This window comes from Phragmites australis, chromosome 19 (assembly GCF_958298935.1).
Source record: "Phragmites australis chromosome 19, lpPhrAust1.1, whole genome shotgun sequence".
NCBI classification, from domain to species: Eukaryota; Viridiplantae; Streptophyta; class Magnoliopsida; order Poales; family Poaceae; genus Phragmites; species Phragmites australis.
Window position 1 is genome coordinate 21,257,196 of NC_084939.1, and position 144,179 is coordinate 21,401,374.

The window sequence follows — 144,179 nt, forward strand, 5'->3', positions numbered from 1 at the left end:
ATGCCGAAAAAGGCATGCTAGATCCACAGGTCGTGCGACGCTACCGCCTCCAGAATGATAGTCGGAGCGTTAACATGCCCCGTATAAGACCCGGCCCACACCGTGGGGCAGTTCTTCCACCTCCAATGCATACAATCAATGCTTCCTAACATCCCGGGGGAGCCTCTGCGCGAGTTGATGACTAGCAAACGCACAGTGTCCTCCTCATTAGGAGAACGAAGGTACTCATCGCTGAATGCCTGCACAACAGCATTGATGAAACGACGCATGCTCTCAATGATAGTGCTCTCACCAAGCCGAAGGCACTCATCGAGAGAATCAGCCGGCGCATCATATGCTAGCATACGAAATGCCACAGTCACTTTTTGCAATGCCGATAGCCCGAGCTCTCCAGCTGCGTTTCTCCTCTGCTGGAACCAGGGGTCCTTCTCTTCAACAGCTGCAACTATCTTCAGAAACAGGTTGCGTTTCATCCGGAACCTGCAAGAACGCACATGATTACGAACAACACACCGATTTTGTACACCTTAACACTAGCGAATGTAACATTACCTGCGTCGGAATATGTAGTTAGGGTACACGGGGGGATCGGCAAAGTAGTCGTTGAACAACTTCATATGGCCCTTGAGCCGGTACCAGTTGATGCGCTTCCGACCTGGCACTGAGCCACCCCATGGTCGCCTCTCTGATTCCTCCAGGTCGGCTTGCCAAGCTCTCATACCCTCCATGAACAATTCATCTTCTTCATCGGATGAGTCGTTGGACGAGAAACACAACTCCCTCAAGTATTCCTTCCAAGCTTGCCGAGGATCCATTTCGGTGGCTTCCAATTCTAACCATCCTCCTCCCTCGTACTTATAGTGCCACGCACAATCTTCTGGCGGAAGCAAGCTCCCTTCCTTCCACGGGAAGCCACTACTCCAAAACCTTCCTCTGCAAGCCACGTTGTCTTCCGCAACAAGCCCGACCAAATATCATAGATAATTTTACGAATTTAAAAACCTTCCAAATGTCAGCACAAAATTTTGAGGTTCCATTTTTTGCGTCAAATGAACCCCGAATATTTTTTAAAAAAAACCTGCTATGGCGGTTGCCCACATAACATTAAAAAACATGAAAGAGAAAAAAGAGGTCCAGATATAAGGGATCTGCTGGAGATGAATGGAATGAGGGAAGCTGTAGTAGTGATAGTAGATGCGGTAATAGTATTTTAGAGGATGGAAATTTAGGTACCTGCTGGAGTTGGCCTTAACAAGTTTCGACAGCTGTCAAATCTCAGATAATTCATATGGGCTTCACAAGTTTCAAAACCTTTTGGGCAAGTCACATCGATGTTTCAGGGTAGTGAAGTTCCAAAAACAAGTTCCAACCATGTTTCATTATTCATTAGCGTTTTTCAGCAAGCGTTTGAGAAGTTTCAACTAGCTACATTTCTGTGATGTTTCAAAAGTTCCAGAGAAAATTCAACCGTGTTATTTTAACCAACAACTCAGTACAAAATTTGAAAAGAGATTTGCAAATTTCAACTTTCAAACATGTTTCTGACCTTCCATGTCGCTGGTATCAAGAGCCACCATGCCGGAACTGTGCCCTGAGCACTCTGGTCCGTTCAAGGTTCAACCCTGTTAAGATAGACCTTACTGGATTGTTTTACACAGATCGTGTTCCGCAGATCGTAGTTACATACTCATGAGCCAAAGGTGTTATAAGTTGTCCTAAATGTTTCTTGGATTCAATCCATAGTCACAGAAATCTAATTCAATTGGATGGAGGAATGGGGTTGTGGGACACAGGTCGACACCTCACAAAATTGGAGAACAAAGGGGTATACCTCTCGAGTCGATAATCTGCGATGTGATACAGGACCCCAAATAATCTAGGTTGATAACCATGGGAGGAAGAATGAGTTTGATGCACAATATCCACTCAGGCATCACATGCTTAAAATTGAAGAAGAAAAGAAAAGAGAATAAATAATAAGTTGGGTAGCTATTTGACGGCACATCCAGGCTACACCACTTAACTTGCCATCCCATCCAACGCCCTATGCGTGAGTCTCACGCTGTTACGTACGCAACTAGGTACCGCCACTTTCTTTCCCTCGTCTTGTTCTCTCTCCTTCCACAACGCAGCGCCACCTTCTCAATCCTTCGCTATAGCACTGCCTCCCATCGCCATTGAAGCCGCCCGCCGCCACACATACACATTCTCTGTTCAATCCTTTGTTATAGCGTAGCTTCCCGTCGTCCCCAAAGGCGCTAGGCCACAGACTCCCTCTCGTTCAATCATACTTGTAGACCCCCTCTCGTCTGCCGTCACCCCCCCCCCCCTCTCCCTTCAGCGGAGAAGCTGGAGCCCGAGCTCATGACCCTACGGCAAAAGGGGTGGCGACCCAGTCAGAAATAGAACACTGATCTTGTTCAACCTGCCCCTCGAATTGGGACTACAACCCAGGGTTGCGGAACACGCCACCAACCACTGACTCCTGTGACTACGATTCAATCAGTGCAAAAGTCTAAACCGATCTATGTCTGACATTGGTGTCAATTGCTCATTCCGAAACTCAAACAAAACTCTAAATTTCTTAGCTTCATCCCGTGATCTGCCTTGGAGCCCTTCGCTGTAGTGTTCTCAACTCGCATTTCCTTAAAGAGGCCCGACTATTGGATTGTGCTGTCTTAATTTCCTTAATGTTCGATCACGAATGGAACCAGGGGCGACCAAGACTCCTGAATGGAGGATGATGGCGGACTGATTTACACCCTAAAGTCGTGTGAAGCCACAGACAAAAGTCACATCCTCGATTATGTTGAGCCAACGTGGTATCTGCAATCTGATCTTGTAGGTAATGACAATGGTCATAACCTGGAGCAGAGAGGCAGCATACGAGAACAGTGAGGACGCAATGCAACAAGGGCTTTCTTTTCTTGCTGGTTACCGTCGAAATTCCCAAAATTTTGGTTTGAGCGGTGGGTGCCGGTAAAGGTTAAACTGGTAAAGAATAACCGGTTTGCTTTAAATTTTCTCTAAATTTCAATTTATAAAAAACCTCATCCGAAAAATTTGATATTCAGTCCAAAAAGTGGGGTTTTCGGTTTTACCAGTGACTACTGTAAAATTCTGAAACCGGAAAAGGTTCGGGTGCTCAAGCTCCACATCCACCGGAACGAGTACATCGATCCCTGGCTTTTGCTAGACGACTTGCCTCTCGTCTCCCAGCACCTGACGAGGCTAGAGCTTCACGGTGTACGGTGTCATACCAGTTTCCTTATCATCTCGAGCTGTCCAGCGTCGGAACATCTAGAGTTTGAGCACTGTGATGTCTCACGGGCCAAGAAAATGTCGTCTGAATCCCTAAAAAGTCTGAGCATCACCTATTCCGTTTTCGGTCACGATTCCCGCATTCGAATTTATGCCCCAAATCTAGTTTCACTGCTTCTAGATAGCCTTTCGGACAACACTCCCATCCTTGAGTGCATTCCAGGATTAATAGAGGCATTTGTTCGAATAACCGAGCAATGTGATGACCGCTGCAATAAACTCTGGGATGTATATCAGGATTGTGATTGTGAGTCGTGTGACACTTCTTGTGATATTGGCGATGGTGGTAACAGTTGTGTGCTTCTAAAAGGTTTATCAGAAGCTAGGAATTTGGTGTTGATTTCTTTACCTGAAATGGTATGCTTACACCTTACCTCAGTTTTGTATTTCTGCTGCATTATTTATATCATTCTGGACATTAATATATGTCACTTAGGCAGACCTTTGCTTTTTGCTTGCATTGCCACTAACTGAAATTATATGTTCACTGTGAAGATTATCTCATCCTTTTGGCTTGCACCTTCTCCAGTTTATTTTCAAAAGGAATTTGAGATGGTGCCCCTACATTTAGCAAGTTAAAGACTTTGTTGCTCAATGATTACTGGTGTGTGCTTGATAACCTCCGTGCATTAGCTTGTATTCTTGAGCATTCACCGGTTTTGGAGAAGCTCACTCTTCAACTCTTTTCTGAGGTACACATTTCATAAATGGGCAATTGCTGAATTTTAGAATTATTGCACTTCTGATTGATCATGGATTTTTTTCTCCACTTGTTCACTGGAGGGGCCTAAACATAAAATGGAAATGAAAGGAAGCTTCAGTTCAATGGAGCGATCAGCTGCAATTTCAGAACACCTTAAGATAGTCGAAATCAAGTGTGAAGTCATTGATGAGAGAGTTTTCAAAGTTCTGAAGTTCCTGTGTACATTTAACATGCGTAAGCTAACTTGAACTCTCCTCCACTCGTGCTTCTATATTTCTTCTATATTTCTGACATTTGCCATAACCTTCATTTGCGTGAAAGAAAGTAAGCTGTGTAAGTGTGTTAGAAAATTTTGCGTATGCTAGGATCTAGGATACCAAGTTATAGAGAAATAAAAACCCTCACTGTATAGAAATTCTGTTAGCAGATGACATCCACAATGCTTTACATAGAGTTATTTAAATTGAATTGCATGGCATTGACAATAAGATAGTTTTTTGACTTCGGAATAGTACTGATTGTTTGACTTGTTGATTAGTTTGGAATGGACACAAATGATTGAATTTAGCTGTTCTGACTATATGTCAGCTTACTGATTAGTTCTAAACAATATGTCAAATATCTGCATTTAATTATTCTAAGCAGTAACACAATATGTTGACCTTTTGCCTTGCGGCTTCCCTTTTTCTTGAAGGCTCATTGGGTATGATCAGTTACATGCCGCTGTTGACTGAATTATCATTCATAGTTCTTCACACAAAGCTAATTGCATGCATTTGAGTATCCAATGAATTATTGCTTCTCCATACATTTTGCTGATTATGCGTGTACTCACTCACTCACCCCCCCCCCCCCCACTTCAGTTATCATGTATATATGTGTATTACAAACATTAACATGGTATCTTTACACTGTGGCTTCGTTCTTCAATCCTCTGTTTATTTCTAGGGCATCTTACATGACTTCTGTATCACTAATGTAGTAATGTATCAGATTTCTTTTTTACTTTTCCTGCTTCCATTTCAGTTTTCTATTGCTCTGCAATTGCTTGTGACACTTAGCTGACCTTGCTATAAGAGGTGTAGAAACAAGTACGCCCACATCTTCAGTATATTGATTTGACTTTTCTTATTTCTTCAGGTTGCACGCTTCTAAAAATAGCCCATGTCCTGTTTTTGCTCCCTTTGCCCATCAGTTGCCTTGCATCTGAATGGAACCCTTTAAATGGTGCTCTGTTAGGATAATCGTTGTGTGTACTGTAGCAGAAATATCTCGGATGATGCAGGGAGTATACAAGGGTACTGTAGCACCACCGTACTATATCTACAGTAGACCGGTTGCTGGTCTATAAATATGGGGTGACCCCCTGGAAGACCGATTAGAGGCTGTCAGCAGCTATATGTTTTTGGATGTTGGAATAAACATTAGAAGCTGCTGGTGGCAAGAAAAGCACCGAATGTGCTTCGTCGGATGGAAGCACCTAATGTGTTTCATTCGATGTAATCCATTAGAAGCTGTTAGCAGTTATAAGCATTTGGGTGTTTGAATAAACATCAGAGGCTGTTGGCAGCGAGAAAAATTCATGTGTCCTGTGTGTGCTCGCGTGTGTGTTCTATCAACCCATCTCTCGCAGGATCTAAGTCCAACAATTGGTATCAAAGCTGACCCTCGCGGTTACACGGGCTCATGTGGGCTAGGGGTGCTGGCATAGGGCGCATGGCGCGTGTAGGCCTTGAGTGGTCACACGGCATGACATATGTGCCGGCACTGGACACACGGATGTGTGCTAAGAGGGAACGTTTCTGGTCATTTGCCCAAGTGTGGGCATGTTCGACCAGAGCCAGGGTTGATCAATCCCAGCGGTGTCGGCTCCTACGAGTAAGTGCGGCTCTAAGTCTCGGGCGGCGCTTCAACCGTCGATGCTCCACTCATCGTCGCTACGATGATTGTGATCGAAACGTCGGTGGTCATGATGTGGTCGTCCAGCGTGTGGTCAAAGAGGTTGGTGGTGCGTCGTACTCGATCCTCACACGGAGCAACTACGCCGACTGGAGTCTGCTCATGAAGATCATGTTGCAAGCTCGTGGCCTCTGGGATGAAGTGGACTTTGGCGATGCGGATTTCCAAGAAGATCGCATGGCACTGGAGGCTATCCTCCGGCCATGCCCCAGGAGATGATCGGCACGCTCACTGTCAAAACAAGTGCCAAGCAGGCTTGGGACGCCATCACGTCGACGTGCGTTGGTGAAAATCGCGTCCGCAAGGCCTCAGCGTAACAACTGCGGAAGAAATTCAAGGCAATTTCGTTCTGTGGCAGTGGAGGATCGTCCCTCTAGCCTCGTCACCAACCTCGCTCACGCTGGAGGATGTAACTGGAAGGCTAAAGGCGGTGGAGGATCGTCGCTCCGGCCTCGTCACAAACCTCGCCGAGCTTAGAGAAACGATGGAAGAACAGAAGTTGGTAGAAAGATATATGCGAATTGTCCCAAAGAGATTTTTGCAGATTGCTCTGTCCATCGAGACTCTTCTCGATCTCTCGTCGCTCACGCTAGAGGAAGTGACTGGGAGGCTAAAGGTGGTGGAGGATCATCTCGATCTGAAAGAATCCCCTGCCGTCGGCGGAAAGCTCCTCCTCACCCCGAGGAGCAATGGCTCGCTCGCATGAAGGAATGGAAGTAGGGCCAAGGGTCCTCGGGCAGCGGAAATGCCCATCGCCATACGCGAGCACTATGGAAGAAAGGGGGAGGCGACAACTCCGATAGCAAGGAGGCCACGCGCGATCTCTCCCATGACAAGTGCCGCAATTGTAGGCGCTTTGGCCCAGGACGAGGACGAAGAAGACGAGCCCGCGCTCCTGATGGAGCAGGTGTGCGCTCTCGGTGATGTGCAAGAGCCCCCACCAAGCCACGTCCACCTCGACGAGCACCGCGCACAAGTCCACCTTGGTGCCAGCCACAACGGTGACCACTTGGAGGGTTCGTACTTCGACACCGGCACCACTAACCACATGACGGGTCGCCATGATATCTTCGCAAAGCTCAATCAAGGTGTGATAGGCTCCGTCCGTTTCGGAGATGGCTCGGTGGTCGACATTCACGGCTGTGGCACCATACTGTTCGCTGGGAAGAACAGAGAGCACAAGGTGCTCTCCGGCGTCTACTTCATCCCACGGCTGAAGAACATCATCATCAGCGTGGGCCAGCTGGACGAGGGTAGTTCCAAGGTGCTAACCGAGGTCGGCTTCTTGAGGATATCAACCAATCGATCAAATCAATCTACTTTACCTTTTGTTTTTTACCTAGTTCATGTAGTTTCGTTCTCTTTTTCAATCTATATTGCTACCTATTCTTGATTCCAACGACCAAGGACAAGCCGTCGGCTATCTGCACTCCGATGGGGTCCGTCCCGAGCGTGAGTGACGACGAAGGTCCGACGATGCAGTGCCATGATCGGGGTATCCTGTGTGCTGCTCGCCGGATATTGCACACGAGGTGCTCAGTGTGTTGGTGTGGCAACTTTTCGCGTCAACACACTTTTTGGCGACTCCGCTAGGGAAGAAACTTTCGGCTACCTTTTAGCCGAATTTTAAAACCTTAGCAATGACGAACGGATCCGAAGTCAACCCCGACAACGTCATTGTGCCTGTCATCGAGGAGCTAGATGAGAAGGCACAACAAAAATATGAAAGGCACAAGATGGAGTTGTCAGGGCGTTCGCTTCGCGCTACCAAAAGATGAGGCAGGGCATTGTCCGGAAGGGAGGAGATTTCACGCCTATCTATACAAAGCCCGAGGTAACTCCCATTGTGAGTAACGCATCTCCTTCTGAAGAGAAAGTTGCTTTGATGATTGATCAGCAAGTAGGTGTTGTTATGAGTAATAAGTTCGATGCATTAGTTAAGGGTTTGAATCAATCACTCTGTAGCCGTTTAGAGTCAATGGTTCTTGAGATACAAAATATTAAGGATACACTAAAGTGGCCTCTATCACATGATGCTAATGCTTCAACTTCTAATGATGGTAGAATTTAGCAAGGTCTTTTTGATTCATCGGTAAAATTTATGCCACCTATACCTACACAACAAAGTATGCCGATGGAACAAATTTATAGCCAAACTAATGTTGTAGGTTCGGCTAATGCTGTGACACCACCACCTACTTCACTAGATGCCACTAAACCGGAGGTCACACCATTCGTTTTTCCATTGTCAAATACTACATCTAGTATGATTAACTCGGTTCCATATGTAACTAATAACAATAGCCGAGTTAATGAAATTTCAACAAACATGCCAATAGCTTCATATAATACCGTTGCATATAGTGCGCCTCCTATACCTCCACAAGACTCTGACATCCCTTACAGTCCATTGTCGGAGACTTATTTTAATGTGCCTCCACAAAATACTCCATATCCACAGCCCGTTGTGCCGCATTCTCATGATACACCACCACGTTCTTTTCGGCAGCAACAACAAACTAATATGATTCCTACTCGGTCCCCAGCCGAGCAACCCATGGGACACAGAAGTATTAGAGAGCAAATGTCTAGTATTTTAAAGGAATACTTTGGGGTAGAACCTAAGGGCAGAGCACGTGTCTATCAAAAACCACACCCTGATTTCTATGATAATATCAGTATTCCAAAGCGTATAGAGTGCCTGAGTTTATTAAGTTTACTGAGGATGATGGTAGAACCACTCTTTTGCTCAATTTATCTTGCAGTGTGGTGAAGCTAGTGCTAGCGATATGTTGAAATTGAGATTGTTTCCTTTTTCATTATCTGGCCCTGCATTTATCTGGTTTCCTTCTCTAGCACCTAATTCTATTTATACGTTACCTCAATTAGAACAAATATTTCATGAGTATTTTTATACTACGAACACTGAGCTTAGATTGTCATATTTGACATCGGTTAAACAAAAACATAATGAGTCCGTTGTGGAATACATTCGAAGGTTTAGAGATACAAGAAACCGATATTTTAATTTGACAATTTCTGATAGAGATTTGGCTGACCTAGCTTTTTCTGGTTTACTTTCTCATTTAAAAGAAAATCTAGAGAATCTTGATTTATTAGATGTTAGCCATGTACGGTGTAATTTTGTCATATAATTGCACCTGTGTACATACACATAAAAAAATAAAAAAATAAAAAAAGAAGAAAAAGGCTCGGCCATCCCTCTCCTTTTCCCGGCTGGGCTGGCCCAGCTGCTCCTTCCCCTCTCCCCACTCCCTTATTCACACACCCGAGCCCATGGGGAAGTTGTTTGATTCCATTAAGCTTAGTGAGTAGCACATGATATTTCTAATTGCGCATATCCTTTGTGCCTTTATGTATTTCAATGAGGTCAGTTCAAATATCATATGCATTGGTGAGAGAATAAACTCTATTGAAAGCATCGATGCATAAAGATGATAAAAGGATACTCTTCGTCAATGCATCTAATTGCCTCTCCTTGTTGGTGCCATATGGTTTCATCCCTTCTTCGATGACTCTCCAAACATCTAAACCTCGAGCTTACAAATAACAAGATATTAGAATTTTCTAACGAGGAAAGTAAGTGCAGTCAAACTGTGGAGCACTATAGGTATCCATCTCAACCCCGGACGTCATAACTCTAGGCAGTTAAACCTATCAAGAGCACGAGGCTCTGATACCACTTGTAAGGATCGGTGACATCCTAAGAGTGGAGGGTGAATTAAGACACTTAAAACTATTCGGCTCCAAAAACTACACAAGATAAACTAGCAACAACTTGGTACACAGTAGGTTCAGTCCTTGATCTACTCTCTAGCTAGCAACATCTAGCAACAACTCTCTCTAGGCCTAATCACTCACTAATCTATGTTCTAATTGCCTTGGATGATAACTTTAAATACTTTGATGGCTTCAATGTCTTCACAAGTGTCTATGAGCTTCCCCTAGATAGCCACACATTTAAATGACCAAGTGGAGGGGTATTTATAACCTCAACCCCGCAGACTTGCCGTTGCTCCAACGGCTCAACTTTTCTGTATACGTCGGATGATCCGGTATAAATAGATTGCACTCATCGAAACATCCCGCATGTACATCCTCCATAAACTAGCCGTTGGAACCCCACTCAAATTCATTCTGAACACCGGATATTATGGCGTTGCCTTCAACTCCATCACCGGGCCACCCGGCGTGTACCCTTGAGCCAAACCGCGCCACTTCTCTCTGTGCAAAATACTCTAACATAGCTAATCTTCAACGCCAGACCATCTGGCATGTTCAACCACGCCAAACAAGCCATTGACATCTTCTCTGGACAAATCACTCCGGCGTAGCAACATCTTCATCGCCGGACCATCCGATGTGTTATGTATTTTCTCCCTCAACTGAAAATACTCCGGCGTGCACCATCTTCAGAGCGCCGGACCATCCCGCGTGTATATCTTTTTCTGCCAACCGAGCCATTTCTTCTCTACACAAAACCCTCCAGCGTGTAGAACTTCAGAGCGCCTGACCATCAGGCATGTAGCTTCTTCGACTCCTTCCTTTGGAATGCTCCGGCGTGTACAAACCTTTGAGAGCCGGACCATCCGGCGTGTTCTTCAACTTTTTCCTTCTCTGTCAGAAACACTCTGGCATGTACACCTTGCTGATCGCTAGACCATCCGGTGTGTACAACTTTTTTGGGACATCTCCAATTCAATCAATCTTTGTCCCAGCTTCGGTGGCTTCTTCATGTATTGCATCTATGAGACCTACTTAAGCATATACTTGACGAACATATTAGTCTCATTGACTATGTTGTCATTAATCACCAAAATTACATTACATGTCATAAGAGGGCCATGTTCGCTACATCATTGCTGCTACGGCCGGCGTACTGCAACTTGGACCCCACCTCCGTAGGCGCCCGCTATAGCGGTCAGGTACCTCGAGGATTCGTGGCTGACCGGCTCGGTAGTGTGCCGATGCACCCCTCCCCACCGATGATGGCGTGGCTTCACCGAGCCATCCTTTGGTGGCCATGGCTGTCGTCCTTGGTCTGCGTCGTGGCTTCCGCCATCACCAAGCCTCAATCTTGAAGCTCTCTCTGTTTTTTCCCCTCCGAGCCCGTGCGAGCCACCGCCGATCCGCCTCCTCTACCGCCTTTCCTCTCCACCGTCGGCTGCCCTGGTGCACCCCCGAGCCAAGCCAAACCACAGACGAGCTTCACCACCTCCCATGGGCTCTCTTTCCACGCTCCACACTGAGTGTCCATGTTGTTTGGCCGGTTCTGGCCAAACTCAGGTGTGTTCCAGGCGAACACGCTGTCATTTGCGTGTTGTGCCGAGCCACCCCTCTCTCTCCCTCAGTGCCTGTGACATACTGAATTTAGCATATTAATTAAATAGAAAAATCTAATGCAAATTTAAAATTTTATAGTAAATTAAAGCCAAATAAAATCATGGAAGTATGTGTGTGAGTATTGATACTGGTATTAATTGGCTAAGTATTCCAAAATGCTCCAAATTTATACTAAGGTAATCCCTACCTTAAGTTGATTCGTTCGCATTAGGTTTTTGGTTTTGATGCATTTTTGAGTGATGGTTTGAATTCGATATCTTTTCAATTCAAATCCATTCTTAAAGTTCTTTCCATCCCAAGTCCAAATTCAAATTCAAATTCTGTTCTGAAATCTCAAAGTTTTACCTCTAACTCATAATTCAGGAATTTCCAATTGGTTTGATCCAAATCCAAAGTCAAATTCAAATCTCTCCTTTGAAATTAATTCCTAATCCTTTTCCTTCTTCTTTTTCACTCCCGGGCCGATTCTTTCCTCTCTCTGCTTTCAGTCCGCCAGTGGCCTGCTCTTCTTCCCCTTCTTTCTCCGCGCGTTCGGCCCAGCAGCACGTCGGCCGGCCCAGCCGAACGACAGCGCTCGCTGGCAGCGTCCGTGCCCCGCCCGCACTAAACCGACCACGTGTCGCGCATCCACGCCCCTCCCGCGCGTTGCCTTCTTCCTCCAGCGCGACGCCGCGCTTCACTGGCGCAGAGCGTCGACGCCGACGAGCCACCTGCCCTTTTTCCCCTTCCGCCATCCTCCTCATTCCCCCCCCCCCTCTGCTCTCTCTTCCCCGCAGCCCGAGGGGATGGCTTCGCACGACTTTTGCGCCCTGCTCGCGCGTGTCCGACGCAGAGCACCCACGCCGCAGGAAAAACGGTGGGCGCCACTCCGCCACCTCACCATCGCGCTGCCCACCGATGACCGCCCGACGTCACGCACACACCGCCCCCTCCTGTGCTCCCTCTCCCGCTATAAATAGCGCTGCCCTAGCCTCTTTTCCCCTCCCTTCCCCACACTCCCTTGCCGCCGTTGACATCCACGCTCTCACACCTCGCCGTCATCGAACTTCTAACCGCATGCTGCCAGAAAACTTCAGGGCCCTTCCGTCGTTCCTAGGCTGCCATCCGTTCGCCAGGAGCTCAACGGGAGCCCGCTCGCACCAGTAGCCGATCAACGTCGCCATCACCTCTTTGACGAATCGCCGGCCGCCGTCTTGCTCCTCGCCGTCCTTGAGCTCGGTGAGCATCCCAAGCCCCTAACACCCCCTCCTAGATAGCGTGTAGACACCCCCAAGCTTCCTCTTGACAGGTGTGACTTCTGCCGCCGGTGTGTTAGTACCCCGTTCGCGTCGCCGGTCATCGTACGTGATGTCTAGGAGCCGTAGGACCCTCCTTCGGAACAGATTGGCGCCTCCCAGTATCGGAGAGCACTGCCCAGTCCTTGGCCACCCCGATGCCCCCCCTTCGGCCACCGACTGGCACCGAATTCGTCACCGACCATCGTCGATGTGCTCCCCACTGCGTTCACCGTTTTGCGAAGGTGCTCGGCGTCGATTTCCCCTCGTGAAACCCCGTCGGAATCCCACGTCGGCAAGCTGCCCCAAAGCGCGTCGTCGTGAGATTCCTTGCCACTGGCCACTCCTGCCCCTCCCCTCCACCGCTCGCGCTGCGCCAGCCATCGCCGTAGCCCACGCGCTCGTGTAGACCAGCCAATAATCGCCACTCGGTCTGGTCGACTGGGGCACGGCTCGGCCCGAGCGTCGTCGGCTTGCCAGGCCGGCCCAGCCATTTATGGGCCGCACCCCAGCGGGCCAGCCTAACACTGTGCAGCCAAGTACTGTGCAACCCAACACTGTGCAGTCCACTACTGTGCAACCCAATACTGTGTAGCCTAACACTGTGCAGCCCAATACTGTGCAGCCCGGCCCGAACTTAGCCCAATCTTGGCCCATCTTGACCCAACTAGTACTGTTCATGTGGGCCTGAATACTGTTTAATGGGTGGCCCGAATACTGTTTAATGGGTCCCACTCATGAACAGTGCCATTTAGTATTTTTCCGATTTAATTTGGATTAAAACTTCTGGGAGCCGTAACTTCTCCGTTCTGGCTCCGATTTCAGCGATTCTTTCGCCAAAATTCATCTAAAATCGAGATCTACTTATCTGCCACATTGTGTTGTATATTAGGGCTCATTTGGTTTTCCATTTGGTATTAATTAGTTCTTTTCTAGTATAGCCGTTATTGATCGTAGTCGTAATTGCAGAGCACCAGAGTTCTCTGAGTGCTGCGCAAGAAGCATCACAAGCGAAGAGGATCCAGACTACAACCAAGACTCTGAAGAGACGGAGAAGGCAAGTCCTATCTCCTTGATCATACTGAACCTATGATTTACAAATAATGAACATGATCAACTAAACCGGACTTATTATCGCATGTGCTATATATTGCGTTTTCTTTCAAACTACTTGTAGTAGTTAATCCTATCAACACTGCCAGGCCTTACATGTCATCACCCAGAATACATATCACCCTAGGAATATCTGTTGTTAAATATATTAACGATGGACAACGGCTTAATATCTAGCATGCTTATGATGGAATACGTCTCCTTGGAGACGTCGCTTTTAAAACACTTCTCCTCGGAGATAAGATTTATTGTTATCAATGTTAACTCATATACCATGAATCCTTGATGGTTATGAATTCCGTATGGATGTGAAATCCTTGACATCATGTGGGATATGGTGGGAGATGTGTAAAAATGGGTGAAAACTGTTTTGGCGGGAGCAGGTGGAGTAGTACTCTGGACGAGGATGCTCCTGGGGGCTTGAGTCACTTTTGTGGTGTTCATTACCAGAAGATACCTGCTCTGGCCGATTAAGTACCGAGTCATTGCGCCATCATGCTTAGCCACCCCCGTGCAACCATACGTCCTAAATGGGCAAGACTTGACTCTTCTTTCATCGGACTGGGTTGGGCATAATACTAGGCGACTGGGGAGCAGCGAGAAACCAAGTGTCCATCTGGCTCTCTGTTGAATATTTCGAGAGACGACATAGCCAATCTGGTATTCTGAACATGGTCTCTGGTACTTGGGGTGTCTCGTAGAAAAGCTCGAGAGGAAAGGTGTTTGGAGGATCTCGTTATGATTCGCTCCTCCGGTTGCAACGGTTGGAGGCTGAGCATATCACATGGGTAAAGTTGTACAACCTCTGCAGAGTGTAAATCTATTTCAATAGATGTGTCCATTCTCATGGACATGCGAAGGCAGTAACCCTGATGACTAGACTCTAGGTGCGTGCGTCTTGATGAGTGAGTGAGTGGACTAGATGTCCGTGTGATGTGGTTCCTGGCTCATTCCGTCAGAAGCTGTATGATACTAGAGGTACACCAAATGTGATAATAGGGACTGCGGAGTGAGGTGTAGCCCCTCCCAGGACCGAAAACCCCCAGATAAAGCTTGTTAGCCAGTTTTAAACTAAGTAATATCAATAATATATGATACAATAGAATACCTGCATAAACCGCTTTACGCACAAAACTAAACCGTAAAGCCTTATCCTTGAATTACTCATTTATGCATCTATCAACAACTTGAAATAGTATAGGGCTTACTGAGTGCCTTCTGTGCTCATTCTTGCTGTCATTCAGATGAAGAGGCGGATCCGCCAACGCTAGAGGTGAAGACGGAACTGAGGAGTAGTCTTTAGAGTCGTGTCCGCACCCTAGCTGCCTGTGGTTTGGGCTTTGTTTTTCGTTGTGCTTTTGTTGGTCATTCGGTCAGGTTTGTAATATGTACACTATGGTTTGTAACCTTTTGTACCCTATAACCTTAATACTTATGTTCGAGTTTGACTGTGATATTACAAATGTTATACTGTGCGTATCAGCTACTTGATTCAGGGACTGATACAGGAGGTATAGAAGATCCTGAGATTGGGGTCTTACATTGCCCCTCTCTCTGTTTGGTTGACGCACGGGACCCGTTGTGCCACCTCAGCGTCTTTTGACCTGATTGAAGTTGAGTTGTCGCGACGTAGGACGAAACCACTATCCAAACTGCCTTAGAGAGGATAAACAATCGGTTTCAATTGTTGCAGGAGTCTCTATATCTAGTTTTCCGATTCAGGAAGAAAAACCAGACAGAGTCAATAGCTAAAGATGTTAAAATAGACTTTTTCCAATCTCAAAGCATAAACTCTTGCGCTTCCCCATGATGGGTTGGCTTGTCACGGGACATGGGCTACGTCAGCTTTTGTGACTATTTGGGCTGAGGCATGAACACGCGGTGTCTCTAGGCTAAAGTATAGAGTGTGACATCAACGAGCAGATTTGTTGTACTAGTCCATTTGAATTATATTGAATGGTCATAATTCCTCTGATAAAAAATGCACATGGTCGTTGATGTGCAACTTTGACCACTATTTTTTAGCAGAATATAGTTAAAATATTTAAGATATTATGAATCTACTTCTCAAGACAAATATAAACATATGATTTTTATTTTTATGTTTCCAAACAAATATTTTGAAAGCTATTGACAGTCAAAATTTTAAAAGTTTGATAGGATCTTGGTTAAAGCGTCAAGAATTTGTGGTCAGAGGGAGTATCTCTCTTGTTCGGTATTTGTTTTATATTCTATTTGCACCATCGTGTTCTTTACGATGAGATACAAAACAAGACCCACATTGCATATATTTTAGAGTCATTTTATATATACTGACAACTTATGTATAGTGATATTGGTAACTTATGTATAAACTTACTATCAGACATACAACATAAGTTGTTATACAATCATGATATAAGTTGCCACACAATCTCTATATAAGTTATTCCATAGCCTATACATAAGTTTCTACAAATTCTCTACATAAGTTATTATTAGATATACGACAAATTGCTTCATAGTCCCTACATAAGTTGCTACTAGACAGACATGGGTAACACAATCTCTACATTAGTTACTGCTATATATACTTTATAAGTTGTTACGCAGCCTCTACATAAAGTTACTACTAAATAAGCGATATAAGTTACTACACAGTCTCTACATTAGTTGCTACACAGCCCCACTAAAAATTTGATCCTTAATGTAAGTTGCTACTCATGTTTGACAAAAATTACTACTAGCAACCACAAAAGCTAAAAAAACAACAAACTATCAAGCTAACAACAATGTCGTTAATAATTTTAGTGAATATTTTGTAGCAACGTCTACAAGTACATGGTAGCAACTTATGTCAAGACTTCAATAAACAATTTGCAACTTAAGTAAACATCTTCAAAACATATATAATACAGATCTTGTTTTTATCAACGGTGCAATCAAAACTCAAAACGGATACTCGGTTGAAAAGAAACTGTGATTTAAAGTGGATACAATGAACTGCTATAGCTATATTTTGGTATGGTTTGTGATGATGTCATACTTGAAAACGACCTCCTTTTGTTTGTTTGTGATTACCCAAGCACTATGTGCAAACGGATACTCGTGGCGGCAGGGTAGTGCTTGCTAGACGTGTAGGGCAACCGGTCGCTCGTTAGCACGGTCCATTTGTACCAGTACAGAAATTTACATGTAGCTTATGCAACCAATGTCTTGACAACCTTGACATGGTATCATGGATACATCCATGATAAAACAACATAACTCTGCCACGAAGAAGAAAAAACTAGGCATCTGGATTATTATCTCTGTTTCGATGCCTGGGGACCTTCTGGGTGAAAACAAATTGCCTAAAAATCAAAAAGATGATAAGAGTGCTCCCTTCAACCCTTCTCACACAAATTGCCTAAACACCATAAACTCTCTTCATCTCTTTTCGGTTTCTGGGCGATTTTTTTTTTATCTTGATGCCACTTAAGCAAGGCCTGCTGGTTCATTATCATTTCTCAATGTCAGGACAGGACAACACATTTAGGTAGCACATTGCTCTCAATAAACAACATCTTATGAATCATGATCCTCTTCCAAGAGGCACATTTTGCACATTTAGCCATGTTTAGCCCATACAGGCACTTCAGAGAGGCGATCAATGTGAAAATAGATTTAGTATGTTCATATACTTATATGTGCACAAGTTCAAATCACAAACAGAAAAAGGAACTATCACAAAAAGAAGTTCATGGCATGCAGCGACATTGGCCGACCATTGTCCATATCCACTCAGCAAAACAAAAGGTACTACTAAGTAGGTTTTGATTGAATTGTTTTCTGACTGTCAAGATCTTGCTGCCAAAAATATCTATACTCTGTAAATAAGAAACTGAACCAAAAGTATGATTAGTAATTTGACTCTACCTACTAATAGTAAGAACACAATTGGTTGAAGTTGCACTTTGAAATATGGAAAGAACAGAAAGTGACGTTATTTGACTTGCATGTCGAAGGTCTGCTATCCGGTATGATGCTGATCAAATCTGCTTAGGAACCTTAAGACTTTGCAAACCCTACCATCAACCTCTCCACATTTGATATTGCAGGTAATTGCTCTATTGCATCGTAGCTTCCTTCTGACTCTACTGTACTTCCAGTCCATGTAGGAAACAAAATGTTCACCAAACATAGTTCAGCTTTGTATAACAAAGACATTAACCAAGATCAATCAATCATGCACAAAGGCTAACATACTATCATTTTAGAAACATATACCTTAGCTAGTATAAGAGTCAGCTTCTCAAGATCTGGTGAATGTTCAAGAATGCAAACTAGTGCACGAAGGTCAATAGCAACACACCACTTATTCAGCAATAGTGTCTTTAACTTACTAAATGTAGGGCACCATCTTAAGCCCCTGTTGAAAATAAGTTGAGCAAAGAGCAGGATAGTAAGACAAAGAAAGATATATGTGACAAATAAACCAAACATATATATAACACATGTCATGCTTAATAAATTTCTCTGTTCAGATAGAAATACCCATATATTAACATTTTAAGGCTAAAGTACAACATAATGCACACAATAAGTAGGCAGAGTAAATGGTTGTATTCGATATTGCATAACATTCTTATTAGAGTTATGTTAGAACTCGAACCGAAGTAGTGTACGCTATTACACATTATATCATGGATGCTAGGAATAAAAATCCTAACAGGTCAGTTACTCACATGTTCCCTTTGAACATAGTTGTTTAAAGGCCAATCTGGTTGCATTGCATTGAAATCTTGTTTGGTTGGTGACCTGAGTGTGCCAAGCCAAATTTTGGCCACGCTCAGGAAATTTGGCATCTGTTTGGATCGAAGCTAAAATTTGGCCCAACCCAAAAAAAATTTGGCCGATCAAAGTTTTTCTATAGCAAAACTGGGAAAGATTCAGGCGTGTAAAACAGCCACCTAGATTTTGGAATGACCCCAGTTTTGGCATGGCCAAATTTTGGCTTGGTCTCAAATCAAACACTATTTTTTGTCCTAATTTTGGCATGACCCCAGTTTTGACATGGCCAAATTTTGGCTTGGCTAATTCGCATCATGAACCAAACAGCCCCTAAGTGACCATTCGTCAACATATAAAGATGGGTACAGATCCTGAATGAAACCAGTGACAAGCAACATTAATGGATTAAGAATCAAGATGGAAGAATATGCAATACCATTATATGTTTAGCTATTAACATGTCATTATCTCATATGTATCCTTTGAACATGATTGTGCAAAAGCCAATCTAGTTGCATTGTATGTGAGATATAAGTGTCCATTCATCAACATATAAAGATGGGTACATATCCTCAATGAAGGGAGTGGAAAATAACAACAATGAATTAAGAATCAAGATGAAAGAATGTGTAATACCATTCGGTGTTCCGGTTCAGCTATCAACTCCAAGTTCTCCAAGAATCAGATAGCACCCATAATAGGCATAATTACCACAACATTTTACGCAAACATCACAACAATCCCCAAAATCACCTTCGGCACAGTGATCAACTAAAAAGAAGAGATGCTTGACAAATTCTAGTGTGGCATGGGGACAAGTATCGAGACTAATACCAGGATCAAGACCAGGGTTCAAAAATTTGTTGAAAACCGCTCGAATATCGTGAATATCGGCTAATTCGATCCACACCGTATTTAAAAATCGACCGGTTTTTGAATTTGAATTCAAAAAATTCAAAAAAATAAAAAATCACAAAAAATTCTAAAAATACTAGAGACAATTCTAAGACCTTAGGTGAATTTTTTTCAAAAATAATGTCATTTGCATCATATTTCATGAAGAGGAAGTTTTTTTAAAAAAAAGAAAAATGCTCAAATGGGTTGTATGAAGAGGATGATTTGGTCCATCACGTTACAGAAAAGATTAACATGGAAACACATATTTTTTTTGTGTAGGGAGTATCTTAAGAGGATCTTTAAATTGGTTCCACTTCATTTAGAGTTTTATTAAGTTCTCCATGATTTTTACAAAGTTCACAATAATAAAGTGATCATGTTAAGAAGCAACATTGTAATTAATGTTTTCATGTCTACCATTATTTTTCCTACATAATGCATAATATAAGGAAAATAGTAAAAGTGGTTTCACTAATTTTGGAGGTGTGATGGGTTAGTTATGAATTAATCTAGTTTCAACATATTTACACAATCATGCATGTTACAATAACTATTTTCTGAGTCCATGTATTTTTAAAAGACATAGGATCATGTAAGAAGACTAACATAATTGGTTTCATGATTTTTGGATTAGCAAAGAATTAACTATGTATTAAACTAGGTTTAGCAAATATATTTTTTCACATAAAATATTCAACTTTTTATGAATATAAATACTTTTATCATATAGATCATGTTACAAGAAAACCAACAAAATTTGTTTCATTTGATTTGAAGCTCAGATGAATTAGTTAGTGATTTTACAAGGTTGGACTATTTTTTTAGTTTTTTATTGAACTTCACTGCAATTCAGGAAATTCGCTCGGTAAATCGGTAAAACCGAACGGTTTTTGACAAATTTGTTCAAAATGTATTCAATGCGGAAAATGTGGTCGGTTTTCGGTCCAAATCGAGTGGTTACTAAATGTCGATTCGATCGTTTTTTTCTTTGATTTATAAATTTGACCGACTGAATTTTAAGCGAATTCTCGCCAAATTTTGAGCGGTTTTCGTGATATTCAGAAATTTCGAAAATTCACTGGGTCCGGTTTTCGAATGTCAAACGAATTGATGAACCCCGATAAGACTAGCAGAGAGCACAGAAGCTTGGAACGATAAAGCATGCCGGATCCAAATGTTGATGTATGTATTGTGTCGGCGCAAGAATGGGTGACATTTGAACTCGACCTCCATGGATCTCAAGAGGTGGCGCCAGCGCGGGGCGAGCACGCTCGTCCGTACCGCCTGGTCCGCCGGCAGGAACCCAAGAACGTGCTGGAGCCTGGAGGACGCCGTCCGGCAGGCGCGCTGATGCGATCCGCGACGCTGATCCGGTGGTCCTCCCTGCCGGACGCCCGGACCTCGGCACTTCATTGGCCCCGCTCGCGCGGGGCATTCCATCGAACAGGTCGCGGGCGCCGGAATCGAAGCTGCGGGATACGGCGTCAAGAAGAAGCCAATAACCTTAGGAATGGTACTAGCGGGGGGAAGGTACGACTGCTAAAATTCCCAAGTGCAACAGCTCGCCTTCACGGTCTTGGCGGAGGTGTGGTCGCCGGAGGAAAGCTGCAACCTTTTTTTGTCTCCCGGAGAAAAAAAGGGAGCTCGAACAGGGAGTAGGAGGAGCAGAGCCAGTGCTTCACTGCGTGTATGGACTCTCCAACCGCGGCATGAGTACTCCTGCACCTCGGCTTGGTCATTTGCTCACATTTGCGTACGCATGCCCAGCCATTGCTTGCTCCTAGTCCTATTAGAGTGTGTCATTGTTATATTACTTCTTATAGCTAGATATGTTTTGGAAATTTGTTGGAGCAAGTTTTCACATTCGTTGGAATAGTTTGCTTCCATGGTTTTTTTTCTCGTTTGAACTTAATCTCCTGAAACACTTCCTCAACATTAGTTACTTTTCAGCCTTCAGTTACCATGGACATTCACATTCCTCACTGCTGAGTTCGTCTCTCTCATCAGGCATCGAGCAAGAGGCACGTATAGCATCAGTACTTGGGTTTATGCACCTCTCTGCATGCAATTGTTGCCAATTTCTGTTTCTGTACAGAACGAAGACCACATACACGCACAAGCACACGGCAGCGAGCCATTAATTTCAATTTTCCAGTCGCGCTATATGAAAATAATGCTACGAATTGCAATAGACCAGTTTGCAATTAGGAAACAAGTCATATAACCAGATCTACGCTTAAACAAGATGTACTGAAAGCAGGATAATTAGTACAGATATCTGAACAGACACGCATAACGGAAAGTGGACGACATGACGAACCAGCACATGATTCCCAGAGACAAAATACAGCAACTCTGCAACAGAGCTTCAGCCTTGCATTCCTGAACAATCAAGAGAGTAGATCCATCAACCACCCAAAAGCACTTACTCGAGTCTCGAACCTGTACAGAAATAGTAGAGGAGCATTCTTCAGTACAAGTTCACTTAGCATTCGAAGTGCAGTTATTTCAAAGGTATAGATATGTAATTGAACTAAAACCTCGAGTAGTTATGTGATAGGTATTTTTCGACATCCGACCATTTCCACCCACCCATAGCAAAAATGTAGTATCTGGCTACACTGCCCAGGTACAAGAATGCAGAAATAAAGAGAGAATCAACAGTACCACTAATTAACTTACGTGTTCACGGTTTGCCAGCTAGGTTGATGTTAACATGTTTGATAAATCTGCCCAGGAATTTCAAAATTTTGCAAACCCTCTCATCAACCTCTTTACATTTGATTTCAACTGTATTAAGGTGTTCAGATACTGCAGGCAATTGCTCCATTGGATGGTAGCTTCCTTCTGATTCTCCTGTCCCTTGCGGTTCCTATATTAAACAAATTATTCATCAAAATCATCCATCATGCATGACAAAAAGTATTCCGAAAAAATCAATTGATCATGCATAACAAAAGATGCTCACAAAGATCAATTATTCATGCATAACATAAAGATTCACCACGATCATTCAATTAACCATAACAACATTAATACACAACTACAATTTGTTCAGAAAGCATATACCTCAGATAGTTGAAGAGTCAGCTTCTCAAGAACTGGTGAACGTTCTAGAATGCAAACTAGTGAATGAAGGTCATTATCCTCGCCTGGCATATTGAGCAATAGTGTCTTCAACCTACTAAATGTAGGGCACCACCTTCTCAAAATAAGCTGTACAAGGTGCAAAACAGTAAGAGCCATTCAGGATTTGGATTTGAACTTTCAAAGTATACAACATAATGAAAATGAAGCCCCTTGACTACACGTTACAACACGCGAGCTATAGCAGTTTCAAAGATTTGTTGTCTAACTGAATTTTGTTAAAAGGGTCTCTCAACCTGGCTCTGCAAAAACGTACATTTTGGGTGTCTATGTAGATCTAGGCTCGTTGATGCAGATTGGTGCCCTGCTAATGATGTTATTAGTGTATAATTAGTATGTATTAGGTGATATTAACGTTTTGAAGAATCTTAAAGCTTAATAAGATAAACTAAGGACTAAATGAGTATAGCTACGCAAAATAAATATCATGATAACACTTATTTGTCTATTTTTATCTTATACAACATGTCTTTGTGCAGGCAACCAAACATCATCTCTTCTCAGTCAGACTAAACGAATACATCCAACCAAACAAAGTGACATTGCATGCACTCAGATTCACAAATACAGGCCAGGCTAGAGCATGCAGGCAACCAAACGGACCCTATGTTGTATGGTGACTCAAATCCTACTCGAACTAGGGCTCTCAAGAGGTGCTATCAAGATTCTTGATCCTACCAGCAAGTGGACATCCATTCCTACTAGGAGTATGATTCCTACTTACAAGAGAAAGCCCTTGGAGGAGAGTATATAAAAAAGGGGCGGAGGCCATAGGATGAAATTAAAAAATCAAGTCAAGCCAAGACAAGATTTCATCGAAACACTTATAGGGACAATTAAGAGCACTTAAGAGGCTTAGGAAGGTAATTTTTTAGCATTATATTCTTGTATAGGGCAAGAATCTGAGGTTCCTAAAGGGTTGAGTAGGCTTTTGAGAATAACAATCACTTGTACTCTTTTGAAGTTACGTATAAAGAATTTGTGGTCGGTTCAATGTCATTATTTTGATTCATTTATCACTAAGGACCGGATTAGCACAGAACGAATAAAGAACTAATGGGGAAATGTTGGATGAAATTAGATCTACAGCACATGATCTCATATGCAAGAATTAGAACAACGAATTAACCGTACGGGTAGAAGCAACTTGAACTGAAACCATAATTGTACATTGGTCCTGCAGGACCAAGGACTGATCTTCAAAACATGTACAATAAAACACTTCAACTCTATAGGTGTTGCCTTCTCAAGCATCTCTCATGCAAGAAATAGCTTAGATACAACAACAGGATAAAGAGATTTAAAAATTGTACTGTAGTGGAAGGTTTTCTCTAACAGACATTTTGATGAGGGAAATGTGGAAGAAAATATGTTATGAAAACTAGAAAAAAAATAAAAAAATTTGTGCATGCCCTTTGACAGAGCATATTCTCCAACCACTGATAGCATACAGATGAATTGGTAGTGCCCTACTTTGTGGATCTGACCTTGTATTTACAGGAAAACCTTAGGTGGAAGTTTAACCCATTACATCATAAAATTGGTCTTTTATCTATATACATACAAAAATAAAGCCCACACTAACATAAAACAATATAGTCCACACTTCACGCCTTATAAAAGATAGGGCAGTAGGCTCAAAGAAATAAGTTTATTTCACTCTATTTGTGGGCCAAATTTATGAAAGATGTATGCGACATCTGGATAACAGAGCAATTTTCTCACAGGCACCGCTGTCTTCTACTTCATCAGTGACTCCCATATTGAACTTTTATTTTTCATTTTTTTTTAGGTGTACCACAGCGGGTAAAGCACATGCTTATTACAAGTCCACCGGAGTCCCAATAGACACATTTGCTTCAAAGAAAATAATAGTGTCTATGTTTGATAGAAATATCCTATATACTGAACATGAGTGCTAAAATCATATACGAGATCACATCATGGCTGGATGGACTGAATTGTTAACCTCATTCATAATCCGAATTATGTCAAAACTCAAAGCACAGTAGACAGTAAAATAAAGATATTTGCATGAACAATATCACAAACCTAATAGGAAACTATCTCATCTACGTATGCAAAGTGTGGATTCATCACTATCTAAAAATGGATACAGTTATTGAAGAGAAGCAAAGAGTAAAAAAAAACGGCGTTTTTTAATTAAAGATGGAAGTATGAGTCATACCGCTCCCGAGTAAGTAATTAGTTCCAAATTCGTAGCACTCGACAAACCTCCAAGAAGGTCGCCGCTGTTATGGTCATTATTGCTACAGCAATTCAGACAATCACCACAAGATTCCCCATAGGCACTTTTATCACAGTAATCCTCGATGTCGATGCTGAAAATTGCGGTTTCTAATGAAGCCATCTTTTCAAGCAAAGGAGCTTTACCATCGAAATAGCAAATTTGCAGCGAAACGAGGTTAGGTGCAGAAATACGAATCCGTTTGGGGCTAAAAAAATCGCAGTTCTTGATTCTCAGGTGCTTTACTGATTGGGACAATATCCTACAAGTGTCTAATCTGCAGTTTGTTATCTCAAGAACCTCCAATGCTGGACATCTTGCAAAATCAAGAGAGTTCTCCTTCAAGCCCAAATAACCAAGTTCCAATCTTCGCAAATGCTGGGAGAGCAGAGGGGCGTCCAATGTGAAGGGGAAATCAATATCGAAATCGATAACGAGCACCTTAGCTTGGCAGAACAAAGCATGCCGGATCCAAATCTTGATGAATGTACCATCTTCGTGGTCGAATGGATACACTCTGAGCTCGACCTCATCAAGAGCCAAACCGGGGTGTCGGAGGAGCAGCAGGCCGTCCACGAACTTGATAAAATCATTATCACACTCCCACCTGTCGTCTTTGTAGGTGATGCGCAGGCGTCGCATGGACCGCCACAGGTGACGCCAGCGCCGGGCGAGGACGCTCGTCTCCACCGCCTCATCCGCCGGCAGGAACCCAAGGATGTGCTGGATAACTCCGTCCGGCAGGGCGCTGATCCGGTCCTCCTGGCCTGACATCGCCGCTTTCTTGGCCCTTCTTGAGCCAGGCATTCCGTCGAACCCGTGACTGGCGCCGGGAGCTGCGGCACCAAGACCCTGAGCAATGGCAAGAGGGAAGCAGAAAGAACTGCGAAGATTCTCGAATCCAACTGCTCACCTACACGGCCGTTCCTCCTCCAGCCTACGCCGGCCAGGTATCGTGGTCGCCGGTGGGAAGCCACCCTTTTTGTCTCCCGGAGCAAGACGAGGACGAAGTGCTGCTTGAACTGCTCTGTTTTCTCTTGGTTGCTCGACGTGTAGACGTTTTCATGGAGCTGAGCTTTAGCAGTAGTGGGCAGTTAGCCCGTAGGAGTGGCAGTAGTGGGCATGTATGCCCTGTTTAGTCGGCCACTGAGGTCTGTACCTAGTGTCTAAATTTCAATCAAATAGAGTCAGAAAAGCTGTAGCTTACAGCAACAATTCACCGACTTCATCCATTTGCTTTAACGGTGGACTCGATGGCGGATGGGAAAAAAAGGGAGACACGGTTAATGGGTTTAATAGAAGTTTTATCATGTCTGCTAATGAATTCTAAAGTACGACGTAAAACATACTACACTTATAAATTTTTAAAATAATAGAAGTTTTATCATGCCTCTTAATGGGTTCAAACCCAACCCAAAATAAGGAGAATACAATTTCCAATCCAACCTAAGAATTTGCTCAAAAATTGAATCAAATTGCGCCACATATCATCCCAAATTACTCAAACATAGAGCATCACATGCTCCCACTCCCACTGGCCCCAAAGTCCCTATTGCCTCTCATGTTCCTGCCCATCCACTCGCCCATATTTGATGCCAAGATATACCGACGCATTGTATCCATATATGCTATCTGTTTTTCATCAAGGCCATTCATATCCATGAACATGATCTTTTATTTTTACTCCATCTTCTTGGTAAGGACCTCGCCAAAGACCCTCAACTTCTCCTCCTCAATGGCAACCTTACACTCCTCATAGGCCGCCTTGCGCTCCTCCATAGCCGCCTTGTGCTCCTCATAGGCAGCCTTGCGCTCCTCGATGGCTTTGAGCTCCATCCACCTTGCTTCTTTTTCTTGTTTCCTCTCATACTCCATGTTATTTCTTGTTGTGATCATCTCTTGGAGCGCCACCTTGTAGATAGCACCCTCTCCTCTCTTCAACCTCCTTGTAGATAACTGTTGGTTTTTACAATAATTTTTTAACTTCTCAGCACATAACTTCTCAGAAAAGCTACTCTCAGCTAATTTCTCAGCTCTAGTTCATTTTCCAAGAAGCAAGCTTCTGGTTTATCTAGAAACCACTTTTCAGCAATCTCGTTTGCTCTGGCTTATAATTTCTGACAGCAGAGAAGCCAGAAGCAGAAGAACAAACAGGCCCTCACACAGTCACTAGCAAATAGAACAGAATCCACTTCAAGACTACCAAGAGTATTTCATTTCATGTGAGTATACACGTTCTCCAAGGGCATGCTAATTGAATGGTCACTCCTGTCACAAATCTACGTTGTTTCGGCGCGATACCATCTCCAAAAGCTCTTTCACTGAAATTTCATCCAAAGTTTGACGTAACACACTAAACTTATAAATTTTCAAAATAATAGAAGTTTTATCTAATGGGTTCAAACCCAACCCAAAATAAGGAGAGTACAATTTACAACCCAACCCAACCCACAAAATCCCTCAACCCAACCTGCAAAATCCCTCACACCCAACCCAATCCAACCCATGGGTCGAACCCATTTCCCAACTCATGGCCGAACCCATGGAAGCTGGGAGTCATGCTTCTTGTTTGTGTTGCTTCACTTGGTTCAATGAATAATGAAGACAGCTAATAAAAATGAAATATCTAAGATAAAAATTGAAAGAGACAGTACATATTGCGAAACGAAACTAATAAATTTTCTTCGGAGAAATAGAGAAAATTCAAATTTTAAATATGGTTCCATGTAACAAGATTAGTTCTGTGTACCTCCCTGCCTCTTGAGAGTTAAATACATTGTAAAAACATACATTAACGAAGGGTTCAAGAAATATTATGAGGTACCATCGGGGAAAAATAAGTAATAACACTAATGCAGTGAATGATTTTTGCAGGGATGGTTCTCTTCATCAACTTGTTTCTGAAATGCTTTGGACGGCAAGAAGCAAGCATTTGTAGGTCATCAAACTTATTCAATGCAACCTTGACGTGAATGCACCACTTGAGCTCACCTCACGACATCTTTGAGGATCGGTGTGTTACGGGCTTTTTATATGGCACTAGTTTTACAAGTCGTATCTTTTATGTGTTATGAATCAACTTATAAGGTACTTCCATTATTATTAATGATAAGTGCATGTCTCTCAGAAGTATTTAATACGGGCACACATTAAGTGAAGTATATCTTACGGGGTGTGGTTTTGATACTAACATGTGTTTCAAGTATTATCTTGTATTGTCTTATGAAGAAATATACAAGGTCCCTGAAGGTATGCAATGCTTAAAAGCTATCTCCATCCATAATATGCTTAAACTTTCTATCTCTAAAAGTATCTAGTTGCGCATATATTGTTACATATCTACAAGTGATTCTCATCATATGTACGCACGCATATAGGGGGAGTTTGGACTATATTATGTGATTTTCATGTATTGTGAACTATGTGTTTTCATTTCAATTGGTATCAATCATTTCAATTGGATTCCTATAAGTGGTATTATCTTATTGGATCATGATTTATAAATGTCTCTCCCATATACTCTAATGTTTTACCTTGAGTTTAACAGGTGTTTATAGTCTTTTGAGATTGTTGACAAATGAGGAGAATTTTGATGACCAAAGCAAGTGCAAAAAGCATGATAAGCAAGATGACATGTCTAGGGGAGAACAACCAAGGAAGCAAGATGACTAGAGATGTCAAAGTCAACAAAGGGGGAGAAGAAGAAACTCTTGTATGGATCGATTAACGGAGATAGTGGTGATGGAGAAAAGGGGAGCCATGAAAAAAAAGGGGACAAAGTATAGGTAAGAATAAGGATAATTTTCTTGCAATTGGTATCTTTAGTTGTTCTTACCATGCATCCAAGTAAAGTGGTAAGATATTGTGCTTTTTACAAAATTATTGCTATATTTGTGCCATTTATATTTGGTATCATCTATTTGCCACTTGCTTTGGTTGTGTTATCATCAATCACCAAAAAGAGAGGAGATTGTAGTGAACATGACCCTTTTAGGGCATGTAATGTGATTTTGGTAATTAATGATAATATAGTCAATGAGAGTAACATATTCATCAAGTATATGCTTAAGTAGGTCTCATGGATGCAATACATGAAGAAGTCACCGAAACCGGGACAAAGATTGATTGAATTGGAGATGTCTCAGAAAAGTTGTACATGCCAGATGGTCCGACGATCAACAAGGTGTACACACGCGGAGTGTTTCTGATAGAGAAGGAGAAAGTTGAAGAAAACGTCGGACGGTCCGACATCAGAGATTTGTACATGCTAGAGCATTCCAGATGAAGGAGTCAAAGAAGCTATACGACAGATAGTCCGGCGCTCTGGAGTTCTACACGCTGGAGGGTTTTTTTGCAGAGAAGAAATGGCTTGGTTGGCAGAAGAAGATATACATGTCGAATGGTCCAGCGCTCTAAAGATGGTGCACGCTAGAGTATTTTCAGTGGAAGGAGAAAATACACAACACACCAGATGGTCCGATGATGAAGAGGTTGCTACACCGGAGTGATTTGTCTACACCAGAGTATTTTCAGCATTGAAGATTGACTACGCTGGAGTATTTTGCACAAAGAGAAGTGGGGCGGTTTGGCTCAAGGGTACACGTCGGGTGATCCGGCGATGGAGTTGAAGGGAACGCCAAAATATCTTATGTTCAGAATGAATTTGAGTGGGGTTTCAACGGCTAGTTTGTGGAGGATGTACATGGTTTGATGGTCCAGTGAGTACAATCTGTTTACACCGGATCATCTGGCGTATACAAAAAAGTTGAGTCGTTGGGGGCAATGGCTAGTCGACGGGGTTGAGGCTATAAATACACTTTCACTCGGTCATTTGAATGTGTGGTTGTCTAGGGGAAGCTCATAGATACTTATGAAGACATCCAAGCCACCAAAGTACTTAAAGTTATCATCCAAGGCAATTAGCACATAGATTAGTGAGTGATTAGTGCTATTAGGCATAGATAGAGTTGTTGCTAGGTGTTGCTGTCTAGAGAGTGGATCAAGGAGTGATCCTACCATATAACAAGTGGTACGCTGGCACCTTAGCATATTGGTGACTCGCCGGCATCTTGGACCTTGGTGGCTCAAGATTGTTGACCCTCTGACTCAGTGTGGAGTGGTGACAAGAAGCTTATACGGGGACGTGGAGATCCTTATTGTGAGGAACCGTCCAAACGGAATTCTAATTAATCATCAGGAGGATCATTATTCATAATCACAACCTCGACGATTAATCAGAATACCATTCCGGTAGTCCCGGCACGTGTTTTGTGCCCAGGATCGGAACACATGCCTTCCAACTCAAATATCCCAACACAGTTTAATAGAGAGCAAGTAATTAAACTGAATTACAATTATTAAACATGCAACTGCTTACACAATTTACAACAAAAGAGGAACAACAACAACTACGCAGCGGAAGAGAAACCTATACAACAAAAGAGTATGAAGCCGGATGCCCCTAGGCTCCATACCAAAAGCGCCGGAGTTTGGAGTAGAATGTGCTACCCCTGCCCGCCACCCGGATCGGCAGGCAAAAAGTAGCCGAAAACTGCCTCTTCCTCGCCGACCTGTGAACCTGAAAGCAACTTAAGGGCAGCACCCTTAGTACGAAGGTACTAGCAAGTCTGACACAGTATGAGTATATATATATACTCGACTCCAAGGATCATGCATTTAAAGCTGTAGCAAGGATTAAGACATGTTTAAGTTCATTAAGCGGTAAGCAACCTAGACTCTAGGTGTAAGCAACTAACTTAACCAACCACCAACTCAAACCCTGCCAACCAACTGACCATAACAGATATGTAAACAACAAGTGTATAAAAGTAAACCAATACAACCAAATCACCGACCACAAACCGACCAAACCACCCAATCCAACCATGCCACAACCCACATCGAAACTCTACGACCAAAATATGGTCGCTCGGTGGAGATAAGCAATAGCGATGCTCATGACCGAGAGCGCGGCAGTTCGAACTGATTATACACCCTGCAGGGGAATACTCCTGGACCCACACGACACAGGGACCATACGGCTCGTGCCACCCGCTAAGATGCGCACAAGGGGGTACCCGTGACAACCTTTCCCAACCAGGCCCAACCATGTGGATCAACCATAGCTCGGTGAGACGGTATTAGAACTACTCCTCGAGCAAACTAATACCGCTAAAAGCCCGGACTCAAACCGGACTCACACCGTCTATGACGAGGCCCACATGACCACGTCTGCGAAGGTAATCGGCTCGCCTACCATTATATCAGCATGTGGTGAGTAAGGTATGTGCTAAAGCCGACTACACCGATGATCGGTGCTTAACCGGTGCAAGCGGTCTACGGTGTCCGGGTTCCCTCCCCGAACTGCCTGAGGACTCCTCGTGAGCAGATGACACCCCTAACACCGCCCACACCTCGTCTCAACTCACCACTCACCAAACCGACTCATCATCAACACAACCATAAGTGTGAACAAGTAATAAGTCCTAGGCTCGCGACAACGGTGGACGCCGTCGTCGACTTCTACCGGAAAGCCTAAGTACCACTAAGCATAGCGAACTAAAATTAGACCGTGACGACACCACTAGGCTCCAATGGAATAACTCATGACACGTGACCGAAATGGAAGAATGCATAGGCATAGGTTCTACCCAACTCGGAACCCGACACATGCAATGTATACATAAGCGTAGATAACATATTAGATTTTCAAGTAGACACGGTGCAATATGATAGATGCTTGCCTTGCTGCCCTAGCTGCTGCTCACAGCTACCCGAGTCACGATCACCACTGCGGGAACCTCCGGGTACAGCCTCGTTCGCCGGGTCGAAGTTCCCTAAAAGAATAATCGCGTGCAATGATGAGTATGAAAGCCATGCAACAACGGAGGTGACATGCATTATGCCTTGCGCTTAAAACATCAAATATTTCCTAATTGCAATTAGCGTTAACCATTTAAACATTTCCTGAAATACTTTAAAGCATAAACCAAAGCTTAAACCAAACTGGAAAGTTAATTATGCTTAACATGAGGGTGTATATTTTACTGATCAGGAAACAATTTAGCAAGATTCACAAAATTGGATTCATCAATTTTGGAGCTACCAAGATTTAATTATGAATTATCAAAGCTTAAACATGCTTCATTTATTCAATAATTCCCAGAACACATTTCATGGCTGCTGGTATTTTTAACATGTAGATAATGATCATATAAGCCTAACAAAACTAGTTTCATGAATTTTGGAGTTATATACATTTTTCTACGCATTATACAAGCTATCAGCCGATTTACCAATTAAACAAATATCCAATTTCGCATTTTCCGATTTTTCTCTAATATTCAAATGGGCCCACGCCTTTTTCTACCGACACCGGCCCAGCCCCAGCTACTGACCGGTGGGGCCGGCTCCCTTGACCGAAGTCAAAATCAGCCACGGCAGCTGCGCGCGCGCCACTGGAGGACGGCCGGCGGCTCTTGCGGTGGCTGCCGGCGGCGAGCGGCAGCCTGCACGGCTTGGCCGAGGGCAAAAACGGCATTAGCGCGAGCACGCGATCACAGTGGGGGCACACGTCGACGCCGGCGACGGCCGGAGCACGGCGAGCGGCGGCGAGGGCAAAACTAGCACGGCGGCGGCACGGCTTTGACACGCCGACGGCGAACGGCGACGCAATAAGCCCGGCCGAGCACACCAATACGTTCTATGTGAGCGCGTAGAGCTAACGGCTCGCTTCCCGACCGACGAGCTCGATGGCGGCCCGACCGGCGGCGTGCGTGGGGAGGCGGCGGCGATTCAACCACCGCGGAACACCGCGCCGGCGACGAGACAGAGAGAAAACGGCGCGCGCATAAGGTGTACAGGAGCACGGGGAAGCTCACCGTGCAGCGGGTTAGGTCGGTGAGGCTGTAGAACAGCGGGGCGACGGAAGACGGCGGAGCTCGGTTGCCGTCGTCGGGGAAGAAGGCGCGGGCGGCTCCAATCCGCGCGGGAAACGACCGGGGAAGGAGGGGAAACGGCGGAGGAGCTCGGGGCGCTCCTCCCTGCGGCTCCACGGGGCTCGGGCTCGACGGAAACCGTCAACGGCGCGGCGACTCTTGCCAGCGGCCGATGCTTGTGCGAGTGCTCTGCGCTCTGCTTTTCGGCCGCGCGAGAGAAGGAGCAGAGAGAGAGATAAAGTAGAGGGCGGGGAGGGGAGGATAAGGACTGGGGCTGATCTTTCGGCCGGCAACGTGGAGGTGGCCACCGAAGTCAAGGATGGCGGCGCCGCATTGCTTTGTGAGAGCGGGAGAAGGGGGAGCAGAGGCGGTGTGCGTGCGAAGGGGATGACAGGTGGGGCCGATGAACAGTAACCGTCAGGCAAAAATATCTTCACTACTTTGGTTATCAAGGTGGAGGCCTTACTGTGGTCTAAAAATTGTGGAACAAATTTTGTTGGCTTCTATAAATCATGAACAATCCATTTTACCTTGTTTGACCCAAAAAGCTTGCACCAAATTCAAATGAAATTTCTCCAAAGAGGCAAGCTTTTCTAACTTGTGTTAATTTTTATGCCTTTAAAATAATTCCCAAAAATTTGGGAAAATTCATTGATATTCTCCTCTAGGCACCTACTAATTTCTAAAATTGTTTCCAACCCTATGTTGTATAGAAATATGGTGAGTTACTTAACAACGCATCAACTAATATTGATTTTTACAATTTATTTAATTAAAAATTGCATGCCTAAAATTGCTCAAAACCAAGCAAATGATGCTAATGACGTCCATTAGCACTTAATTATATGTTTTGGAAATTCTGGGCCATGACACTTATCTTGGTGACTCAAGCTCCGAAGTGAAGATGGTGGCAAGTGACCAGAAGAGAGGCTAGCGGTGAGACCTTGGCTTGTTGATTTGGTGGCTCATCCGGCTTGAGGTCTTACCTTAGTGGCTTGGTGGCTCAAAAGTTATGACCGAAAGAGTCTTGGTGATCAGGAGTATATTCTTCGTGGAGCTCCAACGTGGACTACGGGCGATGTTTATGCCATCGATACCACATGATAAAAATTCCTTATCCAAGTTTGCTTTCTCTACCTTATTTACATTTTCGCGTTTACATACTTGCAATTTACCTTCTGAAATAGGTTGCAATCCATTTTGAATGGTATAGTAGATACACTAGATAAATCTAGAGCACATTTAGATAGAAATTGATATAGATTTATGTTGTGTACTTTTTGAAGCCGAATAGTTTTAAGTGTCCTAATTCACCCCCCTCTTAGGACGTCACCGATCCTTACAGGCGAGAGCTCGCCAGCGTTGGCGGCGGCAGCTGTGAACATTGGAAACACGTGTGTGCATGCTTTTGGGGCTAAACAAGAGGTGTGGGAGGGTGTTGTGGGGTGCGACTGGTGCTCCGGTGGTGTTACCTTGGCCGATACAACTTCATCAGTGGCCAGCAATGATGGAGAAGGGCAGAGGAGGAGGTGCTCTCGGTATGGGGAAAGGGAGGTGGGGGCACGGTGATGCTCGCCATGGGCTCGGATCGGACGGGGAGGTCTTGCTAGCAACTAGCGACGAGCAGGACAAGGTAGCGGCCATGGCGGCTCAGTGAGGAGGCGGTTGCAGCTATGGAGAGAGAGAAAAGGAGGAGCCAGCGAGGTAGAGTAGGAGCAGTTGGTGCTCACCGTGGGGTCAGACGGGATGGACGGTGGCCGGAGCTGGAGATCGATGGCGGCGTCGACAGTGCTCTATTTTTGGGAAAAATCAAGGGTCCGTGCCTTTCTTCTCCGAGTTCGGCGGCAAGCTCACCGCATCGATCTCCGTCCTCGGTGAGTCCGGCTCAAGCTAACTTGGACGACACGCTACTGTGCGGCCGGAGCTCGTTCCTGTATTTCGCGCACATGGCGTTCAAGATCCGCGGCGTGCTACGGCTACTGTTGCTCATCGTGCTGGCGCTGCTTGTGGGGTTGCTCTACTACCTCGTGTCCGAGTCGGCCGGCATCTAGGTGCTCATCTTTGTGTCCATGGCCAGTGTCAAGGTCGTTGTCAGCACGAAGCTCATGGTATGGCGCGACTGAGCCTCGGGGCTCATCCGCTCCCCCGCGCATGCTCGTCAGCGAGAACAAGGCGAACGCGCTCCAGTGTGCACGCCAGGCGTCTTTATTTTGGAGAGAGAGAAAAGAGGGAAGAAGAGATGAGATGTCATATGACATGTGGGATCCACTGTCACGTAGGACAAAATCACGATCAAAATCAGTTAATGATGTAAATTACACCAGTTTAAATAGTTAGGAGATGCATGATATCTATTTTTTTATTCGAAAGAACCAGTTTAAATAGTTAGAAGATGTATGATATATATTTTTTATTCGAAGGAACAATTAAACTCAACAATAATTGAAGAAGACAATATGGACTGTTTCCTTTGAGATTTGCGTCTCCAACAAGCAGCCTAGCGTCAGCTCCCAAAACCCAGGCGTCGTTCGGCACGGCAGCCCAACACCTCCCCAGGTCCCTTCGTTTCTCGTTCTCCAGGTCCCACTGTCCAGAGCAGGCACCTCTCTTTTCTCATGGCGTGACGAGATCACGAGAGGCAGTAGTCGTCGTCCACCTCTCGCAGTCTGGCTGCTACCGGCGCGCAGGGGAAGCTGCAAACGGAGAGGTGAAGTGCTGTGGGATGCTAATGCACCGAGCGATTCGCCTTCCCCCTTCCGTTCTGAGCTCCTTTACCTTGGGTGTTGCCTACTTGCCCCGCAGCATCGGCGCGCGCACCTGTTCGACGGAATGCCTCAGCGGCGCAAGAGCGGCAAGGCGCCGACGGCCAGCGGCGGGGACCCGTTCGCTGCCCTCCCGGACGCCGTCATCCAGCATGTGCTCGGCTTCCTGCCAGCGCGGGATGCCGTGCGGACGTGCGTGCTCGCCCGGCGATGGGGCCCGCTCTGGAGGTCCGTGCCCCGCCTGCGCATCGTCGACGTCGAGGCGCTGGGGAGCGTCTCGAGCCTGAACAGTTTTGTGAACCGGGTGCTCCTCCTCCGCGAACCCGGCTGCCCTCTTGACGAGTGCGAGTTCGATATACCTGGGTTCTCGCTGCCTGCGTCGACCACTGGATCCGGCATGCTTTGACGTGCCATGTCCGGGTGCTGCAAGTCCGTCTCCATGCTGGCGAGCGTGTTGAACTAGCGGACTGGGCTCTCTTATCCCAACACCTGATGAGATTAGAGCTTGATGGTCTCGTTCTGGAACAGATCTTTCTTGATTTCTCAAGCTGCCCGGTGTTGGAGGATCTTGTCCCAATCCTTGTAACATCTCAACATCTCAGCCTGCTGAGTTTTGTTGGCAATTTGTCCCAACTCACATTTCTGCTCCAAGTCTTACTTCGCTGCAATTGGATGATTACTTTGGCGTAATTCCTATTCTTGAAAAAATGCCATCGCTGGAAACATCAAAGTCAAGCTGGGCCACAACGATGAGGATTACCGTGATTTCTATGATAAAGGTGGTTCTGGAGAATGTACTTGTTGCACGTGTTTGATATATTATGCTAATGGTAGTAGAAATAATGTATGTGTGCTTTTTGGAGGTCTGTCAAGTGCGACACGTTTGGAATTGAAAGCTTCCCCAGAAATGGTATGCTACACTTGACAGTTGCATACCCAAATCGTATATATGCATTTCAGTACCGTTTCATCTTGCAGTTGAATTAAACCTTGAACTGTGCTTACTCTGATGCTCTTTGCACAGGTTACATGGAAAAGGGGTCTGAGATACTGCCCAATATTTAGTAAGTTAAAAACTTTGTTGCTCAATGACTGGTGTTTGGTTGACCAGCATACACTGGTTTGCTTTCTCCAACACACAAACAATTCTTGAGAAACTCATTCTTCAACTCAGTAAGGTATATATATCCTATAAATATTATGTTTGTTACGTTTATCGAGTTGTCGTGCATGATTGATCTTGAATGTACTTTTTTATCTACAGAGAGCCAAACCTGCAGTGGAAATGGAAGGCAGCGATCTGGTGATACAATCACTTACACTGAGGCAACTTAAGATTATCGAAGTTAGATGTTAGATAATTGATGAAAGGGTTCACAGTATTTTGAAGATATGGTGTTCCTACAGCATAGGTCTTGAGCAAATTAATGTCCAAGTCCAACAGATTTGAAATGCACGTATGGTTTCATTTTAAGTCAACAATTTTCAATTTTATATTTCTAGACTTTTCATTTATATATAAACCCAAGCAATGATTACCCTTCATAGTAATTAGATAAGTAATACTTAAGAATCTTCAAGTTCATTAAGTTGCAGAAAATCCTAACAGTGTGAAAAAAACTTATGCAATGCATAGGGGTTTAGTGTCTCGGTGGAATAATTTGATTCCTGATGGCAGGCAAACGACTTCAGAACCATACAAGATTGGTGGGGCGGAAGTAGCAGGCATTTTCTGAAGTGAGAACAACTTTTGATGGTATGGCAGTTTACTTTTGGTGGAATACATGGAAAGAGCTCAATAAAAGATATGTTCAACTTTCAAGACCTGAAACTCAACGCATACTAAGTCGCCCATCAGACTTCGGAGGACATCCATCAAAGAAGGCTTGCTTATGCGGAAGAACGGAAGGACTAGCTGCGCAAGTTTTTGTCAGATTAGCTACTGTATCTTCTTAGTTGTCATGTAGGTAATTCATACCACATTTTGGATCTGCAATCTATTTAACTTCGGAATATTATAACAGAATTGTGAGACTTGACAGTCGTTACGTACTAGAGTGAGCAGAATAATATACAACTAAACATTGGTATCTTTCGTTGGTATTGAAGTTACAGTTATCAAATCAAGTTTCGTGGATAAACATTCTGTAGTAAGAAAAAGGGCCGACACAGATTTTAAAACAAAGACAAATCTCGGTATTATCCAAGGGCAGTGATGGATCAAAGAATTTTTAACCGTGCGTTTGAATGCAACCTAAAACAATGTCACTGGATTCGAAACATTTATAAGTAGCTATCAGTAGGTATGCAAAAAAATATTTAGGAAAAACTATGGTGCCAGTTGACCCCACACTCAAACATGGATCCATCGCTGAGACTTCCGATGGTGATATATTCGAAAAATTTACATAGCGAGTTTATCAAGTATTAGATTAGCAATTCAGAGCATGCATTTGTGCATCTCTCCGGCATCAATTCATGCATCTCTTGGTTTGCAGATCATAGCAACCTCACAGCAAATGGGTGGGAGTGCTAATGAAAGAGGCAGAGACTAAGCAAAACTTCCGTGCTAATGAAAAAATTGATCACTTGACTAAGCAAGTTGAGAGGAATATAAATGCATGGCGCTCCCCAGTGGAAGAGGCAGAGACAGAGGCATAACAAGATCTTCGTCATCTCTGTCGCTTCTTCACAAGGTTTCTGACTATGGGTTATAGAAGTTATCTTTTAAGCCATCATCCCCAGATGAGATGGACCGAATTATAGATAACAACTGTCTCAACTGTTGTACATGTTCCGAAGCCTCGAGCCTTTCTCTGATTTCCTGCATGCATGCACGCGCAAAATGTTCAGATACTTGCTACTAGTAATCGCACGTCAAAGACTGCAACTGATCGAGTGGAATCAATGAAATAAACCTTAAAGCGCCACGTTACACTAAGTAAAAGTAGATTCTTTTGGGAGGAAAGATCATGTATTCATGTCAGCATGCATGGCTTGCGCGACTCACCTCAGTTGGAGCAATGGCAGGTTGAGGCCGGAGCCACATGCAGGCTTCGTCGTTCCAATCGGCAGGCAGCTGCGCCACGAATTCCGACCTGCCGTCGTGGAAGCTATACCTGTACACGCGCCGCCGCCGCCGTCTCCTGTGGACGAAGTAGGCGCACCCGCCGCTACTCATGCCAAACAGCGCGGCGTCCACGGCGAAGCTGCTCGGCTGCCCAAGGAACAGGACGCGGTCGGTGAAGCTGCGGCCATCCCTCTTCACCCACCGCGGCTCGACACCACCGGCGTCCGTTTCCGCTTCCTGCAGTGAGTACACCGACACCGACAGCGCTTCTGCTTCCGCTTCCGGCCGACGACACGATAATCCAAGAGGTCGTTGTAGCAGTAGTACGCGCTCTTGACATGAACACACGCCCAAAGAAGCTCGCCGCGTGACTCCAAGACGTAGCTGGATTGAAATACCTTGCCGGTTTCACCAAATATCCGCCACCAGAGGTCACTGGCGTAGTTTTCGGCCTGCACCGTCGCGATGCTCCAAGTGGTGTCGTCCATGCACAGTACGAACTTGCCGTCACGATATGCGACGCAGCAGCGGTCCCTCCCGTCGAGAGACATGCGAAGGTAATTCCTTCGCACCAGCGTCCACGCCACATCGCCGGGACGCAGAAGGGCCGCCTGGAAGGTGGGATCATGATACGACCGACCAATGGCGTACAGAAAGATGGTACCGTCGCCGGAGACGGCGCCGACTGCGCGCTGCACCCACGACTCGATCTCATCTGGGTAGCGAGGCAGGAGGGTGGCAGCTGTAGATCCGGCGAGCGGATCGAAAAGGCCGTCATGAGCCTGGTGGTCGTCCCGTCGTCCGCGCTGATCACCCATCTGCTGTCTCGTATACGTATGGCCGTGGCCACGGCGCAGCGGCGGCGGCTCGACACAGAGAAGGCGCAGGCGCAGCAAGCCCTTCGATGCCCAGTGGCGTCGCGCGGCGCGGCGAGCCACGGCAGGAACGCGGGATGGCACGGCGCCGGCGGAAGCGTGTCAAGCCAGGGCTTGCACACGGCGTGGAAGCGGACGAAGTCGACGGCGGCGCGGAGGCAGCGTGAGATGTCACGGAGAAGATCGAACGGGAGGTCGGGCCAGCGGGACGAGGCCGCGCCCGTGGCCAATCGCTTGGGCATGATCTGATCGGACGCCTCGATCTCTCCGTATGGAATATGTTTAGGACTCTAGCGAGTAGTTTGAGTTGTTTTTATCAAACCAGAGTTTTTTTTTTGAGAGGTTTTATCAAATCAGAGTTGTATTACGGTGGAAACTATTCACCGTTCATTGCACATCTTCTTCGTGCGACATCCTTCCCACAAGTCCGTAACCAATCTAATCTCTTTGTCTAGCTAAGTGTTTATGTGTTATAACGATAATATGATAAAATTAAGTATAAACTTAACGTATAAAGACGTGGATATGTTATAGGAGCACCGTCGAACGAATATATCGGGAGCGATACCATAGTTTAATTTTAGATGAGATTCCAAAAAAAATGAAAAAATTATCTACTAATTTCCTTTCTAATTTCTATATTTATTTTTATTAGTAAAACATATTCATATCTGTAGCCGGTAGGAGACTGAAGGATGAGGGTCGATAGCAAAAAAGTAGGTAAATTATTTGAATTTTAGGAGCTTTTATTTGAATTTTAGGGAGGCTGAAATAAGGAGAAAATGTGATGCGTAAATTAATTCGTGTTTTATATAGTAGAGATCAATTCAGGTTTAACGAATGATCACGTGATGGGGAGTTATGTAGTAAGAAAAGAGTGGCCAACACAGATTTTAAAACAATGACAAATCTCAGTATAGTCAAGGTCAGTGATGGATCAAAGAATTTTTAACCGTGGGTTTGAATGCAACCTAAAAAGATCGCACTGGACTCAAAACGAAATTTACAAGTAATTATCAGTAGGTATATAGCAATTTTAATTCAAAAAAGAGAAACCATGGTGCCAGTTGACCCCACAACTCAAACATGGATCCAATCGCTGGTACTGCCGATCAGTGGCGGACCCAGGGCCTAGCGACCCTGAGCATCCGTCCGGGCTCCATTCCGACTCGCCTCTTTACCTCTATATAGGCTATAAGTAAATTCGTGATTTGGACCGATTAAATTTTAAACAAAATCTAACCTGTATGGGCACGGCTTGCATCCAGCCCAGGCTCCCTGAAATCTTTAGGTCCGCCACTGCTGCTGATGGTGCCAGTTGTTCCTTCGAGCATCATGAGGAAATCAAATGTTGGCTACAATTCCAAACTCCAAGCCCACAGAGGCACAGGAAGCTTGAGAAACTCCATGGTCGATTAATATCTGAGCACCTATAGTGGAAGCCAAGGTCACCGGAGCAGGTGACTAGGAGAATAGGACGACCGATATGCGATCTTCTCCAATGGCTGATGGCTACTTGTTTGGGATGGCGTGTCGGTTCGGTGTGGCGTGCAACAGAAGAGGAACAATTGATGAGGAAGACGAGGGCAAACACGTCGTTTATTTGGATGCAACCTAAAACAACCTCAATGGATTCAAAACAAAATTTATAAGTAATTATTAGTAGGTATATAAGCATTTTTTAAATACTGTTGGTGCCAATTGACCCCATAACTCACTGGATTCAAAACAAAATGTTTGCTGCATCAGTTCTGAATCCCAAGTACTGGTGTGAGGATCAATCAATTCATCGACACGAGTAATCGAATTTGCCCCTCTCAGTGTTCTTGGCCTCCTCGTCCACTCTCTTGGAATCCATGCATCCCGCCATATGTGCACACATGCTCTCCGTTACCAATTCTCCAGATAACGCCTAGCTTCAATACCTCCACACCTCGTAGGATGCTCCTCCAGGCATAAGACATCTGATAAATCAAATTAAAATATATCTTAATTTATTTATGATAAGTGATTGATAAGATTGTAGATTTGATTTGTTGATTTATGGGGTTAAAAAACATGTATATGTATGTCTATTATGATCCTAACTAATCAAAGTTACAGAGAATATCAAGTTGGCGTGTTTGTCTCTGAGTTTAGGAAAAATATACATGCTGGATGGACCAACACTCTGTAAGTTGAACATGCCGGATGGTCTAGCATTTGGACGGAGTACACGCCGGAGCATTTCAAGATAGAGACAAAACTTAAAGTACACGCCGAATGGTCCGGCGTTGAGGTGAAGTGAACATCGGAGCATTTCTTGCAGAGAGGTTATAAACTGACTTTGACGGACTTGAACACGCAGGATCGTCTAGTAATAGATATGAATGCATGGCGGACTATTTCTTGCAGAGAGGATTCCAGATGGAGAGCTCTGCTGAGTTGCACACACTAGATGGTTCGGTGCTCAGAAGGAATGTGCGTCGGATCATCCGGTGTTCACAATTTTTTTGAGATATGTTTTGAACTAAGGATTTCGATTTGGACTAACTGTAGGTTAAGTTATATATTGTTATAGATGTATGTTTGTTTGTCTCATGATGTGTCGGTGATAGATGCAATTTGGCGGTCGACAGTAGACCACCATTAGACCATGATTTTGCACTTCTCTGTTAAACAGTTCGGTGTTCCTCCGGTGTTCACACCGGACCATCCGATGTGTAGAACAGCTCTGGCGTTGAAAACCTGCATCTTTGTTAAATGCTCCAGTGTTGAAAGCCTCTCAACACCAGACCTTCCGATGAGTAGACCGCCCTGGATACCCATTTTCAGCACCTCTGTTAAATACTCTGACGTTGTCTCCAAGTGCTCACCGAATCATCCGTTGTGTACAAATTCAAGCTTGCTCAACAGATTTTATGTCATGTCTCAAAAATAATCTAAGCTTGCACATATTGTTATACATCCACTCCACTTAGCACAAATTCACAACTAGTACAAGAAAATGCAATGAACATATAAGTGAAGCTCAACTACTATGATTATCTTACAAAAATGCTATGCAATGCTAATGCAACAAAAGTAGGATAAAGTATGTACAATACAACTCTCCCTCATATAATGCCATAAGGATGGCACACTCCAAGCTCTCCCCTCAAATAAGCAAATTTTGTTTCATCGAGAGGCTTGGTGAATATGTCGGATAGCTGGTGTTGGGTATCTATGTAGCTCAACTCAATATCTCCCTTCTCATTGTGATCTTTCAAGAAGTGAAATCTCACATCTATGTATTTAGTTCTGGAGTATTGAACTGGGTTATTGGCAAGGCTTATGTCACTGGTGTTGTCATACAAAAGTGGCACACTCTTGAAATCTAACATATAGTCCCTCAAGGTAGCAACCATCCACAAAATCTGTGAGCAACAGCTACATATTCAGTATCAATAGTAGACTGTGCAACGCTAGACTACTTACGGGAAGACCAACACACAAGAGAATTACCAAAAATGACAGGTACCAGAGGTACTCTTCCTGTAAATTCTACAGCCAACAAAATCCACATCCAAAAAACCTCGAAGGGAAAGAGAAGAAGAGGCAGAAAACCAAAGACCATACTCAAGAGTATGCTTGAGGTACCTTATAATACATTTCACCACTTGGTGGTGAGACGTCCTCAGTGATGCCTGAAAACGAGCACGCAAACAAATGATGAAGTGGCTATCATGTCTTGTCATCATCAGGTACATAAGGGAGCCAATCATGCTCCTGTACTCTCGCTGTCCACCTCCTCGCCATCCTCATCCGGATCGAGCACGATCGAGGTAGCCATCGGTGTCACCGAGGGATTAGCATCACTCATGTTGAACTTCTTTAGCAAATCCTTGGTGTACTTCGTCTGGTGGACGAATATACCTTACTTGCATTGCTTGATTTGCAGTTCAAGGAAGAAGTTGAGCTCTCCCATCATTGACATCTCAAACTCCCTGCTCATAGTTTCTGCAAATTTGGCTATAAGTGCATGACAAGGGCCACAAAAAATGATATTATCCACGTAAATCTGAACGAGTAGGAAATCATTGTCGTGCCTAAAAGTAAACAAAATTTTATCCACTGACCCCACCACATACCCGTGCTCTAGTAAGTAAGCCTATCATACCAAGTACCAGGCACATGTTTAAGTCCATAAAAATCTTTCTGAAGATTGTATACTTTATGTAGGTATTTGGGGTGCTCGAAACCTAGGGGTTGCTTAACACAGACCTCTTCATCTAGGAAACCATTTAGGAAAGCACTCTTGACATCCATTTGATACAACTTAAAACCTTAGGGTGCCCAAATGCAAGGAGGATCCTAATGGCTTCTAACCTAGCTATCGGTGCAAAAGTCTCTCCAAAATTTATCCCCTCTATTTAAGTGAAACCCTGAACCACAATTCTAGTTTTGTTTTTAACAACTGACCCATCCCCCTTATTTGTTCTTGAATACCATTTGGTGCCTATAGTATGAATGTTAGGGGGTGGCTCTACAAGGACCCAAACTTGATTTCTCTTAAAGTTTTATAATTCTTCATGAATGGTATTGACCCAATTTGAATCAGAAAGAGCGTGTCCAACATTATGAGGCTCAAAAGAAGCAACAAATGTAAAATATGTAAAATGAGCATATTGAGTAGATTTGGATCTCGTTACCCTCTCACCAAGGCCGCCGACCATCAGTTGTGCGGGATGTCTCTGCTAGATATGTTGAGGAACCTCACGTCGTGAGACGATCTCGCCCTCAATTGTCGCTGGTGCAGGCTCGAAAGTAGTTGAAGTGGAAGTAGAGGCCACATGACCCTCTACCGGTGTAGAAGTAGCAAGAGCTAGCTCTGAAATAGGTACTATGACAGAAAATAGTAGATCATCCTCATCATTACCGAGAGCTAGAAGGTTACCATCTACAAAGATGCTTTCGCTCATTTTCTGATCTCTTGCACACTCAAAGACATGACTAACACGAGGAGTTTCTTGATCAAAGGTCACACCACATGACTCCATGATGGTGTTAGTGTCAAGATTAAGAACCTTGTAAGAATTACCATGAAGCAAATCCCCAAGAAAATTCCATCGAAAGAACACGACTTGAATTTGTAAATATTGTCACGCTTTAGGATGAAGCATCGACAACAAAAACTCTCAAATGTGAAACATTCGGCTTTCTCCCAAAATGCAACTCATAAAAAGTCAAAATCAAAATCGAGCATAAGAAAATCCGATTGCAGATATACCAAGCTGTGCTAATAGCCTTAGCCCAAAACTTCCTAGGAGTCATGTGCTCATTGAGCATCGTCGTAGCCATCTCCACCAAAGTCCGATTCTTCCTCTCAACCACGCCATTCTGCTAAGGAACACGTAGGGCAGAAAATTGATACTTAATGCCATGTTCAAGATAGAAAGCATAAAAGAGATAGTTCTTGAACTCGGTGACATTATCACTGTGAATTACTTTCAATGCACTAGGAAGTTCTTTGAACAATCTTAAAGCCAAGCTCCAAAAATAGAGAACACTTCATTCTCGCTAACAAGAAAGAAGACCCAATAGTAGCGAGAGTAATTATCAACAATGACAAGAACATACCATTTCCCATCATCTAAACTAACCCGGGAAGGACCAACAATATTCATATAGAGAAGTTCTCTCGGTCGTTCAGTCATCACTAGATTAACTTGGTGGATGGGAGACGACAACTATCTTATCATGCTGACAAGGAGCACAAACAAGATTCTTCTCAAATTTGAGCTTAGGCAATCCTCAGATTAAGCATATGGCACTCAAACGAGTAAGAAAATCGAAGTTCATGTGCCCTAGTCTCCTATGCTACATCCAAAGCTCAGAAGAAGGTTGAGCAATCAAACAACGAAGAAGAACCCAGAGACTAAGAAAAAATCGTCTCAAAAAACTCTCTTAACTCTAGAAATTTGACAAATCAAAGCGCCGAAAGAATCAAGAGCCCGAGAAGTATTGCATTTGAAACACACTTCCAAGTCCTCATCCAACAGCTGAGATACAAAGAGAAGGTTGTATCCCAGATGTTCCACTAAAGCCACATTCTTAAGAGTGAAACTCTCGTTAACCCTTACCATACCTTTGGCTTTCACCCTTCCTTTCCGATTATCCCCGAATATGATGTACGCGTGTCGCTTCACGGGGATGATGCTGGAGAACCATGATGCATCTCCGGCCATATGACATGAACAACTGGAGTTGATGAGCCACTTTTTCTCAAGGCCTCCGCCTACGACCTCGGAGGGGGTCACTGTCGTTGTCGTTCACCATAATGCAGAGGCCGGTGAAGTCCTTGTTCTTCTTCTTCTTGTCCTTCACTAGCATCTCCTCCTCCTCTGAGCTCTCCTCCTCGCTTGAAGAGGTGTCGATGCCGCTGAGAGTTGCTACAAACACCCTCGAAGCTGCCTTGACCATCTTGTTGTGGTTCTTCTTCAAGAAAGGCTTCTTATTTTTCTTCTTGTGCTTGTCGTAGTGATGGTCGTGGTCTTCCCTCTTCTTGAGCTTAGGGCAATCCACCTTGAAGTGAGTGGTATCACCATAGTCAAAACAAGCATGAGAGTTCCCTCTCCTCTATTCTCTTTTGTTGTTGTAGAAGCAAGTGAACTTCTTCACAATAAGCGTAAGGTCCTCATCATTCAGTGCGTCCACCTACTCCTCTGTGATAGAAACCAAGGAAGACAAAGCAAATCCACTCAGTGAAGTGTTAGCACAAGAGAAGCCAGCTTCAGCCTAATTGCCACCATTAGTCTGGAAACCAATATCATGTTTTGAGATAGGGGTTTCTAAGACCTATTCGAGCCGTCTTGGTTATCTCTATGGACTTGAGCTTGCTGAAGAGTTTATCACAAGTCAATGTGTCATAATTTGGTGACTCTTTAATGCTCGAAATCTTCACTTCTCATATGCTACGATCAAGAGCATAAAGAAGCTTGATCGTCCCCTCATAATCAGAGTAGGGTAAAACACTAGTGGATCTAAGGTTACTAACAATTCCATCAAATCTAGCAAATATAACATCCAAAGATTCACTGGATCCTTGCATAAACATTTGATATTCCTAGTTGTATGTGCTTCGGCGTCTAGCCTTAATCTGATTAGTGCCTTCATGAAAGACACTTAAAGTAGACTAGATCTCACGGATAGTACGGAGGTGCTGGACCTTATCAAACTTATTCCGACTTAGGCTTGTGAACAAAATATTTCTAGCCTTGTTATTGGTATTATACTATTCGATTTGAACCTGAGTCGTGCGAGTTGTAGGGCTCTCATAGTTGGAATTAACTATCTCCCAAATTGCACTTCCTTGGCTTAGAAGATAAGTCTTCATGCGTACCTTCCAGCATGAAAAATCACAGTCATCAAACAGCAGAATTTTCCTACTTCTCTCCATTGTCGCCTATGGATTGCAAAGCAGTTAAGAGCAACAAGTGATCAAACCAGCTTTGGTACTAATTGTAGGACCGAGAACAGTGATTAGGGGGGGGGGGGTGAATAGTCGCCTCACAAATTTTCTTTCGAAATTCGATAGCATTCTCCTATTTTTATCACTCAACTCACCTCAAAACACAAGCAGAAGCAAAAACGGAGAGAAATCTTAGTTTCAAGAGAAAACTCTGGCACATGACTCTCATGAAAGTTGATGAACTCTAGATTCTATTTGTACTTATCCCACAAGTCATTGCCACAAACGACTGCAAATAAGAGAAAATAGTTCTGAGAACAAGCAAAGGTCACTGAGAAAAGAAACTCTCCAAGTCGATGGATTAGAGGCACGAAAATTCAATACCCACTTGTATGTATTTGCATGTGAATTTTATGCCTCTAAAAACAAAGAGAATAACTTCACAAGGTGCTAAAATTTCAACTAAAAACCAAAACAAAAATCACATCCAAAAGGAAAAAATTGCAACAAAACATGGAGCCAATAGAAGGAGACTAGAAAGGAGATGAACTCGAACATGGGAGTAAACTTGCACTTCATTTCAACAAGAGATTAGCTCTATTTTAGACAGATTACAAAGTATTTTTCTCTCATAAAAACCATAACCTATTACAAAGGCTAAGCCTATCCTCTCCTTAAGCAAGCATCTGGATATCGACACGTGTACTCTGTCTTGCGATCTTGACCACTGACAAGTCTCTCCAGCTCCCGATCCCTCGGGCTGTCTTGTCACTTGCACCGGCATCCCCTTCGCTTGACTTTGTCAACATGCCATCTTCATCCTTTCTTCTAAGCTTTGCTTGACCCCCAAGAGCACAGCTAGGATCATCCTCGATACTGCCTGGCTTCCTCGATCGTCTGGCACCAAGCACCCCTCTTGGTCCCGATCATCCCACCGTCGACTGTCAAGTTTTATCCATCACCTACACATCATGAGATAAACATACATGTATCTCCAAACACAATGTACACTCATCAAAAGTTAGTCGAAATTGAAATCCTGCAAAAATAGCACATCTCACAAACACGTGAACAACAGATAATCCAGAGCTCACATCAGTACAAGCACCGGACCATCCGGTGTTATAACTCATTGGACTCTGAACTTCCTCTAGAAAAAGCTCCAGTAATCACTGGACTCAACACCAGACCATCCGGTCAGTAGACCACCACTATCCGGTGTTACAACTCATCCGGACTCTGGACTCCCTCTGGAAAAAGCTCTGACAGGCTCAACACTGGACCATTCGGTCAATAGACCACCACCAAACCATGATTTTGCACTTCTCTGTTAAACAGTCCGGTGTTCCTCCAGTGTTCACATCAGACCATCCAATGTGCAGAACAACTCTGGCACTGAAAACCTGCATCTCTGATAATTCCTCCAGTGTTGAAAGCCTCTCAACACCGGACCTTCCGGTGAGTAGACCATCCTGAACACCCATTTTTAGCACCTCTGTTAAATACTCCGGCGTTGTCTCCAAGTACTCACCGGATCATCCGGTGTGTATAAATTACCACACACCGGACAATCCGGTGAGTGCAATTTTTCCTGGACTTTGAAGAACTATGTCAACTTTATTTCCTACAGTTTTGGTTAGTCATGATTATAATTTCTACCCATATACATGCTTATGCAATCAAAATATCATTAAATGAAAGTAACAATTTGTCACTCACTCATCACATGTAAATCAAGACATATTTCAACTTGTTTTCTTGCTGCTAGTACTAATTGCACGTCGGTGGCAGCAACTCATGTTGGCATGGCACGCGTGACTTACCTCGGTTGGAGCAATGGCAGGTTGGGGCGTGATCCACATCCAGGCCTCGTCGTCGTGCAATCCGGCAGGCAGCTGCGCCACAAATTCCGACTCGTCGACGTGGAAGCTGTATTTGCACACGCGGCGCAGCCCCCTGGGGACGAGGTAGGCGCACCCGCCGCTCATGCCGAGCCGAACGGCATCCACGGCGAAGCTGCTCGGCCGCCCCAGGAACAGGACGCGGTCGGCCAAGCTCCGGCCGTCCCTCTTCACCCACTTCGGCTCACCGCCTTCCTCCTCCTGCAGCGCGTATACCGACAGTGACAGCGAGCTCGCCACGATGTCGACTTGAACCCAAGCCCAAAGCAGTTCGCCGTGAGACTCAATGACGAAGCTGGATTGAAGTACCTTGCTGGGTTCAAATGGCATCCACCACTGCTGTCACCATCGTAGGCTTCGGCCTGCGTCGTCGTGATGCACGAAGAGATGTCGTCCACGCACAGGATGATCTTTCCACCACGATATGCGACGCAACAGTAGTCCGCACTACCGGAGACAGCTTCTTTGCCGAGTGCCACAGGCACTCGGCAAAGGACGATATACACTCGGCAAAGGCTTTGCCGAGTGCTACACTCGGCAAAGGGCGCTCGGTAAAAAGTTTGTCGGCAAAGATCTCTTTGCCGAGTGCAATTTATCGGGCACTCGGCAAAGGCTTTGCCGAGTGCTAAGCTGACACTCGGCAAAGGTGGCGTCTGTGCCGAGTGCCACCTGGAGGACACTCGGCAAAGGTGGCGTCTGTGCCGAGTGCCACCTGGAGGACACTCGGCAAACAGGCCATATTTGCCGAGTGCCTGGACCATGGCTCTCGGCAAAGCATGTTGTCAATTTGCCGAGTGTCATGGCCATTGCACTCGGCAAAGTGACTGAAAACAGCCTTTTTTATTTGTTTTTGACATCCCATCCAAACAAACAGATATATATATAACAAACATCACCAACATCACATATATATCATCAACAGCACATATATATCACCAACACCACATATATATCACAAACATCACATGTCTCACAATATATCACAAATAAGTTCACAAGTAATCCAAGTGCTCCATCATCTACAACCATAATTGCAAATAGAAGTACCATTAACAACCACAAGTATCATCACCAAGATGGTCAATGAAACTGATTTGGTGAATGATTCGCTGAAGCATGAGGATCGTTCGATGCCGCCGATTGATTCTGCACAAAGGAGAAGAGATTGCATGTGTGAGACAAGATAAATATATACCATACATGAATAAAACTTTCATACTCCACTAGGTTTGACCGTAAGCATGAACATACAAACTAAAACATTTATACTCACAGGAGTAGAATAGTGAGGAGGTGGAGGTGGAGGTGGAGCGAATAGCGAAGGTGGCGGAGCCACACCCGTAGCGGCGCCAATACTTTGCATGTACTGAAGAATCTCCACCATCCTCCGCTGCTCGGCCTCCATCGTCGCCTGCATTTGCTCCCGTATCCTCCTCTCTTGTTCCAGCTGGGCCTACAATATATTCACCCTAATGTTACAATAATGCAAAGGAAATGTATGAAAAAACCAATGAACGACGAATAAACCAGGAATAACCTCGAGTGCCTCCACCCGGTGGTGTGAAGTGTCCTTCCGAGGTCGTATGGCCGGGCTCGTGCTCGTGCTGCTTGCTCGAATCTGGGAGAGACTGGGAGTAGCGGCCGAGTCGATTGCGCTGTCGCCAATCCAGTATCGCCCATGCTTCTTGCCTCCTCCCACCCTCATGACGACTTCTCCATCAAGGTCCTCGGTGCTCGGATCGTACTCTGGCCCATGGACCTCCCTTGCCATCGATGTGTACTCACTAAGGCGGTTGTGGACGGTCGCATTGCTGTACGCCTCGGGCCCGTCCTCCGGGTTGTAGTCGACGTCGGACGTCGCCTTGCCCTTGTGGGCCATAGCAAATGCCTTGAAGATGGAGCAAGGCTGGCCACCATGTGACGCCGACTGCGAGAAAAACAGCAAGATGATTAGAAATCATGCAGAATTGAGCGTTAGAATAAATAAATGAATTCGCGTACCCATGTTTGTGCGTATCCGCTGAGGTTGCAGCTGCCTTGATGGTGTGCTACACCTGGCATCATCAAACGCCGCTCCCGGCACAAGTTGTGCGTCTCCTCCCACTCGTGTGAGCACCACTTGTCCACCATCTGTTCCCAGCACTGGGGATGCGCGGCGCACCAATAAGGAATCATCTACAGGCCATCAAGTACATGACATATCAGAAGATGAAATTAAGCCTACTTAATCTCAAAAGGAATCAGTATTAATGTTCTGTATTTACCTGCAGGTACTGGTCCCGGGTCAGTGTCATGGTTCTTGCGTCCCTTTTGGTGACCTTCGTTCCAACGACGGTCCCGTGGTAAGTTACGACGGCTTGGATGCGCGCCTCGTAATGCATGTCCACGACGAGTTTTTTGCAGCATTTGGTAGCCACCGCATCCGCCCTGGCCTCATGTCCGTCCTGGCATCTAAAGAAATCCTGCATACAAACACGATGTATCCATTCATTATTTCAAGAATGTCCAATAAATACGATGTATTGAGCAATGTAGTGCAAGGAAGATTTACCCACAGCTCTTGCTTCACCCGCTCCGCCTTGTTGTTGAATACCCTGCGGGCCCGATCTGCAGCATTGGGGGCGGCGGCGTAGTGGTCAAACGAGTAGGCCGGCCCCGTCACTCCGGCGTACTCAACCAGGCCAGGGAAGTGCTCCTTGCACAGAAGACCGAGGATGCCATTGACTTGGCGTGTGTGAGCACCTCCACTCGCCACAATCGTCCAGTTCCTGCCCAAGTGATTAACAATCGTCCAATTTCTATTTTGATATTCAACATATCATATAAAGTAGTGATAACATCTAAAGTTACTTACTTTTCCCCCTCGGGTCGAATCAGCGGGCGTCTCTCACGAGGTATCGGTCGCTGAGGGAGGCTCGCGGGACCTCGCAAGTAGACACTCGATGAACTAGAGGAAGCGGAACCCCCTGCTGTCGCCACCTCCTGCGCGTCCTCCTGCGCCTCCTCGTCGTCCTCCTGCGCGTCGTCCTGCGCCTCCTCGGCGTCCTCCTGGGGCACCTGCTCCTCCTCCTCCTCCTCACGCGACGGGGCGGCAGGCGACGACTCCCTCCTGCGGCTGCTCCTCCTCCTACTCTCCCCCGGTGCAGCGGTCATTGTCCTTCGGTACAAGGACGTTAGCTTCCTCATCCCACCGCCCACCATCTTTGTTCAATCACCTGCAATTAAAAAGAGTAAACCAATAAGCACAGATAAACAAGAAGTACTTAGAAAGAGATGCAAAATAAACAAAACGTAATTACAAAATAACATAGTATTACATGTATTAGAAATAATCTTCATGATCGGGATTAGCTGGATCATAAGTCTCATCATCACTATCAATCATGTCGAAATAATCAACACTATCCGAATGAGCAATGTTGCCATTGTCATTGTCTAAATGTAATCGCTCAAGCATTTGTAAGTCCTTCACATTTTGCACCTCATCTCCAACGTCCTCTTCAATAACCGTTTCATTGTCTACTTCCATTCCGATCGCTTCGGTTAAGTCTATCTCAAACCTCCCTTCTAGTCCCTCTTCTTGAAAGAACTCTCCGTCATATGTGTTTGGGTCTAAGTTGTAATCTTCATCGTTTGGGACAGGCACTTTACCGTGTGGCGATACCCTGTGCACAATATCCCAACCCTTAAGATGCCTTATGGTTTGACACGCATATGGGAGATAATAAACTTGCGTGGCCTGTTGGGCCACAATATAGACATCGTCTCCTGGTAAGACGGAATCCTGTCGAATTTCGACTAGCCCAAGATTACAATATGTCCGCCTCGTTACTTCAGGATCAAACCAATGGCATTTAAATATGACGGGATTAAAAGGTTTGGAACCATGAAACTTGAGTTCGTATATTTCTAGGGTGGCGGTGGAGTCAGGCTAGCGGGGCCGTGGCGGGTCGGTGCAGTGGCGAGGCGACGCGGTGCAGGCAGACCCGCAGCGGCAAGGAAGGCGATCGGGGTCACCGAGGTACTCCGGCGCCGCTCCGACTGGCTCTTCTCTGCAAAAAAAGAAACATAAAACTGTCAATACAAAATTTCGGCAGCACCTCCCCTGCACGGTGAGGTTTCCAAAACCTGCAAGAAAACCAACGGCACGATGGCCGACATGCACATATATATGAACGGCACGATGGCCGACATGCACAAGTAATACCATCACTACAAATACCGCAACTACTAGTAATACTACGACGACGACGACGGATGGCATACCTAGTGGGCGTCGTAGGGCAGCGGTGGTGAAGGGGTCAGGGCGCCGGTGGACAAGGCGTCGGGGACGTGGCAACGGCGACCGGGGCGCCTCCTCCTCCTCCTCCTTCTTCTTCCTCCTTCCTCCTTCTTCCTCCTCCTCCTTCTCTTCCTCCTTCTTCCTCCTCTCCTCCTCCTCCTCTCTTTCTCCTCCTCCTCCTACTCCTCCTTCTTCTTCCTCCTTCCTCCTTCTTCCTCCTCCTCCTTCTCTTCCTCCTTCTTCCTCCTCTCCTCCTCCTCCTCTCTTTCTCCTCCTGCTCCGGCGGCGCTGGCGCGGGCGGCGCTGGCCCGGGGGCGGCTGGCGCGGGCGCGGCCGCGGGCGGGCGCGGCCGGCGCGGGCGCGGGCAGTCGCGGGCGCGGGGGCGGCGCGGGCGCGGGGGCGGGGGCGGCTGGCGCGGGCGCGGGCGGTGGTGGGGAGGTTTTGCGTGTGTGCGGTGCGTGGGCCGGGGGTTAAATCCCCCCTTTGCCGAGTGCCCCCGATCTGGCACTCGGCAAAGAGGGGTTTTCTTTAAAAAAATTTAAAAATCTTTGCCGAGTGCCCCCGATCTGGCACTCGGCAAAGAGGGGTTTTTTAAAAAAAAATTGAAATTCTTTGCCGAGTGCCAGACGTCCTGGCACTCGGCAAAGAGCCTCCTTTCCCGAGTGTCATTTTTTGACACTCGGCAAACCCTAATTTTTTTTTCACTTTTGACCTCCAAACTTTTTCTGCAGTCCTCATACAATACCTGTTACTCCATGTTCCAATGTGGCACATTTCTCGGACTTTTTCTATATTTCTTTAATTTATTTCAATTAATTGAATTTTCTTGGATAATTCAAATTATAACTGCTAGTCATTCGAATAATGAAAAAAAATGAATGGAAAAATGACATTCATGTTATTTAGTATAATGTGAGGTCGTATCCAGGAACAGACCACAAATTTCGAACATCTTGTTCACGAAACATGACCACGAACTTGCGGTCGAGTTGTTTTTAAATTGTATAAAAAGCAAACGAAGTCCGAAAATCATGAAACTTGTCAAGATGTCATGATATCATATGTTCGAGGCTGTGATAAAAATTTGAGAAGTTTACCCAGGTTGTCATGTACGATGCTTGTAATCTGTTGCAAACCGAAGAAGTTTACCCAGGTTTCTTCGGAGATTATTCGGTTTGCAAGCATCGTACGTGACAACTTGTGCAAAACCTTCTCAAATTTTTATCACAGCCTCCACATATGATATCATGACATCTTGACAAGTTTCATGATTTTCGGACTTCGTTTGCTTTTTATACAATTTAAAAACAACTCGACCGCAAGTTCGTGGTCATGTTTCGTGAACAAGATGTTCGAAATTTGTGGTCTGTTCCTGGATACGGCCTCACATTATACTAAATAACATGAATATCATTTTTCCATTCATTTTTTTTCATTATTCGAATGACTAGCAGTTATAATTTGAATTATCCAAGAAAATTTAATTAATTGAAATAAATTAAAGAAATATAGAAAAAGTCCGAGAAATGTGCCACATTGGAACATGGAGTACCAGGTATTGTATGAGGACTGCAGAAAAAGTTTGAAGGTCAAAAGTGAAAAAAAATTGGGGTTTGCCGAGTGTCAAAAAATGACACTCGGGAAAGAAGCCTCTTTGCCGAGTGCCACGTGTTTGCCGAGTTCTTTCTCTCTGGCACTCGGCAAATAGGTAGGGTTTGCCGAGTGTCAAAATATGACACTCGGCAAAGGAGCCTCTTTGCCGAGTGCCTGATGTTTGCCGAGTTCTTTATCTCTGGCACTCGGCAAATATACTCTTTGCCGAGTTCTTTCTTTGCGGCACTCGGTAAAGAGGCTCTTTGCCGAGTGCCAGATGTTTGCCGAGTTCTTTCTCTCTGGCACTCGGCAAAGAGCCTCTTTGCCGAGTGCCCGATAAAAAAGCACACGGCAAAGTATGGGACACTCGGCAAAGAAGCCGTCTCCGGTAGTGCCGTTTCGTCGGGAGAGATGATCAGGTTACGTTGCACCAACGTTCACGTGGCATCGCCGGGGTGCAGAAGGGCCACATTGAAGGTGCTCTGATGACGCGACCTGCGGACAGGAGCGGGACCAAAGGCATACAAAAAGATGGTGCCATCGCCGGAGACCATGCCCGACCTCTAGGCGCTCCACCCATGACTTGATCTTATCTGGGTAGGGAGGCAGGGAGGTGGCGGCTGATCCGGTGAGAGGGTCGAGGAGGCCACTAGACTCGGGACAAGTAGCGAGGAACCAGGCTGCCGCGCCGTCGTCCGCGCTGACCACCCATCTTCTGTCTCGAAGAGGTGTCACGGCGGCAGTGGCGCGGCGGCGCCTCGACTTAGAGGAGAAGATGCAGCGAGCTGCTTGGTGTCCAGTGGCGTCGCGGGGGCGGGGCGCGAGCAGCCACGGCAGGAGCGCGGGACGGCACGGCGCCGGCGTACGCGTGTCGCGCCAGGGCTTGCATACGGCGTGGAAGCGGACGAAGTCGACGGCCGCGTGGAGGCGGCACGAGATGTCACGGAGCAGATCGAACGGGAGGTCGGGCCAACGTGACGATGCCGCGTCCCCGGCCAATCGCTTGGGCATGATCTGACCGGACGCCTCGATCTCCATAGTACTCCGCTCATACATCGATGGAGCATTCGGCATCGCTTGGACTTGGGCACGATCTAATCGGACGCCTCGGTCTCCAAAGCAGTCCATGTTAAGTACGTAAGATATGTGTATATCTCTCTCCGTATGGAATACGTTTAGGACTCTCATACTCTATCTCCAACTCTCCCCTGATAGAATCTATCGAGAAGATTGCGTTGATTTAATAAACTTTTAGCAGACCAGAGTTGTATTCATTTCAAAAAAGGATAATAGAGTTGTATTATGGTGGAAACTATCGTTCAGCAATATGAAGTCTGGGATTCGGCACCATTTTCCATGTGTGAAATCCTTCCCATCTTCCTGCCTTACATACTTGGAACACCAAACCCAATCCCTACTATATAAAACATGAAGTTAGCGCGTCATCTCTTCTTTTATTCTCCTTCTATCTAATAAAAACTTCTAAAATTCGAATAATTTATTCATTTTTGCTATCCACCTTCGTCCTTTAGTCTCATTGTCTCGTTACTAACTACGGATATAAGACCGATTTTACTAATAAAAATAAATAAATAAATTAGGAGAAAAATTAGCAAATAATTAATCTCTTTCTCCGTTTTCGGATCCTATCTAAAATTAAACTATAGTATCGCTTCTAATGTATTCATCAGGAGACATTCCTATGACGTATTCATATCTGTATACCTTGAGTTTATGCTTAATTTTACCGTATCTATTATTTATGTTTTTGTTGCTACGCACCGACACTTAGCTGGTATAAACCCTTAATGTTGAGTCCATTGCTGTTGCATAACTTTAGGGTGTGCTTGTTGCATGCACAAGGGTGCCCCAGCTCGCACCTGCTGGTGAGCCTGGCACGCGAGACTCGTATGGGCGTCCCTAGATGCATCATATCAGTTCGCTCCTAAGCTAACTCGGTTCATTCCTGCACAAAGGGTGAATATATGTGTCGCCTCACCCTCTCTCCCCATTCACTCTTAAGTATCTCCGTATACTCAGGATGCTCCTCTTCTCTCTGCATGTCGCATCCAAGTGCGCCGCCACCCGATTCACTGTCGAAGATGACGGATTTTGCCATCAAATACTTTGGAGATCGAGGCATCCGATTAGATCGTGCCCCTGTTCTTCCGAGCTCGCCATGTAAGCAAAAGAAAACTGTTCAGACTGCACGTGTGTATGCAAATCCATGTCCCTGTTCTTCCGAACTCGCCATGTAAGCAACACCTTTCATTTTGAATCAAAACAATTCATTTTTCAATAATATGAAAGATTCAAAAGCATTGCAGGGATGTAAGGATAAAACTCATGAGACAAACTTCAAGAGTTCGACCCACAATATAATCATACATGCGTAAGTCCCTATTCCCTAAGAGGTTAATTTAGCTGGACAATCCAAATCACATTTATTCGCCTAGTGACAAGCACTACAATTCTTGCACCAGCAGCTAGTACCAAGGGAAGATCATGTCACCATCAGCACCCCCAGAACTTTCTCCAGCAGAAGACTCAAACATCACCCCGGCCCAACCATCACCTTGTGGGGAGCCAGAAACACTAGGCGATCATTTGCTGGATCCGTGAGAGCTCACGGTACAGCTGATAAAGCTCATTGACATCAAGATTCTCTTCCTCACCATGAACATACTTGGCCATCCTTGAGCTTTGCTGGATCTCCTTGGTCCGCCCAATGGTCTCCTGCTTCCTCTTGTTCTCCACCGCCTTTGTCTTTCTCCACCTGGAACAACTCATTCTGCAGCTTAATGATTGTGGCCTTTTGTTCCTTGCTGGTGTCTGACTCCATTGGTGCATTCCCAGAAAGGAAAACGTCAACAATGGGGCCAACCGCCGGGGTGCCGAATGAGAAGAACCTCCCGTTTTCAGGCTGCAACACGGTAGCAATCCTCGCACTGGTAAGGGTGGAGAGGTCGGCAGCGGTTTTGAAAAGCATGGCATGCCGCTTGGAGAACGTGAGGCTACGATCGTTGGATGAACCTCACTCCTCTGACTTCCTTCCCCAGTTCCCCTCATCGGCATCCTCGAATGGAGGAGGGAAAGCGGCTACTACCAATATACGAGTAAGCTACGGAATGGTAGTTTTTTCAAGAACAAATGTGTTTTGACGAGAAAGAAGACGCACACCACCCCCTTATATAGAAGAAAATGAGGTTTATATGGAAAGATATCTCGTATGGTTCGGAAGTACGAACATACGCTGTAACTATCACGTTATCATTTAAGCAAGAATTAATTAGCACTTCTTCTTTTTTGCCAACTAAGCTTGTCCTAACAATATAAATATTGCAAATACTTGTAGCCTTTAGGCCTGACAGAGCTCCAACTTTAAAAAATTTTAGAATTGGATGTTCCTAGCTATAGAAATTCGTAAAGCTAGAGTTATGGGTACATCAAAAGTATTTGGGTAAGCCATTTGTTTCCATTTTAATCTAAAAATATAGCTTTAACTATTTTATCTTTGCCTATAAACTCAAACTCTGACGTGGAGCTAGCAGCCATAGCTCTACAAAATGGGGCCTTAGTATTATTCAAACATATCTTAGCATAAATTGACCTAATTAATAAATCCTTGAGTCCAATCTTATACTCACCTTTTGCTATATAAGTGTATTTCAATCATTGGAATTATTAATGTGTAATAATGCACTACTACAGAAAAAGTTATCACTGTTGGTATAAATTGATATTATTATCGGTTTTTTAAGCCGCAGTGAATAAGCAGCAATCACTGTCAACAGTGATATTCGGTCCCAGATCTGATAGTATTTACACATGTACCTTTCTTGACCCAAAAAAGGTTCAGAAGATTCGACAAGATCTCTGATGTTTTTGGTTGAAAATTGGCCTTCTACAATTTGTCCGAAATTTTTTAGATACATAGTGCTATATCTGAAAGTCAGTGCTACGCAGATGTTTTTATTAATCCGAGTTACCAAACTCACGATAAAAATCTTTGAAGTTATAGTTTTCAACTTTGTAGTCATATGTATAGCTTTTTCAATTATTCCTACCGGTGTTATACTAGATCCAATAATTTACTTTGCAGTCTAGTTTGTGGTTTTTCTTTAACAGTATTTAAATAATTATTTGGGCATCTATATATCTTCAAATAAAAAAGTCAACTACAGTTATGGATCTCGTCTAGCGCTATAATTTTCATATAAAATTTATTTTCATCCGACTCTATATGAAAAAATTATAATTTTTTAAAGATAAACTATATTTTATTATTACTGTCGGTTAATATAACGAGAAAAGCGCATGCCATGCGAAAGAGAAGGGGCTGAGGCTGCCGAATGCACTACAAGAGATTTTAGTTCCTAGGATGATTATTACTCGTCACAGAATTACGCAATTTTTGTTACAGAAACACAATAGTGACGTCTTTCCTGCTCATGCTATTTATCACAGAATCTGGATTATAGAATGTACTTAGTAATAATGTTCAAATAATTGTCATAGAATATTGTATATTTCATAATGTGTAGGATCGAGATGACGATTAGAGAGGTGAATAGACGACTTATCAGTTTCTTTTAAAATAGATGACCTTTTTTCTATTTTCTCACCCAACGCACCTCAAAACAAATAGCGAAAGCAAGAAACTAAAAGAAACAGATCACAACAAAAAATACTTTGAAGAAAGCATAGTTCTTATAGATGTATATGAATACTAGGTTCTATTAAAACTCATTTCATGGGTAATAGCAAAAAAAAAAAATAGTAGCTTGAGCAAAGAATACTCAGATTCAAATAAATGAACACCATGTGAAGAAGTTCTTCAAGTTGAAAGATCTAGAGGCAAGGAAGATTTAAGATCATTCTGAATGTAAATTTTATACCTCTAGCAATAAGAAAAACCACTCCAACAAGGTGAAAAATTTCAGCTCTCAAGCAAAAACAAAAATCACAACGAAAACTGAAGAACTCGCAACAAAGTAAGGGAGCTAATAGAGAGAAACTAGAAAGAGATGAGCACAAACATAAGAGGAAACATAAACTTCATTACTTCCTAAGGACAACCCTATTTTTAGCGAATTACAAAATATTTTTGCGCACAAAACTCTCACCTAATACATAGGCTAAGCTCTCATCTTCTTTTCTTCTAAAATCCTAGTACAAAACTCTCAAATGGATGGCTCAAAGGGCTCAACCAACCCTCCCCTCTATTTATAGCTTAGATTTCTTGACCCTTAAGTTTTCTAGATTGTTCCCAAAATACTCCTCTCTTCCAATACACTCCAACCGAAGGCATTTTCATCATCTTTTTCCTCGTCCATTGGACGGCCATGGCATCTTTATAACTTAGCTTTGCCTCAACGCAAGTTTCATGATGATTCCACGTGCACTCCATCCTTCTACGGTTTTGAGGCCGAACCATGAAATCGCCTTGCACACTTCTCAAAGTATGACTTACCGCTACTTGCTTACATCTTAAGCAAGCATCCCGATATCAACACGTGTACCCCATCTTGCGATCTTGACCGTCGAAAAATCTCTCCCACTCCCGATCCCTCAGGCCACTTTGTCACTTGCACTAACATCCCTTTTGTTTGACTTTGTCAACACGCAGTCTCCATCCACATTTTTACGCTTTGCTTGATCTCCAAGTGTATAGCTAGGATCACCCTTGACTCCACCCGGCCTCCTTAATCGTTCAGCACCAAGCATCCCGCTTAGCCCTGATCATCCCACCGCTGTTTGCCAAGTTGCATCCATCACCTGCACATCATAAGACAAGCACAAACGTATTTCCAACTCTATATTTCTCTGCAACTTTGGTTAGTTATGATCATAATTGCAATACATAGACATGCTCATGCAATCTCACAAATCATCAAACTAAATCAATAACCTTGTCAAGCACTCATCACATATAAACCAAAGTATATTTCAACTTGGTTTCTCAATCTCCCCCTTGATGAGTACATTGACAACCCTCAAAGCACAAAGATTTTGGTTTGAAGAAATTTAATAAGTGAAGCTCATCCAAGTGACCAAAAGACTCAAGAAAGAGAAAAAGAAATCATTTGGCATAAGAAGATTTTATAAACCCGAAGAGAAGCAAAGACAAGCCAAAAATGCAAAAACTCACATCTATGTGGTCTCGCAAGAAGTCAATATCTCCCTTCTCATTGTGGTCTCGTAAGAAGTGGAATCTCACATCTATGTGTTTAATTCTAAAGTGTTGGACTGGGTTATTGGCTATACTTATAGTATTGGTATTGTCACATAAAAGTGGTACACTCTTGAAGTATAACTCAAAATCTCTCAAAATAGCAACTATCCACAAAATCTGAGAACAACAGCTAGCGATAGCAATATATTCAGCTTCAGTAGTCGACTACACAACACTAGACTGCTTGCGAGAAGACCAACAAACAAGAGAGGTACCCAAGAAATGACAAGTACCAAAGGTACTCTTCCTATCAATTTTACAACCAGCAAAGTCGACATCCGAAAAACCTAGAAGAAAAAGCAAAGAGGATATAGAAAATCAAAGACCATACTACACGGTGTGTTTAAGATACCTCAAGATGTGCTTTACCGCTTGACGATGAGCTGTCTTTGGTGAAGCTTGGAAGCAGGCACACAAGGATATGTCGAAGTTGATGTCAAGTCTTGTCATCGTCAGGTACAAGAGGGAGCCAATCATGCTCATGTACTCCCGCTGATCTACCGCTTCACCATCTTTATCCAGATCAAGCACACTCGAGATAGTCATCGGTGTCACCAAGCGCTTTGCATCACTCATCTCAAACTTCTCAGCAAGTCCTTAGTGTACTTCTCCTAGTGGACAAATGTTCTTGCTTGATTTGAAATCCAAGCAAGAAGTTGAGCTCACCTATCATTGACATATCGAATTCTCTGCTCATAGTTTCTGCAAACTTGGCCACAAGTGCATGAAAAGAGCTAAAAAATGATATCATCCAAATATATCTAAACAAGTAGAAAATCATTGCAATACTTGAAGGTAAATAAAGTTTTATCCACCGAGCCCATCATATACCTATGCTCTAACAAGAAAAACTTAAGCCTATCATCCTAAGCCCTAGGCACCTACTTAAGCCCATACAAAGCCTTCTGAAGCTTGTATACTCTATGTGGGTATTTAGGGTGCTCGAAACCAGGGTGTTGCTTGATATAGACCAATTTCTCTATGAACCAATTTAGAAAAGCACTCTTGACATCCATTTGATATAACTTGAAACATTTGGATGCTGAAAATGCAAGAAGGATTCTAATGGTAAAGATCTCTCCAAAGTTTATCCCCTCTATTTAAGTGAAATCCTGTGCCACAAGTTTAGCTTTGTTTCCAACTATAGACTTATCCTCTCCATGTTTGTTCTTATAAACCCATTTTGCACCTATGGTGTGGATATTTGGGAGTGATTCTACAAGGACCCAAACTTGGTTTCTCTCAAAGTATTTTTAGTTCTTTATATATGGCATTGACCCAATTTGAATCAGAAAGAGCGTGTCCAACATCATGGGGCTCAAACAAAACAACAAAAGCAGAATCAGTGAAATGAACATGTTGAGTAAATTTGGACCTCATTACCCTTTCACCAAGGTCGTCGATCATCAGTTGCGGTGGATGCCTCCGCTGAATATGTTATAATTTTTATGCTTATAATTTGTAAATCTAAAAATTATAAATATTTATGTCTGTTTTGAATTTTTACAATTTTATACTTCTGTCGCCCATTTCAAGGGGGTAACTTTGAAAATTTGGGCCACGACTAGGGGTTGTGGCCCTAGTTGCCTAAGGCCCATATCCACCCTTGATCCAAGGTAATCAAGTGCAAACCCAGTCGTGATCTCATTTTTAATTGCTCCCAAATGAACCAAAACTTGATAATTTGCCCGGTATAATGTGAAGCAAGCATGTGAGGGTCATGTGGAACAGAGAAACTAGGCGTTCGCGAGGGTTTGGGTTCGTGACCATGGCGACCGTAGTGGATGATGAACCGGCTGATGCTATTGCCAAGCCCCATGGATTCGACATGTGCTTAATTAGACAATCGAATGAATGTTCGATCACCCATGCATGTGTGATAACATGTTCATGTTGCAGATCAGGAGCGACGACGATCAAGAGTTGGGTCCCTACTCTCTAGATGATGCAACATCTATCATACCATCACTGACCCTGTCAAGAAGCAATGGAGTTAACGATGGTTTGATTACGCCTTTGTATCTGCCTCTTCCACTGTGGCATCATAATATCTTGCCTCTCTTAACTGTAATACGAACCTCAAGTTTGCCCGGTTGATATCAATTTTTTTTAATTAAATTGTAAATGTTGTTTCAAATAATCTATCTTTAATCAAAGAGGTGGAACATACATGGACTATAACTTTGAGAAAATTCCTTCAATGCCATTGAATTTTGGCCTATTCACTTATCTACCATAAAAAAAATTATGTTTCCCTTCCTTTCAAATGTTGAGCGCTCCTCTTCCCCCCCCCCTCCCCCCTCTTTTCACTTCAATCCATTTGCTGTCAGTGGCTCTCAAATGGGACCAAAAACATGTTTTTGCCTTCATCTTTCTCTTCATTCAATTTGAAAGACCGAGCAAGATGATTGTGGGTTTATTGGGGTAGTGGGAGGGGGAGGGGGAGGGGCCTAGATCCTCTGCAGTGAAGGAGCCAACGCAAAGAACTATAGTGACACGCACAATAATCTGTGTCTCGTGCTACAGGCCTCTGTAGAACACTATAGCAAAGTTACTGTTGTCACAGTAATCAGTGGTATTGTGATGAATTTTATATTATAGTAGTGTTGCTGTAGCGATTCATCTTGCCTGTTGCTGCCTAATCGGATGGTGCAAATTTGGCATTATTGCAGAGAGTTGTTCACTCTCTGCAGTTGCCACTCCACTGCAGATAATCTAAGTCCAGAGGAGGGGGGTTTACGGCACCGGTGCCATAGAGCACCATGCCTAGATTTAAGCCATGTGGCAAGTGTTATATCACGGATGGGGTAGGAGACATCCATAAATCTACAACATCCCACCGCTAGTGCTACCGTATATTTTTCCTAGAGGGTGTTGAACATGAGGCACTCAAATATTTCACCCAATCCCTCGCCAGAGCCACCGAATTCTAGCTACATTAATATCATTTTGGTATGAGCACATAATGACTATGAAACAAGCTAATTAATAACTTCTCAAAAACTAACGGTGACGAAATTCGAGAAGGAACATAAACTAGTGAAAATTTTCATGAACCAAATAGTTATTTTCTTTTGAATTTAAAAAATTGATTCATATTTCATTCAATTGTAGGCCTAGCAACGAGTCAGAGCTCGTGGGTTTTGCACCCGGTGGGGGCAAATTTGCCTTGCGGGGGTCACGAGGGTAGGAATTCACCTACGGGTCTCCACGGGGGCCCGAGATGGGATGCACAACCGCTGAGCCGCTGGCCCATCCAGCCCATCTAACCCTAGCGGTCTAGCCAGCCCATTGTTGCCATGTCTAAGCCCACCAGTCGGCCAACCCACCTAACCGGCTAAACCTAGCCAGCCTCCTGCCTCCCGTGGTCCTACCGATGCCCGTCAAGCACACCGCCACTCCGGCCCATCACATCGCTGAGCCGCTGCCCACACTAGCCTTGGCTCCCTGCTCCCACCCGCGGGGTCCTCATCGGGTTTCGAGTCCCCACCGGCTTCAAGGGCAGAGGTGATTTTTCACTCATTAAGGCTATCAGGCTCAGGTTAGGTTTTCATATTCGGGTTTCGGGTCAGGTGCATTCTTGGTGCACTCGGCCTTGATCCGCCCCATTGCCAGACCTATTAAATTGGATAAGGGTGGAGGTTAGCAATTCTCTGTGGACACACAAGTAACCAAAGTAGTGACCTCCTGTACATCGTCCACCAAATCACATGGCAATGGCCCATCAATGGGCGTGTAGCGAGCCTAGGAAGGGCCCAAATATGGGAGGCGAGAGGCCCAATCACAGGTTTGCTTCTTTCCTATATATCCTAATTATGAATGTTCTCAATACTATGGTGCAAAAGGCAAGCTCTTGGAGTCTTTCCTCCATTTAAATGGCTCGAAATCAACCAGATAGTTTATTTGAATTCACGGTGGATGATACACAACACCTTCTTAGTGAGGTGGTGTACCTAGTGATGTCAATGGGCATGTTTGGTTGCCTGTATGGGGTTTTGTAGAGCTGCATCGTATATCCTGGATGAGGGGAAGCAGGCTGAGGGGATCCGTATTCTGAAAAAGAAGTGTGTTTGGTTGGCTGCAGCTGTGGATGCAAGCTGAGCTGAGATTCTGTTTGATTGGCTGTACATGAGGCTGTATGAGCGGGTGCAAAGTGCTGAGATTGTGATTGGTTGCCCGCATGAGTGAAGTATGGTGACCTTGCACCTGAGGAGCGGTGTGCTTACCCCCCTGAGGTTGAGTTTGCTCGTATTGGATTTGACTAAGTCCTAAAGCTGTTGTGTGTATGTTGTGTAGGTCAAATTTGAATGTGGCTTAAATTTCTAGAAATTTTGAAGTGTTGTTTAGGTAATGTAATTGAATGAGGTAAGTTTGGATGAAGTGTTATAGGTTGTCTGTGCTTGGCTCGAATTTTTCCAAGTCCTCTAGATGATGAGCATATTTTGTTGTATTATCTCTCGCAGACCGCATTTAGGCATAAGGCTGATGTGCAATATAGAATAAGACAGTACATATGTTGAGTTAATTCGTAACAGACAAGAATCAAGTTGAACGAAAGGTGGCCAACTAACTTGATTTGCACAATAAACACATGTCCATATTGCACCTAAGCATGAACCCTCCAACATATACACAAAATAATCACATGAGCATCCAACAGTTTATAAGGTTTAGACCGCTTCATCATCACAACCCATAGTGCCACCTCATGTACTAAGCTTAGCTATTAGAAGATGTCCACAGTTTCATCTTACATAAATAGTTACGGTCTTCAGGGTGGAAGAATGTTCATTAACCACCAACTAAGTAGGCAAAAGGTTAGTGGTTAGATGACAAGCACATTAGTCAGTGAAGTAGTGCTTGGCGATCCAACGATTCATCCACTTACGACGATGCTCAGCACTCATCTGCACAAAACCAATGCTCTGTGGCTTGTGGTCATAGAGCCAATCGAGAGCGGCCAGCAATGCATCCTCGGAGAAGCCAGGGAGGTTCATGACCGCATTGTACACATCGGGATGTGCCTCAGCATGGACAGTTGCCTTGATTGCACCTGCCATATCCTTTACAGCTTCGGTCATGCCGTTGAAGATGATGGCCTCATCTTCTGTGATCATGGCCCTCTTCGTCTTTGAACCAGCCCCACTGGAGGAGTCCTTCCCTCCCCCCCCCCCCCCCCGCCGATCCAACAGCAACCTCCTCAGAGGCATGCGGGGGAGGGGTGTTGGTGTTGGTGTCGTCATCCGCGGACTCTCCAATAACCTCGGGAAAGATAATCCCCGCATTGGTGGCAGTCGAAATCGGGTCCGCCTTGCCTTCGCTCTCCACCTCATCGGGAGGAGGTCCCAACGGATCATTGGAGCCCATAGCATACCTCCCAGTGGCCTGTCCAACAGAGAAGATGGCAACCATTTGCTCATAGTTCTCGAGAGGAACGTTGAGGTAGTCAACATCAGCAGGGTGATCCTACAAATATGAGATGTATTTGTCAGAAAATAGATTAAAGTGTTTGACACTGAAGTCAGTTGTGATGCATCAACCTTGATGTGGCCTTTATAGTGCTCGTCCTCTAGTACGATGGAATGTGTGTTGTCATCCCACAAGGCACCGCTGATGTCCCGCAGCTTGCATATTTTCACCCACCTTGATCTCCACTTGCGGAGGTGGTTGTACACCTGACTCCCGCTGACTTCTACACCGCACTGCTCAGTCACTTTTCTTGCAACTGTGTTTAGGTGCGCCTCCTTAAAGCCCTTATCAGTCCGCACTCCACCCTCAATCAGCGCAACCAAATGGCGCAGCATCATGTTGGACATGTGGGCTGTCCACCGCAATTGATTCCTTGCCCCACCGACACCCCCATGCTCAGCCATCACCTGCAAAACTCAGCAAATATTGTACTTAAATGAGCTTCGAACTCAGCTGACAACAGCACTAAAAACTGCACTTTAATTTAGCTCATAACAGCACTAAAACTGCACTTACATTCACTGAAAACAGAACTAAAACAGCACTTAAATTCAGCTGAAAACAGCACTAAAACAGCACTTAAAGTCACCTGAAAATAGCACTACAAACTGCACTAACATTCGGCACTAACATTTGGCACTAACATTCGGCTGAAAACAGCACTAAAACTGCACTTCCATTCAGCACGAAAACTGCACTTACATTCACTGAAAACAGAACTAAAACAGCACTTCCATTCAGCACGAAAACTGCACTTACATTCACTGAAAACAGAACTAAAACAGCACTTAAATTCAGCTGATAACAGCACTAAAACAGCACTTAAATTCACTTGAAAACAGCACTAAAACAGCACTTAAATTCACTTGAAAACAGCACTAAAACTGCACTAACATTCAGCTGAAAACAGCACTAAAACTGCACTTCCATTCAGCACTAAAACTGCACTAACATTCAGCTGAAAACAGCATTAATACTGCACTTCCATTCAGCACGAAAACTGCACTTACATTCACTGAAAACAGAACTAAAACAGCACAAAAACTGCACTTCCATTCAGCACAACAACTGCACTTTAATGAGCTGAAAACAGGACTTCAAACTGCACTTAAATGGGCTGAAAACAGTACGAATAACTGCACTTACATTACCAATAATACATAGTCAGTTACATATGAATTTAGTCTACAAACCGTTGCACAATTATAAGTACCAATTATTACACAATGCCTTTCATACACGCATGTTACCCCTATTGTTCCACATAGCTAGTGCCCACTCGTCCCTCTTTGCTGCCCACGAGTTGTTGTCATATGCAACATCATTATGTGCTTCGGGTTCCACAGGGTTTGGAATCCAGTCTTGTTCCCCAGGGACACACTCATCAGGGTCGTGTGTTAGGATCCAGTTGTGCAAAATGCAGCAAGCTAGCACTAACTTCACTTGGGTTTTGTAAAGAATTTTGAAACGATTCTTCAATGCACCAAAAGCCCGTTCTACTGTGACTCTAAGCAACGAGTGCCTCAGATTGAATAATTCCCTATGGTCACGAGGGTTGTTCCTTCCACCATACTCCTTTAAGTGGTATCGGTAGCCACGATATGGTGGAAGGAACCCAGGACGAACAGCATATCCTGCATCGACCAAGTAGAATTTACCTGACAAGAGAGAAATTGTGTCCAAGTAAGCACATTTTTACGTTAACTTAAACTTTTGTTGTTACCTAATGACCAACACTTACCCGGGGGGACCCTTAAGCCGTCATCCCTTTCTAATGCGTCTGCTAGAATGATGGCATCATGAGCAGATCCCTCCCAGCCAGCTAAGACAAAGGTGAACTTAAGATCAAAATCAACAGCAGCCATAACATTTTGTGTGGTCACCCTCTTCCTACCCCGAAAGGTGGCTGCCATGCTAGCTGGGACTCTAGCTAGCACATGAGTTCCATCTATAGCACCAATGCAATCCTACACAAGAGTAAGAAACAATGATAGTTAACCACTACGGCGGGCATAAATGGAACCAACAACTACGCAACCTAACACTAGTACCTTGAAATATGGGTTGAACCTGCGGCTGTTTGCAATTTTTTGGTGCATATCGTTGGACGGTGGCCGAATCATCTCTCCACGTAGCTCCCCAATAGCATACAAGACTTCTCGAAAGTAACGACTAATTGTTTCCAAACCCCTTCTAAAATTCAACTTTATCAACCTAAATCTACAATTGTGGCCAACCACTTGCAGGAACATGGCAACTTGTTCCTCAATGGAGCTATGAATTGTATCTTTAAGCAACCGTCTTGTCCTGAGTAATGTGCATAAGTGAAAAAAGGGGGCTCTCCTCATACGAAGCTGTTCTACACAATGCCGATCATCATTGTGGAAAATGAATCTAAGGTTTTCCATTCTAATTTTATCTCTTTTAGCTAAAGGACCATAGGTGATGGGTGCTTCACGACCTCCACGTCTATACAAAAACAACGTGTACGCACACATTGTAGCAACAACTCCCGCAGCATGGGCAATTATTTTTCGCCGCTTGACAGCCAACTCATCCATCTAACCATTATAAACAAGGACAAATTGTAATTATATTTAGAAATATTCATATGACCAGAAGTATCCTTTCAGCTTCATCTCATACAGCAACATGTCAAACCACATATACAAATTACCTCGTTTCTTCACAGAGACAAGTACCAAGATCCACTTTTGCACCTTCAGAGTTCCCTGTTGTAGATGTTACTCCACCAAAATTACCTGAAAATTACAGCGCAATAAGAAGCTACTAGTTGTGCAGCAAAATTATAAAAAAAATGTATTCATTCCACAAAGTTTGCTGGCTCTCTCGGATGCTGCCTCCATTTCCCCTCCCACCCTCGCAGCAGAGGTCCTAGAAATCCACTCGAGCTCCCCGCGCTCTCCCTGCGCCGCACCCACCCGGCCCTGCGCCCACCCTCGGCTCCCCGGCGCCGCGCCCACCGCCGCTTCCCCGCGCTCCCCGGCGCCGCGCCCACTGGCCCTGTGCCCACCCCCAGCTCCCCGGCACCGCGCCCACCCCCGGCTGCCCGCGCTCCCCGCGCTCCCTCGGTGCCCCCTCCCAGGCGACGCGACCCCCCACCGCTGCGAGCCCCCGGAGCAGCCCTCCCCCGGCGGTCTCGTCCCCCGCCCACCCGACAAGGCGCCCCTATGGAGCCGGCGATGTGAACCCCCACCCGGTGACACGCCCCCCCGAGCCGGCGGTGTGGACCCCCAGGCCCCCCGCGGTGACGCGCCCCCCGGAGCCACGCTACACTGGCGACGAGGCCCCCAGAGCAGCGCTCCCCCGGCGGCCGCCCTCGGCCCGCGCTGCTCTGCTCCCCCGGCGGCCGCGCTCGCTCCGCTGCGCTGTGGATCGAGGCCGGACTTACCATTGCTCCGATTGGATTCGTTTGGGCGTGTTCGGCGCAGCGGAAGGTACGCGACTGCGGTAATGGGAACCTCGTTCTGACTGGTGGACCTTCCGTGCTGGCGCTGCATCCGCACGGCCTGGCCTGGGAGCAAAGGTCCATCCGAGCGTATGTGCGATGCAGGTATTTTTGCATGAGCGGATGCACACTGCACGCTCCGTCCTGGAAACCAAACACTCCTCTCCGAGTGCATATACGCTGAGGAAGGCACCAGCCGACGCAAGCACGGGCAGATGCAAGCATCCGAACACGCCCAATGGGGTTCATCCCCTGTTCCTCGGCGACGTACGTTTCTCTACCCCTCATTCGTGTCTCCCCATGTGGACCTGTTAATAAAACATATAGGCTCTATAGTCATATGTATGTCATATGTATTTTATACCAGATTGCATTGTCATGTTCGAATTTTGATTGTTGCCCATTTTCAACCTGTAGCGAGGATGGAGACCCAATAGGTACCCATACCCCACACGGGAGTGGGGAAGGTGAAAAGATGGCCCCGTGGCAACGGATCAAGGGTAAAGGCATTCCCTACAGAGGACTAGCCCGTTGCCATCCCTTATACCTTACCTATACTTAAGATATGCCATATTTTCTATTGGGTGGAATAGAGAATGACGAATAAGTGATATTTCTATCTTGCATGAGATATAATCACTACATAAAAAACTAACAATGGAGATACAAAATTAGTGACAGTCGTAATATGACCCGTCACTTATGTTAAAAGTGACGGGTCGTAGTTGTGACACGTTACTGATGACTCGTCATTAGTGACGGGTCACTCTAGGCCAGACATAAGTGATGAGTTAAGTTATGACCCATCACTCATGACTCATCAATAGTGACGGGTCATCATAAGACAGTCATAAGTGACAGGTCAAGTTGTGATCTGTCACCAATGACTAACCAATGATAGGTCATCCTAGAGAGTCATTAGTGACGGATCAAAATTGGATCCATCATTAATGACTAGTTTGATGCAATAGAGTAGAGAAAGGAATTTTAAATACTCAATCATTACATGTATTAGTCAATTAGTTTGATGAAACATTAGATGTATTAGCCCATCGACTCATCAATTTTTTATGTAGTAGTGAAAAAAAATTTACCCTTCATAATTTATCAATTATAAATCTAGCTACTATTAATTAAAAATAATAATTAGTTATTAATTAAAAATAATAAACTAGTTGCATTTATTTGCAGACCATAAAATATGTAGTAAAAGAAATAATGCACATTCAATAATTTGCTTATATAGTAAATATGTAGATAGCATGATGCAATAATTTTTTGTATTTTATTTTTCTCTTATTTGTTCTCACCATAGCAGTACTAGATAGAAATCATTGTATATATCTGCTCAAGTTTGATGTAAGGGTGACGGCTATAGACATAAACACGTGTTTCGAAAATGATGTAGAAACTTCTGGAGCAAGAATTCAATCTTCCAAGATGTTTTAGGCCACGAAAAATTCGTCGAACCTAACAAAGTGGAGAAAAATTGATGTAACTTTTTTTAAAATATCCATAGAGTCAAAAAAAACGTTGAATTCAAAGACCGTATGTAAAAGTTATGTCCGTTTTATCGAGGACGTTTCAGGTCACTTATTTGAAACATTCATTATATTGCTTATTTCAATTCTGCAGCTGCTTTGGGGTGAAGTGAACAGCTCAATTGAACTTTAATCCCACTCTCTCATTCCAGAACTTTTAATCGAACCATTAAAAGTGTTTTTATTCTCTTTGCGGTTAAGCTCTAGAGCAACCTATGATTTAAATTGGTAACATAGACATAGGTAACGGATCACACCTATCACCTATGACTTATTAGGTGATCGGTCACAGTTATGACCCGTCTCCTATAATCTTCGGCAATGAAGCTTAAAAGGATAAAATATCTGTTTCATATCATACAACGTGATAGCTGAGTTGGTGAGAGCGTTCGCGCACGAGAGGTGGCGGGTTCGGTTCCCACGGAGCACAAAGATTGGAAATACTTTGAAAAAAGGTGTGACTTGTGGGGTATATATGATGAGCTCAGGCTAGCTCGGGCCGGGTCAAAAAATATTTTTTTTAGATTTTTTTTTTTAAATGTGAAAAAAATTCATCAAGTTGACGACCTGTCACTTATAAGCTTTATTGACCTGTCACTAATAAAGCTCAAGAGTGACGAAAGTTTTGACTCATAGGCTAATTGGTGACGGGTCCTTACCCGTCACTTATGACTAGTTATCAGTGATGCGTTCGGGATGATGGATGATTTGTAATAAGTGACGGGTCAGAGTTAAAATATATCACTTATGAGTTTTATTAGTAACAGGTCTAGTTTTGATCTGTCACTAAGTACCTAATTGGTGATGGGTCCTTATCTGTCATTTATGACTAGTTATCAGTGACGTGTTCGATATGACGGGTGCAGAATCCGTCACCTATGACGGTTATCACCTGTCACTTATAGTATTTTTTCACGTAGTGAATGTAGGAACTTGGTGAGGTTTGTAAGGGAGAGGGTAAATATAAAGTAAGTGTATAGATTTCTAGTGCTATATCCAAATGTAGTGAAGGATATATACATATATACATTATACAGTTATAAACCTGAATGAAATAAAAGTTGTAAGATCATGAGGGCCAGCCTTCCTCGCAATCAGCCCATGCCAACGCCAGCTACGCTTCTCGGTGAACCTACATTGCTTCCCGACGCAGATTCGTCACAAAGCTTTGCACGTAGAGGCAAAGGAACTGCAGTCCATTGCAAAACACACTTGCAAACGGGTCCAAATCCAACGAATAATACGAAACTCCGGTGATGATTATCTAGATTACATCAATAGACGCTGTTCCACAACTATCAAATAATATGAAGAAACTCGTGACAAGTCAGGGAAAAGGAGGGTAAATATACACATTCATTCATTGAATTTGGATGTCGCCACTGCACAGCAACACTGAACAAAAATGTGGCCTTGTTCAATACAATCGGGAACAAAAAAGGAAAAAACGAAACCATCTATTCTGTTGATCCACCTATGAATTGCAAGGGAAATTATATGTACAGGATATGTACGGACACTAAACAAATGTCAGATTGCCTATGTAGGCTTCCGGTGGTAGTTCCCTCTATGACATGGGTAAATTAAAGAGACCAGTTCAGCACAGCCACTCGAGAGGCCTCCCCTTTCATCTGCCAATGACAGGAAAACCAGCGGCCGCAGCCACCTCCCCGTCACCACCACCACTGGCAGCACCACGCCTTGCAGTCCGTCCGTCGATGACCAACTGCAACTTATTGCATTTTCACCAACAAATTTTACTGGTTAAGGAAAAAAAAATCTAGTACTAGACTACTAGTTCACTTGTGTATACAAGAAGCTGGCTTCTGATCCGCTGGCCTTCTACAGCACAGGCCCACCAAGCCTCTTTTTTTCAGTCATGTACACTTTTATATCCCTGCAGGGATCACAGAACGTTTATGGGTGAGCAAAATTGGTGAAAGGGAGTTTATCAGGTAATGCAGATGTGTTTCGAGAGAGCAGAGCTGAATAAGGCAGATCAAGCACGGTTTTACCTGCATCTGGGAACCAAACAGTCTGCGTGACTGCAATCTCTTGAGTGACTGAGCAGAAGTTTCCACATGAATACACACTTCTTGCAACCTCCCCAATTGTGAGCACGGATGTCACATCGTACACCATGGAAGAACAATTGCTTCAGCATTACACAAATTTGAGAAGAGCAATTATGAGGATCGAAGCATCTCGATGCATGCACCAAGCCTTCAAAGTAGTCCTGCTTTGAAAACATGCAGAACATTCATAAGAGTCGGTGCAAAAATTAATGACAGTGCAACAAGAGACTGCAGGAGTTTATTCGAGATGAAATCACCATTTAAGAATCTCAAAGTCCAGAACAATTTTCAACACTGACTATGATATTAGAGATGATTAATGTCAACAGATGGAATCAATGGCACTAATTGATGGAAATAAACACCTTCAACACTTCAAAAATGTAATAGCGAATTTCCCATAAAAAAACTTTTTGAAAGAAAAAATCAATCGAGTAAAGTTTTAGCCTAGGATATAAGCAATGGTGCAATCCACCAAAACCAGCTAACTATGCCCAAAATAATCTCCAAGACAAAAAAAGAATGCCAGAACAACAGGCAACGATTACAACTTTATCCACTGGGGACACAACCTAAGATATGCAGAAGCTTTGGTTGCTAATTTAAGAGGGATACCTGTAGAGTGTTCTTCTGCAATGTTTTGTGATTGTCAGTCTGTCTCAATTCATGAATATGCAAACTTTGACCACTTTGTTTATAACATGGATCACAAAATTTGCAGCCGAGGCACACTAGGCACCGCCACACAAAGCATTGATCCATGGCACGGTGGCAAGCAGAACAAGCCGACTCATGTAGAAGATAAAGAATCATCATTGTAGAGTGTTTTGCTCGCCGGAGGCTATCAAACTGGTACTGATTGTCTTGACAGTGCTTCAAGAAATCTATTCTGCTGTCAAAATACTTGCTTTCCATTGTTGGGTCTCCATCATCAGTGTCCGGAAGAGGTTCTACCTCTATCTGATAGACAGTTAGCTACTGACGTTAGTATATAAATTTCATCATGCATCTATTAAAAAGAAGTAAGCATATTCTGGTTGTCTTATTTGATTGATGAAATCAAGCTCAAAAAATGCTTGCATACATACCCTTTGAAATGTGTGCTTCTGTTTCGTTGTAGCTGGATGCCTGTCCTTCTGTGCAGTATTCTGCTCCTCGGCATGACACCTATGGGAACCAACAATGTCATCAATCTGAGTAAGTAACAAAAACAGGGAGCAAGTACATTCACATTTGCCATTTGATTGGCAAACTACGAGCGCATTAAAAAAGTTGGAGGTTGATGAGTGCAAGGACCAAAGGCACTAGAGGAGAACACATGCATGCAGTCAGACATTTTTTTTCACAAGAATAGGCATTTACTCTGCTGCTCAGTTCTAAACAATCATGATCTCATCATATATGGTAATCGAAGTCTTATGCAACTATCTGAGTAGTGTCAAACATGATAATTGTGATCAGAAGAAATGCTTACTTGTCACAGAGATGGAAGTTTTTACAGCTGGTGCAAACCCAACTTTTACCAGATACAATAGGTTGGTGACAGTGCTTGCAAAACTGCTGCAGACAAAGCATAATAAAGTCTTCTTTCATGGTGTGCATCCTTTCTCCAAGCTGGCAACAATGAAAAATAAGATGTTAGGTGCCTATAATGCTGCAAGGGGGAGAAAATTACAAATTAAATAAACTAACCCTGTGCACAAGCAAAATATCGTCAAGGTTTCCTTTTCGGTCATCACGTTTGGCAACACGTAAGAGCCTTCCTACTTGTGTCTCTTTCTTCTGTGAGGTGTTATCATCTTTCTTCTCAAGGAGTTTCTCTGCTTCCCCAGGCCAGAAATCGTTCTCACAGTATGGCAAGCATGCTGCTGAGATATTGGCCTTGCATTCATTGGTAGGCTGAAGAAAAAAATCATAGAGTGTATTGCGCTCCACAACTACACCCTCTTTAATAGCCTTCTTGATCAAGTTCTGGTACCTAAAATTAATAATAAGATAGACAAATCAAGGCCCATAAATGATTAATTAGGTTTAAGTGTAATATCACATTAGGAAGACAAACCAGCTCCGAAGCTTGTCAGACTTGGGCATCTTTTGTGCTGCTGGATGACAATATAAAACATAATCATCACGCTTGGTAGATGGGCATGCCCATATGGAACAGCTTACAAATCCTCGTTTCAAGCAGTAATCCAGATAACCAATCTAAAAAACGCATTGGAAAAAAGATCAGACTCTAGAATCATAAGCTGATTATGCAAACGAAGACCAATAAGTGTTTGATGATTACTTGCACTTCTCATACCAAAATTTCGTGGTACACAAAGGTACGGAGAGCTTCCCCACTTGCAGATTTGATTTCAGGCCTGAAGTACTTGACAGAATCGATATATGCAAGATAAACATGCCTTTGATTTGGTGATGGGCAATCTGAACTGTACTCTTGTACATACATGGCAAACAGACAAACATCTACACCTTCAATCTTTTGAAACAAGAGAATGGCCTGTATATAAGACCGAAATCAGTACAAGATAACTCTAATTATCTACTAGATAGCTGGAAATAGGATTTCATGGTCAAAAGTAATTGATCATCCAACAACCTTCGATTTGTATGGAAATTCGCGAGGGTACTTTTCTTGTTTAAAAAATTCTTGAAAACGCGGTTGGACTTGCAGTACTCTGTCAGTTGAAGAAACCACTCTAACTGTAAGACCTTCAACTCCTGGTACCTAAAATTGGAACACAAAGGACAAAGTAAATAAGCTTGCCCTAGAGTGAACATCAGTTTGCAATACAATTCCTGGAGACAGAAGCAAATAACATAGACCAGCATAAGTAGTCTGATGCGAGTAAGCATCAGAAATCAGAGCATTTTCCAAAATCCTAATCTTCCTGAGTTTTGGATATTGCAATGACCTACATAGCCATATCAATTTGGTTGGGCAAAGACTCACTGATACTGGGAACTCTATGCATGCAGACCATCCTATCTTGGTGTCCAATGAAATGCAAACACAACAACTCACCAAAAGTAAAAAAGAAAATATTATAAAAATGAACAGTATCTTATTAAAAATTAGAGTAAATTTCATAAAACTACAACTATTTACACCTAACTATCACAAAACTACAACTTCTAGAACGAGTTTCACAAAACTACAAGTACTTGTGCCCCTAGTAACACAAAACTAAATTTTCTGCACAAACTACATTTTTTGCGAAAAAATATTTTCACAAAACTACAACTATTTTCACAAAATATTTGCGCAAAATAGTTGTAGTTTTGTGAAAAAAATGTAGTTTTATGTTACTAGGGACACAAGTACTTATAGTTTTGTGAAACTTGTTCCAGAAGTTATAGTTTTGTGATAGTTAGGTGCAAATAGTTGTAGTTTTGTGAAATTTACTCTAAAAATTATGTAATACAGTGTTGATGCATCATGAAAACCAATTGCAAATGCCACACCAAGACAAGGATTTCCAACCAAACAGACCAGAGTATGACTATAAGGAAACAAGAACCCAAATTCATTTCAAGTGCAGACACATTTTTGGTACGGAATTACTGAATTCAACATTGAATATTACAGTAAAAGGACTAACACCGGTATCTGATCAACAAGGATAAGGAAGACCTGGTAGCACAGAAAAGTTTATGGAAAACAGAAATAATATTTAAATAGGGGTTAATAGGACGAAAAGTCAAACACTAGGTGTACACTCAAAAGTAGCAGATATGCATGAGCCTTATTATTTTCTGAAATGCAAGGCATACCTCTTCAACACTTTTTCCTGAGGCACTTGCCCTCTGCTGCCGGTCCTGCTCAAGCCTCTCAGAAAGCCTTCGCTCAACATGATCACTTAGTTTAGTTCTTGGCAACTCCAATGCTCCAAGAACAGTGGATGACTCCAGCGAATAAATATCTCCACTATCCTTTTCCTTCAATAAACATTTTGCGCAAGTATATTCCGCCTCTTTGTCAACAATTTTTTGGTTAAAAAGAGCACAGATTTGATGCTGCCAAGCTTTGCACTTGTCACACTGGACCCACTGAAGTGACGCAAGCAAACAAAAGATGAGTAATAATTAATATATACATAAAAATAACTAGAGATGGAAGGCACATTACCCATTCAGCCTCAGCATCTGTTTCTGCATAATTGAATCTCTTATCATATTTAGCTTTTGAACTAATAAGATGGTGGCATTTGCTACATATAGAAGTTTTATCACTCCCATTTTCAACTGCAATGTAATAGCACCCTGTAGAATTTATTATTTTGAAACAAAGACTGCAAAATCGCGGAGGGGGTTCAAAAAGAAGCCTCTCCATCCCACATAAACTGCATGTATTCTGATCAGGCAAGCCTTCAATTAATTGTATTTCTTCAGATGTCACCTTGGTCTGGAAAAAGTAAAGCGAATCATGATCAGGGATATGAACTATGGCTCTAAATAAATAGATAAAATCATAAACTACACAGTTAAATCTGAATGAAACAAAACCTATATTCTTAAGCATTGGATAACATCATGTGGAATATGATTATCTAACTATGTAATATCTCGGTGACATAGTATGTTGATGCTACAGGATCAAAAAATAACAAAGCGTATTAACAGAAATAGAAAACTCAGGGGAGACCCAAAGGGCTATTCGCTCACCGGACAGGTATGTTGGTTTAGACTTCTCATGTGATCTCTAACCTCCTCAGCAGTTAATGCATAAAGTATGGAATCCCCTCGTTTTTTCCGTGAATTTAAATTGACCCCTCTTGGTGTCTGATCCAATGCAGCAGTCTTAGAGTCTTTCATCTCAATGTTACCATTTGCACAGTGCAATTCTTCTTCTGTTTGTGCACAAGTCTCTGGTGATCTTACAGTCTCCATGTTGTGCACATCTTCACTATCAGGTTCAAGCATTTTATTGGTATCAGCATTGTTGTCCGCCCCGGAACTGCAACATGATGACTTTGTAGGTAATTCTCTGTTTTCTGATTGTACTGTTTCTCCAGATACATGAGTCTCATTGACAACAGGTTTTTGCTCCTTTGGACTCTCTACTTGATTAACATGGACAAGACTGGTAAAATCAGCCTTCAGGCGTTTCGCCGGACGATGCATGCCAGAAGATTCATCTGAAATAGGTGAAGTTGGCTTTGACACTGTGCTATTTGATGTCTGTTCAGATCTCTCCACTCTCTCCCTCACAGGGTCACAAGTACAATAATTTTCTTCCATTTCCACATATCTGTCAACTCTGCATTCTCCTTTGGGGTATATGAACTTTTCAGTGTGGTCACTGACGTACAACATTTCAAGGCTTTCAATTGTGACATTTGACTGATGTGATTGCTGAACTGGCTGATTCCATGCACAATTTAAATCTTTCTCATATTCTCTGTATAGTTGAAATGATTGTTCTTGACCAGCAGAATTTACATTGCAACCTGTAGAAAGTTTGTGTCCATTTGTTTTAGAGATAGAGTCCATCGAAGATCTTATCACTGTAGTGGAACTTGTGGCTGGATCACACACTGCTGAGAAAGGACTGGAACTCCCAGACATCGACGGTTGTGGACTATCAAATTGATGAGCATCACCTGGCAATATTAACTCATAAATTTATGATACAATCCAAATCAATAGGAAGTGCAAATGGTCCATTATGATCAAATCAAATCAAATTTGTAAGGCCAGGAAAGGAAAATAATTACCTGGAAAATGGTCCTTTATGTGGCCATTGTGCAATCCAGCACTGACAATTCCACCAAGGTCAGAACTACATTTTGGAAGTGCCGAGGCACATGGAGCAACTACGGTGTTCGTAAAGGTTTCAGGCCTTCCTGCTAGAGCAAAACTAGCAGCAGTCATATTGTGATCATTAGGTTCATATCCTGCCAAAATGAAACCAATAAATAATTATAATTTTGAAGGCGTATTATGAGATAAAGGTAGAGAACTGATCATCCCAACTTACTCTGAGAAGGAAACACAATACGTGTAGACACATCTCTTGCATATGAGGGTGCATTAGTAAAACCAGGACCAACTCTACCATGATAGATACTAGAATCTGGCACTTGTATACCAGTCAGCTGCTGTAAATTTTGTGTGGATGAAACTGCTGAAGATAACCAAAAATCTCTGTGGCTGCCAAATGATATAGAACTGAGCACAGCATTCACTCTAATTTCTACAGTGTTGAGATCCATGTAATGGAGCTGATAGAAAAGGACTAGATGTTAGCAAGACAAGTTAATAAGATTTCTTTTTTAGATAATTGAAGTGCAACTCCGGCCTAAGAAGACATTTAGTAATTCAATTAGAGCAATAATTTCCGTGAGCATATCAAATTATTCAGCAGCAACAGTAACATGCAAGGAGCAACAGAGGCAAAACAGAGTACAAGAATAACTAATTTTTACTATGAGTTAGCTTCAGTTGGACGTGCAACTCAGTTCTTAAGAGGATGCAATAGGAAAGCAAAAACCAGACTTAAATAAAAGATAAATTGTTTATTATATATTGTAGTTACATTGAAGAATGAAAGAACACAAACCGTTGTTTGAGCGTCCCTGTAGAGTTTTTCATCAATATTTCTTGAAATTTTCAGAAGACAATCTGGGTTGAAGTTACAAAATTCTTTCCTTTCTTTCAGGTATGCTTCACTGGATAGAAGGGAAAAAATATCAGAATATACTATGTGAGAAAAGAGATAGACAAAAAAAAATAAAAAAAGAACCAACTATCTTGTTTTCAACCACTCTCTTGTATTCCTGGAGAAAATTTTAAACTATTGAATTATGTAGGAAAAGAGACACACTAAATTAGATATAAAAAATGAACCAAGCATCTCGTTTTCCAACCATCCTCTCGTAGTCCTAACAGGAATCTTAAACTAAAAAATTATCTTAATGTGCAGGAAATCAAGTACAATGGCAATTGCACAAGAACAAGGATTGTGTCAAACCCAACCAGTGATACAAACACGTACTTCTCACATCATGAACACAGTGTTAACTACACGATATCAACAAAATATAGAATTCAGCCTTGTAATTATTGAATATTAATAGCGTCGTGGACGAGTATACTGTTCGAGACTAACAATAGCAGTGATCCCCTAGGCGATAGGTTCTATTGGGGTGGCAGACCAGCACATAGCACCTCATCGGCCTCAAGCGGGCCTAGGTGGGGCTAGCTGGTCGCCTAGGTGTCTCCTAGCAATAAGAGGCACCTAGACGGGCTAGGTGGCCGCCTAGGGGAACACTGAACAATACATGCAAGTGTAGTCTTTTTGCTGCCACTATCAGATATTTGTATGCAAAATTACGCCGCAATTGACAGCTCATAATGCCCAAATTTAGCTGTTGTGCCTGCGTTTGAAAAAGCACTGGCCCATCTGGATGATTTAGAAGTGGAGTACCGGATTTAATAATCATACGTATGGCCAACCTACTTTAGATGTGCATAAATGAACTCATTGCATTGACGTTCAAATAACCACAGAACAATGCATGCTCACATAGAAAAAATATGATCAGCGGTAGATTAACTAACACGAAAAATCAATCTTTCGAACATTAGAAGTGGTGAAGTAGCTGTAAAAATCGCTAGAATGTACCCATGGTGACATGACGTGTTAGTACAAATCAAGTACCCATGTTAACAGAATCTAGCGTTTTGCAAGTCAAAACTACTGCCGATGCTGGTGGTTTCAGAACTTACATTCTTTGAGTGATAAGGCGGCGAACTGGGGAGTTAGGCTGATCGATACTGTCCAGCTGAAGCATATCAAGTTCTCTCTGTGAATACTGTTGCTGAATGGAAAAGCTGCCTGGTGCATAGGTCTGAGCCATCATGCTTGTAGCTCTCACCTGAAATTGCAGGAATTTATTACTACGTCCAGGAATAGAAAAGCTGCAACCACGCACGTAACAAGGACAAACGGCATATCACTAACGCAAAGCTGAGCGCGGGGAGGGCGTTACCTAGGTACCCCGGCGGCGGTACGGCTGCGGGGCGCGTCGTCCTGAGGAGGGCGCGCGGGGTCCGGGGTCTCGCCGGCGGCCACCGCCGCGGCGGCGTGTTAGGGTTAAAGCGACGTTGGTGGGGAAGAAACGACCAGAGACGGGGGCTAGGAGGAGAGAGAAAGGGGAAAAAAAGTCAAGGTGGGGCCCGGGTGCGGGTCGGACTCGAGTCCGGCGCGGTTTGTGTTCGAGTCGGGCTCGGGTCGTGGTCGGCTCAACCAAGTAAGGGGGAAGGGGGCCCACCTGCAGTGGCGCGGCGGTGGCGGGGTGGGCCGAGGAGGCGAGCCAGTCAGGGGACGACGTCCTCCTCCGCGTTAATTAATTTTTTGCCACTCTAGCGGAGGCGGAGCGGGAGGAGAGGACGACGGGGAGCGCTCCGGGCGACGGCGGCTGGAGGAAAAGGGGCCGGGTGGCCGGTGGTGCTTCCCCGCACAGCAGCGATCCGGGGCCGACGCGCCGCGGAGGGGGCGGCGTCGATCCAGCGCCACAGGGGCAGACCGGCGGCACGCCTACACCGCGGCAGCCTGCGGCCAACAGGTGAATCCCATTCCCATCATCCCCGATTGGTGTATAAATTGTTAGGGATAGTGTGTCTGTGTCAGTGTTGCTGCTGCTGCTGCTGCTTCGAATCTTAATTGGTGAATAAAATGTGTGTCGTAGACTTCTGGAAATGAAGAAAAATCCATTTGAAAACATCGAGGGAAGGGATAAGCTAAGAACTAGCACGGGGGAGCAATGCTTGAATAATTGCTTGGTTACGTTTGTTGAGTGTACATCTTCTGTGCAACTTAAGGACAGTGACATCATAAAACAACGCTTCGAAGTCATGAAGAAACACCGGGTTGCATCTCGAACATGAACAATTTGTATTCTGATTTATGCTAGTGTGAACTCTTTTGCATTTTACATTGCACAATTTTTTAACATCGAATACCCATCCAGCAAATCTTAGGTCTGCCACTGATTAATTCACATCCCTCAGGGCCGGTGGCTCAATAGGACGACCAAGAAAGCATCCATGGCGAGCGGCACCGACCGCATTAGTGCCCTCCCCGATGAAGCCCTCCACCTCGTGTTGTCCTTCCTACCCGCACATGAGGTGGTGTCAACAGCCCTACTCGCCCGGCGCTGGCGCCACCTTTGGAAATCCGCCCCTGCCCTGCGTGTCACCGGCGTCAAGGACTGCGACAACCCTGGGTGGTTCATTCAGTACGTTGACAGCCTGCTCCTCTTCCGCCACTCCGGTGCTCTCCTGGACTCGTTCAATCTTGATCTTGACGAGTGCGACTTTGGTTTCAAGCCGTTCCTACCCACCTACAACATGAACGTGAATTTATGGTTCCGGCTCGCGTTGTTCTGCCAAGCTCGGGTACTCTCATTGCGCACCACCCATGGTATCTACAAGTACGAGGACAACCGGCCTTTGCAGCTACCAAGTGTGCCTATCATCTCCCAGCACCTTAAAAGATTGGATCTTGAATTGGTGTGTTTAAAAGGGAGCACTCTCGATTTCTCGGGGTGTCCAGCGCTGGTTGACCTCAAGATGAAGACTTGTGAGATTCTTGGAGATTTGAAATCCCCATTTTTGAAACAACTCAGCATTAGCGGCTGTTACTTTGCGTATGGTTCCTCTCGCACTCGGATTTATTTGCCAGGTCTTGTTTCACTGGTGCTAAGTGATTTTGGCCGTAGGACTCCACTGCTCAACAACATGCCATTGTTAGTTTCAGCGATTGTCAGAGTTACTGATCGCTGTGTTGATGATTGTCCTAAGAGTAGCTATGGAGATTGTGAAGATCCAACCTGTTTTGGTTGTCATAATTCCTATGAAGGTGCTGATGATGGGCGCGGTGAGTCCATACTTTTGAAAGGTTTATCTCAAGTTATGGAGTTGGAGCTCTCAGTTGATTCGAAAGTGGTATGTTTGCTTGTACCTGATTCAGTTTGTGATGACCGCTTACTATTTGTTTCATGCAGGCTGCAATGTGTTTTGTACTTCCTAAATGCATTGAATAGCACAAATGAAAAAATATTTAAGATTGATATATAATAATTAGTGAGTGATGTTAACTTCTGCATGGTTTACTCGATATGGCAAATCATTGGACATTTTTGTGTAAATTAGATGCATCTATGTAACATATGGGTTATACACCTCTTCCATAGATTTCCTCTGAATAGTATGGCATCTTGCACCACAAAAGTTGTATGCTATGGTATTATGATTGCATTGTTCACTGCAAATATTTAGCAAATCACTTATATAATCTTCATCCTTTTCCCCTTTGCGCAGTTTATTGTCAACAGGGATTTGAAATTACACCCTACATTTTGCAAGTTAAAGATGTTGTTACTCAGTGAATGGTGTCCCGGCGTTTCTGCAAGTCTCAATGTATTAACTTGCTTCCTCCAATACTCACCAATTCTGGAGAAGCTTACCCTCCAGCTTTCAAAGGTATTATATTTGTATAGATTACACTACGTGAAAAATAGACAAAGAAGACACGAAATTAGTGATGGGTCGTAACATGACTCGTCACTGATAATAATATTGATGGGTCATAGTTGTGGTCCATCATTAATGATGACTCATCAGTGACGAATCATCGTAGGCTAGTCATTAGTGACGGGTCAAGTTGTAACCCGTCACTAATAACGACTCATCAGTGACGGGTCATCGTAGCCTAGTTATTGGTGGCGGATTTGTGATCCGTCACTAATGAAGACTTATCGGTGACAGGTCATCGTAGGCCAGTCATTAGTAACGGGTCAAGTTGTGATCCATCACTAATGACGACTATGACCAAGTCATCAGTGACGGGTCATTATAGGCCAGTCATTAGTGACAGGTCAAGTTCTGACCCATCACTAATGACTAAGTCATCGGTGACGGGTCATCGTAGGTCAAATTGTGATCCATCACTAATAACCAAATCATCAGTGACGGGTCATCGTAAGCCAGTCATCAGTGACAGGTCAAGTTGTGACCTGTCACTAATAACAGTATTCATAAATAGTTGACTCATTTTTACCCATTTCTGCTCTTAAACAAAAAAAACACAGATCTTATCACTCATCACAAAGGTTATCCTTCGAATAGACAGTCAACCGTGATCACATGTCCACAACTTCATTGTTGTCGACACATAACCATCAAGCTATTAACTGGTCTCAATGCAAGCAACACAAAAAAAGAATAAAAAGAAATATAGTTTATTAGGTCAAATCTAATACAAGGTAAGCAGTACCTCCCCAACTGCATCGGCATTATCCAAGGCAAATCTCATGGCCTCCTTTATTTGACTCCTGATCTCTGACGTCAATGCTCGTAGCATGTCCTCAAATTCAAAACGCTGTGAGTCAGTCAATGTACGCTCCACTTCAACATGCTGAAGAGGGGAACAGCAGATTAGTCTTTTAACAGGAGAACCATTTATGTTATATCAAAAGGCGCAAAGGAGAAAAGCCTCTGACTAAGTCTAACAAACACTTACTGCTATATTTTTTTACATGTGCATATGTGCATAGCATGATGCAATATTTTTTTATTTTTCTTTTATTTTTTTCTTATTTTTTCTTACCTCAGCAGTACTAGAATAGGAACCATTGTACATTTCTGCTCAAGTTTGATGTAAGGGGTGGTGGCTATAGACACAAACGCACGTTTCGAAAACGGTGCAGAAACTTCAGTGGGCGAAAACTCAATCTTCCAAGCCGAATTTGGCCTCAAAAAATTTGCCAAACTTGACGAAGTGTGGGAGAAACGGATGTAACTTTTTCTGTAGATGTCCGTAGAGTCAAAAAAAAACGTCAAAATCGGAGTCCGTATGCAAAAGTTATGCCCGTATTACTGAAGACACTTCGGGTGGTCTAAGAGAAAGAAGTGGCAGTCACCGTGGATCCGATCCTGCAATGGTTAAACTCATTTAAAAGAATGAATTGATGTAGTTGCACCCTTTGGACTTTGGTAACTACAATTTAAGAATTAGGGAATGTGAACATTAGTTACGGATCAAGATTCTGACCCATCACTATTTAGTCATGAGTGACGGGTCATGATTCTGACCCATCATTCATGACCTTCGACAAAGATTCTGACCCGTCACTATTTAGTCATGAGTGACAGGTCACGGTTCTGACCCATCACTCATGACCTTCGCAAAGAAGGTTAAAAGGAAAAATATCCGGTTTCTATCATAACTACGTGATTGATGAGGTGGTAAGATGGCTACGCGCGCAAGGGGAGGTCTCGGGTTCAATTCTCACGGAACACAGACTATAAAAACAGTGTGAAAAATAGCAAGTGAACTGTGGCGAGTGACGATGGGCCTGCGTTAGGATGACTCGGGTGAAAAAAATATTTTTTTGACATTTTTCGTGTCCAAAAAATGCGAAAAACGTTAATCAATCATTGGTGATGGGTTAAGATTACGACCCGTCACTTATGACCTTCATTAGTGACGAGTCACAGCTACGACCTGTCATTAATGACCTTATAAGTGACGGGTTACAACCGTCACTGAAGGGTTTTTTTCACATAGTGTTAGTAGTTGTGTGTTATTGAATGTCATGATTGACTGATATTTGTAAAATATTTGTCTCTTCTAGGTACCTAAAGATCGAGTGGAAACAGAAAGAACTTGTGAACCATCGGAAAAATCATTTGCATGCGGCCATCTTAAGATAGTTGAGATCAAATGTGAAGAAGTTGATGGGAGGGTTCACAAAGTTTTGGACATCTTGTGTACTTATGGCATACCACTCGAAAAAGTTAATATCCAACAAACTAATAGAGCTTCTGGACCTTGATGTGAGTTAACCTACTGACACTCATGCTTCTTCTATTTCTGCAATGTGTTGATACGTGTAAAAATTTTATAAAACCATGTTAAGAAAATGTCAAACCAACTAGAGAGTTTTTTTAGAAAGTTGCACATGTGTGTGTCGATATAGGGACTGTTCATATTTGATGAAGAGAAGGCGAGGTGTACAAATACACATCTGTCACATTAGCGAGCACTATCACTTCCATATAATACAAGTTTCAACTGAATTACAAGTATGCGGAATCACATGAACTTATTTGAGAAGCTTTGAGTTGTTTAGGTGTTAACGTTACTAGTCTTCCATATATTGTTTACAGAAACATGCATTTGAAGATTTGGTTCTTCAATGAAGCTACACTTTCCCTTATCTATGTTCTTCAAGTGAGGTTATTATTCATTGATGGCAATTATCCATGTCTCGACCTTATTTACAGTTTGCCAGTTTCTTACGGACTGCTTAGAACTGATTATGTCTGTCTTTTCATTTTATACAGGTACCTTCAAATCTTCAAGTAGAGGGTAAGAAGACCTGGGCTGTTGATGATCTATTATGTCCTTGACCATTTGATAACAGTGGGCAAGCTTGCAACGATGACGTTTCTGTCTTCTGTCTAGAGGGATCTTATGTTGGTTCCACTCATAGAAACGATTTTACAGACTTGGTACTTGGTAGTATGACTTGTTTGGATGTAATTAAACCTGCTTTAACGGGCTATCTAGTTTCACTACACTTTTGGTTACTGGGTTTGCAAGATGATATCATCCTTTATTTGTTGTTGGATATATTTTCAATCATAATCTTTTATTAGTTACTTGCCTGTATGTTGCAACGGGTTAAATATTTTCATAATATAGCATGTGTCACCATCTGCTTAATTAGTCCGGTTCCACACAGCATGAGTTCATCATGTGGCTTCACAAACTCCGTAGTACTGTCCTACTTGGAGTTTATTATTTTCATTCAGTTGAACTTTTCAATTTTTCAATTTTTAGTTCATCAGCAACTAAATATATTTATTTTTAATTTTTCCAATCATAATTTGTCACCTATGGGAGTAGGGATACCAGGAAACAACTGAAAGTAACAGGGAACTAATACGAAGGGATCCTAAAACATTTACATTCAGGCATAGCGTGGTATATGAAAGAGGAACACATCAAACATTTGAGGCTAGCAATTGCCACTAGGAACACCAAATTTGTCTTGACTTATCACTGACTAGAGGAATTCAAAAACCATGAAAGTGATAAAAACCTGCCAATCAAATGATTAATTGCTATTGTCGGTCGTAAGCTCATCAAAGTAGAGTCAATGTCTCACCTTAATATAAACATTCACGAAACATACCTTACTTGAAAGGTGATATCCTCTCTTATACCTGCACCATCCATGTGTCATGTCTAGGAGCTGCAATGCCTCATAGTTCAAATCCTTCCAGACATCCTCCTAATCTGACCAACAATGCCAAATATAGTTAATGTAAAGCGACTACAGTGTAAAATAGACGGAAAACAAGCATATAGTGAGTGGTGGTTTTTTACATCGCGAAGTTGCATAATCATGAGATGTGGCTTCAGAAACAATACTTGATTCTCGTTTTAAAGACATAAATATATGCATTTTCAACTATTTTTTATACGAACCAAATTATTCTTTGCCTGTTTGCTCTCTAGTTGGGCAGTCTATTGGCCAGTTCTTCCTACTTGTTTTATTTGTCCTTGTTGACCTCAGTCCATTTCAATCCAACCAACACCCACAATTCTTCCCCTTCTCCACACAATAAATCTAAAAATCCAAAGCTATTTAAATCTGACAGCATCACAACCTAATCATAGATTGCAAAGCACTTGAAGTTCCACATGATAAATCTTTAAAATCCAAATAAAGCTATTTAAATTTGACAGGATCACAATATGAACATAGTTTCTAAAGCAATTGATCATTCAGATTGGAGATTGAGCAGCTTGGTGGATGCGGTGAACCTACATCTTCAGCCATGCTGAAATTAGTTTGCTATTACTAACAAGGACTTCATTTTTACTTGCTGCTCGAACTTCACAATTGATTATGATTAGTGTTCACAGGTTTGCAATGAGACGTAACTGTTACCGCTAGTATCTAATTAGTAAAACAGAGCTGAAATTTGTGGGGTGCTGTTAGATAAATTTAGCTTCAAAGTAAACTATCTTCAGCCAGAACTGAATTTTGTATCAAGACAAACATACGTTGCAGAAACTGAAAATGACAGTGACAATATTATTTAGGAGGAAATAGTGTCTAAAAGTAAACACTTCGTTTAAAGACCTACATCTTCAACCATGCTGAAATTATTTACTGTTGCTAACGGCCCTACATTGTTACTTGCTACTTGAATTTCTCAACTGATTACACAGATTCTAGAATTCAAAGGTTTGCAAGGAGACTTGAACTAATTACCTCATGCTACTTAGTATATTTATGCACCATTTATCCTGTCCTAAATGAGCTTACCAATAGCTATTAGTGAACTATAATTCTATATGATTGGCATTGTTAACCAAAGAAAAACAATAAATTAGGATATATTGTATAAATTAGAGCTAATGCACAGTCATATCTGACAATCAAATCTATAAGACATGCAATCAAATATATCGCAATGCTAAAAGGGAATTGCCAAAACGATGCAATTTGCACCACTTTGGCAAAACATTGCTTTAGTTTAGGTTTAGAAGTCAATCAAATTCAACCTGCAAGTCAAGGTGAGTGAAAATATTCAGAGTCAAGGAACGACAAAAAAATCTTGTGTCCTTGAGCAAAGTAATGACATTAGACTATAATAGACAAACAATAAAATGCAAGAAGGGCAAGGAGACGCACCCGACCTGAGCATGGGCAACTCCACCACCACACTACTGCATATATTCCAGCAACACATCTGCACACGCACACACAAAATAGAAAACTCACACAGGTAATAGTCCTACTGCATCATCGAGTCACAGACCACTCGAATGGTGGAATCCGGAAGAAAAAGAGGTGAAGAAGCGTGCCGTCACCTCTCGCAACAACTCCAAATGAAAAATTAATTCTCTCACAATACTGCTTCTCTCCCCCTACCTTCGGCCGAGCACCATCGGCTGCAGGGCATGGTGGCACGCATCGGTACCACCGCATAGCTGCATCATCTCTGTGCCCAACAATTGAGCACCACTAGCTATGCCGTGTGGTGGTGCAAATTGGTGTTGCCGCAATGCTGATCCGGAGCATCTTCGCGGTCGGTTGGGGAAATCGCTTCCATGACGTCACCCTCTTGTTTCTTGCATCCGTTGAGTGGCGACAGCGTGGGGGAGAGCATCTGGCAGTGACGGAAGAGGAGGTTGAGAAGGGCTTCAGAGGGGGGATTGCAAAGGGGCGACGCGGTGGAGGATGGCCGTCAGGAGGGGCGACGTAGTGGAGGATGGCCGTCAGGAGGGGCGTCGGCATAGAAGAGGGAGGGGCATGATGCCATGAGGAGGACCGGAGGAGGTCGGGGATGGTGTGGATGTGCACAGAGGAGGCTGGCGTGGATCTGTAGCATGCGGTCTCATCAGAGTCGGTAATGGGGGCGGAGCGAAGGAGGATGGGCACGGGCGCCGCACGGTGGAGGACGTGATGACAACGACGCACGAGGGAGGCTATGTGACGGTGATGATGGGCGACTCGCCGATGGCGGCGGCCACTTCGAGGGAGGCGTGATCTCGGGAGGCAATTCAGGATGGGACCATGCAAGGGAACCATGAAAGACGTGGGATCCGGGCTGGTCGGCGTGGATCTGTAGCATGCGGTCTCATCGGAGTCGGTGATGGGGGCGGAGCGAAGGAGGATGGGCATGGGCGCCGCGCGGCGGAGGACGTGATGACAACGACGCACGAGGGAGGCTATGTGACGGTGATGATGGGCGACTCGCCGATGGCGGCGGCCGCTTCGAGGGAGGCGTGATCTCGGGAGGCAATTCAGGATGGGACCATGCAAGGGAACCATGAAAGACGTGGGATCCAGGCTGGCCAGCTGGGAACACCGGTCACCGGATATGCACATGGCCATCGTATGGGAGGGAGATCGGACCTGGAATGGATATGAACCGCCTGATGGTGCAAGGATTCAGGGGCGACCGTGGGATTTAGGTGGACGCGGAACTCATTAGAGATTTTTTAAGTAGTAGAGATGAAGATGTTCTCAGAGGCATATTGCAGATGATATTTTTCTTGTGTATTCATAGTTGGAGTGGCTGCTTGTCAGAAACTTACCCAATGCCATGTTGCCAATGAGCCCGTAGTGTGTATTATTAGTTTTTCCAGATTAATCTATGTGATGTTCTTTATGACATGATCCCCCTTTTCTTTTTGGAGATAAGTCCTGTACTAATGATGATCAGATAAGTCCTGTAGACAGAATTTGTTTGAAATTGTCATTTTAGTTGTTGAACTGTAGTTTCGGGTTATAGGCATGTTCTGATAAACCATGTGTGCCTATACACATGTGAAAAATTCCCTTCCCTATTTACTATGTTTATGAGGTTCTTTCCACCTTCCTGATCTGATCAGGGTGCAAGTGTGTGATGTTATGTGATACCTACAACATGATTTCAAGAACTGTCTGACACCTGTTTTCGAGAGAAAAAAGAAGTGATATATGTCGGCATGTTCACGGTTGCTTCTAATCACTTTTTTTATATATAAAAATGGTCTAAAAAATTCCTCGTTGAGCTACATTCTCTATCAGACTAGGGAAAAAAGTGATTGTAAGATGGCACAGTAATGCCAAACAGAGTTTACCTAGGTTAATGTTATGTGCGGTATTAGGAAAGTTGAATAAGCAAGTTGGATTCAGTTTAGGAAATATTGAGATGAAGTTAGAAGTCAAATTAGATATGTTAGCATAGTTAAACTTGGCTAGGAGAAATAGAGTCGGTGGATGGAAAGAGATAAGTTGTAATCAGAAAAGACTTGAGATAGAGTCTGTTTAGGGCTCGAGACCTAGTAAGTTTAGAGTCGGCTAAGCTCTAGATATAAATGGTAGTCGCACCCCCCCTTAGGGATCAATGAATCAAGTAAGAAGAATTAATCTAGTCTCCTCTAATATTCGAAGTCTCTTTCATCCTTAGCAGCTGACGCTGCCCGGCTATCCTCCCGACGGATGTTTATCCACGTTATGATCTCTGATCATAACAAATTGGTATCAGAGCCCATGACTTCTAATGCTGAGAACAAACAGTTCAAGGCACTTCTCACTGCGTGGAAAGAGTGGCCGCGGAAGGAGATCAAGGAAGGCTTCACCACCATCAAGTAACAGCTAGGCGAGGTGGTTCAACAACTAGCCATCGTATCCTCGTGACTTTCAGTGGTGAAACAACGCTCGTTCGACGGTGCCAACCAGCCACCGGTGCTACACAGTAGCACAACTTCTAGTGTGCCAACACCTTCATCGACGACAACCATCAACACATCCAGCATCCTGCAAAGTGGTATGTCATCCGATGCAGTGGCTCCTTCACCAGCGGCAACCCTACCTCCAATCACCACAGCGCCATGCCTGCCTCCATTACCGCCCGCCACAAAAATCCACTAGCTCCAACACCGTCTTCCATGGGATGGCAAAGGCATGTATCAGGCACGCCAAGGATGCTCAGATTTTAGTGACTATCAATAGCTGCCACGTGAACGTCCTCGTCTGTTCAGAAAATGGATGTCATGTATGCGTTGCCCTGCACCTTCCAGTATGTCGTGCTAGCGCTACAACCGTTTGTCAACGTGAGGATTTCAATGGTCACAACCATGGCCGCCACCCTACAGCTCGAGGATGAGCTGTCTCCAAAGGAGGGGAGACATGTTATGTGCGGTATTAGGAAAGGGAAGTTGAATAGGTAAGTTGGATTCGATTTAGGAAAGATTGAGATAAAGTTAGAAATCGGATTAGATATGTTAGCATAGTTAAACTCGGCTAAGAGAAGTAGATCAGTAGATGGAAAAGAGATAAGTTGTAATCAGGGAAGACTCGAGATGGAGTCTGGTTAGGACTTGAGTCCTAGTAGGCTTAGAGTCGGCCAAGCTCTAGATGTAAATAGTACCGCACCCCCTTTAGGGATCAATCAATTAAGCAAGAAAAATTAATCTAGTCCCCTCTAATATTATAAGGCCTTGTTTGTTTGGGCTTGTACGAGCTATGGCTTCTCTAAAAGACTGCTTCTGATAAAAGCTCCTCCAAACTTGCTTCTGGCTTTTCAGGCTTATGTAGCAGTAAAGACTGTTTTTACCTCTGAGAAACCACAACCCGAAGCTAGCAGAAGTAGACTATTTGTTTGGACTTCTGTTGGTTGCTAACTAAAGTCCAAACAAATAAGATCTAAGTCTCTCTCATCTATAATTCAATCTCTTATCTCTAGCAACTGACGTCGCCCGACTATTCTTCTAACAGATGTTTATCTGCTTATGATCTCGGATCATAACATTAAGGTGAGCTAATTTGATTATTCAAACAAACCCAATTTCAAAAAAGAAGGAAGTTACTCATGTCGCCATGTTTGTAGTGATGTCAAGAACATTTGTTTTAAATAAATTGATCCCAAAACCTCCTTGTTCAGATACGTCATCTCTCTCTGGCTATAAAAGATACGGAGTATAATGTTTGTATGACATGTGGAACCACATCCTAAATTTAGCAATATAAGAACGGAATTATAAAAAAGAATGGAGCCTTAAACCGTGAACCATGGTTCAGCTTAGCGACCGGAGCTCTGTTACCGAGCTCTGGCGGTAACTGAAAATTCACGGTTATCGGTAGAAAATTCAAAAAAATTCTGACAAAATTTATTTGGTAAAATTTAAATTTTGGAAAAAAAAAATCGCGATTTTAGCTGCTCGGTAATCGGTCGGTTTAGACCGATTACCGAGCGGTTTTTGCGATTTATCGAGCGGTTTTCTCGAATTTTCCGCATTATCAGTAACCGCTCGATTTTCTCGGTAACCGCTCAATTTTCTTGATTTATCGAGCGGTTTTCTCGATTTTTAATGAAGTTAAAAAAAAACCCAAAAATTATCTCAATCTTGTAAAATCAATAATAATTCATCTGAGCTTCAAATCAAGTGAAACAAATTTTGTTGGTTTCCTTGTAACATGATCTACATAATAAAAGTATTTATACTCATAAAAAAGTTCAAAATTTTCTGTGAGAAAATGTATTTTTTAAACCAAGTTAAATGCATAGTTTACTTTTTTCAATCCAAAAATCATGAAACTAATTTTCTTAGTCTTCTTACATGATCCTATGTCTTTTAAAAATACATGAACTCATGAATTAGTTATTGTAACATACAGGATTATGTAAATGTGTTACAACAAGATTAATTCATAACTGACCCATCACACCTGAAAAATTAGTGAAACCACTTTTATTAGTTTATTTATACTATGATTACGTAGGAAAAATAATAGTAGACATGGAAAATTTAATTACAGTGCTTAACATATTCACTTTATGCTGCTTGTGAACTTTGTAAAAATCATAGAGAAATTAATAAAACTCTAAATAAAGTGGAATCAATTTTAAAGATCCTCTTAAGATACGTTTTACACAAGAAAAATATGTGTTTGCATGTTAAACTTTTCCCTAACATGAGTTAATAACTAAGCCGCAGGCTTCAATTTTTTTCATTTTTTTAAACTTCCTCCCTATAAAATATGATGCAAACGACATTATTTTTGAAAATATTTTTCACTGAAGGTCTTAAAATTGTGTCTAGTTTTTTTAAATTTTTTTATTCAAATTCAATTATCGTGGATTTCTGAAATCAAATCGGACCGAGATGACCGATTATCGTGATTTTTCTTCGGTTTTTTTAACCCTGCCCTGAACCACTCACATCAAAAATCCGAAATCCACCCCCACAGAATCAAAAGCAGCCCACCCTCTCGACCGCCTCCGCGGCCGATCGCCGGCCGCTGCTGCCTCCGGCTGGCCACCTCCCCTCCCACCGTCGCCACCAGCAACTTGCTCTCGCCGCCGCCGCCGCCGCCTTGTCCGCTCGCCCGGCACACGCCGATACTTGGTGGCGCCTTCGCTTTGCTCGTGCTTCCTCTCTCCGAATCAGGCGCACGACGGAGCGGGGGCGGAATCCAGATGCTACTCTGCTGGTCTCCTTCTCCCCCTCGAATCCAAACCTATCATCCGCTGCCTCCACTTCGCCCGAGCAGCTTCCCTCGAAGCGTGCTCAGACCCGGCAAGCAGGGGAGGAGCAAGGAGTGCAAGCAGCCGCGCGTCAGGGCGCAATCTTTCCCCGGAAAGAACCAATCTTTGCGCGCCCAACCCCGCCGGGCTGATGGCTGCGGCCCTGCGGCGGAAGACCCGGGTGGTGATTTGCCAGGCTCCGCGGCGCCGTCGCTCCCGGACGCCGAGGCGCTCGCTTCCTGTTTTCGTTCTTGCGGGAGCGCGGCCGGCGTCCGGAGAGCGCACGCGGTCGCCCTGCGGTCACTCGACAACCTGGGTGTGTTCGTGTCCAACAATCTAATCAGCGCTTATGTGAAGTTCGATGAAGTTCTGGATGCGAGGAAGGTGTTCGACAAAATGCCCCAGACGAGTGTTGTATCGTGGACGGCTATGATGAACGGATATCGGAAGCTGGGCCATCACAGTGATGTTGTGAGGCTGTTCTTGAATATGGCGGCCAGTGGGGTGCAAGGTAACAGCTTGACTTTTGTTTGCCTGTTGAAATCTTGTGGGGAGCGGTGTGACGCTAAGCTGGGTCGGCAGGTCCACTGTTGTGTTGTCAAAGGTGGGTGGAGCAATGTGATAGTGGACAGTGCCGTCGCACATTTCTATGCCCAGTGCGGCGATGTTGCCAGTGCTTCGAATATGTTTGATAAGATGGCATCTCGTGATGTTGTCTCGTGGACAACAATGATCACGGCTTATGTGCAGCATGGACATGGTGACAAAGCTCTTCGGATGTTTTCAGCGATGGTGTCTGAGGGATTTCGCCCCAATGAGTTCACTGTGTGCAGTGTCCTCAAGGCTTGTGCGGAAGAGAAGGCTCTAAGATTTGGAAAGCAGTTGCATGGTGCTGTTGTGAAGAAGCTGTACAAAGATGATATCCATGTTGGTAGTGCTCTCGTCACCATGTATGCCAGATGCGGTGAGGTGTTTGATGCTCAGACAGTGTTTGATAAGATGCCAAGAAGAAATACTATTACATGGACTTCTATGATCTCTGGCTATGCTCAAACTGGCTATGGTGAAGAAGCTGTCTTATTGTTCCGAAAGATGAAGATGCGCAGAGTGTTTGTTAACAACCTCACTATTGTTGGTATCCTTGGTGCTTGTGGCTCTATGCAATCACTTCATCTCGGAAAGGAACTGCATGCACAGATAATAAAGAACTCTATGGAAGAGAATCTTCAAATTGGGAGTACACTTGTTTGGTTCTACTCTAAATGTGGGGAGTATACTTATGCTGCAAGAATTCTAGAAGCAATGCCTGACCGTGATGCTGTTTCATGGACAGCTATGATTTCAGGCTACAATAGTCTTGGTCATAATATTGAAGCGCTTAAATCATTAGATGAGATGTTATGTGATGGTGTGATACCAAATACTTACACTTATTCCTCAGCTTTGAAAGCTTGTGCCAGATTGGAGGCTCTGCGAGATGGAAGGAGGATTCATGGTGTTGTTAACAAGACCCAAGCTTTCTCAAATGTTTTTGTGGGATGCTCACTGATCGATATGTATATGCGGTGTGGGAAAGTTGATGAAGCACAACGAGTCTTTGATGCCATGCCAGAACACAACATGGTAACATGGAAAGTGATTATTACAGGATTTGCTCAGAATGGACTCAGCGAAGAGGCTTTAAAATACATGTACCTAATGCAGCAAGAAGGGTATGATGTTGATGACTTTGTGCATTCAACAGTTCTGACATCATGTGGAAATCTTCAGTTGAAATCGAAGTGCATCTCTTTTTCTGGCTCAATAACTGGTTCACTTTCAGAGATGTTTTAGATTAGTTAGCAAATATCAGCAAAATGCTGGTGCAACTGTACAAAGTCAGTGGTCGGACTCAGGTTGCTTCAACTAGTTTCTATCTGATTGTGCAAGATCATAGAAAGACGCGATCAGAAACATGTCATTTCAAGGAGTGGGTATACATATTTGTACTTGAAGGGAACATTTACTAACCATTTTCCTTCGATTTCCTTATGAAGCTGTGTGTACCATAAAAAACTGAAGTGCAGACTGCAGACAGAACTTAATTAGATGTGTTTTGAGTTCTGATTCTTTCACTGAAAATGTTTACTATGAAGCATTGTTAGGTTGTTGCAACCAACATTGATTCTCGCAGTTTATGGATGTAAAGCAGTTTGTATGATGCATGAGTACCCTGCAGGATACCCACCTTGAACCTTGCAATGGATTCAAGGTTTTCTAAGGCTTCGTTTGGCGCCGCTGGGAACGGGCAGGATTGAGGCCCAATCCACGTGTAACATCCTGGCCGGGTTAGTTTTTCTGGCTCGGTCTGAGTGCATTTGGATGAGACTTGGATTGGAAAATCCCCGTCAAAACCAACCCAATCCACGGGAGAAAAACAACTTCATCTTGGGTCGGGGGATTTGCTCCCTAACAACCAAACGAAGTCTTAAAGGAGGCATCAATAAGTTAACCTCTCTCCTGGGGCCAGTGGAAATTTATCTGCTTCTATAGAAAATTTTCTGTCCTGACCATGCACTGGATGACCGCATGTTGTATGTATTTATACATGCTCTCATAAAGATTAGTTAGAACTTCGAACACTGTTTGCAGGTGAATTCAAACACTCAAGGTTTAGTTCTTCAAACTAATTTACAAAAATTCCTTGAGCAACGACATTTTCTTCTCTCCTATAATGTCTCGTTCCATATCTGTCCTAATCAGCTTGATGGGTGCTGATCACGAGTTAGGCCATGTTTGGTTGGGTTGAGATTTTTCTAAAAGCTGTTTTTGCTTGATGATCTTGAGGAGCTGTTTCTAGCCGATAGTTTTGGAGAAGTTGATAGACCTTTTGGTTACCCTGTCTGGCTGATGACTTTTGAGCTAAATGGAGTGTACATTGTCTGAAAAATCCCTAGCTATCTTAGAGTGAATGTATTTGTTCCTATAAACTATTTTAGCTATTGTTATTAATATTTACTGATTGTATTAGTGATTGCTTTAGTTATATTAGAAATGTAATAATTAAGCAACTATATAATTTAATTTTTGGAAGCATATGGGAGTCCCAAAAATAAAAATTGTGGTGAAAAGAAAGATGATGTAAACAAGAGATGAGCGTAACAACAGAACTTAACCACATGAATTATGATAAAATGTTCAATACAACTCATGTGAACTGAATAAAAATAGTTTGCCATGCAATACAACTCATGAGCAAAGATAAATGGTTTGATACTAAACAAATTCTAAACTCATTCAAGCATGCAATACAACACATCAGGTCTAACACTTCTTCCTCTCCTCCCATGTCCTCCTAATCTAGGCAAGCACCATCAAACAAGATTTGTAATTCATCTTTATTTTGCATTGGTGCAGACCTAAATTTTTTGGCTCCTGACATGGCCTAAAAAAATATAGACAAGTCATTCCATGTAATGAAAACAAATAGTGAACATGATGTCAGATTGCGTACCTTCATCTTTTCTTCCCACCACTCATAAGATGCAGCAATTGTACCAATTTTAGGATCTCGTTCTAACCCGGACACATGGATGTTCAATGTTTTCCATGTTACATACTCACCCTTCAAGGATTCTCACTTATTCTTCAGCTGAGTACGGAAGTTATCTCTATCAGTGCGTTCTTTGAACTTAGCCATTAGGTTAGCATAGACATTATTGTTCAAGCAACCATATGGTATGTTTAAGGCAATCACTTCTTCTACACATATTTCAATAAAAACTCTAGTGGTAAATGCATCCCATTTCTCAACCGTTTTCTTGGCCTTCTCAATTGTTTTCATCTATACAAGAGTACAAAACATATCATTTTCATTTCAGAAAGACTTTCATAACAATAATATGTTGTTTTCATGTTGCAGATTTTTAAGCACATAGCACACAACACCAATGAAAAGCTTATGCAGAACAATGGTTTGTATCAAAAGCACACAACACCAATCAATGCATTAACAATACTACTGGTTATAAGAACTTTCGAGACTTGATAATCGCATAACCAATAAAAATAGTAGGAGCATGCACCAAGAAATTAATATTGGTGTAGAATATATGGCTTATCACCTACTCCTGGCAATGTCTATCATTGTGAAACCTAAGCTCTGAGAAAATTAATTTGGAAAAACATGTCCTATAAGATACAAGTATAAACAGGTCGCTCGTTTCTAAGACAAAAGAACAATGGATGTAAGGGCTCTGTAGCCTAATCAGTTGTACTCTTCCTTTCTCTCTTTGAAAGCAGGTTGGTTCATCAACTAATCACTAAATCTTAACACCACATCTTAACAAGTAAATCTACTATCAAATCTTAACACACCATTGAGCCCTCCACAAAAATCAACTTCGAGCAGCTTATATGTATGAACATCAATTTAGATCTTTCAGGTAGCTCACCGATACCAATTTCACTGTAATCACACCTTTTAACCAAGTGCACAATCAATTTGTTGAAAAATGACAAAATCCCACTCAAGCTATGTTTGGCACTTGGGGTGAAAATCCCTTGGAGAAACAACCCAAGTGGGGATTGGGTTGATCCCCTCCCACCACCCAATCCCCTCCCACCAAATCCCTTCCACCAAGCTGTAATCCCCTCCTTTGTTTGGCTAATCCAGAACTTGGCTGGATTGGTGGGTATAGCTCACATTTAGATACTTTGAAGGAGGTCCAACAAAATCCGAAAAAATGTGACAGAATATCAAACTAGAAATTTGAAATAAAATAAGGAATGGTTACAGTCCCAAGTATTTCGAAAAAATAGAAAAAGTAAGAGAAGCATAGTACTAAATGATCTTATGTAATAGCATAGTACTAAATTTTGGTTGATGCTTGAAACGGATCATGCTGAAGCATTCATAGTGTATCTTAGGAATGCATCAACTGATCAACACAGGTTTACCAACCTTGAACTAGATAGTTTTCAATATATAAATTACGTATACAATAATATACTAAGTTCAAATGTAATAAATTGGCGAAAAATATTCCTAATCCATGTTCCCCAATGTCGCACTTCTTTGAACACTTGTAGATAAAGGGTGCCAAATTTCTTCAGTCATCCATCTGAAATTGAAAGGAAGATATTTCAGTAATAAAAACATAGAATTGACAAATCAATCAACTAACATTATGAAGTAGGAAAATAAGACATTCTGTTCTGAAGATGCTTACTGGGGATGATATAGTAACCTGATCTTAGAAAAATAGCTTTATTTCTAGGCATTATTCTGAGTCATGCATTCTCTAAAACTGTAATTCTTTAGATTGTTTAACCTTTATACTTAGAAAACAATCCAATTTTCCATATACACTTACGTTTACAAGCCAACCAAGAAATGAAAAAAAATGAACTAAAATAGCTTGGTGACAAAATTCTACCATAATTATCAAACCGGAACTGAATGGCAACATACTAAATGCTAGTAGCATAGTCTTTTACTATTTCAGGAGGATTTAGAGCACCTTGTATGTCTTGCTTATTTGCAACAATGAAGCTCCTACTGCCTCTGTTGAAATAATATTTCAAAGAACAATCAATAAGAATACAGTCTGATAGGTCAAATAGAGCACCTTGTTGTTACTACTACCTTGAAAGAATTATACTAAAACAATAATTGTGCAAGTAGTAGGCAGCAAGCAACAACTAAAATACCTTGAACATATTTCCCCGACAGGGAACCTCCAGGATATGACCTCTAGGGATAGATGGACAGAAAATATGAGTTGCTTGACGGTTAGGCGACATGAAATATCTACCTAATGGTTATTTTTTTTATGAATTTACCAACTAGTCTGCTTTCAAAGATACAGGTTCATTACTGCACTTTGGAACAATATTGAAATAGTTATTACACTCAAAACAATATTGAATTTTTAACAACTAGTCCAATTCATAGTTCTTAACAATATTGTCATCACTTAACAGAACATTATCATCACTCAAAACATAGTGCATTCTAAATAGCCCAATTCATACATAACAGGTACAAAGACTAAATTTCCATATGGACCACCTCATATGCATATGACTAAGCTGAATTATTTAGGAGAAATAGAAAAATATCTAACGCAAGAGTGTGAAAATGTTCACGTCAATGTAGGGAAGAACCGTGGATCACTGCTAATCTTCCAGTGAGATCTGATTGAAGCATTAGGCTTCAAAAATCTATAGGTAAGAGCTGGGATTATATCGAATACTGCCTTAATATGCTGGTGGATGGTTTCTTCCCTGTACTGAAATTCATATTGCGGGTCTTCATAACTTGCATTATGGAACAACATGAACATGAAGAAACCTAATTTCTTCTCAACTCGAACTCCTCTTGTGTCATGTAAGAGATTCTATGTTCTAAGGAAGTTTGCAATCGCTATAAAGATAGTGGGTTCCATACAGAATACAACAAGGCAATTCTTCTCATGTCGCTGAAGTATTTCCTTTAGACGCTCCTTGCCAGGCAACCTGGTTGTATGCCTTCATCTTTTCTCTCTCCCTCCACTAGTACCCAATAGATGCAAAGTAGGTAAAAGAAAGAATATTATCTCATCATCATCTTCCTCCCTGTTCCTGGTTAGACGATCTATTCTCAAACCCATTTTTCTACAAAATAAATATCAATTACAATTTAACCAAAATCAAGATTGCTCATGGAAAAAGTGCACTCATAAGCCTTAACACAATGATGCTGGTCATGGTAAAAACAAAAACCTATGTGAGTGATATTGAACCATTCAAATAAAACACGAAGCGATAATTCAATGGCACACACTAGTGGTAGACAAGTTTTTGTTGCTATGCTCTGTGAGGTTAGAGGCAAACCTTTCCCGCAAAAGAAGGTTAGAGGCAAAGCCACCTTCAACGCCTAAAAATCTTAGATTGCCAGGGTGATTAAAATCTAAACTAGATACAAAAATTTAACTGATTTTATTATCTATCGAAGCATAAACACACAAATATATATGTTAGAATTGGAGCAGATGATACGGCTAATCAAACAAGGAAGAGGCAACAAAAAAAAGCATGAGGTAACGTGGAGACGAAAGCAAACAAGTCAGCTCATTTTGTCCCCAACAACACACTGGTAGCGTGAAACAAATGAAACGGCGCCACAGCTGCAAAGAATTTCCGCCGACGGCCAACGTCGTGATGAGATCTCGTGGATCCGCTGGCTAGAGCATGATCGGACCTAGATCCGCCGCATCTAAGCCTATCGAACGAAGCATGGATGGATCTAGGACGCAAGAACGAGCACGACAAATCTGTACAGTGCTATTGGACTACTAGTAGAATAGTGTAACACCCTACTTTACCACTAAGCCTAATTATATGAAAACAGAAAATTTTAACGGCATTTCCTCTATAGGACGGTATAACTGACCAAAAGAGATCACAGGCAGACAGTATATGACATAACCGGCATATATATATATATATAGAAACCTTCACGACGCTACCAGCGTCGTACTACGACTTAAACCAAGCAAACGACAGACCACCAAAACCATCATTTATAACACCGGTTGAGCTATCAACATGGTGATGAGGTAGTGTGTGCAGCTACCAAGATCCATCCCCAAAATGCACGTCAACATCTAAACATACCTGTAAAAAAATACAGGTGAGATTCAAAAATCTCAGCAAGTGAAAGGTACTTTAACAAAAAGCTATTTAGCCACAGTTGAATGTGCTAACAATTCTAAATAGAAACTAGTAATGAAACAGACCGCCAACACTAGGAGAAACAATTATGACTAAGCAAGTCCAACGATAACATTAAAAATTTTAACACTCGGTTGGTATAAGCCTTCAGAGCCGCATATATATCTATATACAAGCTAACTAAAAGAAATAAGATTTGATGCGGATGATTCATTGAATTTCATAAAAAGACATTACCATGCACACAATATGCTCTCCTCACCCTTACCCCTCCTCGGGTAACGTAAGGGTGTGCACCGTACCCCTCCTCGGGTGACATACGGTACTGTACCGGTACGGTCGCGGCCAGAAGACGACGATAAACTTCCAATGCATGAGATGTATATATATGACGTGCTTCAAGCATAACCAACATAACTTCCGGAATATGCTTGAGACTTCCAAAAAAACATTGCATACAACACTAATGAACAACTGCAGAATGGCATATCGTGCCTACTGCACTTCATAAATCAATCATTGAGTAAACTTCTGAAAACGTAAACAACATAGTACCCAGCTCAGAATCAGTCATTCAGATTAGATGAATGCACTGAAATTAAAGAATGTAGGCAACCCAATATTAGGTTAAAGCATAGTCATACAATACATTCACTTGCCTTTACCGACGATGAAGAAAATTCGATCAAGAACGTCCGGAAATAGTACCACCTGTACATGCATACTATTAGAACTAAAACACATTTAAAACACATAAAATATGAAGCGTCAATCCTACGCCTGAAAACGTCGCGTCTACGCCGATATTCCGGACAACTGAATAGAGAACTGTATCACATGAAATGATACACTATTTCCAATTCAAAGTCGAACTAAAATTCTCATTACTTAGACTTCGCTTCGATGAACGAAAAGAATACTTCGACTCGGATGTCTTATCTTCGAATCAATAATGATTATCGAAGCGAATCAGACTATTGATCACATGAAATGATACGACACGAATTAACTTATTTGATTTAATCGAACCACAAACGTCCAGAAAATTACCGAAAAATCGCCTTCGAAAGATTGACGACGAATCCGATGAAATTCTGAAATTTCCAACTTTTCCTTTTTTTTCTTCTTTTTTTTTTCTTTTTCTTCTCTTTTTCCTTTTTTTTCCTTCTTTTCTTTTCTTCTCTTCCTTCCTTCTTCTTCCTGGCTTCCTTCTCCCGTGCCGCTTGCTTGCTTCGGCCAGCTGGCTGCTTCGACGGAACCCAGAGAGAGAGAGAGAGAGAGAGAGAGAGAGGAGTAGCCGGGGGCGGCGGCCGGCGGCGTGCAGCAACCGGCGGCGCGGCTCGGCAACGCACGGCGCGTGCACAGCGGCGGCGCCCGGCGGGAGCTGCGGCGGCGGGAGCTACGGCGGCGCCCGGTGGCAGGGCTCGGCGGTGACCGGCGGTGGCGTGCTGGCGCAAGCAAGCAGCGGCGCCGCGGCAGGAGCAGCGCAGCGGCGGCAAAGCAACAGGAGAGAGAGAGAGAGAGAGAGTTCGCGCGCGAGAGAGAGAAACACACGGCGTGAAGAATCTGGATGGATCGGGTTGAGGACCGATCCATCCAGTACTTATCCTTTTTATTTTTATTTTTTCAAAACAACGAACGGTCTAAATTTATTGGGCTCGCTACGAGTCTCAAAGTTTTCGGAATGGACATATGAATAGCAAAATGGGTTCGTCTCGACGAGATGAGCGCAACCACGGTCTCCGATCGTCCATCCGAGCAACGGATAAAAAAGTCAAAAACTGGTCAACTCTCTCTTTTTTTTTCCAAGAAATTCAGTATTACATTCTCCCCCCCTTAAAAGAATTCGTCCCCGAATTCTGCCGCTTCCATGGCAACTATGAAACAGAGGTATAAATATTTCAGAACTTATAACTCACCAGTCTCAAAGATCTCAGGATACTCCTTGCGTATTTGTTCTTCGAGTTCCCAAGTTGCTTCTCGTTCTGTTTGATTTGTCCAAAGGACTCTCACAAACTGGATAGTCCTCCTCCTCATAACTCGCTCCGAGGAGCCCAGAATACGTATCGGGTGGTACTTTACGGTCAGATCTTTCTCTATCATGATTGATTCCACATCAATTTTATGCTCAGGGTCTCTCAGATATTTTCTTAGCATAGAAACATAGAAGACATTATGTACTCCACTCATTGAATCTGGTAACTCAAGACAGTACGCCAAACTGCCTACTCGAGCTGTGATTAGAAATGGACCAATATACCTTGGGTTAAGCTTTCCAGAAATACCAAAACGTACAACACCTTTGGTTAGCGATACTCTGAGAAGAACATAGTCACCAACTGAAAATTCTAGGTCTCGTCTCTGGATATCTGCATAGCTCTTCTGTCGACTTAGAGCAGCCAACAGGTTCTGACGTATTTGGTGCACCTTTTCTGATGTTTGCTGAACCAAATCCGGACCAAGTAGTGACCTCTCTCCAACAGAATCCCAACACAAAGGGGAAACACACCTTCGGCCATACAAGGCCTCAAAAGGAGCCATCCGAATACTAGCTTGATAGCTGTTATTATAAGCAAATTCTGCTAAAACTGGGATACAAATTTGGAATCCCGCTCTGAAACGATCAATTTTGGCACACCATGCAACCTCACTATTTCTCCACTACAACCCAAAAAGCATCTCTGCCTCGAGGTGAACGAGGCAACCCAACAACAAAGTCCATAGTGATATGTTCCTATTTCCATTCTGGAATTTCTAAGGATTGCATTAATCCTGCAGGTCTTTTATGCTCAGTCTTTACTTGTTGGCAGACACCACAAGCTGCAACGTACTTAGCAATATCCACTTTCATCCTTTTCCACCAAAAATTTAGTTTTAGATCTCGATACATTTTAGTTTCACTGGATGAATGGTATAAGGAGTCCGGTGAGCTTCTCTCAATATATCCATTTTCACATCTGCCTTCTGTGGTACACAGAGACGGTATCTAAAGCGTATTGCACCTTGCTCATCCACACTAAACTCTTTTGATTTTCCTGCTGAAATTCCCTTTTGAACTTCTAAAAGAAGACGATCATGCTGTTGAGCTTCACGTACACGTTCAGGTATAGCAGATTGGATAATCATTTGAGTTTCTTGCTGCACAGTGCCAGCAAAGCAAAAATATATACCCATCCGATCCAAGTTTGAATGTAAGGACATTATTGCTTTAGGTAAACCTATTCTGCTAAGGGCGTCAGCTACCACATTTATCAGATCATAGTCTTTGATTAATTCTAACCATCTTCGTTGTCTCAAATTCAGATCTCTTTGAGTGAAAATGTACTTGAGACTCTTATGATCAGTGAAAATATCACATGACTCACCATACAGGTAATGCCTCCAACTCTTCAAGGCAAAAACCACTACAGCCAATTCTAAATCATGAGTGGGATAATTCTGTTCATGAGTTTTCAATTGTCTAGAAGCATATGCAATTACCCGACCTTCTTGCATAAGCACACAGCCAAGTCTAATCCGAGAAACATCAGTGTAAACTGTGAAACGCCTACCACTCTCGGGCAAAGCCAAAATAGGAGCGTTCACCAACTTATTCTTTAATGTTTGGAAACTGACCTCATATTTATCAGTCCATACAAATGGAACACACTTTTCAATAAGTCTAACCATAGGCTTTGCAATAAAAGAAGAATCTTGTATAAAATATCGGTAATGGCCAGCGAATCCAAGAAAACTCCGAATCTTGGTTACATTGGACGGTATTTACCATTTCGTTGCCTTCTCACTCTTAGAAGGGAAAACGCATCCAAGAACACACGACATTTCTGTTAACACTATACAAGCCAATTATGAGACACTCTCTTCGACTAGTTCTAAAACCAAGGCATTAGTTGCCCAGAAACATCCTTTTTAGTGGATGCAATCACACCAAAAATATTGTTTGGCTAACTCCACAAACTCAGGCCAAAACCCCCAATAAGAATATAAACCTTCTTCGCTTCAACTTCAACTCCTTCACAGGGAGGATCAATTTTAAACCTTTATGGTTCAAGATTAAAGAAACATCAACACTTCACCTCTTCTACCAACATCACTAACTCCAAAAATATGAGTGTGGGTAGATCTACACAAGGGACAGTCACAACGTTAAGATATAAACCTCCAGTTGGTCATTCTCATCCCGATGTATTACCAAGTCTAGAAGGGGTGATCAGGAGATTACAATCACTTGACTAATTCAATCCTTCCAAACATCTAACGACTCGTCCTTCAGGGTACAAGTTTAGACTTGCACTTTCCAACTTGAATACCAGAACACTTCCATCCAGAGGTAGTTGGACCAATAGGTAAATTGTGTTGACCGGTACGTTCAAAAACATGCCCAACTGGCATACTAAAGAACTTCACATCTTGCTCACATTCCCAGGTCAGTCATACTATCGGTAACCACACCACAACTTCTTCAAAGTAGAATTGCATGCAAAGACACATCCTCCTCGAAAGTTGAAAAGACATCAGTTAATCTAGCCGATAAGATAATCACTGCGGAATGCTCATGAAGAGGATTGAAAATATGACTTCTACAAACTCAACCTTGTTAATCCAACTCCAATTTAGTTTAGAAAACACCATTTGCAACACCAGTTTACCGTCAACGGGTTGAGCGTTAGTATACAATGCTTCTCTCCGGGTCCTTAGAAGGCATACCCTCTCCTAAACAGCTACAAAACTACAAAGATACACCCCAATGGTTCATCCTCTTTCACAACACTCCTTTAAACAGGAGAGCAACCCTTAGCTCCCAAACATAACTTTAATCTCAGCACTTAAATTCTGGAATAAACTCCACTATTTACAATGCTCTTCCCTCAAACCAGAGTTTAGATAAAACCGATTTTAAGCTATCTCAAAACACGTATTGACATCTTAGCGACCAAGTACGTAGAGTATCGCTTTATGTAACAGCAGATATTTACTCCCAATAGGAACAAACTTCCAGTATGCAAACCTACCCAGACACTTCCTGGCTAAAACTTCAGCTTAGAGAATAAACTGGAGCAACAAACACAAACCTGCTCCATTGCGGGAAAATCTTAAGCCAGGATCTAGCCACTTCTTCAGATCCACTCAATTCATGAAATCTAAGAAAGAAAGTCTCAAAGCAAACCACATACCAAGAACCACTCGAAGAGTTGCTACAACAGGCTCTAGTGATACCTCCGGTTACTTAGCCAGGAAAGATTCAAATAACCCTTATCTTCGGAATCTACTCGGCGAGTAGAATTTATCAGACTCAACTACCAACTCCTATAACGACACGCCAACATAGCACCTCATAATGATGTTATAGGCCACAATTTTTCCGACAACCTCTAAACAACACCAACGCCCTAGGCGTCACTCCACTAGCGTCACTATGACGCGAATCAGTCGCTGCAACGCAATCGATGACTCCAACTCCCATAGCCAGTGGACTCTTCCACAAAGGCTAACTTAACAAAACAACTACCTCAAATAATCATTTCAAAACATGCATAGATATTCCAACCATAAAAGATTATTCTCAGATATTAAAGAAACTGACACATAAGGTATGAAAACATTTCAACTTAAACACGAGGTGTTAACTAACCCTAAACATCAACAACTAGGGTACAAGTCTAGCAAAAGATTAGAAAAAACTCCCAGAACCCTATTAGGATCTCACTATCAACACATCTTCACACAATCGGCAAAAAGATTGCCCCGACTCCATGGGAAAAAGAAATCCTACACCATTCTAATGGTTAGGTTAAAAACATTATCACCTTATCTTCTATGGTAAGGCACACACATCGATCCATTTCTCCGACATTCCGACAACGAATAGTTAGGGTCAACGACATGGGGGCCAGTCCATCTCGTACCCAAAATATTCGCTCTGTATGTGGATAGTTGGATCGCAAACCTAACTCTTGGTCAACCTCACCTGACAATGCAGAAAAGGCATCATGGGGGCCCTCCACTTAACCCATCTGCAGTGCCATACAATAGTTATGCTATTGATCCTCTGAAGCTTCTCAGGTTCTAATGACCAAGGTAACCATTTTAACGCCTTGACAAATTCACCACTCCAACGGAACTGACTCCAACAACTTAACAATATATATCAATGATAAAACACTAAAGAATATGTGGGGAAATCAAACAAGTAACTTCAATAGTACTTATCTGAGATAGTGAACATAAGCAAACAAAGATAAGCAAGACGTATGCAATGCAATGCATCCCATACCCATTCTATTTGTGCAAGTGTGTCAGGTTCATCATTCAATTACCTAGGACCTAAAGCCTAGGCTCTGATACCAAGCTGTAACACCCTACTTTACCACTAAGCCTAATTATATGAAAACAGAAAATTTTGACGGCATTTCCTCTATAGGACGGTATAACTGACCAAAAGAGATCACAGGCAAACAGTATATGACATAACCGGCATATATATATATATAGAAACCTTCACGACGCTACCAGCGTCGTACTACGACATAAACCAAGCAAACGACAGACCACCAAAACCATCATTTATAACACCGGTTGAGCTATCAACATCGTGATGAGGTAGTGTGTGCAGCTACCAAGATCCATCCCCAAAATGCACGTCAACATCTAAACATACCTGTAAAAAAACACGGGTGAGATTCAAAAATCTCAGCAAGTGAAAGGTACTTTAACAAAAAGCTATTTAGCCACAGTTGAATGTGCTAACAATTCTAAATAGAAACTAGTAATGAAATAGACCGCCAACACTAGGAGAAACAATTATGACTAAGCAAGTCCAACGATAACATTAAAAATTTTAACACTCGGTTGGTATAAGCCTTCAGAGCCGCATATATATCTATATACAAGCTAACTAAAAGAAATAAGATTTGATGCGAATGATTCATTGAATTTCATAAAAAGACATAACCATGCACACAATATGCTCTCCTCACCCTTACCCCTCCTCGGGTAACGTAAGGGTGTGCACCGTACCCCTCCTCGGGTGACATACGGTACTGTACCGGTACGGTCGCGGCCAGAAGACGACGACAAACTTCCAATGCATGAGATGTATATATATGACGTGCTTCAAGCATAACCAACATAACTTCCAGAATATGCTTGAGACTTCCAAAAAAACATTGCATACAACACTAATGAACAACTGCAGAATGGCATATCGTGCCTACTGCACTTCATAAATCAATCATCGAGTAAACTTCTGAAAACGTAAACAACATAGTACCCAGCTCAGAATCAGTCATTCAGATTAGATGAATGCACTGAAATTAAAGAATGTAGGCAACCCAATATTAGGTTAAAGCATAGTCATACAATACATTCACTTGCCTTTACCGACGATGAAGAAAATTCGATCAAGAACGTCCGGAAATAGTACCACCTGTACATGCATACTATTAGAACTAAAACACATTTAAAACACATAAAATATGAAGCGTCAATCCTACGCCTGAAAACGTCGCGTCTACGCCGATATTCCGGACAACTGAATAGAGAACTGTATCACATGAAATGATACACTATTTCCAATTCAGAGTCGAACTAAAATTCTCATTACTTAGACTTCGCTTCGATGAACGAAAAGAATACTTCGACTCGGATGTCTTATCTTCGAATCAATAATGATTATCGAAGCGAATCAGACTATTGATCACATGAAATGATACGACACGAATTAACTTATTTGATTTAATCGAACCACAAACGTCCAGAAAATTACCGAAAAATCGCCTTCGAAAGATTGACGACGAATCCGATGAAATTCTGAAATTTCCAACTTTTCCTTTTTTTTCTTCTTTTTTTTTCTTTTTCTTCTCTTTTTCCTTTTTTTTTTCCTTCTTTTCTTTTCTTCTCTTTCTTCCTTCTTCTTCCTGGCTTCCTTCTCCCGTGCCGCTTGCTTGCTTCGGCCGGCTGGCTGCTTCGACGGAACCCAGAGAGAGAGAGAGAGAGAGAGAGAGAGAGGAGTAGCCGGGGGCGGCGGCCGGCGACGCGGCTCGGCAACGCACGGCGCGTGCACAGCGGCGGCGCCCGGCGGGAGCTGCGGCGGCGGGAGCTACGGCGGCGCCCGGTGGCAGGGCTCGGCGGTGACCGGCGGTGGCGTGCTGGCGCAAGCAAGCAGCGGCGCCGCGGCAGGAGCAGCGCAGCGGCGGCAAAGCAACAGGAGAGAGAGAGAGAGAGTTCGCGCGCGAGAGAGAGAAACACACGGCGTGAAGAATCTGGATGGATCGGGTTGAGGACCGATCCATCCAGTACTTATCCTTTTTTTATTTTTATTTTTTCAAAACAACGAACGGTCTAAATTTATTGGGCTCGCTACGAGTCTCAAAGTTTTCGGAATGGACATATGAATAGCAAAATGGGTTCGTCTCGACGAGATGAGCGCAACCACGGTCTCCGATCGTCCATCCGAGCAACGGATAAAAAAGTCAAAAACTGGTCAACTCTCTCTTTTTTTTCCAAGAAATTCAGTATTACAAATAGAATGCATGAGTGGAATTAGCAGGTGGCCCGACGAGGAAGGCGGATGATATGGGATCGGTATAGTACCTTGCCGAGGAAGGAGGACAAGCCGTCGAGCTTAGAGATGGTGCTACCGAAGTTGGCGGGTGCACCATCGGGGCCTTGACGAAGCTGCCAGAGTTGTCCAGCGAGAGGCCAGCCACGTCCGGCATGAAGTTGAGTAGGCTGCCGTAGTCGAGGAGAGGAGCAGCGTCATAGCCGTCGGATCAAGGAGGAGAGCAGCGGGTGTCGCGGCCTCCTGCACTAGACGTGAGATCCATCCTGTTCCACGCCACGATGGGGATTTTTCTTTTTCCCTCAGTTTGGCATGGATTGGTGTGGGTTGTCCCGATCCACGGCCCAACCAAATATGATTTCTGGACACCCCCGTGATTTGGGCCATACATGTATAAAATTTTCTAGCAGGCTGGGATGGGCTTGATCCACTCCAATACATGGGCTTCGAAATGAGGCCTCAACGAATTGATCCCACCCAACATCAGAGAGAGCCAGAGGAGGGAGAGGAGCTTATAGCGTGGATGGGGTGGGCGTCAACCTGGATGGACGCGTGGGTGGCCTGGACGGATGTGCAGCGGCCTCGATAGGCGGGGGCCTCTACAAACGGATAGGTAGCGGCCTCGAAGGGTAGGGGCAGTGTTGTGTATGGGCGGGGGCGACGTCATGGATGGCCAGGGGCGATTGGAGGCATCGATGGGCAGCCCTAGTATCGGGATCGACGGGCAGCAAAGAAGTCAGCCCTGGCGGTGGGGGTGACAGGCCGGCAATGGGAGGCATCGAAGGGCCATTAATTGGTATATTTTAGTATTTGCTTCTTGTTTTAGTTGTGTTATTATCAATCACCAAAAGAGGAAGTGTTCGATGCCACTACCACGGAGAATTATCTGATCCTCATTGTGTAGCGAGTGTTAAACACTCAAATGGAGCAAGTGGAACATTTACAATACCATAATTTGTTTTAGATGTTCCTCGTAGTCAAGGATTATCGTGTTCGAGTCATTATTGATGGATGAAGCTGCAACAACTTGGTAAGTTCATATATGATCAAGAAGCTTGCCTTGCCGACAAGAAACCATTCTCACCCTTATCATATTCAATAATTCAACAACAGTGATAAGGTGAACGTGATGCAAACAGTTAGGGTGCATTTTTCTATTAGTTTATACCATGATTGTGTTGATTTCTACGTAGTTCCTATGGAAGCTTGCTCTCTTTTACTAGGACGACCATGAGAGTTTGATACCGATGTAATACATTATGGTAGAAATAATAAGTACACTCTTATATATAAAGGAAAAAAATAACTTTTCTACCTTGAACCTCTGCTGAAATTGTGAAATGTGAACAAGAGATAGCTGAAAATAAGAGAAAAGAGTTTGAGATTGAATCTAAAAATCAGCAAGTAGCGGAAAAAGTTTTTCCACCCAAAAAGGAGAAAGCAACAATAACTTCTAAATCCAATGGAATTAGACTAACAGCGTGTATTATGCTTGCTACTAAATCTGACCTTACTGAAATTTATGCTAATGAGTTGTCATGCTATACTTTGATATGCAAAGAAGCCTTAGTTTCACTAGAGAATATATTTATCTCTTTGCCTCCTATTATTGCTAATATTTTTCAGGAGTTTGTGGATGTATTTCCAGCTGAGGTACCCCCGGATTACCACCTATTCAAGGGATTGAATATCAAATTGATTTGATTCTGATAGCAACTTTGCCAAACCGTGCTACATATAGGACCAATCCGGAAGAGACTAAAGAAATTCAGCAACAAGTCCAAGGTCATTTGGACCGCCGATATGTACGAGAAAGTCTTAGCCCTTGTGTTGTTCCTGTTCTTTTGGTTCCTAAGAAGGATGGTAGTTGGCGTATGTGCGTTGATTGTAGAGCTATCAATAATATTACTATAAGATATCGTCACCCTATCCCTAGGTTAGATGATATGCTTGATGAGTTGAGTGGTTCTATAATTTTCACTAAAATTGACTTGCGAAGTGGATACCACCAAATTAGGATGAAACTTGGAGATAAATGAAAAACCGCTTTTAAAACTATGTTTGGTTTGTATGAGTGGATAGTAATGCATTTTGGATTAACTAATGCACCTAGTACTTTCATGCAATTGATGAACGAAGTTTTACGTGCTTTCATTGGTAGATTTGTTGTGGTATACTTTGATGATATCTTGATTTACAACAAGACACAAGAACAATACTTTGATCATTTACGTGTTGCTTTTAATGTTATGAGAAATGCACGTTTGTTCGGTAACCTCGAAAAGTGCACCTTTTGCATGGATCGGGTTTCTTTTGTTGGCTATGTTGTTACTCCACAGGGAATAGAAGTGGATGAAGTAAAAATTAAAGCCATAAAGAGCTGGCCAACCCCTGAGATTGTTACTCAAGTGAGAAGCTTTCATGGTCTTGCGTGTTTCTATCGGCGCTTTGTGCGGGATTTCAGCACCATTGCTACCCCATTGAATGAATTGACGAAGAAAGAAGTGGTTTTTAAATGGAACCAAGCACAAGAAAATACATTCAAGATGTTGAAAGAGAAACTTACCCATGCTCCTTTGCTCCAACTCCCTAATTTTGGTAAGACCTTTGAGCTAGAATTGGGATTGGAATTAGACCTATGCTAATTCAAGAAGGTAAACATGTTGCTTATTTCAGTGAGAAATTAAGTGGATCAAGTCTAAATTATTACACTTATGATAAAGAATTGTATGCTTTAGTTCGTGTGCTTGAAACTTGACAATATTATCTATGGTCCAAAGAATTTGTTATACATTCTGATCATGAATCGCTGAAACATATTAGAAGTCAAGCTAAACTGAATAAATGACATGCTAAATGGGTAGAATTTATTGAGTCGTTTCCATATGTCATAAAATATAAGAAAGGAAAGGACAATGTGATTGCTGATGCGCTTTCTAGGCGTTATACCATGTTATCTCAACTTGATCATAAGATTTTTGGTTTAGAGACCATTAAAGACTTATATGCTACTAATTTAGACTTTAAAGAAGTGCTTGAACATTGTAAAGAAGTGAATATATAGAATAAATATGTGCTAAATGAAGGATTGCTCTATCGTGCTAACAAGCTATGCATTTCAGTTAGCTCCGTTCGTCTTTTATTGTTACAGGAGGCATATGGAGGAGGATTGATGGCACATTTTGGAGCAAAGAAGACTGAAGATGTGCTGGCCGCTCATTTCTTTTGGCCAAAGATAAGGCGTGACGTCGAGCGCTACGTATCACGTTGTACCACTTGTAATAAAGCTAAGTCTCGTTTAAATCCCATGGTCTTTACATGGCTCTTCCTGTTCCTAATGCACCTTGGGAGGATATTTTCATGGATTTTATTTTAGGATTGCGTAGGACAAAGAGGGGGAGGGATAGCATATTTGTAGTTGTGGACAAAGAGGGGGAGGTATAAAATGGCATATTTTATACCTTGTCATTAGAGCGATGATGCTACAAACATAGCTGATTTGTTTTTCAGATAAATCATTCGACTACATGGAGTGCCTAATATTATCGTCTCAGATCGTGACATAAAGTTTTTGAATCACTTTTGGAGATCACTTTGAAATAAACTGGGGACGAAGCTACTATTTTCTATTACGTGCCATCTCCAGACCGACGTTCAAACAGAGGTTGTCAACCATACCTTATCGACCATATTACAGGTTGTTCTAAAGAAAAATTGGAAGATGTGGAAAGAATATTTACCACATATTGAATTTGCTTACAACAGGTTGATGCACTCTACCACTAAGGTAAGTCTATTTCAAGTAGTGTATGGTTTTAATCCCGTTCTTCTATTGATTTACTATATTTGCTTACTTTTGAAAGACTTAATTTAAATGCTAAGAAATGTGCTGAATTTATTTCTTAAGTTGCATGAAACCACTAAAAAAATGTAGAGAGCATGAATGAAAAATATAGGATTGCTGGAAGTAAAGGTAGAAGTAAATAAAATTTGAACCGTGTGATTTAGTTTGTTGCATTTGAGAAAGGACAGGTCAGGTTTCCAGAACTAAGAAAGTCAAAATTGATGTCTAGAGCTAATGTAATTGAGAAAATCAATGACAATACATACAAATTAAATCTACCTGTAGATTTTGAGGTTAGTTACACATTTAACATTTCAAATCTGAAGTCCTACTTGGGAGAAGAAGAAGAGCTTGAGTCGAGGGCGACTCCAATTCAAAAGGGGGAGGATGATGAGCTTATAGCTCCTTCGGATACGATCAATACCGCCAATAATCTCCAAATCATACAAGGTCCAATTACAAGAGCACATGTGCGATAATTAAACCACCAGGTGAACTTGTTCCTTACTATTCATGCTTATTTTGATAGATTACTACTAAATTCTTATGATATTTTATTACTTAGGAACATGGAAGAAGCATCATAACCTTATCGGGCGTCACCTCTGTAAGGCCAAGTTTACTCGGACTCGAGGCTGAGCTCTAGTCATGGTCGTGGTCGAAGTCGTTGTCGTGGTGGAGTCATAGGATAATACGTCAGTAAAACGGGTATAACTCTCTCATACGAAGTCCGTTTTAGTCAATTTTGGACATTCTGGAAAGCTTATGATGAGCTCTTTCCAATGGATATGAGCTCAATCAAATATTTCTTATAGTTTACTCAGAGCCAAAGAAATAAGATGTTGCACTATTGTTTTGGACCTAGTTGGGTCTTGTAATCGTGTCGGGGTCAGAGTCCATGTTGTGTATGCCTCTTTCTATGACTGCATAACTTTAGATCAACCTCCTCACACCCCCTATATATACACAGTAGCCATCGTAGTTTAGGTTTGGATTTTGCTTAGATTATTCTGTTTTATACAGTTTCACCGTTTGTTCGGTTTGTGGAACCCCAACTTGAGTACTTCATTAGTAATTAGCGATATTCAGATTGCATCTAGTTGTTCTTGCTTGTGTTCTCGATTCACTTGCAGGAAAACCTTCTTGGCGAGGTCAATTGTGCCTTGACACGGTTGATAATAAAAGAGTAGTAGTGTAGTGTTTGCGAGGATTCTCGATCTGTTTTATTTAAAGCCTTTAAATCATCATCGTCAAAACTATACTAATCGACTTATCATATTATCTTTCGAAAGATCGAGTAAACACGTATTAACTGTGCTAGTTCTACACTCTTATGTGTGTTATTCTATGCCATATGCTGCTACTATTTGGATAAAATGTTACGTCTTTATACGACTACCTTATCAGATGTAATGTCCGTTAGAATGGCGTGTACTCGAGTGTTCCTAAGACACTAGCTATTTGGTTATGCCTGTATGACTCGGGATATGTGGTAGGTCAAATATCATATTATTCTATATTGCTAATTTGTTTGTTCCACGGTGTAGTTCGATTTTGAACACGTAGAATGATCGAATGATTATAATGTATATAATATATATAGTTATTATTTTTATTTAATATTTGAAAAATATTCGTGTCTAATAATGTTTGCATCCGACGCTTCAATATAAATCGATATGTATCTATGACGAAGACTATCCCAATTTATACATTTATTCAGTACTATCCATATCCAACTTCAAATTCTTAAATAAAAATATAATATGCTATGGGATCAGCGATACCTATACCATCTCTGATGTTTGCATGCCACTATATGATAACAATAGTACTAGTTTGATGCCGACTCCTCTCCTCTTTTTTCCTTTTTTTCCGGGAACTAGATTATGCCCTCTTCTCTATCTGACACTCAATAAGCAGAAGAACTCAGAACCCATGGCTTTGCACTTACTTTCAGGTCTACAAATTACTTCATGCTTGATTTTGTACATGACAGAAATTATTAGCTGCATTCACCATCCAAATAGTACTGCCCCAAGATAGTATGCATCGAAGCTGTCTGTACCTTGACTTGCCATATAGAAGACTTTTGTCTTCATCTAGCAGCGGAATATCATAATTTAAAAAAGCCATATTGAAAAATAAAAAAATGCAACAAAATAACCTACAGTGTGATTGCAGTCTTCCTTGTAACTTCCTTGTGTGCACTTAGCAAAATTCGGCCAAACCCTAGTGAATCTTCTTTGCGCGTGGTGATTTTGGCAAAAAAAAAAAAAAAAAAAAAAATCAATCGGGCCGGGAACATCCCATTTCATATTACGGGAATCATCCCGTTTCAATCGGGCCGGCAAAAAAAATCAATCGCGCGTAGTGACTAGGGATGAAAGAGGTATGGGAATATGCCGTCCTGTTCGTGACCGTTTCATGTTTTTTCTGACTATTTCTATTTTTTCAGTTCTCATGCGGGAATGGAATGGAAACCGGACAGTGGATCCAGAAACAGAGAAAAAAATGGTTGAAGTCTTATCCCACCCATTTTCTCGGAATCCTTTTTATTCCAAAAAATCCTATTTTTATCTCGATTTGCACTTGCAGCCCTCCGCCCCCTCCGATGTCCGCCCCCGCTCTACCTCCCCGCACTCCCCCCTCCTCCACCTCCCCCATCGTACGTTCGAGCCCAGACGGTCGAGGCTAACACACCTCGGGTGCACAAACTCCAAAGCACGTGTTTGTGTCTGTGTCGTGCGCCGCCGCCTCCTCCTCGCCGCCGCCTCCTCCTCCCAAAGATGATGCTGCCACCGCCTCCCAAAGATGACGCCACCGCCACCACCTCCATTGGGCTCGCTTGTGCCGGCAACGGAGTGGTGCCTCACCGTGTTCCTCTCCCTCCTCCACATGAGCGCGTGCACGACCCTGCCCACCATCGCACGCCTCGCAAGTATCAAGCGCCTCAGGATGGCGGCCGTGGCTTAGGCAAGCCTCTCCGCGTAACCCTGCGCTGGAGGCGGAGCGGAAGGGAGTCCTCGGGAGGCGAACACTGCGTGTTTTTGCAACATCTTCGCGGTCACCTCTTAGGCCTTCAAGGTTCACTCGCACTACTCGCCACTCGCAAGTCGCAATCCTCTTGTCCAACAGTTTTGCACATAATCTCCTCGCTACGCGAGGCGTTCTCTGCATGTTCCAGTTTCTCTTCATAATTGGTTGCGAACGACTAGTTATTCTAGTTTGCTTGTTCTCTTCGGAACAAGCAAATTAGGGGATTACATGGATTAGAGGCGGGTTCTCAACAAATTATTCTAGTTTGCTTGTTTCATGGATTACGAGAGTTAAATTTGCTTTCGTGATGACTGTGCCGGGTGTGGATGAACTATTGGTTGCCTGTTCATTGATGAATTGGTTGTTGTGTAGCAATCACGGACCCCTTCCTGTCGACCTACCTCAGCGAGCTTCCAACCACGCGCCAGGTGTTCGACGAAGTAGCCATGAAGAACATCATCGTGTGGAACGTGATGCTCAAGGTGCTGCGCTTGTCGACCATGGCGAGGAGGATCTTACGCGCCTAGCCGACATGGGGCGGCTTGGCGTCCCCGTCAACAGCTACAGCAACGCGCATGGCCTTAAGGCTTGCATTGCCGCTTCAGCGTCGCACGCGTCGACCTCTGCCCGTGTTTTCGAGATGCACGCTCATGCCATCCGCCGCGGCACACGCATGTTGCCACCACTCGTATTGACTGCTATGCGAAGCTTGGGATTGTCATAGAGTGTTTGCTTCAATGCCTGAGAGGAATGTTGTGTCATAGAGTGCCATGATTGGGTGTTACGCCAAAAATGAGCCTCGTGGTGACGCAATTGAACTCTTCTAGGAGATTATGGCTTCCAATGCAGACCTCGTAGCAAACTCGATCACAATTGTCAACGTCTTGCATGCTTTGTGTGGGGTGAATGTGCTTGGGCAGGGCAAAGTGCTTATGATAAATTTATGAAAATTTTTGTCTTTGAACAGCCTAATTTTTATGCTTTCTCGAGCGTCGGAGCCAATTCAACAACATTCTTGGCGATGCTGTAGTTGTCGTCGTTCACCAGAGCCTCACAAAGCTGGAAAGCTCCTAACTTTATTGCTTGTAATGCCAATTCATTGCTCTCCGAGCAAATCCAATTGAGAACAAGCAGGGTGTGCTCGATTGCACGGGCGTTGCAGCTGCTCACGACGCCAGAGAGCACAGACACAATGCCCAGGATCCTACACAGCTCATAATACCCCTTACAGCACTTGACAAGGTGCAGTCTTTTCGATTTTAATTATCAGTTTCCATCCGATACTAACATATTTCTATTTGGATTGGTTTTCACATAACCAACAATCACGTGTTTCTTTTGGTTTCCGGCTCGTCACGAGGCTGGCTGCTTCGGTCCCCGCGACGGCCGATTCACGGCAAAAATCCAAAATTAGATAATATACGCGATCGTATTTACCGAAATAGACAACATATCAGCGTATTTACAATTTACAATATGAGCTACAGTACCATAATCGGCACACGGTGTGCCGAAAATGACACTGTTACCATTTTCGGCACACCACACTCCGAAAATAAACAGTACCGCGCGTGAACAGTAACAGCAGTGCATTTGAATTTCGTTTTTCCTCTTTTTCGTAACGATGGTCTTCTGTTACTCCAAAAATGTTAAATTTTTTTTACATATTCCATAATCCATGTGCAACCCATTTTAATTGGATTCACCGAAAAATCCTTTGTATATTTAAAACTACAATTCTCCAAAAAAACTACTTTTATAACTTGTAATAAGTTTTAGTGTCTCAAATAAATTCCCAAAAATCTAGAAAAATTCACTAATATTCTTCTTATGTGATGAACTAATTTCTAAAATTATTTTCAGCCCTAGTTTATATGATGAAAAAGTGAGTTCTTTTGTAATGCTTCATTTATATGTATTTTTATCATTTCATGTAAATGAAGCATTACAAAGTAACTCACTTTTTCATCATATAAACTAGGGCTGAAAATAATTTTATAAATTAGTCCATCACATAAGAAGAATATTAGTGAATTTTTCTAGATTTTTGAGAATTTATTTGAGACACTAAAAATTATTACAAGTTATAAAAGTAGTCTTTTTTGGAGAATTTTAGTTTTAAATATAGAAAGGATTTTTCGGTGAATCCAATTAAAATGGGTTGCACATGGATTATGGAATATGTAAAAAAAAGTTTTAACATTTTTGGAGTAACAGAAGACCACCGTTATGAAAAAGAGGAAAAACAAAATTCAAATGCACTGCTGTTACTGTTCACGCGCGGTACTGTTCATTTTCGGAGTGTGGTGTCCCGGAAATGGTATTGTAGCACCGTATTCGGCACACCGTGTGCCGAATACGGTGATACAGTACCATTTTCGGCACACGGTGTGCTGAAAATGGTGCAACAGTGTCATTTTCGGCATACCGTGTGCCGAATATGAGCTACAGTGCCATATTCGGCACACGGTGTGCCGAATACAGATGCTAAAATTGTAAATACACTGACATGTCGTCTATTTCGGCAAATACGATCACGTATATTGTCTAATTTTAGATTTTTGCCCTGATTCACGCCTGCTTGCTTTGGTCCCCGAGCAGTGAGGCAGTATGCCTAGAGGTAGAAATCGATAGCAGGAAATTTGAATTATTTAGTTTTGTATTTGTTAAAATACGAATATGAATATTTGTATCTGTATTTGTTTCTGAAATAGATATTAAAATGTATATATCTGAATTTGATTTTGAGATTCGGATTCAAATGTGGATATCCGAATTCGAGATATATCCGATTCGTATCCGTATCCGTCGACCAGGGAATCAAATTTTGCTAAAATTTTATAAATTTCAGATATGAACGAAATTCCAACCAAATCAAATTGGAACAAATTTCAATCAAATTTCAGTTAAATTTGATCAAAAATTTAAATTTTCAACATGAATTTTGAACAAAATTTCTAAAATTCCGGCCCAATCAAATTAGAATAAATTTCAGTCAATTTTTTTCAAAAATTTAAATTTCCGACCTGAATTTCGAAGATCGAGTAGATATCCGAATGCGGATTCGTATTCGAACTATCCGATTCGTATTCGTATTCAAAAATATTCAGATTCATATTCACATTCAAATTAAAATATAGTAAATCGTATTATCCAAATTCAATTTCGTAAGTATTCTATACGTTTCCATCCCTACCCCAGTACGGGACGAGACGGCCGATTCAGCCGCGGGCGCGAATCGCCAGGCAGCACAGGCCGGCAGATCCTGCGAGGTCCGCTTGGATCGGGACGCGCGCGCATCAGTGCCAAGTCAGACGTGGCCGAAACGCGATGCTGATGAAGCCCGGGGAGACGCGCAAATCTGCAGCGGCGGCGACGAGTCGTGCTGAGCAACGACGGCAGCGAGAACGAAGAAAACCGGACGGCCCGATTTTTTTTCTCGTCTCTCATGTGTGGCTCTGAGATGTCACTGGTTGTAAATAAAGAACGGAGAGGTCGAACACGAGATATGATTATTACGTAGAAAAACACTGAAAAAAACAACGAGCGTAAATCGACGACCTTACTGTATAAGGAGTTTGTACAAATTTTAAAAAATTAGAATGACCTGTCTTGTTTTCCGTATAGTTTATAATATGTAGGTATAAGGTGAACAAAGAAAACTTGCATAGGCTAAAAAGATGTCCTCAAAATTAACATGATCTAATTAGATATTCGGATCATATTTCAACATATATACTCTAGCGATGGATCTGCTATATGTGATCTCTTGATTATGCAAACCTTGCAGCCATGAGATTGCGACTTCTCTGTCTGTGTACTGGTTCTTATACAAGTGGTGTGTATGAATGGATAGTAGAATTGGTAATGTAGTTTAGTTACTTAGCTGTAGTTTCATATCCGGCACTATCCTCATTCGTATCAAAAAAATATAGGATAAAATATGAAATCAACAAATTGAATCAGCCAATTGATATTTTTACCACCGTCAAAAAGTGGTTTTATTTATTTGTCACTCTGGTACGCAATCATTGATTCAGATAGTCCCACATTTCATTTACATAAGTAGCATCAGGGCATGAATAATACTAGGTGTTTATGGCTAGATGCTTAAAGAAATAGAGTATTATGCACATACATAAAAATTATAATTTTTAATACAAACAAAGACTATTGTGCTAAAATATAGTAAACTATTTTATTAGCACTAATATAAGTAGCACTGCTTAAGCAAGCAACTTGTTCTACATCTAAGCACTTGTGCTAATGTAATTGAGAAAAAACCTTTTTTTAATAAAATATCTCCTCTAAGTACCCATTGTGCATGCTCTTATAATCAAAAGGTCAATATTTTACATGGCAAATCATCAATTTATTCGAATTGAAGTCTTCTATAGAGTTTTTTTATTTGCCATCAAAAGATAAGATGATTTCCTATTTTCCATCCTACAAAATAAACTTCTTTATTTGCCACTTCTTCTAATTGTATTCATTTCTCGCCACTACCATCCATTTCACCCATAAAAATACACATTTTCCCTTTAGGAGGAATTATCCACTGCAGTTCAGTCAACTTGTTATTTTCATATCTATTTTTCTACAACAGGAAACACAATAAATAAGCACACTACAATTATCTATACAAAAATTTCTACAACTTTGTTATTCACCACAAAAATTAACTCTGGATTTTGCTATGGCTAATCATAGTCATAATTGTAACCATGCACCTCTCCTAATGGTCGACAAACAATACGACTTTAAAAATTCATATCTCCTATTCATCCAAATTCAGCGTTCAAACTCCTATAGAAGCATAAAGAAAATTTTCTACAACTCTTTAGTGCACTACATTCTAAGATTCGAGTGTTAACGAGCCCTAAACTTAGATTAGCTACCGGTCCTCCTCCTCAATGGTAAATATGTCTTTTCTATTAATGAAATGAACGATAATTGTGAGAAAGTAATGAAAATTAGAAGTAATGACAAATAAAAAAGTTATTTTGTAGAATGACAAATAAGGAATTAACTTACCTACCGATAGCAAATAATCTCTCCCACTTAAAAAATCGCTAATGGATGTATCATCAGCTTTTTTTGCCCCCGTCGCTTCTTTCGCACGCACGCCAACTTCTCCCAAGCACCACGCCCTTGGGCCCCGCCCTCCCATCCGTGCCTCTCCGCTCTCCAGTCTCCCGAGCCGCCGCCGCCGCCGCCACCTCCTCCTCCGCACTCGAGCCGCGCCGGCAACGCTACCCTCGCTCTCCCTCCACTCCCCCTTCCTCGACCCTTCACTCCCCTTTCGCAGGCGCTGGCGCACCCATCCGCTCCACCCGAATCCCCTCCCCCTCCTCCAGATCACACCACTGTCGCCTCCTCCTCCAAATCCATTCCTAGGCTCGTAGTGCTGCGAGCGAGTGAGCTCAGGTTAGGCTTAGGGAGCTAGGGTTCTGGTGCTCGTCGCCTTTAGGCTTCGCCTGCCTGGTTAGGGTTGGGTCGCGGTCTCAGGGGGCCTTGGGGACGACTGATGCGGCGATCACTGGCGATCGGGAGATTATAGCTGCGGTGGGGGAGGGGGGGTCTCCCGGGCCGATTCTCCAACGATGGTCACCGCCGCGCTCTCCATCATTTCGGGCGCCATGCTGTGGAACCTCTCTGACAAGCTCTACATGAAGCGGAAGAACGCTACGCTCGAGGTGGGGGGTTTCGGTTCCTTGTGAGGTTTTGGTTGTCGAGCAATCGCGAGGGATTTGAGGTGGAATTTTGTTGCGGTGGGGTCTTGTGCAGATTGAGGGGATTGTGAAGCAACTCACGACAGCTGGGGAGCATGAGAAGATATCAACGGTCATCTCGCTGCTCACTAATGATTTCACCTACTCACCACAGGCAAACCACCAGAAGGTTTGCTTAAACCGCTATGGTCATGTTTCTGGTCTTAATGGGGTTCAGATTTGTTGAGTTCTATGGTGCTTTGATGTTAGCAGGGTGGGTTGATTGACCTTGCAGCAGTTACTGTCGGACTAACCTCTGAGGCCGCTCAGCATCTCGAGTTTATTCCTATTCAAGTTTATGAAGTGTCATCCAATATCTAGTGAAATCTGTGTGGATCTTTTATTGTATGCCTATTTAGCTTAAGACCTATCTGCCTGATTGTCGATGGTAACTGTGGTCACTGGATTGCCGATGATAGTAGCCGTCTGGATTATCAAGCTTTATATTGGATTATACATCGCTCTAATGGTGTACCATGTTCTGAAAGGTGGTTTTTAGTCAATGTTACCAAATGCTGGAGTCTAAACAGTAGATGAAGTAGAAAGTTTGATGGCTTCATTTCTGTAGATCTTTAGAAGTTTTTGCTCTCTTTTACATGTATTGAGGCCTTAGCTAATGTATTGGGACTTTAGGATGACTGGATGAGATTATTTACAGTCTTTTCTATAAGTGCTAAATGACATTATGCTTGCTGATTCACCATAAAAATCGTTCACTTCTCTGGGTTGCAGAGTTGGCTTGCCATTTTGTGCCGCTGCCTTTTGGTATTCCCGACAGCTGGTTGCATTTGATGATTGAAAATGTTAGTTCTGCTTTTTTTATAGTGTTCTATATGCTATGACATATAGGATTTTTATGGAGGCATGTTACTGCCATCTGTTATTAAGTTAATATTTTAGATTTGGAAGAAATGTTATTGAGAGTTATTGCATGGTTCTACAAAATATTTGTGTATCAGTTTGTTTGATGGCATTGCATAGTCATGTTTGAATTGTATAACTTCGTAGTTTTAATATAAAGCTTCTGTTACATAATAAATCATAAATTGTTAGTGTGCTGCTTACATATCTACTCCAGGCCATTAAGTGAAAACATTTTTAACTTTTACATTTAATTTGATGTGCCTTTGTTTTATTTTGTCAATTTGACTGCTCAATAAGCTCTCTGGCTCTATGCTTCCAGCAAATCATGCCACCTGTGCTTAATTCTTTCCAGGACCAAGATAGCCGAGCGCGCTACTATGCTTGTGAAGTGTTGTACAACATAGCAGAGGTAAACATTTACACAAATTGTATGTTCGCTTCACTTGACATGATTTTCTATCTGTAGGTTGTAAGAGGAGATTTCATCATCTACTTCAACAAGATTTTTGATGCGTTGTCCAAGTTGTCTGCAGAGTCGGATGCTAACGTGCAGAGTGCAGCTCATCTTCTTGACAGGCTTGTTAACGTATGATCGTCTGGGCTGTACTCGTATTTCCTAGAACTTCTCCCTTGGTCTACTCTTAATCACCCCTGATAAGATAATTATTTATCAACCAGGATATCGTGACTGAGAGTGATCAGTTCAGATATGCTGGATACGATTTGCCTTCTTTTATCAGGGATTTTCTTATCTTAATGTCAGTGTTGACTTCTGATTGCTACTTCATCTTGCTTTTGCTCTTTAGCATAGAAGACTTTATACCACTCTTGAGAGAGCGCATGAACGTGTTGAATCCTTATGTATGATAATTTTTGGTGGGGTGGATAACAGTGTTAGACAGAGTGCATTACTTTTATTGACGGTTCAACCACCTTGCTTTTGACACCCCTGCAGGTTTATCCAATATGCTGAGTGATTCCAGTCGTGAGATAAGCAGGGTTCGAAAATTCGTCGGTAACCGATCAAAATACGCGATAACCGGCCATCTCGGTCCGGATCGGTTTTAGAAATCGAACGGTAACCGAATTTGAATTCAAAAAATTTAAAAAAATTCAAAAAAAATTCAAAAACATTCCTAAAAAAACTATACACAATTCTAAAACCTACTGTGAAAACAAATTTCAAAACTAATGTCGTTTGCATCATATTCTATAGGGAGGAAGTTTAAAAAAAATGAAAAAAGTTAAAGCGTGCAGCTCAGTTATTAACTCATGTTAAGGAAAAGTTTAACATGCAAACACATATTTTTCTTGTGTAGAACGTATCTTAAGAGGATCTTTAAAATTGATTTCACTTTATTTAGAGTTTTATTAATTTCTCTATGATTTTTACAAAGTTTACAAGTATAAAGTGAATATGTTAAGAAACAACACTATAATTAACTTTTTTATGTCTACTATTATTTTTTCTACGTAAATCATAGTATAAATAAACTAATAAAAGTGGTTTCACTAATTTTTAAGGTGTGATGGGTCAGTTATAAATTAATTTAGTCGCAATACATTTACACAATTCTACATGTTACAATAACTAATTCATGAGTTCATGTATTTTTAAAAGACACAGGATCATGTAAGAAGACTAACAAAATTAGTTTTATGATTTTTGAATTAGCAAAGAGTAAACTATGCATTTAACTTGGTTTAAAAATGCATTTTCTCACAGAAAATTTTGAATTTTTTTATCAGTATAAATATTTTTATCATGTAGATCATGTTACAGGAAACCAACAAAATTTGTTTCACTTGATTTGAGGCTCAGATGAATTAGTTATTAATTTTACAAGATTGAGATAAATTTTGGATTTTTTTGTTGAACTTCACTGAAAATCGACAAAACCGCTCGATAAATCGAGAAAACCGAGCAATTACCGACAAAACCGAGCGGTTACCAACAATGCAGAAAATTCGAGAAAATCGCTCGATAAATCGAGAAAATCGCTCGGTAACCGGTCCAATTCGACCGGTTACCGATCGGCTAAAATCACGATTTTTCTCCCAAATTTCAAATTTATTCAAATGAATTTTATCCATTTTTTTTTTAAAATTCGAATGATTACCATGGTAATCGCGCTTTTTCAGTTAACATCGGAGCTCGGTAACGTAAACCTTGTAGATAAGGCAGCAAGTTTGATGCAGCACTTTCTGAGTTTCTGCAGGAGATAAAAAATTCACCAATAAGTCTAAGTAATTTCCACAGTGTTTTTCTTCATCAGATTTTAAGACCACCTTCAACAAAAACTCTAAAAATTCACCCTCTATAAATACTATTACAACATCCCTAACACTATTACAATATCCTCTATTTTTTTCAATTCCAACAGACACCATATTTACTACCTTTCATTCCTCCCATCCTCCCCCAACCCACGCGCATACTCAGAAACAGTGATACGGGAGCCCCCAACTTGGCAGCAAATTTACCGATCAAATGTCGATGCCGTATCCCTGTAGCATCGGCAAAAACAAAAATACAGTCTCTGTTAAAGTGGTTTACCGACGTTAAAGAGCCGCAATTGTACGGAGGCACAGAAATACGGTAAAAAAAAAAGTCTCCGTTGGAGTCGACCTAAAGGTTCTAGCATTGGCGGAATTAAAGATGGCCAGATGGGCCAATCGGGCCGGCCCGGCACGGGCCCATCTCGGCACGGCCCGATTGGCCCATTTACTGTTACGGGCCGTGCCGTGCCGGCCCGCGTGCCAAGCCGTCGGCCCACGGCACGGCCCAACTGTCACCGTGCCGTGCCGGGCCGGCCCACGGCACGGTCGGCACGATGGGCCCGTTCGGCACGATGGGCCCGTTCGGCACGGTGGAGGCACGATAGACCCGTTTGGCACGACGGGCCCGATCGGCACGGTGGAGGCACGACGGGCCAGGTCGGCACGGGAAGGCACGACGGGCCCGGCCGGCACGGGAAGGCACGACGGGCCCGGCCGGCACGGGAAGGCACGACGGGCCCAGCCGGCACGGTGGAGGCACGTTGGGCCCGTCAGCACTCAAAAAAATAGAAAAAAATCAAAAATAATAGCTAAAAAAATCCAAAAAACAATAAAAAAATATGGAAAATAAATACATAACATCTTTATTGATTGGTTGCCTCGTTAAAAACCTTTCTACTAGAAGGAAAAAAGAGTACAACCAATGATTATGCTCCGAAAATTACATGGTTTCATTAGAAACCTCAGAATTTTGCTTGCAATTTTTCATATGCTTCCTCAAGTGTCCCGTTCCATGTGAAGATCTGGCACCTATTTCTATACTGCATATATTACACTTAGCAAATCTTACCTGTTCCCCGTTAATTTCTTTGAAGACCTTTTCAAAATGTTGCCACACTTGGGACCATGCACCTGAGTTCTCGGCGCCTTGATCCATGAATTGAAATATGGAATTAGTTTCTTGATGTGAAGTGAATACTGGATACTTGGCTAGCAAATAGGAAAAGAGAGATGGGTGGGCAGGGTGGAGTTTGAGATGGAGTAGATGGTATTTATAGGGATGAGAGGAGAGGTAGGTGGGGGTGGGGTCGCGGGGGGTATTTTAAAAAAATAAACAAAAAACATGAATAAAAAAACTTAGAAATAATAGGGGCACATGATTAATTCTAAAAATGAGCTTTATTGATAGGTTGCCTCATTAAAAACCTTTCTAGCAAAGGAAAAAAGAGTACAACATAGCTCAGAAAATTTAAAATTACACGTTCTCATCAGCATCTAGATACAAATTTTGGAATGATTCTTCAAGCTCAGTATTTTCTGCAGTGTGTTGCATTCGTGCTTCAGCTTGTTCCCAATCCTTTACTATGGTGAGTATTTCAACCATCTCACTTGACAGATTTGTTCTTCTCTCTTCGATTATCCTTCCTGTAAGACTGAAGGCAGCCTCAGAAGAAACTGTAGATACAGGAACCGTTAACAAATCTCAAGCTAACAGTGAAAGGACTGGATAATTCGTCTTGTGCTCATGCCACCATTGCAGTATGTTGAAGTTTTCTTGTTCGTGGCTGATAACGTCACTGTCGATGAAGGTAGTTAGCTCCCCTCCGGATGTTGGAATTCCGGTGCCCGTAGACGATCGTGACGAAGAGTCTGAACTTCTTGATGAAGAACCTGCACCAAATATTTTCCCCCACGTTGTCGTCTTCTTACTTGTTGTGGGTGCTAGTGGAGGTCGTTGCAGGCGAACTCCGTCATACTTTGTTTCATATTTACTATAAACTTCGAATAACTTAGAACGAACATTAGTATAATAATTAGAATAATCATGGCCAAGAGCATCACCTAGAATTGCGAGAACTCTACAGAAAGCTGCAATTTTAGCTCTAGGATCTAAAATAAAGGCAAAAGCGTATAACAAAGGAATTTCTTTCCAATACTTTAAGAATTTAGATTTCATAGGAACTACACAATCTCTTAAAAGATTGTCATTTTCATAGTTGTTTAAATGAGTAGCAATTTCAACAATATTATGCACTACTAAACAAGATGTTGGATAATAAACTCCTGATAAACTCACAGTTGAATCATAAAAAAATTCAAGAAACTCCAGTATCCTTTCAGCAACATACCAATGCGCTTCCGTGAGTAAAGTTTGACCCCCATGCTGATGGTAATGTGTATGAATAAACACACTAAATGTGCTCTTATATGGTATAATATTTTTAAGCATCAAGAAAGTAGAGTTCCATCTCACCGGCATGTCCAGAGCAAACTTACGTGGACGCACACCCATTGCAACACAATACTGTTTATATGCTGCAATTCGTTGGTTAGAAGAGTTCACAAAAGATATTGCAGTACGAAAATCTTCTAAGTATCGCGATAACCTCTTCAAACCGGATTTTACTATAAGATTGATAATATGACAAGCACAACGTTGATGTAACAAGAAAGATTCAGCATAAGTACTAAACAACGGAGTAAGAATATCCATTGCTCTAGAATTTGCACCGGCATTATCTAAAGTGATAGAAAATATTTTATTCGTGAGGCCAAAGTCTGCAACTACTTGAGATATTTTTTCAGCAATATTTTCACCGGTATGCGCGTTGTCAATCAAGCGAAAACCTATTATTCTCTTTTCTAATTCCCAATCATTATTAACAAAATGAGCAACCACACTAAGATAATCCTCTCTAGCCCTACCTGCCCATATGTCCGAGGTCAAAGCAACTGAAAATGTACATGTTTGCAACATTTCTTTAAGTTTGCTACGACACGTATTGTAGTATTTTACCATATCCCTACTAGTTGTCTGTCTAGAAACATGCGTGAACCTAGGATTATGAGCTTGCTTAATGTAATCTTCAAATGCAGCAGACTCACCGATATTGAGTGGTAGATCCGCTCTTGCAATGAAGCGACATAGCTCTTTTCGAGCATTGGCAGAGTCGTACTCCCAATGATGAACAGAGCCGTCGGAGTTGTACTGCAACACCGTCTGCTTCATGGCTGCTCCACTCTTTCGCTTGCAACTTATGGCGTGCCTCTTCAAGTGCCCCGTTCCACCCGAGGGCTTTGCAGATAATTCATTTTTACAAATATAACACTTAGCATATCTGACACTTACCCCATCTTCCTCTTTGTAGATCCTTTCAAAGTCTTGCCAAACTTCGGAAGTACCGGCTCTTGATCTTTTAGACCTGCTGCTTGCTAATGTGTGCGCACTTGTAGAGCCTGACGATGGCACTCCTGCTGCATCACCTGGATCTGGATGTGAACCAACCGGAGGTTCACCGTCGGGTCCATCATCACCTGCAGCACTAGTATCAAAGGGGCCGTAGTCCCCTGTGAGTCCTTGGAGAAAAAAATCATGATCTATGGATGTATCATGATCACTGGCATCCATGATCAATGTCGAATGACACTACAAAAATTGCAAATATTCAAAGTTAGAAATAATCAAATAATAAAATAAGACTTAACAACGATGCAAAAAAATCACCAAGATTTCTTCAACTTCAAGATAGCAAATCAGCAGGATGACGATTTTGGAATTGCTCGGATTTTTTTGCAACAATTCAAACTAATTTTGCCAAATTATCGCTAATTCTCACGAACTTTGAGACAAGAATGAGAGGAGGAAACAAGAGAGAAAATGGTGTTGCTGGTGTGGAATGGAAGGGCAAGGTGCTCCTCTATTTATAGGTGAAAAATGGTGATTTTTGCAATTTTTTTCGAATTTTTTGGAGCTCAAACGGTCACAAAACGGCTATAAAATTCAAAAATATCGGGTTAACGGGTTAAACGGGCCGTTCCCGGCCCGTTTAACCCGTTAACCCGCGTGCCCCCGTCGGCCCATCGTGCCCCATGTGCCGGCCGGGCCGTGCCCCCCCCCGCGGTGGGCCGTGCCGTGCCGTGCCGGCCCGGCCGTGCCGTGGGCCGCCGCGTGCCGAGCCGGCACGGTGGGCCGTGCCGTGCCGGGCCGGCCGTGCCGTGATGGGCCGGCCGTGCCGTGATGGGCTGCTGCGTGCCGTGCCGACCCGGCCCGGCCGTGCCTCCTGGGCCAGCCGTGCCTGAGCCGGGCCGTGCCGTGCCCGTGCCGCCCGTGGGCCGGGCCGTGCCCGTGCCGACCCGACTCGGCCGGGCCATGCCATGCCGGCCCGCCGTGCCGCGCGCTCAGCCCAGGCACGACCCGTGGCCTCGTGCCGTGCCGGCCCGGCCCATCTCGGCTCGGGCCGAGCCGTGCCTGGGCCGTGCCTACAGTTCTGTGCCTCGGGCCGGCCCAGTAAGCACGGCCCATTTGACCATCTTTAGGCGGAATGATCTTGTGATATGCTGTCTTGTCTTGCTCCAGTGTTACATGAGCTGCTTACAGGCCTGTATTATTGTCACGTCAATCAAGTGCTGCATCGAGATATTAAAGGTGTTATCTGTACACAACAATGCTGTTGTTTGCCTTATTCATTCGTTTCGTGCCTTGCCAAGCTAATATTCAATAGCTCCTTTGTAGGATCTAACCTCTTGATAGATAAGGAGGGTAACGTGAAGCTTGCTGATTTTGGCCTTGCAAGATCATTCTCGAGTGATCACTACGGAAATCTTACTAACCGTGTGATCATTTTATGGTATAGGTGTTATTTCTTCTTATAAGTTTGTTATTATATTTATATTTGTTATGTAAACTTCTTATTGTTTTTTTTAATTGTGGTTAGTGATCTTCAGAGTTGTTACTTGGTAGCACAAAGTATGGTCCAGCTGTTGATATATGGTCAGTGAATTGTATTTTTATAGAGTTTCTCAATGGGAACAAATATTGTCCGGAAAGAATGAGATATATTTTTTCAAACCGTTAAACAAATAATCAAAGCATTTATTGCATTCCTATGTTGTTTTTTTTTTCTTTTTTATATTCTCAGTTATTTCTAATTGCATTAGAGCTTCTCAATGGGAAGCCAATATTGCCCAGAAAGTTAATTATACTTATTGCACTGGATCTGTTAGAGAAGATGTTGACTTTAGATCATCATAGATATACTACATTTAAACAGTTATAAATTTTGACAAAAAGATGTGAATTTCAGTCCTTCAGCTTCAACTGCAGTTACCTGCAAATAGGCTAAGATAGAGAAATGATGTGAATTTTGATAAAAGATGTGAATTTTTTTTTATTTTGCTCATGTTTATTTCTTTTTACTTTCTAGTCATGTTTTATCTAGTCAACAATATTATTTTGCGCAAATTTTAGACTCTCAATCTATTTGGTTGTTGTACTTGTTTTTATTAGGGTTATTTTTTCGCTGCAAATATGAATTCAAATGTATTATGGTTCAATTGAATGGTCAGTGCATGTATTGCTCGGCTACATTCAGGGGGCGAAAGATAAGCGTGTGATTACCTCTATTGATGTAAACAATAGTTTTTACATACACTTAATATCATCTTATGCAATTTTTGTTTCTGTTGCAACGTACGGAATTTTCTAATATACGTAAGCCCTATATCGAAATTCCTTAGGGTCTAGAAATTCCGGCAGGCACTGATTGGTGGGCCAATGCTTGCAGTTCCAAAGAGTTTACAGAATTCGAATCGACCTGATCGCCACCGTCTTCAGTTCCTCACACACCCGTCGCCTCTCTTCTTCTTGCTGTCCAGCTTTCAGAAGTTTCTAGACCCTTGTCCAGACTCTGCTTGCCAGAACTGCGCGGTACAAGCCATTGTCCAGACTCTGCTTGCCAGTCCGGAGTGGCTGGAAGCGGGTGGCGCGTCGTGCAGGAAGGGCGTCCTCAAGACCTTGGCGGCGGCGTCGGCTAGCTTGGCTGCTCCGTTGATCCACCCCCTCCTCCGATTCCAAGCTTCAAAGGTAAAGAATCTGTGAGCTTCAAAGGTTTGGAGGTAGTAGCTAGTGATGAAGCGCGGATTTTTTTTTGTTCATTGTACTTTACCTCCTTCCAGGACCAGCGCTCGTCACCTGTTCGACGTAATGCCGCTAAAAGAAGTAAAGGTCTACCGCCGCCGCAAGACCAAGAAGGCGCCTAATGTGGTTGGCGGCGGCGATGGGATCGACGTCCTTCCGGACGAGGCTCTGCAGCACGTTCTGTCGTTCCTGCCGGCTCGGGAGGCAGTGCAGACCTGCGTGCTCGCGTGTCGCTGGCGCCACCTCTGGGCGTCCATGCCTGCTCTGCGCATCACCTTTGGACCTCGTTGGGGATGGCTCACGGAGCAGGAGTTCAACGATCTTAACATCTTCGTGACCAATCTGCTGCTTCGCCGGGACCACAACGCACCACTGGACTTGTGTGAGTTCCTTATCAATCCGTCTGTGAACGTTGGCCAGGAACCAGAGATCTTGCAGATAAGCATATGGATCCAACAGGCTCTGCTTTGTAAGCCTCAGATCCTCAGGTTAGAATACGGTGATCCTGAATACTGTGACTTGACACTACACAACCTGCATCTAGTCTCCCAGCACTTGACGACGCTAGAGCTTAAGTATGTGGAGTTAGGAAATGAGTTTCTTGATTTTTCAAGCTGCCCAACACTGAAGAGTCTATGGATGCAGGGTTGCCACATTTGGGCAGAGAAAATATCGTCCCAGTCCCTTAAACAACTGACCATGTTTCATTGTACGTTTCTAGGATGCATCCGGACTCAGATTTCTGCTCCAAGTCTTGTTTGGTTGGAACTAACTAATAATCTTAAAACTCATTACTAAAGGCATTTATTAGACTCCGTGACTGTTTTGATCATTGTGGTAAAGAAGAATTCGGGGGCTCATGTTCTAAGCATAGCTGTAATAATTGCGACCATAATGGTGATAAAAGCCAAGATTGCGTGCTTCTCAAGTGTTTATTTATCACAGGCTGAAAGCTTGGAGCTGGTAGCTGAACCTGTTACGGTATGTTTCTGCCTACTTCCTTTTATACTCTTCTTGTTCTCTGATCACCTGTTTCTGTTGTGCTATTTATACTGCTATTTGGCATATACTGTAGTTTATGTGCATTATCACCAATGGGATTTTTTAAACTTCATGTTTCAGCGAGGAATTTACTGGTTTTGTTTGTTATGACCTTATTATTTTAGACATTCTTCGTACAGAGTATTTTGTCCCTTTCTTGGCATTTACTAACTTCTCAAATCATACTTCATATTTGATCTGTTTCTATGTAGATACAGTTCTAGTTTTTGCATGCCTGACCATAATAAAAATCTACTGCAACCATCAATGTGGAGCATGGATACGCAATACAGATAGAGTTATACAGATACTAGAATGTGCTTATATGAAAAGTCTCCAAAATAAGTGATATGGCAATACGGTAACATATATGTTAAACTAAAAAAACAAAAGATAACTGACAATTTGATATATAGTATCAAGGGTGATGTCTCAAGTGCAACTGTTTGAACTAAGCTACATTATAAATTGAATACATCATATCAGGATAAGATAGACGATAGATAACATAGAAAAATGCAAGCTCATCAAGAGTGAGATTAGCTAGGGCATGAACACTCAAACCAGTCGTGAAAGACTGTATCTTCTCCTACATCTCACGTTGCACGCATCCAACTTGAATGCTCATCCGATCTCCTTGATAGTTGACAAAAGATGTAACTTTTGTTCACAAATACAAAGTCCTCAGCACCTTTAGGAGCTAAGTGTGTTCTGGAGGCGTCGTGCTATCTAGGGTTAGGGGTGCTAAGATAGGTTTTGCAGGGCTGATCAATATCAGAGAAGTATCGTTTTTTTCCTTTTAAATGGAAATAACCCGATACTCCTTTGATACACATCGGTGCAGTATTGGAGGTGTATTGGTATTGGGTATGTATCCGGTACAGATATCCTACCTCAGGAAAGCATTGGTGCATAATAAATGTGTAACTAGTCAAAGTTGAAAACGGTCTTGTCCATGTATTATAGAACATCACTTATTTAGGGACAGAGGGAGTAAGAATGTGATACTTATTTCCGTGTACATATAAATTTGTGACATACGATACAGATAATGAACTTCTCCTGTTATTGAGTCCTAATTAGTTCTTTTAAGTAAAAATCTAATGCTGAGCTATTCCTACTCCTTGGCACTTTGCCCAGTTTATTTTCAAAAGGGACTTGATGTGGTGCCCTACGTTTAGTAGTTGAAGACCTTGTTGCTCAATGAGTGGTGTGTGGCGATTGATTTACGTGCACTAATATGCTTTCTCCGGCATATGCCTGTTCTAGAGAAGCTCACTCTTCAACTTTGTCAGGTATATGTTATATAAATCTCGTGGCTATTGTCATGTTAAAGTTATCATGCGCCTTGATTGTGATTTTAGGTAATTATTACCTTTTATACAGGCGCCTGACAATTGGGTGAAACCAAGGGGAAAATACATGCCATCTAAAGAGCCGTTTGCATCTAAGAAGCTTAAAGTAATTGAAGTTATGTGTGAAGAATTTGATGAGAGAGTTCACCAAATTTCAAGGATGCTGAGCATCTACAACACATATCTTGAGCAAATCAATATCCAATACTCTGAGAGATGTTCTGAATGTAAGTTGGCAATTGACTCGTTTTTAGCTTCTTATGATCCCATGCGTTCATAAAAATGTGTTATGTGTGACCTTGTACCACAGCTGGACTGAGCTAGTGCGTGACCAAGCAGGACGTACAGGAGGTCGGCATGGCTGCCAACTAGGCTCCTTTTTCCCTTAGTTGGTTTTCTTCAATATCAAGATTAGATCCTTTTGTCAGGTAAAGATTTGGTTTGTTAGCTCACGTTGGCTACGTTTGTTAGGAGCGGCCCTATTTTGGCAATGGCAATCTCATTTGTTTCATCAAGCAATAAGAAGTCTATTCTCTCTTCCCTTTCTCTCATTCTCACTCCATTCCTTGCACACACCAACTCCCTTGCGTCATGGCCAAGCTGCTTGGAAGGTGGCGGCCAGAGAACGATCTGCTGCCTGCCACTTCTATGTCTATGCTCCTAGTTGTGGGGATGCAACACTAAACAATGCAACACCCAAATTTGTTAGTAAAGGTATAAGTTACAAATTGTCATGCTAATTTGAGCACTATTAGGTGAATAAAAAAGAAAGAAATCTTAAACTGCATCTCTCGCAGGGCTCACAGGGTAGTTATATTTTTATATGTTTCTACAGTCTTACACATGCCAATTCATCAACTGTAGCATTAACAATGTTGTAGTTATGCTGCTTAAAATGCTGTATGCTTCCAATACTCAACCACATTTTAAAAATTTCCTCTTTATGGTGGTTTGGAGATACAAACATAGATGGTGTTATTACAGATCTCTCACAAGACTCACACAAATAGAGGATGTAGTGGTTGTAGCTCTGTTTGCGGAATTTTATTCTATCGCACAGAGTTTCATATCAGAAAAAGGCCAGAGGAGAGCCACAGTGTGCTATTTGAAACAATATTTAAAATCAAAGTAAATAAAACATTTATCAAGCGTTGCGACAATTACATCAAATTGCATGTTGGTCCAAAGTACGGTTCTTATAATGCTTTTAACTTTATGGTCATAGTGAGGTATTTAACTTGCTGTGCCTTTTTATGTTCATGTAGGTTACAGTTTCCAGAAAAATAGTGATCTACTCTGGTGACTAATCTGCTATTCCTTTATGCAATCTCTTGACCATTCAAATTGCAAGAAAGTCTGCAGCAATGAGTTTGCTCTCTTATGGGTGCTGAGATCTTACGTGAGCCCGCGTCATCCTTTGGAACACGCCTTAGAATTGGCGATGTAATTTATCTACTTGTATTTGGACTTGCTTGAACTATTCATCCTATTTCTCACGCACTTATGGTTTCTTTAAGTTCTGCAACATGGCTCTATGTTATTATTATGGATCATACCCTGCTAAAGATGTTCTCTATGTTTGGTTGGATGCGTCGCCGATTATGATTCTCACCATGGTTTCTGGAACAGTATCTCCAACATTTGTATTGGCTGGTATCTTGTTGCTGGAGTATCTTGTTTATTTTCAGCATATTCCTTGTTTCTTTGAAAGTCTTGTACCAAAGTCGTCCACTGATGCAGCAGTTGGATTTCGGCTGCTCAATTAGCCGAGCTAATCCAGGTTTATCTCATGGGTTCAAGTTCAACCGCTATAAAAGTTCTGCTGTGTACCTAAAAACATGAGAGAGAGAGAGAGAGAGAGAAAAGACGGAGAATTTCGTAATAAAAAGAACAAGAAAGAAGCGGTCAGGTGAGCACCGTACGTAAGTACGCTCATGTCCTCATACTTGTGAATGCTCAAGTTATGCACGGACATCGTGTGCAGCTAGCATGCAACGCCAATCACATGTTTATCGAGGACTAATCGATCGACGTACGTACCTTGGTCGAATTTTATGTCACAAATTTATGAGAAATTTTGTTGGTTTGATCTCGCTATCTAACCATAGCTAACAGAAAAAGGTCGAAACCTAAGGAGAGTCCGTCCTCACTACACGTCTTGACGCTCCACTACTCCTGTCATTGATGTGGAGAATTGTGATAAACTAAAGAAAACTTATGATGTATTTTGTGAGAAGTGGGAGCGGTCTAACCGCATGTCACTAATAATTATGAGGAACTCAATCTCAAAATCTATAAGAGGAGCAATCCCAACCTCAGAAAAGCTAAGTCATACTTGACATCTGTGGAGGAGTAATTTAAAGACACCTCCAAGATTTATACTAGTATATTGATTTAGAAGCTCCTCAGCACTAAGTATAATTATGGGTCCGACGGTATAAGAGAACACATCATGATGATTGCAGATATAACTCCTAAACTCAAGAGCATGAAAATAGAAATATCTCATGGTTTTCTTATTTATTTTATTATGACATCTCTCTCCTGAATTTTCTCCCTTTAAGATTAATCACAATACTCAGAAGGAGAAATGGACTATGAACGACTTGATTGCGATGTGTGTCTAAGAGGAAGATAGGCTAAGGGCTGAAAAGAAATATTTTATTAATCAAGTTAGCTTCCTCAGAAATAAAAGAAAATTTAAGGAGATATCAATTTTAAGAAGAAGTTGTATTTCGTTGCTAAGCACGATAAGGCAATGCAGAGGGCATCCAAGGCACCTGCTCCTTTTGCTCCTACCTCTCAAGAATCTAAGGATGATGGATGTCACTTCTGCCAAAGAAGGATCACTACCAGAAAGACTGTATTGGTTTTCTGAAGTGGCTCACAAAGAAGGGTAATGATTTAATAATATTTATTGATTAATTTTTTTATGCTGATTGAGATGTCGTTGTGGTTTAAAAAGAGGGTTGTTTGATGCCCTTTCAAACCACCCCCTCGCCTTCCTTCTTCTCCCTTAATTCCTGTGGATTGACTCAGGTGTCACTGTGCACGTTACCAATTCTTTACAGAAATTCCTTACCATGAGAACGTTAGGAAAGGGGGAGCGAAATCTTAGAGTGGCCAACGGGAAGAAAGCTAAAGTCGAGGTTGTTGTATCACTTCCCTTAGTCCTTAATAGTGGCTTCACTCTTAGACTTAATAATGTAGTTTATGTTCCTATCATGAGGAGGAATCTCATTTCAATTTCTATGTTAGATGATGATGGTTTTCATTGTAATTTTGGAGACAATAAATGCATTCTTAAGTTTAATTCAGATGTTATTGGTCTTGCCATCTGACAAGACAAACTTTATATGCTTCCTCTTAATAAATCTTCTATGTCTATGAATGTCTGTGATGTAAGCTATAAGAGAAAGAGAAGTACAATTAATGAGACTTCTTCGAAACTGTGGTATTGTCGTTTAGGCTATATTTCGAGGGGGAGAATAGAGCATCTCATTAAGGAAGAGATTCTCCAACCCTTAGACTTATTTGACTATGATCACTGCATAGATTGCATTAAAGAAAAATACGTTAAGCAAATAAAGAAAGGGGCCACTCGAAGCACAAGATTATTATAATTTGTTCACACAGATATCTGCGGTCATTTTCCTGTAACATCGGTGGATGGTTTTAATTCATTCATTACCTTCACTGATGATTTCTCTTGTTACGGCTATATCCACCCCATTAAATATTGATCTGAGTCTCTCGATAAATTCAAAATATTTAAGGCTGAAGTAGAAAATCAGCACAACCTAAAGATTAAAGTAGTGAGATCGGATTGTGGAAGGGGGGGGGGAGTATTATGGGAGATATGTCCCTTATGGGCAAATCTCTGGTCCCTTTGCCAGATTTCTTCAAGAAAATGGTATAGTAGCTCAATATTCTACATCTGGTGAACCTTAACAGAACGGGTTAGCTGAGCGATGTAACCACACGTTTATAGATATGGTGCGAAATATGCTTAGCTATTCTAGTTTACTAGTTGGACTGTGGATGGAGACACTTAAGACAGCCACACATATTCTCAATTGGGTTCCCAGTAAATCAGTTCTAAAAACACCTTATGAATTATGGACCGGGAGAAAGCTCTCTTTGAAATACTTACGTGTGTGGGGCTGTGCAGCTAAAGCTAAAGTTTTTAATCCACATATTGAGAAATTAGATCCTAAGACAGTTAGTTGTTATTTTATCAGATATCCTGAGAGATCAAAGGGGTATCATTTTTATTGTCCAGACAGAATCACTAAATTTGTAGAAACAAGACACGCTATTTTTCTTGAGAATGGGGATCTGGAGCCTAGGGAAGTTGATCTCGAGGAAAAGTGGATTTATGATCTTGCGTCGTTGATCCAAGAGCCCTATATTCCTGCGCCCCAGATGGTTGCAACTTTAGAAGAAAATAACGTTAGTGCACCCCCTATGAAGGTCTCTAAAATTCCTAATGAAACCTAACGATAAACCTAAGCAGTCCCCTGCAGCACCCAATCCTAGTCCTACAGTGCCTAACGAACCAGTCAGGAGATCATAGCGTGACAGGAGACCTGCCATCTCAAATGATTACGTTGTCTATATGAATGAGGATGTTAATAACATAGAGAAGGCAGAAAATCCCAACTCATATAAAGAGGCTATGAAGAGTGAGCATTCGCTTGAATGACTTAATGCCATGAAGGACGAATTAAAGTCTATATGTGACAATAATGTACGGGACTCAGTAGAAATTCCTGAAGGAGCTAAAACAGTAGGCTGTAAATAGGTCTACAAAACCAAACATAACTTTAAGGGAAACATCAAAAGATTCAAAGCGAGGCTTGTAGCAAAAGGCTTCTTGCAAAGAGAAGGGATTGATTATAATGAAACTTTCTCTCCTCTATAAGTGAAGATTCCTGTAGAATAATTGTGACACTTATAGTGTATTATGATTTAGAGCTGCATCAAATGGATGTAAAGACGACACTGCTTAATGGTGACTTGAAAGAAAATATTTACATAGCTCAACTGGAAGGTTTTGTTGTTGAAGGCAAGGAACACTTGGGATGTCGCCTTAAGAAATCAATTTATGGTCTAAAGCAAGTTTCTAGGCAGTGGTATCTCAAGTTTGATAAAGTCATTAAAAAATTTGGCTTTAAAGAAAATGAAGTTGATAACTGCACTTACATAAAGTTTAAAGGGGGAGATTCACCATCTTACTTCTTTATGTGGATAATATCTTATTGGCTAGCGACGATAAGGATATGCTGTCTGAGACCAAGAGATTTCTATCATCTAATTTCGATATGAAGGATATCGGTGAAGCTTCTTACGTTCTTAGCATTGAGATTCAACGAGATTGGTCCAAAGGAGTATTAGGTTTGTCTCAAAAGACATACATTGATAAAGTATTGAAGAAATACAATATGCATAAGTGCTCTGTCACGTCTGCTCCTATTGTTAAGGGCGATAAATTTGGAATATTTCAATGTCGTAGGAACCAGTATGAAACTAATTAGATGAAGTCGGTCCCTTATGCTTCAGCTGTCGAAAGCATTATGTGTGCTTAAGTATGTACTCGCCTTGATTTAGCTTTTGTGACCGGGATGCTTGGCAAATATCAGTCAAATTTAGGATCGAATCACTGAAAAGCCGTTAAGAAAGTTCTTCGCTATTTGCAAGGCACTAAGAACTACATGCTCATATTTAGAAAATCTGATAACCTCGAAGTTGTTGGTTATTCGGATGCAGACTTTGCTGGGTGTGTGGATACTAAGAAATTCATGTCATGTTATATCTTCACCCTCGCTGGAGTAGCTATCTCGTGGAACAGCTCCAAATAGATACTTACAGCATCGTCAATGATGCAAGATGAGTTTGTAGCATGTTATGAGGCTACCGGGTAGACTATATGGCTAAAGAATTTTATCCTGGGATTAAAAGTGGTAGACAACATTTCAGAGCGACTTACATTGTACTGTGATAATCAACCCGTAGTTTTCTATACGAGTAACAACAAGTTGAGTGGTGCTATCAAACATCGACATTAAGTATCATGTTCTGAAAGATAGAATCTAGGACCAAACAATAAATGTCAAGCATATAAGTACTAAGTCAATGCTTACAGATCCGCTCATTAAAGACTTACCACCCATATCTTTTGTGATCATGTTGCATATGAGGTTATTAGAAAGCCTATGATTCTAATTAAGAGGGCTATACAATAAACCAACTCCCATTAATCATAATGAATATTCATTTCGAGATGGAGTGACATACTATAGGTTTTTAGGTTTCAGTGGTATTTTTTATTGACTGTTGTAACACTTAGCCTTTGTGTGCTATTTTCATTAAGAGTGAGCTTATAATATTTTGCCTTATGATCAAGGGGGAAAATGTTGGTTTGATCTTGGACTTATGATCAAGGGGGAAAATGTTGGTTTGATCTTGGCATCTAACGATAGCTAACAGGAAAAGGATCGAGACATAAGGGGAGTTTGTCCCCACTACATGTCTTGATTGGAGGCGCAACCAACTATTGGTTGTGGCTCCGGTTCGTGCAGTGCCATATAAATAAGGGGAGGAGCCGGCGCCCGTGAGATCAAGTTTCTCACGTGGCCTCATCTCTCCCAACATATTTAAACCACCCACGATCATAAGGACGCTGAAAACGGATCGAAGTCTGCCGCCGTGACTTCACCAAGCTGCTTTACCACGCCGACATCTACTACATCGACCTCACCCTCAAATCGACCACATTTACATCACCTGCATCACTCCGGCGACAACATCACTGACGGTCTGCACGGCATCAATCATCATCACCAAGCACAGCTGCGCCTACATCGCCAATTCACATCTCAGATCACTAATGATGTCTCCAAATACAGGTACACGCTCATACTTCCGCTGTTGGGTGTTCAACTACTTGAATTAGACCATTATGTTGATCACCCAAGGTTTAGAGCCTTACAAATTTGACTCTGATTTCAAGCACGTAAGGATCAGGATGGAAACGTGCATTGATTTGACTCCACCAAGAACAACAAATCGAACCATCAATTTTCTCAGACCTAACAAAACCATTGCGTGCCACAAACTCGTGCGTCAAGTGTAACCTGAGTTCATCATGATCGGTGACATGATATCGCCATGTTCACACACCTTGTTGAAGTGGTTACATTCACACGGGTTGAGGGCAACGTTCCGCTTGCCTCAGTCGATGTTCGACATTTCTTCAACGACCTATGTCGTGCTGTGGTTGTTATATATTTATACAATATTAATCTGTGTTATGAATTAGCAGTGATATATTACTGTTAATTTATAATATGAACAAGTAATGATAACTATTATGAATGTTGGTATGTTGAGTGGAAGAGATATAGGTACGATGATATGCCCGTTTGGAAAGTCGAAGGTATATATATTTGTTTTTATGTGCATGTGTCCTCAATTTGTTCAGAGTTTTGTCACATGAGAATTTAGGGTGGGTGCATGGACGTATAGGCATATACCTGTACACCTAAAATGCTTGGTTGGTGGTGATCGTTTTATTGGCTATATGACTTTATCACAATGATATTATATTTAATAAGATAATAATTACATCATTTATGTAGGCGGTCTTCAAAGGTGCATACTGGCTAAAATATTAGGATCTATTACAAAAGGTGAGGACATAGAGGATATATGCATAGTGTGCCAAGCATTAGATGTGGTAACTATAGAGTTCTTTGTCAGCAATGGATAGTGGTTTAATAATAGTCTTAGTGTCGGATAACATTATGTCATACATCATTTGGTTTGTTATGTATCATTTGCTTTTGTACAGTTTCAGCTGAGAGCTGAGAATGATGTAATATTGAATCAGACTAAGTGTAAACCAATGATGTAGAGGCTGGAATAAGTTTCTATTATCTAAAAAAGAACTTAAAATTCTTGGAAATACCTCTCTAGGTACGTATATGTATCGATGCACACTGAATACTTAAAAGAGTGTACCCACTGCCGAGCAGTAGCATTGACTCCCGTTGTTCTTTGCTGAGTTGCTAGTGCTACCAACTGTCCAACTCCTTATAGCAGCTCAGAAAAATAAAAAGAAAAAAACTCTTGCTGATAGCAATGCAGCAGGACTCAAGAGTCCCATACCAGACCGATGGCGCGGTGTTGGGACGCGCGGCGCAACGCACGCTGGAACAGTAAAGGACAACTTTACTTTTTAAAAAAAATTTCCTCCGCAACATTCATTTTTTGGAAAGTTTTTTAAAAAAGATATTGAGATAAGTTATCGAGAAAGTTTATGAGAAAAATTTTAAGAAAAAGTTAACAACAAAATTTTTTAAAAAAAATTTCCAAAAATAAAAAGTGGGGGCCATCAGGGGGCGGCGCTCGCGGCTTAAGTGCTAAACAATCTGAACGTCCATACTGAACAATTTGAACCTTTTTTTTGTCACGTCTAACATGAGTGTTAGACGGTTCCGTGCTACTTGTTAGGTATAATTCTCCTTCTAATCAATATAAAGACTAGTCTTAGGATCAAACACTTATCATTAGTGGAAGCGTGATGATTTACCGGATTTGGATGACACCATCGTTGTGAATCATGACGTAGATGAGTCGACGCGAGCTGGTGATGCGTTGTCGCTCGGTGTAGATTGCGTGTAGTCAATGAAGTAGGTAGTCGAGACTGGTGAAGTGTGTTGACGTAGGTAGAGATGTCGCGGTCACTGGCGTGGTGATGAAGATGGCGGCGGCAGCCTTCACCTCACTGCTTTGACCTAATGATCGCTTTAGGGTTTAGAGTTGTGTAGGATAGGTTGAGCCTTGTGGGAACATTAGCACATAGGTGCCGGCCCTCTCTTTTTATATTAGGTAAGGGGAGATGAGATCGTAACTAATGATTGGTTGTACTTTCGATCAAAGTGTTAGGTGAGAGTGTTGTACCGCTTAGGACTCAAGAAATAATTAGGATATTTAACGTTACCCCGAGATCAATCCAACCTTACTCAGCTACGTGCTGCCAATATGTAATAAGGACTAGCATGCGATACAGAGGCCGGAATGTTATTGCATTATTAAAAAATAGTTGGTTCCTCAAACTAAACAC

The 144,179-nt window shown here is 42.6% G+C and overlaps 7 protein-coding genes, 2 long non-coding RNA genes and 2 pseudogenes across 14 annotated transcripts; 6 read left to right on the forward strand and 5 right to left on the reverse strand.

Moving 5' to 3' along the window:
- Positions 1-17: 17 nt before the first annotated feature.
- Positions 18-815, reverse strand: LOC133900255 (uncharacterized). Its single transcript, XM_062341366.1, has 2 exons — positions 553-815; positions 18-480 (listed from the first exon to the last, which is right to left on the reverse strand). The coding sequence occupies exons 1-2, from the start codon at positions 813-815 to the stop codon at positions 18-20; spliced, it is 726 nt and encodes a 241-aa protein (XP_062197350.1).
- A 2,323-nt stretch (positions 816-3,138) lies between these two features.
- Positions 3,139-5,538, forward strand: LOC133900938 (uncharacterized; annotated as a pseudogene).
- Positions 5,539-21,495: 15,957 nt separating this feature from the next.
- On the reverse strand, positions 21,496-25,930 carry LOC133900937 (MEIOTIC F-BOX protein MOF-like). 2 transcript variants are annotated; one of them, XM_062342237.1, is made up of 5 exons: positions 25,692-25,930; positions 24,719-25,614; positions 22,453-22,599; positions 22,066-22,255; positions 21,496-21,765 (listed from the first exon to the last, which is right to left on the reverse strand). In XM_062342237.1, the coding sequence occupies exons 2-4, from the start codon at positions 25,583-25,585 to the stop codon at positions 22,070-22,072; spliced, it is 1,200 nt and encodes a 399-aa protein (XP_062198221.1). In that variant the 5' UTR covers positions 25,586-25,614; positions 25,692-25,930; the 3' UTR covers positions 21,496-21,765; positions 22,066-22,069. The 2 variants fall into 2 exon arrangements, with proteins under 2 accessions (XP_062198221.1, XP_062198223.1); XM_062342239.1 differs by having other exon boundaries at positions 21,496-21,825; positions 25,692-25,866.
- A 9,953-nt stretch (positions 25,931-35,883) lies between these two features.
- LOC133900693 (uncharacterized) lies at positions 35,884-37,563 on the forward strand. The gene is made up of 4 exons (XR_009906583.1): positions 35,884-36,387; positions 36,502-36,655; positions 36,742-36,934; positions 37,156-37,563. It is a non-coding gene; the product is annotated as an uncharacterized LOC133900693 (long non-coding RNA).
- An 11,033-nt stretch (positions 37,564-48,596) lies between these two features.
- Positions 48,597-55,701, reverse strand: LOC133900257 (uncharacterized). The gene is made up of 2 exons (XM_062341367.1): positions 55,052-55,701; positions 48,597-49,047 (listed from the first exon to the last, which is right to left on the reverse strand). The coding sequence occupies exons 1-2, from the start codon at positions 55,699-55,701 to the stop codon at positions 48,597-48,599; spliced, it is 1,101 nt and encodes a 366-aa protein (XP_062197351.1).
- Positions 55,702-72,678: 16,977 nt separating this feature from the next.
- LOC133899949 (probable histone acetyltransferase HAC-like 3) lies at positions 72,679-81,563 on the reverse strand. 2 transcript variants are annotated; one of them, XM_062340998.1, is made up of 17 exons: positions 81,417-81,563; positions 81,154-81,302; positions 79,985-80,093; positions 79,403-79,646; positions 79,140-79,319; positions 78,088-79,025; positions 77,552-77,827; positions 77,197-77,472; positions 76,022-76,150; positions 75,722-75,922; positions 75,479-75,621; positions 75,109-75,394; positions 74,891-75,030; positions 74,505-74,583; positions 74,032-74,376; positions 73,357-73,577; positions 72,679-73,238 (listed from the first exon to the last, which is right to left on the reverse strand). In XM_062340998.1, the coding sequence occupies exons 2-17, from the start codon at positions 81,285-81,287 to the stop codon at positions 73,184-73,186; spliced, it is 3,756 nt and encodes a 1,251-aa protein (XP_062196982.1). In that variant the 5' UTR covers positions 81,288-81,302; positions 81,417-81,563; the 3' UTR covers positions 72,679-73,183. The 2 variants fall into 2 exon arrangements, with proteins under 2 accessions (XP_062196982.1, XP_062196981.1); XM_062340997.1 differs by having other exon boundaries at positions 73,357-73,580.
- Positions 81,564-81,757: 194 nt separating this feature from the next.
- LOC133899953 (MEIOTIC F-BOX protein MOF-like) lies at positions 81,758-87,050 on the forward strand. Of its 4 annotated transcripts, none has more exons than XR_009906466.1 (6): positions 81,758-81,992; positions 82,438-83,373; positions 83,749-83,910; positions 86,064-86,265; positions 86,599-86,667; positions 86,776-87,050. XR_009906466.1 is itself a non-coding variant. In XM_062341001.1 (5 exons), exons 2-4 carry the CDS (start codon positions 82,474-82,476, stop codon positions 86,262-86,264), a joined length of 1,263 nt encoding a protein of 420 aa, XP_062196985.1. In that variant the 5' UTR covers positions 81,758-81,992; positions 82,438-82,473; the 3' UTR covers position 86,265; positions 86,776-87,050. The 4 variants fall into 4 exon arrangements, 2 of the variants coding, with proteins under 2 accessions (XP_062196985.1, XP_062196986.1); XR_009906467.1 differs by having other exon boundaries at positions 86,599-86,662; XM_062341001.1 differs by lacking the exon at positions 86,599-86,667.
- Positions 87,051-94,139: 7,089 nt separating this feature from the next.
- Positions 94,140-96,576, forward strand: LOC133899951 (pentatricopeptide repeat-containing protein At4g18520, chloroplastic). Its single transcript, XM_062340999.1, has one exon. It carries the CDS (start codon positions 94,420-94,422, stop codon positions 96,298-96,300), a length of 1,881 nt encoding a protein of 626 aa, XP_062196983.1. The 5' UTR covers positions 94,140-94,419; the 3' UTR covers positions 96,301-96,576.
- Positions 96,577-101,908: 5,332 nt separating this feature from the next.
- On the reverse strand, positions 101,909-102,587 carry LOC133899955 (uncharacterized). The gene is made up of 2 exons (XR_009906468.1): positions 102,431-102,587; positions 101,909-102,105 (listed from the first exon to the last, which is right to left on the reverse strand). It is a non-coding gene; the product is annotated as an uncharacterized LOC133899955 (long non-coding RNA).
- Positions 102,588-123,208: 20,621 nt separating this feature from the next.
- LOC133899954 (protein VAC14 homolog) lies at positions 123,209-123,689 on the forward strand. The gene is made up of 2 exons (XM_062341003.1): positions 123,209-123,301; positions 123,393-123,689. The coding sequence occupies exons 1-2, from the start codon at positions 123,209-123,211 to the stop codon at positions 123,561-123,563; spliced, it is 264 nt and encodes an 87-aa protein (XP_062196987.1). The 3' UTR covers positions 123,564-123,689.
- Positions 123,690-132,202: 8,513 nt separating this feature from the next.
- On the forward strand, positions 132,203-136,698 carry LOC133899952 (putative F-box/LRR-repeat protein At5g02930; annotated as a pseudogene).
- Positions 136,699-144,179: the final 7,481 nt, after the last annotated feature.

Coding starts and splice junctions, on each gene's coding strand:
- LOC133900255 (XM_062341366.1), bottom strand. CDS start 815: ATGGATCCTCGGCAAGCTTGGAAGGAATACTTGAGGGAGTTGTGTTTC. Junction 481..552: donor AACTACATATTCCGACGCAG/GTAATGTTACAT, acceptor GCGTTCTTGCAG/GTTCCGGATGAAACGCAACC.
- LOC133900937 (XM_062342237.1), bottom strand. CDS start 25,585: ATGCCTGGCTCAAGAAGGGCCAAGAAAGCGGCGATGTCAGGCCAGGAG. Junction 22,600..24,718: donor TAATTACTTACTCGGGAGCG/GTATGACTCATA, acceptor CACCTTGTACAG/CTTATTTTGAGAAGGTGGTG. Junction 22,256..22,452: donor TGACTCTTCAACTATCTGAG/GTATATGCTTTC, acceptor TGTTTAATATAG/GAACCGCAAGGGACAGGAGA.
- LOC133900257 (XM_062341367.1), bottom strand. CDS start 55,701: ATGCCGAATGCTCCATCGATGTATGAGCGGAGTACTATGGAGATCGAG. Junction 49,048..55,051: donor CACGTGAACGTTGGTGCAAC/GTAACCTGATCA, acceptor ACTTCAATCCAG/CTTCGTCATTGAGTCTCACG.
- LOC133899949 (XM_062340997.1), bottom strand. CDS start 81,287: ATGATGGCTCAGACCTATGCACCAGGCAGCTTTTCCATTCAGCAACAG. Junction 77,473..77,551: donor CAGATGCTGAGGCTGAATGG/GTAATGTGCCTT, acceptor GCGTCACTTCAG/TGGGTCCAGTGTGACAAGTG. Junction 75,395..75,478: donor TCTGACAAGCTTCGGAGCTG/GTTTGTCTTCCT, acceptor TATTAATTTTAG/GTACCAGAACTTGATCAAGA.
- LOC133899953 (XM_062341001.1), top strand. CDS start 82,474: ATGGCGAGCGGCACCGACCGCATTAGTGCCCTCCCCGATGAAGCCCTC. Junction 83,374..83,748: donor TCTCAGTTGATTCGAAAGTG/GTATGTTTGCTT, acceptor CCCTTTGCGCAG/TTTATTGTCAACAGGGATTT. Junction 83,911..86,063: donor TTACCCTCCAGCTTTCAAAG/GTATTATATTTG, acceptor TGTCTCTTCTAG/GTACCTAAAGATCGAGTGGA.
- LOC133899951 (XM_062340999.1), top strand. CDS start 94,420: ATGCTACTCTGCTGGTCTCCTTCTCCCCCTCGAATCCAAACCTATCAT.
- LOC133899954 (XM_062341003.1), top strand. CDS start 123,209: ATGGTCACCGCCGCGCTCTCCATCATTTCGGGCGCCATGCTGTGGAAC. Junction 123,302..123,392: donor GGAAGAACGCTACGCTCGAG/GTGGGGGGTTTC, acceptor GGTCTTGTGCAG/ATTGAGGGGATTGTGAAGCA.